Here is a 102,222-nt window from a genome sequence, read left to right on the forward strand (position 1 = left end):
GCTCTTGGCTTGGGGGATCCCCCAGTGTGAGAGGACTGTCCAGAACAGTCAGGACAAGGAGGAAATAGCCCACTACCAGGGAGTCTGTGACAGCCCTCTAGGAGATGGCCCTTCCCTTAGCGGTGTCCTGACCTCCTGCCATTCCTCTGCTGGTTTTCTGTCACCAGCTGTGCTGTAGATCCAGGTGGGCCCAGCCCTCTGCCTTGGGGAATGGTGGGCTGAGGTGGACAGTTAGGCCAGGCCTGATTTGGTAACCTCTCTAGGGCTTTCTCAGGCCTCTGACCCATGCCTGTCACTTTGGAAGAGGCAAAACCGAGAGGGTCCTGAGGATGCATTTCCTAAAGACAGGAGTAAGGGGTTGGCCCAGGTATGGCTCAGTATCTCAAGCCCACGTTGGCCTCATGCTATCAGGGTTGACGCCCCAAACAAGACATTCCAATTTGAGGGCAATGAGGGAGGACATAGGCCACCCAGTCTCTCCCTGTCCCTGTCCCTGTCCTGATCCCAGGATCTCCTGTGCTTAAGATCCAGTCATTGGCCACCAGCAGCCTGTCCAGTGGGGGCCAGACCAGCAACGCAGACCCCCGTGCTTCCTCTAGTGAGGCCGTGGAGGGTTTTCTCCAGCCATGTGGTGACAGTGACGTTCTCTCTCATCCACCGCAGAGCCTGACTGGGAGGGGGGGATGGCTAAGATGAGGAGCTTGGGACAAGGGGACGGGCAGGGGTTAACGAGCAGAGGGAAGCCCAGGGGACGTTCTGGGAGGTATCCTGGAACCCCTCTGGAGCCTGTGTCTCCCTTTGCTCCATGTTTGTATAAGAACCTTGCGCTGGCCAAGCCCAGTGTCTCTGTGTGTGCACTATGTGTTTGCTTTTTTGGAAATATAGGAAACCAATAAATTGCTGGCATTTCTTTGAACTTCTTTGAACAGTGGATCATTTGGAGGTGCCGTTGAGGCAGGAAGAGGCCCCCAGGAAGGCCCTCCCTTCCAGGGTCTCCTCTTAACTGACCCTGTGCCAGGCTAGGACTGAGAGCACCACGGGAGGGGTGATGGGTGCCACCACTCGTGGGCACCTGCTCTAGGTCGGTGCATTTGAGCCTCACAGGAGCTCCGTGACGCCAGTATGGCTACAGTAATCTGGCGAATAAGTAAAGTGAGGCTTTAGGGAGGGAGCAAATATGCCCAATGTCACAGAGCTGACAGAGGGGAAAGGCACCCCACCCGTGAACACCCCCAGGCAGAGTACCTGTAGGAAAACAAACTTCAAGGATGTAAGAGAAACTCGTGTTTACTGAACGTGTATTCCATGTGCGTCCTGTATGAGGTGCTCAGAGCATCACAAAAGCAGAGGATGTGGTGGGCCCCAGCCACAAGAGGGTCATAAGGGACAAGATGAGCACCGGGAACGTTCACAGGTGGTAAATTCCAAGTGGTGGTCTGGACATAACCGCCGTGGCCCATCACTGAGCGTCAGGGCCGTCTGGGTGGAGAAGGTTGGGAAAGCTGAGGGAAAGTGCTGGAGAGGACCTCTTTCCCACCTCGGGAGGGTGGTGACTGGCGTGGCCTCTCTATAGAGCCACGGCCCTGACTTTCCGGGTCATCTTTCAGTTTGGAAATGGTCAGGGCAGCCAGGGAGGAGACGCTGTGCCTCAGCCCAGGGGGAGGAAGGTGGCCTGTCTGTGGTCCAGGGTGTTAATATACTAGGTCTGGGGCCTCTGCAAATGCCTTGAATCCTGAAAAACATGTGTTGGCTCCAAAATGTGAACTCAGATGATAAATTCAAAGTCAAGAAATGTCTGATTGTTCAGCTTTCACTACGATAGAGCAAACATGCAGAAAGGCACACAACGGGGGCACCTGGGTGGCTCAGTCAGTTAAGCCTCTGACTTTGGCTCAGGTCATGATCTCACAGCTTGTGAGTTCAAGCCCCACATCAGGCCTGAACACCCCATGCAACCAGCACCCAGCTCAAGAACTGACAGTTACCAGCACCCCAAGTGCCCCTCAGGCCCCTGCCTGTAACTATCCCACTCCCCAAGGGTAATCACTCCCTTAACTTTTATTTATTTTTTTTTTATTTTTTGAGAAAGAGAGGGCACAAGTGAGGGAGGGGCAGAGGGAAGGGGCGGAGAGAGAGAGGGGAGGGTAGAGAGAGAAAAGCAGGGCTCACCCAAAGCGGGGCTCATGCTTACTCAAAGCGGGGCTCAAACTCACCAACCGTGAGATCATGACCTGAGCCAAGGTCGGATGCTTAACCAACCGAGCCACCCAGGCGCCCCCATCCCGACTTTTACCACCATACGGTAATTGTGCCTGTCTTGCAGTTGGTGTAAATGGAGTCAGGATGCCCCTCGTTGTGTCCGGCTTCTCTAGCTCGTGCACAGGAGGTTCATGCGTTACTACTGCGCGACGTGTTCCCTGCTGTGTGGTAGGCCAGCGCGGGACAGTGCTGCCGCGCAAAATGGAGTATGACATCACCATCATGGTTGCATCTAGGAGTTATCAACATTTGGAAGCAATGTGTGGATTAGCCTTCACACTTCCCGAAAGTTCCCACATGTGGTGTGATCACTGGGAAATCATAGCTAACGGTGAAGAGGGGTGCCTGGGGGCTCCGTCAGGCCTCTGACTTCGGCTCAAGTCATGATCCCGCAGTTCGTGGGTTCGAGCCCCGTGTCGGGCTCTGTGCTGACAGCTCAGAGCCTGGAGCCTGCTTCGGATCCCGTGTCTCCCTCTCTCCCTGCCCCTCCCCTGCTTACATTCTGTTTCTCTCTTTCTCAAAAATAAAATAAACATTTAAAAAATAACAGCAAAGAAAATTGACTTGATGTGGGATGTGGGTGCATCTAACGTGTGGGAGTGGCAAAGGGCTACAAAGGTCTTCGGTCAGCGATCCCTGGACAAGAGGGTGACAGGCCTTTCTGGCCCCTCAGAGGACTAGCCTGTGAGAATGGGAAGTCCTTGGGGGTCCAGGAGCAGAGGGCAGGACCACCCTGGGAGACACCAGGAGAAACTGGAAGCCCAGCTGGTGCCGAGGGAAACGCCCGAGGGTCCTGGGGGCGGAGCCAGGCTGCGCCATCTATCTGTCCCTGAGCCTTGAAGTCATTTCCTCCTATCCCTTTGCAGTTGGCCTGGCCCAGGGCCCGGATCCCCCCAGTATCCCAAGTTACTCCAGGGACAAAGCAGTCTCTGCACATCACGTCTGACAATGCAGTGCTCTGCATTGTCCAGCACAGTTGGAGAAAGGGTGAACAGAAGTTATGAGTACTAACAATAGTCTTTTTACTTGAGGAGTTCGAAAATAACCTCGTCACCTTTCAAAGCCTTAGAGTATCCGTCTTCTGTGCTGAGCTTTACCTCGATCTAGTGAGACAAGCAGAACTCAGGGTATTACATTCCAATGTGTAGATTGAGAGAGAAAGTGTCTGTCCCGGAGTCACTCAACGAAGTGTGTGCAGAACCACAGCTGAGACCCTAGTGTCTGTCCCCGCCCACGTGTATACTCTGGTCGACTCAGGTGAAACTTCTCAGCTGTCCGGACCTTAGAATGTGATAAGACAGCCCTGATACAAAGGTGATACTGTGCACAATTCAACCCAGTGACACAGAAGCTGACGCTGCCTTGAGGCATGCTAAGATGGCGCCTCTCACGAGCGGGGGTGGCTGTGTAGACAGGCTGATAAATAGAAGGTTCTGATTTGTGGACTATCGGATACCGGGAACCATTGTGAGGATCATCTAGTCTGGGGCTAGCTGGTTTGGTGGGTTAGAATATGAGGCTCATAACCCCCCAGATGGCTCAATGACCCCAACAGGCATGCCCCACCCCAACTGGGCGTCCTGCAGGCACCTGCCACTCCTTCAGCAGAGTACAAGTCACTGGGAAGCATGTCAGCCCTCTTGGGGGAGTGTGTCAAAGCTGATGAGCCTCCCTAGTGGCAGATCAGCAGAGACATTCCATATAAGAAAGGACTTCATGTTCTAGAACCATTAGTCAACCATTAAGAAGTGTCATGACTGATGAATTAATTCAAACAATTTCCATATTTAGCAAGTGGTTCTAAATCTCTGGGCTGCATTTACACCCCCTCTACACAAAGCCATTAAATCCTGCTCTCTACACCTCACTCAGAAAGGAAGCTTCAAGGGACACCTGGGTGGCTCCGTTGATTAAGCGTCTGACTCTTGATCTCGGCTCGGGTCATGATTTCACAATTCCTGGGATCAAGCCCTACATCTGGCTCTGTGCTGACAGTACAGAGCCTGCTGAGGATTTTCTCTCTTCCTCTCTGCCCCTCCCCCACGCGCAAGCACTCTGTCTCTTTCAAAATAAATAAATGTATTTTTAAAAAATAAAAAATAAAATACAAAAGTTAAAAAAAAGAGAGAGAGAAAGGAAGCTTCAATCAGACATCCAAGGCCAATGCGGCCCACACTTGAACCCATGTGTGTAGTTCTGGATCCTCCCAGGCTCACATTCCTGCATTCTGGGGCCCCAAGTTTTCCTGGAGGACAGCTGGGCTATAGGGCACAGGTACAGACCTAGAGAGAAGTGACCACGTGTTAATTACGTTTAATCATATCGATGCCACAAAGCGTGTTTAACCATTCGCACTTAACAGATCATGAAACTATGGTTCGGAGAGGCTCGGTTATGCATTCAAGGTCATACAGCTAGTAAGTGATGGATTCGGAATTTGAACCAAGTCTGAGGCGGGGACTCCTGCTCTTCCCCCTTCGCTATAACTGCATATAGACCCCCATTCCGACAGTTAGGTTGACTTCTCAACTGCCCTCTAGTGACCATCCTTTGACCATAGTGCCCCCTCTGAACCTTCTGTAACCCAGGTCTGCGTCTGGAACAAGCACCTGTGCCCTGGACACATACTGCTCACCAACCCCCCCCCTTTTTTTTTTAATTCGAGAAACATCTAGGTTAAAAAAAAATTCTTGCCTTCCAAAAAGGTTCTCAAGACAAAACTAGGAGACAACCGCCCCCTCCCTGCCAGTTCCTTCAAGCTGATAAAAGCCATTTCCCAGACAACTGGCCCATTCTGAATCTGATTCTTGCCCAGACTCTCCTTCTGTTTTTCTTTTGCCAGCCCACGGCCGGCCCTGCCTGCCCCCGTGCCTGCCTGAGTTGGGGTCCTCCTGGGGGCAGAGACTTGATTTTTGACCTCAACAAACCAGAGCTCATTGGTGGCTAGACAACCTGGCAGGACCGGAGAGGGGAAGCCGTGGCCCCCTGGGAGGCAGGTTGTCAGGGAGCGGGACTGAGGCAGCACCCTGGACTCACCATCCAGCCTCCGGAACCCACCCTTTAGAACTGGCCCTTACCAGGGACTCAGACTGTCAGAGCTGGAAGGGTCTTCAGGGTTTCCCTGAAGTGATTTTCACACAGTTTTCAGCCACAGAATCTTTTAGGTGAAAGACATCTAACGTGGCAGGTCGAAACACCAAACAGGTAAGATCAACGCAGCCCGGGTGAAGGAGGTTGAGGGCAGGACCTCCGACCGCCCACCCCCTTTATTCCTGGGGGGAGACGGGGTCCTTGGAACCCCAGGCTCCGAGGAGCCGTTGGACAATCTCTGGTCTAGTCCAGCCCCCTTGCTTTGCAGCTGAGGAAACTGAGACCCAGGCAGGGTCACAAAGCAGCTCCAGTACAGAACTAGGTCTAGAGCTCGGCTCTCTTGAACTGCAGTCCAGGCCTGCACAGCCCTCACCTCCCCCCTGGACCAGGTCTGCCTTCTGGTGCTCCCACAGTGCTCTGCTGGAGTCTAGCATAACCCTCACCGCCCTGGGTAATTGTTGTAGTCCGTCATCTCTTCCCCCACTAGACTGTGAGCTCCTGGAGGGCAGGGATCCCCTCAGTACCCGGCACAGAGCAGAGGCTCGATACCCTACACACGCGTTCACGAGCACACACGGCCACATGGCTGACCGAAGGATCTGTGACCACACCTGGCACCATGTGGGCACAGAGCAGAGTCTTTGGTAAGTGTTAGCGCGACGATGTGATTAGTAGGACCTTTCTCATAGCCCCAGCGTTGGTGGCCAGGACTCAGCAGGGGACGAATTGATGCCCAGTGCCCCACATCCTAAAGAGGGTCTAGAATAACTGGAGCCAGACACCAGACGTCTTTGAGCAAAGATGTGCGAGCTTTTAAACCGTCAGGCTAGATGAGATGACCAAGGGAGTGAGTGCACACAGAAAAGAGGAGAGGTGCAAGGACCGTGGAAAATCAGCCAAAGAGAAAGAACGGCCGGGGAGGTGGGAGGCAAACCAGGGGACTGGGGTGTCTGGAAGCCAAGTGAAGGGAGTGTGACTGGATGCAGGGAGGGACCAGCTGTGTGAAAAGATGCTGACAAGCCACAAGAGATGAGGAATGAGACACTGGCTTTGTGTTCTTTTATTTCCTTCTTTTCCTTCTCCTCTTTCACCTTTTTCTCCTCCTCTTCCTCCAGCTCCTCCACATCCTGCCCTCCCCTTCCTCTCTTTTCTCCCCCTCCCACCTTTAGGTGAAATTCAGATACAGTGCAATGCACAGATCTTAAGTGTATCATTCCACCCATTGGGACAAATACGCCCACCTGTGCAGCCCCAACCACTACCAAATATGGAACATGACGATCTCCTCAGAAAGTTCCCTTACGCATTTCCCTGGCAATCCCCCTTCCTCCGAAGAGGCAGCCACTGTTGAGACTTTTTTTTTTTAATTTGAGAGAGAGAGAGGAGAGAGAGAAAGAGAGAGAGAGAGAATCTCTCTCTCACAGAGCAGCACAGAGCCCGATGTGGGGCTCAATCCCACAACCCAAGAATCACAACCTGAGCCAAAATCAAGAGCTGGATGTTCAACCAACTGAGCCACCCAGGTGACCCCAAGACTTTTTTTTATGGTAGTTTGCTTTTGCCTGTTTAGAAAAATTTAATGTCCGTAGGATCAATCGTTTTGTCTTCTTTCATTTCTGATATTGGTAATCTGCTTTTGTATTCTCGAGTTCAGCTTGTCAGAAAACCAACATGTGACTTTCTCAACTTTCTTTAACATTTTTCTATTTCATCCGTTGCTGTTCTTTGTTGTTTCCTTTCTTCCACTTACTTTGAATTTAGTTTGCTTTACTTTTCTAGATTCATAGAGTGGAACCTTAGGTCATTGATGTTAGACATTTCAAGCATTTAAAATGCCCTCTAAGAACTTCTTCGCCCATATCCTGTAAATTCTGACGTTCCGTAGATTCATTATCCATTAATTAAAAATATTTTCCAAACTCTCTTGCAAATTTCTTTGACCCATGTGTTCCTTAATTTCAAATATTTGGGCGTTTCTAGCTATTTTCTTTTTATTTTCTAATTTTCTACTCTTGCTTATTTCATTGATCTAAAGGATAGTGATCCTGGGCACCTGGGTGGTCCAGTGGGTTGAGCATCTGACTCTCTGTTTTGGCTCAGGTCATGTGATTGAGCCCCGCGTCAGGTTCCGTGCTGAGTATGGAGCCTGCTTAAGAGTCTGTCTCTCTCTCCCTCTCCCCCTCTCCCTTGCTCTCTCTCTAAATAAAAATATATACATACAACTTTAAAAAAAAAAAAAACAGAACTCATATTGAGGAAGTGATGGCGGACTGGAGCCAGAGTCTTCAGGGAAATGAGGGGAATGGCCTGGGGGTCTCTAGGTGACTGCAACATTGCACGGCAGTCGTTGCACGATATGGCAGGTTTAACTAAACTGAGATAAAGACTATAAAGCGGGGACATTGTGTCTGCCTCTGCTGCTCATTCAGAGGAAACTGAGGCACCAAGAGGGGAGAGCCCACATAGCAAACCTCAGACCTCTTGTGGCTGCCCTGAGAGCTTCCCAGCACCTCCCTGGGCCTTGTCGTCTCTGCTCCGAGCTCCACAAAGTTTAAAACCAACCTGAGCCACACATATTTTGGGTTGCTTGCTTTGGACAAAGGTTAATGAAATCACCACCTACCTAGCCACCCAGGCAAGAAACCCTGGCCACGTGTCTAATACTTCCTTTCTCATTCAGGCACCAAGTCCTGACAGCTCCGAGGTGTCACCTCATCTCCATACCCACTACCTGTGCCTTAAACGGGGCCACCTTCAAGCCTGGCCCTGAGCATTTCGAGATGCCAGTGCCTCCAACTGGCCTCTCCGCCTCTCGCTCCCCCCACCTGCCTCCCAGCCGCCAGAGTGTGCCGTCACCAGCGCAACCATCAAAGTGATGCTGACGAAATCCTTCTCCTGTGTCAAAACGTCTGCCGGCTCCCAATTTTCTGCAGCTAGAAGTCTTAGGCTGTCACCCAAGGCTTTCTCCACCTGGCCCCAATCCACCCTGTGTGTCTCTGGCTCCTTCCCATTCACTTACTCCCTGTACTCCACCCAAGCGAGGCATCTCCCCAAACATGACGTGCCTGTTTAATCCCACCGTCTTTGTGCTATTTCTTCTGCCCAGTGTGCCCTGCCCCTAGCTCTGCCCATCAAAACCCTGTTTATCCTTTGAGGCCCAACTCACATGGCCTTCTCTCCATGGGACCTGCATGTTTGCACCTGCGTGGAGGCCCCGATCGGGTCTTGACTTCTGCGCGGCTCTATTTTCGCCCTCTGTGGAACGTGGAGTTCCTTGTGGGCAAGGACAGCGACTTACTCGTTTTTGTGCCCTTTCTCAAGACTGAGCACAGCTCCCAGCAGAAAGCATTTGCTCCAGCATGCGTGGACATGGGTTCCTCTTGTGTTGCACTGATCTTAGTAGCCTCCCAGGCCTCCCTCCCCACTATCTGATCTTAAAGTCCATAACCTCAGCCTCCAAATTGACCAAGCACCCCCTGAGCACCTCCAGGGAAAGACCACTGGAAGCTGTCTTGGCTGTTAGATGCACCTCTCCCTTGGCTTCTGCTCACCGGCCCTTGTCTTCACCCACTGGGGCCATGGAGAAGGGATCCCATCTCTCTTCCTCGAGACAGTTCTCTCAATATCTGAATGCAGTCATCTTGTGCCTCCGAGTTGTCTCATAGCCAGGCTAACCCTTCTCGGATTCTTCAGATTTTCCTTCTAGGGCGTGATTTAGCATCCCCCTCGCTGTCTCGTTCACCCTTCTGTGAACACATCGCAGGTTGTCATCATCCCACTTAAGAACTGGGGCTCTGAATGGGACCCAGGACATCAAATGTGGCCTGAGTGGGATCGAGGCCAGTGGATCGGGACGTCTCCAATTTGGGGCATACGTGTCTAGTCCACTCTGCCATCCAGCCCGGAAATCACTGGGTTCCTGGCCTCTCTGATCCCCCATTCCTTGAAAACTCATGCAGAGGTCTTTTTTGACTTCAGGGAACCCAGGCTGGTGGTGGATCCTACTCTGAGCTTCCCCAGGGATCTAGATCTCGTAAGGAGCAAGAAAACTGGGCGTGTGCCTGTTGGTATTTGGAAATGGAATTCTCCAGTGTGGGTAGATCCAGCTTTGGTGTCAATGTATTCCCAATCAATTTATTTGATATCAAATTTGGTCATTTAGTTCTAGGTGGGGAAGTGGTCAGAAGCCACAGAAAGTGATGTCTCAGTATAACTGTCAGGAAATCTCAGCTCCGACATGGACCCAATGGATGGCTTTGGGAAAGCCTCTTCACCTGTTTCCCTTCTGCTAAAATGAGGCGTCCAGGGCCCCATGCAGTTCTGCCACCCACCCTGTGCTGATATGTGGCGACTCCCAGAGCATCACTGCTCTCCAAGACTCCTTTCCCCTTGTCCCCTGTTCCCCAGGGTCTCCATGAACTCCAGACCATGGCCCCAGCCTTCCCCAGCTTCCTGGTGGGAGCACGGGAGCCCACACTCTGGCATTCCTACACGGATTCCCACACCCTCCCCACCCCAGCCTCCTCAGCCACACCGTGCCGGTGGCAGGAGGCAGGAGGCCCACGAAGCTGGTGAGTCAGGCTGTCAGAACTGGCCCTGCCTGTTCTACGTTCCATCGAATCACAGTGTCAGCAAAAGCCCAGGCCAGGGTTTGGCTGGAAACCTCTTCCAGCTGCTGTCACACATTCTCCAGGTGGGCAAGGCGTAGAGCTTTCTTGCAGAAGCCCAGGCCAGCTGCTGGATTTGCAAAAGCCCTTCCAGCCCCTTCTCTCCCTCAGGTGGCAGTCACGCCTTCTTTTATAATGGCAGGTCCGTGGGAACAGCCTTCTCCCTGCTGGCGGGGACAGGACACCAGCTCCAGACTAGGCTGGTGGACTGGGGAGAATACTAACATTTGAGACTCAAAACAAAAGCTGGTGGGAACAACTTGTCCGCATAGACTCTGGGTGAGGTGACACCCACTTGGCCACTGCCCAGAGGGCCGTTAAGAGAGGAGCCCCACCCGACCCCCCTGCAGGAAGCTCCACGGGACCACCAGACTCAGTTTCTCACCTCAGAAAATGGGGGCAAAGGACTCCTTAGCACCAGAGAGCCTCACGTTAAAACTTCAGTCGGGGGGGGGGGGGGGGAGGTGTGTGGAAGGGAATTAGGTTAGCACTTCCCAAAGGGATTCCTTTCCCACAGGATGTTCGTAGGTGCTCAATGACAAAAGAAGTCTAAGTTTCGGAAACTCTGGGCTACATGAAGCTAAACAGATTTCCCCAAAGCTTCAATGTGCTAATGTGTGTCACAGCAGAGAGAGGACAAAGAGAGGAAGTGGGGGTGACACGAAGCCCCTCCCAAACTTGTTTCATGGAAGAAACACTTCTGGACAGAACACCTGTGTTCCGGACAGCCAGTCTGAGTGACACCCCAGACTGACGAAGCTCACTTTGGAAGGGAGATTCTGGAGTCCCAGACAGAGGCCCGTCTTGAGCGTGGTAAATGGCAAATCAGATGGACATGGCCTGAGAGAGACCTCTGTGTCAGCCGGCCAAGGGCCAGGGGTAACTCTGCCATGGCGGGCCTTCAGCCAGTGGAGAGGCTGGTGGGAAGATCACGAGAAAAATAGGATTCAGGGGCGCCTGGGTGGCTCAGTGGGTTAAGCGTCCAGCTTCAGCTCAGGTCACGATCTCACAGTTCACGGGTTCAAGCCCCGCATCGGGCTCTGTGCTGGCAGCTCAGAGCCTGGAACCTGCTTCGGATTCTGTGTCTCCCTCTCTGCCCCTCCCCTGCTCATTCTCTGGCTCTCTCTGGCTCTCAAAAATAAATAATCATTAAAAAAAATTTTTTTTAAAGAAAAATAGGATTCAGGATGGAAGAGGAGAGCAGGGCCTGTGTCATCATTTACAGAATGAAATGCTCTCTCCTGTCTCCAACCAGCCTGATACCAGCTGACCCAGATTCCCAGAGTCTCCATATTTCCAGGGGTTGGAAGGGCACCTAGCTCAGCAACTCTCAAACAGTAATGCGCATGCGGATCCCTAAGGATCCTGTTAAAATGCAGATTCTGAAATTCTGGTGGATGCTGTTGTTTCTGGTCTGTGAACCACACTTTGAGTAAGTAGCAAGGTCCTAGTGCAGGAAGGCTTTCTGGAAGGGTAGACCCTCTAAGAGAGGAGAGACTCAAGGGAACAGTTACCAGAGAGCAGAGCTGGGGCTGAAGAGCACTAAGAAAGTGGGAAGAAGCTGAAAGCAGAACAGGATGGTGGGAAAAGGAAGCCAGTGGAGTCTGGGGCTCAGGTTTTAACGTTCGGTGTGGGGCAAGAGGCACCGTCAGGGCTGGAGGGTAGACACCAAGGTTGAGCAGCTAGCGAGTTCCCCCCATCCCCCACCCCTGGGGCCACACAAGTGGAGTTGACAATAATTCTGGTGCAGGGCCTAGGGACCACAGGGTGAGCATGATAATTTGTCAGAAGAGGAGCGTGACCACATGGGTTGCGTGTCTCCCCACTATACAGAAGAGACCTCTGAGGTCCTGGCAGGAGATGGGAGTGTTATCAGCACCTTCCCTTGGCCTCCTGTCACTGGTGGCTGCAGGCGAGGCAGGATGGGCTGACTCACCCAGCCAGGCCCATCTTCCCATGCCCCGTGGGTCCCAGACTCGGCTTAAGGAAGGAGAAGGCAGGAAAGAGGGGTTGGCCAAGGCCTGTCCTAACCCTCCGGACCAGGGACCTAAAGTCGGGGAACCTGAGGGGAAGGAGTAGGGGGAGTGGACACCACAGAGACAGAAAAGACCAGGGAGATGCACTGGGGGAAAAGAGAGCCTTTCGGTCTCCACAATATCCCGGAGACAACAGCAAACACTCACAGGCTTGTGATAAGCCGAAGTGATAAGCACTATTCTGAGCTCTTATATTTATATAAGCCCGTTTCATCCTCCAAAATCCAATGAGACAGTTGCCAATATCATCCCGACTTTACAGGTAAAAAAACTGAGAGAGTGACTTGGCCAGGGTCACTCAGTGAGTCCATGGTAGAATGGGGATGCAATCCAGGGAGTCTGGCTTCAGAGTTTGTGCCCTTTACACACCTTCCAGAAGACAACAGGTTCTAGGGCACCTGTGACCTCTCCCTCCCTCTCCCTGCTCTCCACCATCCCCCATCCCACCCTCTGGCCAAGAAAGATGCAGAATGGGTTGTTGATGGCCAGGACACCGGTACCACTCAGGCGTGGAAGGCAGCCTAAGATCTTTCTCAGGAACACTCCTTTCCAACTGGTGGTTTCCCCACTCATTCATTCAGGGCGCTACAGTCCTGGACTCTTCATCTCCAGCGGCTGAAACTTCTGTGACTTTTCAGAGTGTCAATTTCTTCAGGGTCAAATATCCAAATGTCCCTGCCCCAGAGCCCCCAAATCTCTCTGTTGACCTTTCCAATCAGCGAGATTATCTCTGGCCTTTTTAGGACACCGTGTGTATGTTACGTGGCCTTTGTGAGTCAGTCTTGACTCCTTGGGGATAAATGGTCATGCATTCACTCTTTCAGCAGTTATGGAGTGTCCCCACATTCCAGTCATACCCTTGGCGGTGAGGATTCAGCAGTGAACCAAAAACAGACAAACTGCAGGTCTTCCCAGAGCTTACAGGAAAGAGACAGACCAAAAACAAGATAAGGGGAAAAGGGGCCAGAAGCACAGGGTGGAAGGGAGGTTGCAACAAAGTTTGCTCTAATGGCCAGGGATAGCCCCTCTGCAGAGGCCGAGTAAAGACCTACAGGAAGGGACTTTTGATTATGAAATATCATTTTTCTTTCAATAACTGCTACCACCTGTGCTCTAGGGAAGTCCCTTTCCACTGGAGGGTGGGTTCCAGTAAAGATTCCAAAACTTGGGGCGCCTGGGTGGCTCAGTTGGTTGAGTGTCCGACTTCGGCTCAGGTCATGATCTCACGGTCTGTGGGTTCGAGCCCTGCGTCGGGCTCTGTGCTGACAGCTCAGAGCCTGGAGCCTGCTTCCGATCCTGTGTCACCCTCTCTCTCTGCCCCTCCCCCACTCTCACTTTGTCTCACTCTGTCTCTCAAAAATAAATAAATATTTAAAAAAATTTTTTTAATTAAAAAAAAAAGATTCCAAAACTTAACAGCCACTTTTGTTTCTTTCAATAGCCCTTTGTAGTTACTAAGCCTTCATTCCCCATCCACTTCAAATCCCAACCTCACATCCAGTTCGCATCCCCATCCCCATCCCCGCCCATCCCCTGCCTGCCCAGCACAGACCAGATGTGGGGGAGCAGGGCTGGGCTGTGCTCTCTCACACGTCCCTTTCCACACGGATCCCTGTCACTCTGGGGTGGTGCCAAGGAAAGGGAAGGAGCCTATTCGTATTGGGTTCCCATAGGCGTCACACCATCGCCCTGTGTCGAGGCTTCAGCTCTTCTGCCCCGTTGTCTGTTAACTCAGAAGGACCCAGAAGGGGGACTAACAGAACCATCCGGGAGGGTCTCTCCCAGGCCACGCCCATCTGGTTTGCCACTTACCATGTTCCAGGAGGGCGCCTGCCAGGATGTGTACTCAATAAATTTGTGTTGGATTTATGGAATGACTGAACGAATGAATGAATGAACCCTATCAAGCAGACTCAGTCAGTGCTAACATTGATAGCACTTGAGTGAGGTAGACGTCTGAACCTTTCAAGATCAGACTTTTTTCCCAGGTTCCGTTGTTTTTGTTTTGATCCACAGTGCTTTGACAACTATAAAAGGCAACGCAATGATAATGTAACTATTTTACCGTCTTTTCCCTTTCTGTCAATATTTAACCATCAAATGATCAAATCCTGTGCAAAATCTGCTGAGTGAGAATGATTTCCTCCTGCATTCATTCAACCCGTATGAAGGGGCACAGGGATCTATGGAAAACAAGCCAGGCCTCATGAAGCTCCCAGTCTAGACCGGGAGAGGTGAGGAAATCAACAGTGAAACTGACTGGGATGAGGCCAGTGTTCACTGGCAAGTCATTTTTTCTGAGCAATGTGGAAGAGTGGTATGATCGTACACTCATCATCCCAGACTGCCCGAGCCAGTGACCAAAAAAACTACAATAGACAGATCTCAACAGTATTTCACACAAATTTTCTTATAAGGATTGATGCATACATACTTTGCATTATATAGTCAGAATTGTTCAAATATTCCTTAGCTAAAATACAGAAGTGATTTCTTTAAAATATGCTTTTCTTTGTTTCCATCAGATATTCAATTTTATTTGGTAGAAAGTATACCATGCAGGGGCGCCCGGGGGGGAGGGGGGGAGGCATATGACCTTGGGTGGGTCACCCAACTTCTTTGAGCCTCAGTTTCCTCACATATAAAATGGAACTATTTATATCCTTACTTTGCACATCACTGTAATCAGAGTGCACATAAATTACATTGCACGTTGACTGGCACACAGTAGGTGCCTAATATGTGGAGGCTAATATCGTTCATTAGTATGATCATGTAGCCAGCTTATAAATTATGTCCAGTCTCTCCCAGTAGAGTCCGCCATTCACCACCTCCCCTGGGCCCCAGTAGGTGAGACAGGTGGGGTCAGAGGGGTCTCCATGTCAAGATCAGAGGGGAAAACTCTGCTTGTCCCTACCCCCAAGCAGCCACGAAGTGACCTCCCCACTCCTTCATCCTCACCAACCTGCACCCCAGGTGGCTGGCTTCTTTGGAGAATTGGCAAGGCAGGGGTGGGTGGGGACCAGGGAGGGGTGAGGCAGCTCATGCTCAACAGGTCTCCCTGACCCGCCTTCCGCAAGTCCAGCACAATCTCAGCCCTGGAGCCAGCCTGGGAATCTCACCACCTCTCCAGCCCCGCCCTCCACGTTCCTGAAGAGCAGCTCCAACCCCACCGCCTCTTTCAGATTTGCGTCGCCCAGGCCTGACTTTACAGGGGAAACTGCTTCGGGTGTGCTGAAGGTGTGGCCCGTGTGACCAACGCAGCGCTGAGTGCAGGGCCACGGGGCAGGGCTACCCCCTGGGGGCTGGGTGCTTTGCACAAGGTGGAAACATTTTCTCCTGAGTCTTCAGTTGAGAGCAATTGAAATCCCTGTAGCTGTTGGGGTGGGGGCTGAGAACCGGGATGAACAGGCTCCCGCTGGGGAGAGAGGGCGGGGCTGGGTACCCAGACCTGGTTTCTATGAATCACAAGCCCAGGATGAATGGGCCTTAGTGTGGGGTTCTCAAGGCAGCCTGGGGGTGGGGGAGGGGCATTGTCCAAGGAAACCGTGGGGGCTCAGGACTTCTTGGAGAAACAGCCACTTGAGCCAGATCCTGAGGGGTGGGGAAAAGTCGGGTAGGCAGAGAGGGAACGAGGGCATTCTAGTGGTAAGACAGAGCATTGCAGAGGTGGGAGAACGTGGGATATTTGAGGGTCACAAAACAGCTAGTTCCATCTGGCTGCATCGTAAGATTGCACGTAGACTAAGGTGGGGGGAGCTGCGGGGTTCCCTGGATCAGCCCTGCCACCCCGACAGCAGCTGGACCAGCCCCACTGCTGATATTTTTAGGCCAGGCCTCTGTCCACTCTCTCGGCATGGTTGAGAAGTGACCCACTGGCAAAACAATGACAGGTGCTTTCTAAGTCCCCCTAAGCACCTGTGGACAGGGCATGGGCGGTAATCACCCACCGGGAGAAGGAGGCTGCCTGTGTTCTTCCAACTCTGAGCAAAGCCCCCTCCAGTGTTGGAGAAGGCGTCTCTCCTCCTATCAGGCCCCGGGGCTTCCCGTGGGGCAGAACAGCCCGACTTGCAGTCTGACAGACACAGCACAGAGACGCTGCCATGAGCAGCTGCGGGGGGGTGGGGGGTGGGGCAAGGGCAGAGGGTGCTGAACCCCTGCACTCATGCCCTGTGCCCTGGCCCCTGGGCCCACCTCCAGCTGGCTCACGGTAAGCCCCAGCTGTGGCTCAGGCCCTGCCCTCTGGGAGATCTGAGACGGTCCTCAGCCTGCAGTGTCCTTGTGCTGGGAAGAGCCTTGGCCCTGAAGCCATAAGCTTGGGTTCAAATCCCAGCTTTGCCACTTACTAACTGAACGGCTCTTGGCATGTTGCTCAACGCTTCGAAGCTGCTTCCTCATCTGAACATAAAGATGGGACCTCAGGGCCGTGGATGATGGGTAGGTTGGCCCAAGAGAATATGTGTCACGTAGCCAGCACAGTGCCTGGCACGTAGGACAGGGTGAGAAACACACGAGGGGATGTTATGTAGGAGAAAGGGTAAGTTTACCCCCAATCAACAGCATTCTCCCCCCAGTTCCCAATCTTCCTCCCCATAGGGCCAACAGGGCGGGTTGGACTTTTCAGCCCAGAAGGATGAGTACCCACAGCCATCCTGTGGGGACATGGATGCCAGCCTGGTCTAGCCTGCGCTTCTGGCCAGCCCCCAGCCCCCAACTCGGGCCCATTGAAGAGCCCACCACCCCTCCCCCGAGAGGCCTGTCCTTGAGCCCAGCACAGACAAGAGGCAGCCCCCGACTCCAGGAGGGGTGCTGCCTCACCTTTTCCAGAAACCAGGCTGCACCGTCAGGGGTGGATCCACCGGGAGCACGCTGGCCACGTCCATCCAGCAGTGGCACAGACCTGGGAGGGACAGTCGGCACCAGCAGGCTCTCGCCGTCCCAGGCCCCCAGTGATCTGCTCAGGGAGAAGGCCTGACCCTGGAACCCAGAGGGAAGACGGGCTTGCAGGGGCTCCTTGTAACCCCACAGAAGGGAGGAGCTGGCTAGGACCCAGCCTTGGTGAATCAGCTTCCTGAGCCTCCGAAAGGGGCTGGTAAGGAGTTACAACCAAAATAACAGTATCAACGGCTGACATTTACTACCCACTTAACTCACACAGGCACTGCACACGTGATCGCATTCAACCTTCCTAACAATCCCCGTTTTTCAACAGAAGGGAACTCAGGCATAGAGAGGGGAAGTCACTGGCCCAAAATCGCAGAGCTGGGAAGTGGCCGGGCCAGAATTTGATGGGAGAAAATGAGGATCTTGATTCAGAGCACAGAGTCTCCGGCAGGAAGAGCTGGATTCCAAAGCAAGTGGCCCCTGGGGCGTCCATCCTCCTCTCTTAGCTCTTCCTCCTCAACAGTGGGTTTATCATGTGAATGCATGACATGACACGAGCTTGTTTGGACAGAAAATCTGGTGATAGGAGGATGGCAGGGGGGAGGGAGGGTCTCCACCCCTCTGAAGGAGGGCTGAGCTGAGCTTAGAGGTCATTTTCCCTGACCTATGGGTGTACACAGGGTGCGAGAGATCCGTGAGGTGAGCGGTGTGCCCAAAGCAGGGGGAGATGGGACCCTCGTGGAGAGGGTAGTGCCTGGGGGTTGCAGGGGACGGTGGGCGCAGGGGGAACCTGGGTGTCTGGGGTCACAGGCCACCCTGCTGCAGCCTCACCGAGCTCCTGAGTGGTCAGGAGGCCCAGGCCAGCTCCTGGCATACTCGTGCCCTCAGTGTTTGGCGTGGCTTCCGCTGCCCAGTAAGCACAAGAGTGACAGAAGTAATGAATAAACCGAGGGCAAGGTGTGCGTGCCTGTCTGACGCACCTTCCCACTCACTCGTGAGCCCATCACAGTGTGCTTCTGTGCACACGTCCGTGGTCCCTCCGTTCCCGAGCTGTGTCATGGGGAAAGCACGGGACGACTAGGCTGGAAGCCCACGCCCCTGCCTTGGGCTGATGACCCAGGTATGCCCCTGCACCCTGGCACTCGCTTGCTCTCTCCTTGGTGAACAGGACAGAACCGGGCCACCTGCCCAGACTCTTCGGTTATGGACGAACACTCCAGGCCCCGTGCACACCAGGTGTCTTCAGGGCTCCCATTTAGAGGCAGCACTCTGGATCAACCTGCGCTGTTGCTGTTAAGGTGACCGATGGGGACCTGGACCAGGTGCCACAGAGTCGGAGCATGGTACGCCCTGCCTGGGGACAGCGTCTAGGGCACTCACAGGGTCTTCCCTACACACCAGGTGACTTCAGGACAAAAGGGATAAGTGGAACCTGACCTCAGGGAGACTCAGAGTAAGACGGCAAGGCCGCCTCGATGTCCCTGTCGGTGCATGGCCTTTAAAGGAGAGACCACGCCTGCAAGGTCAGAGGCATGATCACGAGGACCGCGTTGGGAGAGGGGGGGTGCAGGAAGCAGGACCCAGGCCTGCACCATCATTCCCCCTTGTGGCTCAAGAAGAGGCTGAGACATAGGAGGTGGAGCCCGCATGGAGATTTGGCAGTTGGAAAATTCTAGCCTTTCAGTTCTAGATTCAGTGCCCCTGTCTCTGGTAGCAGGGAGGGCGGAGCCACAGTGGATCTCCCAGAGACGATGATGGGAGCCCTCTGTGGGCCTAAGGCCCTGCCTCCTGCCCTTTGGGCACTTACAGAGGTCCTTCTTGTTCCCCACCAGAAGACCTTGGATTCTGTGATAACCGGGGCTCTTCAAACACACTAAGCCAGCTCTTGCTTCTAGGGCTTTGTATATGCTGTTCTGTCTTCCCATCCCTGGCCCCTGTCCTTGACTTTCTTCTCATCCGCTGAGACTCCATGTAGAAACCCTCTCCTTCAGAAAGCCCTCCTGCTCACCAATGCCAGGTGGGGTGGCTCTTGTCTGGGCTTCCCCAGCACCCACTGTCCTGCCTGCGGTGACACTGAGCTGGAATCTTCTGTTTGCGGCCTCTCTCCCACTGGGCTAGGCCTAACACAGTGCCTAGCACATATCTGGTTCTCAGGAGACATTTATTGGATGGATGGACGGACGGATGGATGGATGCATGGATGGATGAGTGAGTGAATGAATAAGAAATGAGGCCAAGACTCCAGGCTAACTAAGGTCCTTGTTGGCCCAGGAACCATATCCTTCTCATCTCTACGTCTTGGCATCTATCGCAGTGCTTGGCATATGGCACAGGATAAGTGGGTCTAGATTGTTTCTTGAGAGTCCGAGTGTGATGCTACGGGCACACAGGGAACACGGTGTAGTATGGGAGGTGTCACTGCGGTGGCAGTTACATCAGGGTCCGAGGTGCTCAGAGCAAGGAGTAATGAATCACTCTGCCTGGAAAGTATGGGAACCCTTCCCAGGGACAGTGGGGCTGGGCTCCCTTGGGTGGATGACATGTGGAGAATTGGGGGAAGGCCTTCCAGGCAAAGAGAGCAGCCGAAGCAGAGGCGTGGGGGTGCCCCAGGCAAGGGGGTGCCCCAGGGAGCTGTTGAGTCAGGTGGCTCTCATCCCACATCATTTCCCTTCTGCCAACTGGGCTCAAGGCTGCCATGCTGTCTTTTCCGATTCAGGGACCCTGGGGTCCCCGGTTTGCACAGGAAGGAAGCAAGCCAAGCGCCCAGACCAGCCCACGCCTCCCAGAGGCTCATCGCTGCCTGAAAAGCTACCTGACAAAACCGGCCCTCTTTCCTTCCTCAAGGGCTCCCTGCCCCTCAGACAGACGCCTGCTTCCTAGTCCCTGGCCAGGAAGAGAAAGAAAACAGGCCCATCCAAAGAGGCTTCCATTGTTCCCAAGGAGTGACTCACACACACGGGAAGGTTGTCCCCCGGCTCCGCGCTTTCCCCCAGTGTGCCTCGCGGTGACTCAGAGCAGCTCGCGCCACAAGCCCTTCTGCTGTCTGTGAGGCCCAGGCCCTGAGAGGGCCCTACATTCCCCAGGGCCAGCCGCCCTCTCCCCTCCGGAAGCAGGGGGGAGGCGGCTCCTTTCAGTGTGGCAGTTATGAGGGGCCGTGTCCCCTAGGGTCTCCCTGTGAGACAGGCTCTCGCCTCAGTTTCCCTCCCTCTGAAAGGGAGCTGACAGGAAAGCCATGCGATATGTGTTGGCTTTTATTACTGGCACGCGTGGGCATGTGGGGGTACAGGCACCAACAGCAGCTTCCAGCCGGGCCAGCTCCTGGTTTCCAGACTTGAGTCGGCCTGCAGTGCCCGGGGGGCGGGGGGGGGCCCAGAAGCTGGGGGGCAAGCAGGGCGGGGACACGGCGAGGATCTCTGGTGAAGGACACTGCTGCCCCTACTTCCAGCGCCCGGTCACTTTGGCCTTCCCGCGGGTCTTGGAGCTGCAGAAGGAGCAGGGCCCAGTCAGAAGGGGGACACAGGGCTGGGCAGCAGGCCTCCACAGGGAGGGGGTGGAGGTGAGCGATGCTAAGGGTGGAGAGAGGCAGCCCGGAGCCGCTTCCAGAGATAGAGCAGGGCAGCAGCCTCGGGCTGGAGTGAGACCTCCCGGCCCTGTACAAATCCCCCACTGGGCAGTGACCAAGCAGGAGCCCGCGCCCTGAAGGGGAGGAGGAAGGGGTGGGAGCCAGAGCCCTCAGAGGAGGAGTGGGATGGCGGGGACACACGGATGGAGGGGGCAGGGCCGGGTAAAGAAAGGAAGGACCTAGAAACTTACACTTTCTGGTTATCGTTGATCCTGTTTCGGAGAACATTGATCTGTAAGTGAGAAAGAGTGACTTTGGAGCTGATTTGGCTCAGGTCTCAGGTGGCTGGGGGTGAAGGGGAAGCCAGCTGAGCACAGCGGTAGAGGGTGGGGGGAGGGGGAGCAGAGCAGCGATACCCTGAAAGTCAGAACAGGCAGGCATCCGGAGGGGCCCAGGTCCCACAGGCAGAAGCCAAGGAGAGAGGCTTCCTGGCCGCCCCACTGGTCTCTCACTGAGGGGTCCCCGAGGCACAGAGGGCTCAGGACGAGAGGCCTAAGGAGGCTTTCTGAGAATCGGGTGCCAGGCTGGGCCTCAGGAAGCCCTCTGAACAGCCCCAGCCCGGCCTGAGGCCCCCTGTCAGGCACTCTTGCCCAGTTGTTCATGAGGTACAGCACCCCCATGTGCTAGGCCTGCAGTTCACCACCCTGTACTTGGGCCAGATCTGAGCCCGGTAGGCCAGGTGCAGAGTTAAATGTGGAACCAGAGGCAAAGTGGAAGGCCCAGGTCTATAGGGGCTGTAACAGCAGCTAATACCTACTGAGCACTTAGTGGGTACCCACCACTTTCTGTTCTGCTATGAGCACTTTCCCGAGTATTAACCCCCAGGATGACTGTGAGGTATAACTTAACACATGGCAAGTGCTCAGAACAATTCCCGGAAGACTTTACTACTATTTTTATTACTGCGATGATCTCTATAAGCCTCACAATAACCCTGTGAAATAGGTCCTGGGGTTATCCTTGTCACTTAGACGAGAAATGGAAAGAGGGAAGCGGGAGTAACTTGCCCAAGGTCACACAGCTAGTGAGGGGCAGGGCTAGAAATAGGACCCAGGCAGTGTGGCTCCAAAGTCCACGCTCAGTGCCACCACACAAAATTGCCTCTCTCAGCACGGGGGGGTGGGAGGGGACCCTGTAGCCATCCGGGCCTGAGCTGTGCTCAGAAGAGGGGCCCGCGCACAAAAGAAAAGCAGCAAAGTGGGCCCGGAAAGGGAAGCTGAACTCCTCTAGGCAGAGAGGCCGCGCTGGGGAAGTGTGCGGGCCCGGCGTTCACTGAGCCAGTTCTTGCCGCTGTACATGCACCTGGGACCCCTCAAAGCTGTGAGTTTGAGGCTCAGCCGGCTGTGCCCACACCAGGGCCTCTAGGGTACATGGGGAGAGAGAAAGTGGCTGCATCTCTGGCGAGGCCTCCCTCTCTCCACCCAGAGGCCTGGCTTTGTGCATCCTGGTCCTCCCACCTGACCCAGGGCATCCGAGCTGCTGCCTCAAGGCCTTCGGGGACAGAAGGGAGGGAGACCTCCAGGGCTGGCACGCCAGGAACGTGCCTTTGCTCAGCCCCAGCGAGTGAACCATCAGACTTCTCCAGCAAGCAACAGCCCAGTGGTGGACGCTGAACACTGCCAGAGACAAGACCCCCAGGGCAGGTGTATGTGAGTTGGCAAGGGTAGGAGGTGACAGGGATAGGGGAAAGGGGCCTGATGGACAGCAACCATGTGGGACCCAATCCAAAACAGGAGTGTGGGATGGGGGAGGGGCCGGTGAGCAGGCTCACTTCATATTTCTGCTGCTTGAACTTCTCCTGCAGGTCGAACTTCTCTGCCTCCAGGTTATAGATGCTCTGCCATAGTTCCTTGGCCTTCTCCCTGCAGGGGCCAGAGTGGGGATGCAGGGCGGGATAGGAACAATAAGGAATGGCCCTCATCTACCTTCATCCCGGATCTGACCCAGCCTCCAAGGGCACCAGCCCTCCTTCCCACCTCCAGGCCTGCTAAGGGGACCCCCAGCCCACCTGACTCAGCAGGAGGCAGAGACAGCAGCACCTGGTGCTTAGGACCGGATGTGGGGTGGGGGGTGGCGCGGCGCGGGTAGGGCATCATTCAATCCCCCTTCCCGCCACCTGGGTGCAGGTGGGTAAGAAGCTCAGAGGGGCTAGACGCCTGCTCAGTTCTCTTTCTCTATTGGCAAAGCACAAAGATGGCTTGACTGGCTCACACCCAACTCCAGTGGCACCAAAACAGTCTTGGCGGGGGCGGGGGGCGGAATATGTGAGGCAACAGCGCCCCCCGGTGGTGCACGATGAGAGTTGCCCTATGCCCCGACCCCCGTGCTGGCGCAGGTGCACGCAGTCGGCTGAGCACCACCAGTCCCCACCTCAGCTGATCTTCATTCAGGTGGTCAATGGCCAGCACCTTCCTCCTCTCGGCCAGAATCTTCTTCTTCTTTTCCCGCTCCGTCTGCCTCTTCCCGCTTTTCCGCTCCGTCTGGAGAGAGTGACAAGCAGGGGGAGTTAACTAGGGAACACCCCCTCCTTTCCCCTAACCCTCCCAAAACCCAATGGGGAGCAAGGCAAAGCCTGCAGAAGGACCAGGTTCTTATCCTCTTCTTCCTGAGACACTCACGCTATCAGCTGCCTGGATTTCCTCCCCGCCTCCCCCCCCCCCCCCGGAGAAACTGAGGCAGGGGCAAGGGGGACCTCTTCAGTCCATTATTTCTTTGCCTCTCCAAATTCTTCCATCTCTCTCCCGGCTCCCTCCTCCCGCCCAACCCATTCTCCACACTCAGCATCCCCCTCCCAGCGAGCCCCCAAAAACGATGAGGAGGACAAGGGTTAGAGGTTTTGGTACCCACCTGGGCCTGCAAAGCCAGGACACCATGAGAGAAAGACCCAGAGAGAAAGACCGAGACCAGGGCAGAGATAGAGAGAGAGGGCAGGGCACGGCAAAGGCAGAGAGACACAAGGGGGAGAAGGAGAAGGTGATTCAGACGCTCATTGCAGGCAACCTTGTTCACTAGGACTATTCTGAGAGCAGGGCCATGCCATAAGTCTGGCTGGTGTGGTCACTGTGGCGACAGAGGCAGGCAGGCCGGGCTAGCTCTGAGCTGGGGGACTCTGGAAATCTAAGAAAATGTTCTGATCCCTCCACTGCACAGAGAAAATCAGTTTCATATTTCCTCTTCTCCCTTGAGAATGGAGTGTCGAGCAGGAGTGGGACACAAAAATGAGGAATGGAGGAGGTTTGCAGGAATAAACCATCTCACATCTGCGGGATACACAGATGCTCGCCATGTTAGCCCATCTGATCTCAGAGCAGGCAGGGCAGACGATATTAAGCCCATTTTACAGATGAGGAAACTGAGGCTCTGAGGTTGCCTGAGGCCACACAACTGTAAGTGGCAGGTCTGAGTCTCCAACCAGAGCTCTGACTCTGGGCACAAGGCTCTTCCAGACATACCATCAAACTTGGGGGCTCCCGGGGCACTGCTGACACTCGAGGCCGCTGCCTGCAGCCCCCCCTCCAGCAAGCCCCTCCTAGGGGAAGCCACAGCAGGCAGAGCGCCAGCTCAGGGCATGGGCAGGAGGCGGCCTTGGCCTTTCACTTACAGGTAGGAATTTCTTCCTGGGATCCAGCTTGAAGTCTTTGGACACCCCCTTCCTCCCCATATACCAGGACTCCCTGAAGACCACTGCTGCTGCCCGACCTACCTTCTGGATGTAACCCCCAAAGTGCATCATGTTGGACAAAGCCTTCTTCTTCCGGGCCTCGTCCTCAGCCTTTCTCCTGTTCTCCTCCTCCTCCCGTCGGGCTCTCTCTTCCTGATTTTCAGCGGGGAGTAAGAGAGAAAATCAGGGGTGAGGGTATGAACCCCTGAGGCTGGGCTGAGGTCTGGGGTCTTTATGGGTCATGTGAGTAGAACTTTTCTCTCCATCACGCAAGAAGCTTCCTGAGGGGCCCCCCAGCACGGGGCCTGACACACAGGAGCTGCGAAGACTTTTTGTTTATGAATGAGTGAAGAATGATCTCACCATCCCCTCAGGCAAGGAGCCCCCCACCCCCACCCCAGGAGGCCTGCTGTTCTGGAAGAACCTCCAGCAGCAGCAGAGGAAAAGGGCCAAGGGACCCCCTGTTCCCAGGGAGCCTGCACCAGGGAAGGGACGCGGCAGAAGAGGACTTCGCTGCCTTATAATGGAAGTTTGTACCTTTTGGCCCCCTCCCCCCCCCCCCCCCCCCGCCACCTCTGGCAACCACCAATCTGTTCTCTGCATCTATGAGCTTGACGTTTTGGTTTTGCTTTGGTTTGGCTGTGTTTCAGATTCCACATATAAGTGAAACTAGACAGTATTTTTCTTTCTCTGAATTGTTTCACTTAGCATAATGCTCTCTCCAGGTCCATCCGTGTTTTCACAAATGGCAAGATTCCCTTCCTTTTTTATGGCTAATATTCCAGTGCGGGGGGGGGGGCGCTGTGTGTGCATGAGCATGCACACACACATATTTTTATGCCTTCCTTCATCGGCAGACACATGTTGCCTCCGTGTCTTAGCTCCTGTAAACAATGCCACAGTGAATGGAGCGCAGATGCCTTTTTGAATCAGTGTTTGCGTCTTCTTCTGGTAAATACCCAGAAGTGGAACTGCTGGACAGAGAGTCTTGTAAAATATTAAGTTCATGAAAACCCAGACATTTCGGTCTCAGTTACTGCTTATTATGAGATTCCAAACAGTGCCCAGCACTCACCAGGGGCTCGTTGACTGAATCAATGTGAATGACTAGGGAGGGGCCTGGGGGCCTGGAAGGAGCTGGGGGCCCGCTGGGGGCTTCTGTGGGCCGTGGACTAGGGGTCACTCACTGCCAGGCGAGCCTGACGTTCCTTCTCCCGCTCATTCCGGATGCGCTGCTGCTCGGCCCGCTCAGCCCGTCGCTTCTCCTATGGGGAGAGGGGCACAGCCTGCCCAGTGCGTGCATATGGAGGAGGTGTCCCCAAAGGTGCAGGGACCAACCAGGGAAAGAGGTGGCAAGAAAACGCACAGGGGATTTTCCCCTCGGGAGCTCAGGGCAGTGAGTACCCTTCCTCCAAGGGCTTCTACTCTGCCAGTTCCCTGGACACAGAGCGCCTCGACAGGTGCACCAGCTCAGAATGCCCTGGCTGAATAAAGATAGCCCACAGCAGGCGTGTGCGGATGCCCCACGAGGAGCATTACTCATCGTGGGGTTGTCCTCAACGATTTGAAAAATGTCAGGCGGACTTTTCCTGTCTCCCACGAGTGCTGTGCCCCTGGCCCCGCCCCGGCCCAAGCCCCAGCAGCTGCTCTTGTGTTCGCGGACAGATGGCCAGACCCTCAGCTGCCAGCCAGGGCCGCACAGCGGTGCCACAAACGCAGCAGCGAGTCTGGTGGAGCGAAAAACAAACGAGTCAAAATAACCCCCCCTGGTTATGATTTGGGACTGTAGAGGCCACACTCATCTTCCCTGCATTCGTGAGGGGAGCTCCCAGTGGGAGGGAGTGGGGGGCAGAGGTGGGACAACAGGGATTTGACTCGTCGCCCCCCAGCTAAGGCCTGGGGCACCCGGAGACCATCAGCAGCTCTGGCTGCCAAGAATGGTCCGGTCCGGTGGGGACGGAAGGCAGGGACCCAAGAAACCACAGTGCAGGGCCTCAAGAGTGGCTCCTGGCCGCTGGGATCCTGATGGAGAGCCCATGTGCAGCAGAGTAAGGGCCCCCCCCCGCCAAGGCGGTCCAGAGGAGGTGGGGCCTAACAAAGAGGGTGGACGGAGCGGGGTCTCTGGGGGCATTGCCACGGGAGGCTGGACACGCACAATCCTGTCTTTGAGGGAAATGAGCTCCTCTTCCTCTTTCTTCCTGTTCTCAAAGTGAGCCTCGATCAGCGTCTGTAGCTCATTCAGATCCTTCTCCATGCGCTTCCGGTGGATATCCTGTGAAGGCACAGCCGGGCTCAGAGGCTGCCAGGCCCATGGGTCCAGGGAAGAAGTGGTTGGGTAGATGCCACCCTCCGCGATGCAGGAGGGACGGGCAGGGCGGGGGCCTGGCCGGGGAAGGGGCCACCGTGGCCCGAACCCAGGATGAGGCCCTGCCGGGCCTGTGCCAGGCACCATCCTGCCTGCGCCCTCCGCCTGCCGGCCCCCCAGCTCACACGGCCTCTCTCTCCCAGCCCAGGCCCGTTCCCCCCGCAGGCACACTCACATCAAAGTCTACTCTCTCCCCATCGGGGATCTTGGGTGGCACCAGGTTGGGCATGAATGGCCTGTTGGAGAGAAGAGGAGGGAATCCGTGAATGTCAACCCCATCCCGGACCCAAGGGGCTCTGGGTGGCCAGCACAGGAGGGGCCCTTCTCCTTCCTGCAGACACTCGGCCGGGCGGCAACAATGACAGCTCCCCACCAACGACAGCACCTCTCGGCACGTGGGCACACCGCAGCCCTTTCACGTGCGCCCTCTCGTTTTATCCCCCTGATACACCCCTGACGCAGAGACCCCCCCAATCTCACTGAAGAAAACGGAGGCTCAGGGAATGACTCGCTCCGGACCACGCAACGGGGACGTCACAGAAGCTATGGCGCGTGAGTCCGACTCCAAATTCCCACGGCTGGCCCGTGAACCCCTGGCATCCTGGGGTTTGGTCCCCGCCCCAACACATACTTGCTTTGTGACACCAGGTCCAGTGGGCTCCTCAGTTTCCCCGTTTGCCCTCAGTGAGGGGCCGAAATGAGATACTGCCATCCGTACAAGTGGCCGGGAAAGGGAAAGGTGCGGGACAAATGAACGGGGCTGGGATTGTCTCTGGGACTGGTGTTGGGGGGGGGGGTCCCAACTTGGGGAGCAGCCTGCGACTGTGCTGAGGCAGCATCTGCGACAGGTTTGGCGTCACCGAAAGGGAGAGCCTCCCTGGCCCCCTCTCCACCTGACACCCACCCCGGCGGCTTCCAGGTGGTTTCATTTTGCGGCACCAGGCCGTCCTGCCCCGCCCCTTTGTGACACTTTGAAGCCAGCCAGGCTGGCACGCTGTCACTGCTTGGCTCCCCCAGATTTCCGTCCCTCTTCCTTCAGGTCCCACTTCAGCCGTGCCGTGAGACAGGAGAGGCTATCCATCCAGGGCCACAACTAGTCCACCCCTTCACCTCTGGGTGAACACAGTGCTTTCCATGCCGGGGTACGCAATTGGTAATGGAGCGTGAGGTGGATTGCAGCCCCCCCTCTCCCTTGGGCCGACTCTTGTGCAGTACACAACCTGTACAACCATACAGGTGCCTGCTGCACCCCCCGGCCCATGCCCACTGTATCACACTGCACTCCTGTCCTTCCTCACTGGCCTTCTCCTCCCAGGGCTTCACCACAAGTGTGTCCCGCTCACCTGGGCTTTGGTTTGGACTCCTCCACTGGGCCATCTGGGGAGGAGAGAAGCACACAGCCACAGGGTCAGAAGGCCCCAGATCTGGTCCCAGCTCTGCCCCTGATAAGCTGGGCACCCATGCGCCTCTGTTTCTCCATTTGCACAATGAGTTCCTTCCAGCCCTGGGGATCCCCGGTTCCAGGAGCATCGCGAAGAATTAAAGCAGCAGAGCCACAGACCCCACACTCCTTCTCCCATAGTGGCTCCCAGGGGGTCATCTCAGGGGACAGCTGGGTCCTGACAGGAAGAACACCCTCCCAGAGTGAAACTCCAAAGCCTTCTCTCATTCACCGGTTCTGGGCACTGTCCCCGGGATATCCTGGCCCGTGAGTCCCCTCCCGGCCTACTTGGTTGCTCCCTGGACTTCCTGGCCTCCAGGGGACCATGCCAGGGGGCATGATTTCAAGACCCAGCTGGCTGCCCCTCCCTTCCAGAGCCAATGCACCCTTGGTAAAGGCTGCAACATGACAATGACCACTGCAGTGACACCCCCACATGGGCCATCTACATCTTGGGATTTCATCCTATAGACACCACACCTTATGAGTGGTTTTGCCTGAGCTCCAGGAGCCTTGTATGTGTAGGCGACTTCTGGGGCCCTGTCCAGATTGGGGACTGGACACTGGTCCCCTCTCCCACAGGGCACCACCCAGACAGCTTCTCTGGAATGAGGGGGACAGAGGTTTGAAGGCCAAGACCCCAAACCTGCATGGTCATCACCTCTGTCCTCTCCTCCCCTGAACCCCTCCTCGCCCACCTCCCTGGAGGGAGCCCTGTGGTCAGTCTCCCCTAAAGCTGCTTGGAGGGGCTCCCTCGATGACCCAGTACCTCTCTCTTGATGTCCAACAGTCCTCACCTTCAGTTTCTTTAGCCTCCTCTTCTTGTCCGTCTCCTAAACAGAATGTGAGAAATTAGCAAAGATCCTTGTTCTAGACCCAAGTCCCCCCTTCCAGAGTCTCCCCCACAGACAGGTTCTAACCAAAGTGCACCCTGCTGGCTCCTGGGCTCAGGGGATGTCTATTGGCACACATGCCCCGGGGCCCAAGGCTCTGCCTGACACGAAAGGAGCTCACAGTCAAGGTTCATTGATCGAACAACTGGGGGCTGAATCCCAGCCCAGGCAGGATGTACTATTGCATAGGTTGGAAAGCAGGTTCCAGGTGGATTTCTCACGGTCATAGGAGTGCCTCTGGGGGCTCCTGCCACCCCGCCCCCAACACCATGAGCAAGCCCCCCCTCACCCCAGACAGGGCCTTACCTTCTACATTGGTCTCCTCAGTCTCAGCCTCACCTTCAGCCTCTTCTTCTGCTGCCTCTTCCTGCTCTGGAGAAGTGAGCCAGAAACAGTGAACACCCAGGCCTTACTTAGGCTAGCAGGCAGAACCCAGATCAGAGAGGGGTGGGGATGGAGGTCAGCAACATCCAGGATCCAGAGGAATGTTGGAGTCACCAATATGAATGACAAGGGGCTGCTCCGTTCTTGGTTTAAACCAGAAGTTGGCAAACTATGACCCAAGGGCCAAATCTGGCCCCCAGACTGCCTCTGTAAATAAAGTTTTATTGGAACACAGCCACATCCACTCATTTATATACTGCCTATGGCTGCCTTTGCCATATTCTAGCAAAGTTCAGTAGTGACAACAGACCCTGGTAAACCATGACAGAAGGGCATGATCAAGCTTGTGGAGAGTGCTTTTGTTCTAGACCTGTCTCTCTGGGAGTTTGGGAATTGCAAGCAGGCCTTTCTGAGCATGGAGACCTGTTCTGTATGTGAAGGCCACTGGGAGGGCCAGAAGTCTGGGGTAGGAGCGTGTTAGGGTGCGGGGTGGGGGGTGCTGTTGGTACCAGCAGAGAAGGGCTTGCAGGCCCAGAAACACTCATTGCTGGGGGTGGGAAGGTCTGGTGGCTAGCTATTTCTGCCTCACTCAGCACCTTTGCCCAACAGCCTCCCTGGCAATACAACTCCACCCTGTTCCCCAACTTTCCACCCCCAATGTTCCACCCAGTGATCTGACACCACAGGATGTATCCTGCTTAAGATGAGGTGTTGGGGAAGCTCCTGTCCTCGACTCGGTAACTCTAGGGACCCTTCATCTGTATCCCAAAGAAACCCAAACAGCAAGACAGTGGGAGGGTAGATGAGGTGCCCACTGTGTAGACATTTGTACTGCCCAGAGAGTTGGTAGGATTCTTCTATTTTCATCCCTTTGCTTGGCAGGATATGGACCCCACCCAAGTCAGGCACTTGGAGTAGACAGATCAGACAGGATGACGCCAGGCTCATGGCTCTGCCCGTAGGAGGCATCTGGTCATGTTCACTGGCCGATGGGCTGACAAGTGGTGGCCTCCTGGCAGAGGGAGAGGAGAAAGCCTCAGGAAGGGACAGAGAGAGGCCATCACGAAAGAAATGTTGGCCCCCAGTCACTCTGTTCTCTGTCTTCTTTTCCTAGTCTGGGCCCGGGGATGCCTCTTCTTTGATCCCCACAGGAGCCTTACCTCAAAGAAGATCCTTCCAGAAGGGGCAAGAATAGAAGGCTGGCCAGCAAGAGTATGATCAGGTGTGGGGTCCTCTTCAGGCCATCTTGTTAACCCCTGTCCCAACCCCATCTAATGTGTCAATTCTCTGTAGAATACCCCGTGCCCATGCAACACGCTCAATGAGGCGCTCCCCGGCCTCCTCACTACATCTTGAGACATCACTATTAGAAAGTTCTTTCTCAACTTCAGCCCAAGTCTGTCTCCCTTGCCCTAGTCCCACCCCTAGGGGCTGGAAACAAGTCCCGGCCCCCCACCCCCACCCCACAGCAGTGCACATTTGAAGGCTGACGTCATGTCCTTTCTGCCCTGGCTATTTCCAGTTCCCCCAGCTGCTCTTCAGATCGCTCTGTCGCCAGGTCCCTCACACCCTGGCCACCCTGCCTGGGTCCTGTCCACTTCAGAGGGAGGGCCCAGCATCAGCAGCGGGGGCAGAGAAAGGCCACTCATTCCAGACATTGGTCGCCTTCTGTGGCCACATTCGGAGCAGGCCAGGGGACAAGCCAGCCTGGGTTCTTCCCACCGCCCAGCCCAGGAGAAAGATCAGAAACCAGAGGAAAGAAGCAGCGGCCTGGCCCTTGTGAGGCTGAGAGGAGGTGACTGACCCACTCCACACCTGTCCCTCCCCCCCGCCCGGCCCACCCCGCTCTGCCACAGAACAGGGCCCGTCCACGGCAGCCAGGCTCAGGACAGCAGGGAGCAGAAAGCACAGGAAAGTAAAAGCTGTACTACCGTCTTCGTCCTCTCTCCAGTCCTCCTCTTCTGAGGGTCAGGGAGTGGCCGCGGCAAAGGGGAGAAGCAAGACAGGTTAGTCTGGGAGCCGAAGGACGGGGACAGGAGCAGGGAGACAGCGCACGGTTCTGGGCATGGGCTTTGGAATTAAGCTCCGGTTCCAAGTCCTGAATCACTACTTCTAGCAACTGAGGCAAATCGCTTCCCAGGCGCCTTGTCAGTATAATGGAAAGAATGATCCTCAGGTCTCCGCCATGATCTAGCAGGCATAGAGCACCCACCAGCTGCCTGGCAGTGGGAAGCACTCAGTAAATGACGGTATCGGGCCATCTCCTCCCTCTCTAGACACGAGGACAGAGGCCCCGAAGAGCAGAGAGTGGGAACAATTCCCGGCTGTCAAACTTCTCCCGTGTTCCTACCCTGAATGAGCCCCTCAGGTATCCCACAAAACATCTCCAATTTCCAGGACTCACAGTTCTGAGAGCCCCAGTGGAGAGCCTGGCACAGGGCAGTTTTGTTGGTGTCTTTCAAGGAAGCAGCCCCATCTAAGGAAGGCACAGCATTATCACACTGAGGAAACAGACCAGCCCATGGTATGCAAACACCTGCCCAAAGAAACAGCTCACAGCAGAGTGCACCCTTTCTCTACTGGAAGAAGAGACAGGGCATCGTCCATTCTGCAGGCTGAGTGGTCATCCATGTAGACCTTGCTCTTTCTTGGTCATGTATAGCCAGGGACTTAGCTATGAGGGAGGCGGGTAGAGTCCCTTCGAGCAAGGTGATACATGGAGCTCAGTCCACCATCACAGTGCAGAACCGTTTTGCTAATTCACAGCCAAATCCCACTGTGTGTAGCAGGCAGATGAGCCCCAGATCCAAAGGTCTGTATCTCAAATATCGCCCCCTAAAATTCACAAGCTGGCCAAGCCTCCAAAGCGAAGGAAAACCTACCACATCGAGAGTTTATGCGGGTCACGCAGCAGAAAAGTGGAGCCAGCTAGATTTTTTAAATTCACAACATAGTTCAAATAGCTTCTAAAGTATCTGGTGTTCCTGGAAAACCAAAGCAACGCCCATGGCCCCTCTCGGTTTCCCCTGTGAGTTTCTCATGTGTCTACTCTTTGGCCAGGCACCCTGGAGCAGCCTTAAATGAGAGTTGTGAGAATTTGCTGAGCCTCTAAGGGGCAGGATGCAAGCTGCCAGGCCTGCAGAAGCCTGAGGGGTCTGAGGGCTCCTCTGGGCCACTTGGGGCCTGGGTGGGGACTGGAGTGAGGCCTCGTAATCACGTCGGTGTGTCAAGCACTCAGGAAGGGAGAAAGGTTAGGGTGTTCTCGCGTGAGATATGAGGCACAAAGTTGAGGAGAAATGTGAGAACAGATCAGAGTAGGAACGGGTCTATGGGTCAGAAGGGACTTTCCAAGGTGTAATGATGTCTTCTTGTTTAAATAAAATGTTTCAGATAACTGAACAGTTTTATACTCTCATTCTGAAATATTATTAAATTGAATGCATTTAGGTGTGATAATGGTGCAATGGTTACGTCTTCTCTTTTTAAGTAGCGCTTATCTTTTAGGGCTTAAGTACCTACTGAACTATTTAAGCATGAAATATATGATGTCTGGGGATGATTTGTGATGTCTGCTCTAAAATAACTGAGGGGAAGGGCGCCTGCACGCGGCTCCCTGGGTTAAGCGGTTAATTGACTTTTGATTTCGGCTCAGGTCATGATCTCATGGTTCATGAGTTCGAGCCCCGTGTCAGGCTCTGTGCTGACATCTCTGAGCCTGGAGTCTGCTTCGGATTCGGTGTCTCCCTGTCTCTCTGCCCCTCCCCGACTCACGCTCTGTCTCTCTCTCTCTCTCTCTCTCTCTCTCCCTCTCAAAAATAAACATTAAAAAAATAATAATAATAAAATAAAACAAACTTTTATAAAAATAACTGAGGGGAGATGAAGCATAGGTGAAAAAAGATTGGCCATAGCTGAGGACTGCTGAAGCCGGGTGATGGGTGCATGGTGAGGGAGGGGAGGGCGTTATTCTATTTTGCTACTGTTACATGCATTTAAAACTTTTCATGGTAAAACAAATAGAGAAAAAAAAATCACACGTAATTAATTGGAAAAAAGGGTGATTCTGTTTGAACCAAATGACAAAGGAGACAGGTTTAAACCTTTTGCCTGAGACCTGAGCAACCGAGGTTGGAACGATTCCCATCCAGGGGCCATGGCTGCTGAAGGGTCTTTGCTCAGCTGGGAGTGAGGGGCGGGCACAGACAAGCTGTTTTCCCAGGGCCCCCAGAATATTGGATTCCTGGGATCTCCCCTTCCCGGCCCTCCCTCTGCCCGAGCTCCATACCTTCTGCGGCTTCTTCTGCTCAGGAGAGAAGACCACGGCCATAAGAGAGGAGACAAGAGGCGGGTCAGTTTCCAACCACGCTGCCCTCCATCCACATGAGTACACAGGCGTGTGCTTACCTTCCTGCTCCCTGCCGGGCAGAAGGACACGTTGTCAATAGCACATCTCACACACACCACACGCACACACTGGCCTTTTCCCGAAGATGACTCCGCTCTTTATTTCCCTCATTGCCTAATGAGGCTCACCCCCCCTCTGCCCACCTATAAAGGCACCCCCTAACCTGACTCAGCCTTCTCCTCCAGGGTTACCCACCACTGTCCCCAGCAAACCTCTGCCTGGGCCAGCTTGCTCTCTCCAGCGTCTGCCCGCTTACCACTCTCTCCCTGCTCTGAGCGTTGCCAAGCTATCCCCTAGAATGCCCTTCCCCCACCCTTGCCCTTCCTATCCAAATCCTACCCAGGTAACCCCTCTTGGCTAATTGTTTCCAACATGTAACATCTTAACATCCACAGGAGAGCACACACTTTGAGGGCAGGCATTCTGCATCCTGATGCCTCTGCAGGCTCCCTGGTGAGCACCACTCCCAGGAGATCATTGTGAGACCGGCTGCCAGTGTCCCACCCCCAGGGTTTCCGAGGCAGGGCGGTGGGCGGGGCACTCCAGGAGGAGTATGGTTCCAAGATGAAGTGCTAACAGTGAGCTCTGATTTGGGTTTCACGGGGCATGAGCAGCTCTGCAGCCTCGAGACAGTCACTGAACGGCTCTGGATCTGTTTTCAGGAGACACAGCTTCGAAGCTCCTCTGCCTCCTAGTCTCTGAGCCAGACAGGACCCCCAGCTGACCCTGAGACCCGAGCATCTCTATTTCCAGAAGTCTCCCAGCCTGTGGCCAACCCAGGGTCCGCAGCAGAGCACTTCCCCAGAACCGGCACAGCCACTCCCCTCCCTATCCCAGGTGGCTCATGGGGAGGGGTGGGGGGGGGGGGTAGGGCAGGGTAGGGAGGGGTCAGCACCCCAGACAGGATGCTCCAGATACTCACTCCTCATACTCTTCCCCCACCTCTTCCACGTCAGACATGGTCTCCGCTCTCCCTCCGGAAAGAGAAAAATGTCAGTATGGGCAGAAGGGGAATCCGAGCCCTCCTCAGCTCTGAGAAGAGCTTAGCCTCAGGCTACTGCCTGAGACATGGGGAGGTGATGCTAGCCCTGCCCCTCATCAGCCTGTGACCTGCAGCCAGGAGCCTGCTTCTCCTTCTGTCAAGGGGGGATAACAATCCCACATCACCTCAAGGGCAACCGGTCCAATGTCCATTTCACCCATTCACCTCAAGGGCAACTGACGATGTCCATTTCACTCATTGTTCTGCAACAGATAAACTGTTTGGAACTTCCCTGCTCTGGTGCAAATCATTGTAACTCTCAAAACAATGTTTCTATAGTTGCTCAACCTTTCCTGCCCACGACCTTGCCAAGCATTCAGGGCAGCAAAGCTGTGCAACGCATCCCCCTGTAGTTTGCTCATCACTGCAGAACGTTCCCCTGGGAGAGTGGGTACATGGACTGTGGCACATCCATAGCGTGGAGTACTTCTTGGTGATGGAAAGGAACAAGGCATGATACCCAGGACACCTTGGATGAATCTCTAGGGAATTACTCTCACCGAGGGGGAAAAGGCCAAGCGATATGATATCATTTATATGACGTTCTTGAAATGGCAAAGTTACAGAAATGGAGAACAGATCGGTGGTTGTAGGGGGTGGAAGGGGAGGACAGGTGGGCGTGCTGACCCAAGGCACACAGGAGGGGCACCTGGCTGGCTCAGTTGGAGGAGCATGTGACTCTTACCTTGGGATCATGAGTTCAAGCCCCACATTGGGTGTAGAGGTGACTTAACAATTTTTAAAAAGGTGCACAGGATTTTTGTGGTTTTAGAACATTTTAGTGTCTGGAGTGTGGTGATGAACACATGAACCGACACAGATTAAAGCCATACCGAATTTCACACACACACACACACACACACCCACACACACCTGGTCCGAGTAGAGCCGGGGAAATCTGCGTCAGATTATGGCTTCTAGCAAATGCCCATATCCTAGTTGTGACCTGTACCATAGATGTGCAAATATACCATTGAGGGGAACTGGGCAAAGTGTGCAAGGGAACTGTATCACTTCTTAGGATTGCATGTTAATCTACTACTGATCAATAAAAATTCCAATTAAGGGGCGCCTGGGTGGCTTGGTCGGTTAGGCGTCCGACTTCGGCTCAGGTCATGATCTCACGGTCCGTGTGTTCAAGCCACGCGTCGGGCTCTGTGCTGACAGCTTGGAGCCTGTTTCAGATTCTGTGTCTCCCTCTCTCTGTGACCCTCCCCCATTCATGCTCTGTCTCTCTCTGTCTCAAAAATAAATAAACGTTAAAAAAAATTTTTAAAAATTCCAATTAAATAATGTCTGCCTGGAAAGCTCATTTTGAGATGCACCCTTAACTGGGATAGGAACGGACAATTGATATTCCAACCCTCTTCCATCAGCTTGCTGAGTGCGTTTGGGCAAGTCTTTGTTTAACGTCTCTGAAGGGCAGTTCTTTCTCTGTACCCTGGAGATAGACCATACACATCCTGGCTACCCAAGGATCTTTATGAGGAGTAAATCGACATTAAGGAAATTGGAAGGCATTAGGCAGTGTGAGGTTTTGTTTCCGTGCAATTGCAAGGAGAAGCCACAGGGAGACGGGAGACAAATCTGGTTTTGAATCCTGGCTCCACCTCACGTTTGCCTGTGACCTTGGAAAGGTCACTTAACCTCCCTACACCTCAGCTCTTCTGTGAAATGGCTCCTCCTCTGGGAGGCTCAGAGCTCGTGTAAAGTGCCTGGCTCAGAGCAGACCTCTGACTAATAACCGTTATAACCCAACCCTCCCGGGCCACATGCATGTACAGCCCTGGGGGCACCATTCACATTGGCTGAAGCGTGAACGGCGGCCCCGCAGAGTTGTGCAGCATGAGAGCTCTCAATCTTCCTGAGCGAGAAAAGGGATAAGGTGATGTGAGGGTGAGCCTACAGTGAGGCAGGAGTAGAATCAGAACAAAGGACACGGCCACCCTCAGTGAGGCTTCTCCTGGACCCCTGTCTGTTGTCCCACCTGCATCCAGCCACCAACTTCTGACTCAAGCCACAGGTGACAGGGGCAGAGGGAGGGCACCGCTCACTGCCCTCTCCGCCTCTCCCTGCACATCCTACTGGAGTGGCGCCCCAGGCACCCACCTGATGACATCCAGTGAGTCCCTGTTCTGATGGGGTGGGGTGACGTCAGCTGCTTTCGGGCTGAGGGATTTGAAGGATTCTCTGCACCCAACTCCCCCTCTGAGTAGAGAACCCTTCAGACCCAATGCCCGCTTCAGCCACCGGCCGGCTGGCTACTTATCTGAACCTGCTCCCAATATCCCAGGGTCCTGCCGGGTTCAGGACAAGCATGGCTGTAGCGAGGCAGGCCCCTCTCTAGCTCCCTCTGCTGGCGCAGGGTGGGGGCAAGTGAGGGAGGGTTTACACAGAAGCTTTGGACAGAAACTCTGAGCCACTTTTTGGCTCCATTTGGATGGAGGCGGGTGGGAAGAGATGTCAGATGCATACAGTATCATGCCGGGGATGGAACCTCATTCTGCTAAAGAAAGACCCAAACGCCAGAGCATCTCCAAAATGGGTCTTCAGATGAGAGTGGCCAAAGAGAATAGCCCTCTCACCCCAGATATGCACTGCCCCAAGCCCCAGGACAGTAGGCAGGAAGAGAATCCTGGGAGGAATCTGTCACCTCAGGGAGGACAGAGAAGTTTCTCACAGGGGCTACGCATGCCAGCCTGGGGCATGTGGCCTCTAGCTTTCTCCCCTCTCTCGCCCTCCCTCTTGCTGGCAGGGCTCTGGGCTCAGAGGAAGAAAGAGCAGCTTGGAGCCCTCTCCCTGCTCCTGGGAGCACCATCCAACTCCCAAAAATAGCAAACTGACCATGGAGAGTAGGGGAGGGCTTTCAACCAAGAGGACAGCAGGCAAGCCAATTGCCCGAAGGCAAGACTGATGAAGGGGAAGGCGATAGTCCGAGGCCGGGGCTCTGGAATGAGACATAATCAGGAACCTGGCAGGGCCAGGAGTGAGAATGTCCTGGAGCAGCTGTGTCCTCACACCCAAACCCTCACCTGCTTCCACAGACAGCTTTCTAGCCAAACTCCCTTACAGCCAAGAGATCAGGGTCACCTTTCTTGGGGAGTAAAGCAAAAACAATACAGGGCAGAAAGAACACTGGCCGTGAGGTCAAAAGGTCTGGGTTCAGGGGCACCTGGCTGGCTCAGTCTGTAGAGCCTGAGACTCTTGATCTCAGGGTCATGAGTTCAAGCCCCGCACTGGGCATAAAGATTACTTAAAAAAAGACAACCTGGGTTTAACCCCAGTTCTTGTGGTGTGACCGTAGCTAACTCATTTCATCTCTCTAGACTTCTCCCAACCTATCTATAAAATAGATGAGCTTCAAGTTCTAGTCTCACAGAAACAAGTCTCTGAGTTTCTGAGGAATGTGGGCCCCATCCCTCAGCCCTTGTCCCCAACATCCAGCTGGAATCCTCCCAAGCCTGCAGCTGTCAGCCCACCAGGAGAGCTAGGGGACAGGGTTGAGGGGGGCCAGCAGGCAACCTGATCCTCTCAGATTCCTCTTCTGCCCGGAGAGGGCTTGCCCTACGAGACATGGGTCAGAGGAGGAATTCTGGAGGTCAGATGGCTTCCCAGCTGCAGTAGGCCTGGAATGTGCATTGACACTCCTTACACACTAGGCCACCCCTTCCCTAGATGTTTCCTCGTTCGGCCCAGGAGAAGCTGGAAGTCAAGGGAATATCCTTTCTCTGCCACTCCCAGACCCTGAGCAAGGTCTGTCCCTACAGGGCATGTTGGGATGGGGTGGGTCAAGGGTCCACGGGGGGCCAGGGGGCAGCTGGACTCTAACCCCTGGAGCTGGGTTCACACCCCATAGAAGGATCTCTCACTGGGGTCTCTCCCCCATCAGCCCCCCCAAATGCTACTTCGCAGGGCTTTCTCTCTGGGGAGGAGGGTGGTCCTGGTGGAAGGCAGATGAACGTCACATGTCTGCTCACAGAGGTGCTCCCCCGGTCCCTGCCTACCTCCGGACGTGGGCTCCTCCTCAGCGCTTACAAGACAGTTTCTGAATTCCTGGAGATGTGAATTTCACCACCGGGACTATTCTGATTGACATGACTGCAGTCTTGCTCTGCTCTCTGGGAGTCAAGAAGGACCTGCCTGGAAAGGTTTAGGGGGCCCTGGACCTGGAGGTGAGGGGCGGGACTGAGCAATCTGGGGGAGTTCCTGTTGCTTAGAGCTTCACTGTCTGTAGAGAAGACAGAGACCTAGCAATTGTCTCCCCCACTCTACAGATGAGGAAATTGAGGCCCAGGGAGGGAAAGGCACTTACCCAAGACCTGCCAGCGATACAGTATCTTTAGTGGCAGATCTGGGACTCAAATCCAAGTCTAACATTTCTAACATACTGCCCTACTGTGCTAGTCTTGGAACCTGATCCCTGTGACACCCCTGTAAAGCGTGGCCTCTTCTCAGAGGGAACGTGGGCCGCTAGGGACTCTGACGTCCACTCCCAGAGGACGCAGACAGACTCTGGATACAAGTGCCAGGTTGCAGGACATCTTTCCTCTCCTCTCTGCTCTCCCCATCTCGAGCCGCACCCGGGTCTTACCTCAAACCAGGAGCTGCCGACAGATCCCGAGGTATCTGCTCTGCCTCAGCAGGGACTGGGTGAGGGCAGGGGATGGAGAGGGCTTTAAGCAGGCCTGTGGGCTGGGGCCTTGTAAGCCAAGCCCTGCGGTGGGAGGAATGTGCAGCAGGAGACACAGCGGGGGCGCGGGGGGTGTTGGCTGCTATTTTGGCAGGTGCCAGGGACAGGACTAAAGGAACATGCACCCCACGCCATATAAGCCCATGTGGTTGTCCAGCTGCTCAGATAAGCTATTTAAAACCAGAACAGATATGCAGGGAACAGAGGAGGGAGCAGGCATGTAACATAAACCAGCTGTCCCTCTTAAGAATCCTGATAAAGCAGGTGCCAGAGGCCCAGGCCTGGGAAGGCAGGCTGGGAGCAGTACTGGGGGGCAGATGGCAACCTCTAAGACACTTCATGAGTCTCTGGGCCAGGGGTCTGGCGGGCAGGGGGAAGGGCTTATCTGCAGCTGCACGTAAAGTGATGCTGTGGGTAAAGACGTCTTCCAAGCTACTGGCTGCTTCTAATGGGCCGAGTGGCCTTGTACAGGATGCAGGCTCAGCAGGCCTCAGTAAGGACATCTGCAAAGTGGGTCTTTTCCATGACCCCCAGAGCCAGGTGGCAAGTCCTCCTCACTGGGAAAGGACTAAAACTGATACAGAATGTCAGACACAAGGTAGAACCTCCAGTCAAGAATGATGGTTGTCCTCAGACAGGCAGCTGGGTTGTTCGAGGGGGCTGTGAGGACCGCTGAAGCGCGTTCCCCCGCCCCCCACGCCCAGGGCTTTAAGATAAAGCAGTACAGGACTGTGATTGGCTAAACCTACTAGACTGTGAGATACATAGATCAGGGCCCTGGGTTTTTTGTGGTTTGCTTGCATGGATATGCCCACAGCCCCTAGCACAGTGCCCAGGGCATCTTGCAGCCCAGTACATGATGGAAATGAAATGGAGGGGGAAGGCAAGTCTGGCAGCAGCTGGGCTGACTCCCCCCCTCAGTGTCTCTGGGTCAAGTCCTGTGTCCTACCTCTGAAGAAGGAACGCCTCTCCTCTGGGCCAGGCCCCCTCCTCCCATGTGCCCCCCGGCCCTTCCAGCCCCTGACCATCAGGGATGTACACTCTTGTCTGTTTCTCTGTGGGTGAAGAAAGCCAGTCTCCCCCTCCCTCCTCCACCCCTGCCTGACCACACACCCATGCTTCCCAGTCCTTGACTCTCCTCTCAGTCCTGCTGCCCTGGGAGCCACTATGCGGCACCAACAGCCATCATTTCTGCATCCCCTGCGTGCAGGACTTCCACTCGCTGCTCATCCACTCTATCGCACTCCTGCCCCATCAACTCAGCTGAGACTGTCCCCTCCATGGTCCCCAGTGGCCTCTGAGCCCAAGGGCCTGATTCCCCCACCTCCAGGCTGATCCCTGCCATGTGGTCCTCCATGCTGCAGGGAGATCCGTGGCATGGCAAGCTGGGGCCAGGTGCCTGCCGGTCAGCATCCTGGGGGAGAAGGACCCCAGGGAGGCAGAGAAGAGGCAGAGTAGAGGCAGGTGGTGGGAGCAGACTGACAGAGGAACGGTGAGCAACCAGGCTGTCCGGAGAGAGATGGAAGAAAAGTATTATCATCCTCTTTCCTGTCTAGCCCACAACGGCCCAGCCTTGCTTTGTGCCCTGGCCTGGAACCTTTTAGAATTTAAGAATTGTTGGTCTTAAATTTTCCCTTAACTCGAGCCACTTTAAGTGGTTTACTGTTCCTCGTAAGCCCAACAGTCCTTCAAACGGGCCATAATTTGTTTGCACAGATGCCTGGGAGAGGGACCTGGGCACCTCAATTGCCACAGATCCCCATGGGAAAAATCCAGTAGGTTCTCACTGTTCATGGACTATGTGAGGTTCTCACAAACCGTTCTAAAGCAGGCATTTAATTCGGAGAACGGGGAGGCAGTGAGTCAGTGAGAAAGTCTAGCCACTTTCCGGCAGCCACATCTTGATACGACAGGGCTGTTCCCGACCTGTCGTGGATGTCCCTGTCCCTGCAGGTAGATATACAGTGCTAGCGGTAGCAAGGAAGGGGAGACAAAGGCTGGTCCCCACCCAGAATTGCACTGGAAGAAGCGTATACTGGAACATTGCTTGCAGATTCAAGGGCCCACGAGAGAGTGGGCCATGTGTGAGGTCCCAAGGCCATGAGGGCAGGCAAGCAGACAGGGCAAGGAGTGGTGGGGGGATGCGTGGGGGGACCTGCTCTGTCTGCAGAGGGTGCTCGATGTCACCTCCTCCCAGAGGCCTCCCCTGTCCACTCAGCCAGCCAGTCACCGCCGTGCTGCATTTCGTCCTCACACCCGTCCCCAGCTGAAATTATCTTTTGTATAGATTTGTCTCCTTGTTGGGGGGCTGTCCCCCTGACAGGAATGAGGTCAGGGCCTTTGTGGGGGGGGGGGGATCCATGAATGCTAGGGACAAAGAGTCACGAGGTCGTGTCCCTCAACACTCTGTCCTGCGGCCTGTCCTTGATGGTCACCCCCAGAGAGGGTGTGCAGCTGCCAGGACACCCCAGACACCCAGGACCAAGCCATCCCCCTCAGGCCCCACTCAGGCCTCTACTCTAGAAGGTTTCTGGGAGCCTCTCCCAAGAAAAGTCTATGCGAGGACAGTTCTTGTCTGCTGGACAAATTTGCCCGCCAGGGGACTTTCCAAAGTTTAGAATAGACCATCATAAGTCTTTAGGTCCCTGTTTGAACCCTGAGTTCCCAGCAGGTCCTTTGAGTCTCTGGGCAAAGCTCATCACACTCCTCCCCCTGCCCCTGGTTTCGTCCAGCAGTGGAGACCATGGGGAGTGAGGAGGGCTAAGCCTCTGGGCCGGGAAACAGAAGAGAGGAGTGGGGCTGGGGTCTTCCCTCCCAGGAAGTGAAGGGGCCTGGGGGTCCCAAGCCCCTCCGCAGTCCGCCTTCATCCCCCAACCTCGGGGGGAGGCAGTGGGGTGCAGGGCAGTGCCTCCACGTCCCACTGTCCCTAGCTCAGTGCAGGCACAGGACCTGCCACAGGAGACCCAGCAGCTGAAAATGGGCCAGTCTGGGGTCACTGGGAGGTCTGAACAGATGGGGCCCTGAGGGCCTTCTGTCCCCCAGTCCACAGGACCCAAGATAGGAGCCCTCACTCACAATCACAAAGGCTGGGACAAGGCTGGTGGTCCCTGGCTGGCTGCTTCTGTCCCACAAGCTTTGGGAACTGGGGCCTGATGATGGCCTTAAGGGCGGTGTCCTGAGAAACCCTGGAGTTTTCCAGGTATGTCTGCAGGCAGAGGACAAAGGGGAAGCGGGCAGGGCTCTGCACTTATTCTCCCCCACCTCCCCAGCTGGTTCTGGGTAAAACCAGAGCAGTCTGGAAGAAGAGTTCTAATGAAGTTCAAATGAAAAACTAAGTAAACGTGTGGGTGTGTGTATATGTGTGTGTATGTGTGCGTGTATAGTATATAAGTATATATGTATGTGTGTGCATATGTGTGTGTGTGTGTATATAGTACATAGTGTATACGTGTGAGATATGTGTGTATACACATGCATGTGTATACACACACACACACACACAGACACACACACACACATATATATTTTTCAATTACAGCATTAAAGGGTTGGATAGGGCACCGGACTGACCGAGTTGGGTTTGTCCTAGATTCTCAGAAAGCTCAGCAGTCTCCAGGCCCACATGGGCCATGATGCTGGGGAGGACTGGCTTTGGGGAGAATGTGTTTGGGGAAGTGTGGCAGCAGGCCTGGTATTGTAGGTGGCAGTTCTGCCCTCCACCAAGTTCCCATGCTAGGATAGGGCAGCAGCCCGCCTGAATGTGAGGAAAAGAGGGGCTGCAGGGAGAATGGCAACTGACCCCTCCCCTCAGTCCAGTCACAACAATGATGAACCTGGTTAAAAAGCACATCTTCCAGGAAGGAATCCATTTTTAAGGTATTATTAGTCACTTACACCTGAGAGTGAGCGAGTGTATCAGATCTTTCCTGAGAACAGCTTTTTCAGAAAGAGGGTGAAGGGGCGCACAAAAAGGCACTGAGCTCCCGGCCAGAGCCGCAGGCCAAGGAAATGAGAGGAAAACAAAGCGGGGAGGGGGGCACATAGAAGACAGTGCAACTCCTTTACAACCCAGCCGATGGGCCTCAGCAAGCTGGAAGCAGGCCCGGGGGCTAAGGTGCGTAAATCCAGGCCTCAGCGAGGGACACCACAGGCACGTGGAGGCACCTGCTGGGAGCAGATCACAGAGGTGACCCTGAGGTTCTTCAGAGACAGTACCGCCCTGACCCTGGACGTGAGCGGGAACTATCTCCGGACGGGGTGTGGAGGTCACACGGTGCTGACGAGAACCAACGCTGTGCTGACACTGGGTCCCGGGATCTGCTGCGCCCTCAGTGGGGTGAGAAGGTGCCAGGGGACACCTGCCCCCGGATGCTGGGCTGGGCAGGAGCTGGTTGAGCCTCCCCGACACTCCCGGCCCCAGGTCCAGAGCCAGAAAGGGGGCAGGGGCAATGAGAGACAGGAATGCTGCTGGAGACAGGGCCCGGCCTGAGGGAGGGCCCATGAGATGCAGACCTTGCAGGTCTGTCCCGGCAGAGGGCTCGTCACACCTGTGGGGGCAAAGGTCTGTCAGAAAAGACAAGGAGGTTCCTAGAGCTGGGAGGGAAAGGGGGCCTCCGGACAGGAAGGCATCCCTTTGCCCAAGGCCCACTCATACCAGAGACCCCAAACCTGCTGGTTGATGTTGGGGGCGGGGAGGGGCTTTGCAAAGCTGCAGGGAAAGCAAAGCCAGATCGGGGTTCAATCAGCATTCTCAAGTTTGGGTCAAACAAGCTTGAGAGCAGAACCAGGGTATCCCGGGTACTAGACTGTGCAGCTGGAGGCCAATTAGTGTGTACGTGGGGGTGAGGGGTGGAGTCTCCCCAGGCCCGGCCCCTCTCTGCTCCTCTCACCTCTGCCTCCAGGAAGGAATCTGCTTTCTTTCCCAACTGGGTCCTCCTGGTGGCTGCCGGCTGTTTCCGCACCTCCTGGTTTGGGACATCAGGGTTTGGGGCGGGGAGGAACCAAGGCTGACTGCAGAGGGACTCGGGAACCCCAGGTTCCTCCCCTTCCTGAGAGGGAAGACCCCAGACCCACTCCTTCTCTCTTCTGCCTCCTGGCCCACAGGCTTACCCTCCTCACTCCCCATGGTCTCCACTGCTGGAGCTCTGTTTCTCTCAGGGCTGTCCCTTCTCTCACCCGGGTCATTCTACCACAAAGGCCTGTAGCACGAGATCTCGGGGAGGGATGAGGTACCTGGGGGTTCTGATCTCCAGATTCCTGGGTCCTGCTGATCCACAGGTTGAGCCTTGATGTCACAGCCCCTGAGAGCCTCATGTTCTCCTGAAAAGAAAGCCTTGCATCTCAGGGCTCAGGGCAGCTGGCAACGGGATGGCATTTTCAGAGGTCCTGGCACAGGGACATGACTCTGCCTCACTCCCGTATCCACCTAGCACGTGCCACATACGCCCCGGAAGGCCCCCGACGGTCCCCCAGGGAATGCTGCACACAGCTTGGGAGATGGGCTTATGAACAGCAACTCAAGTCAACAGCAGGTTCTGCCAAAACGGACATGAGAAAACGTGGAGCTTTCTTTTTGAGAGAGCGCAAGTGGGGGAGGGGCAGAGAGAGGGGGACCGTGGACGTGACGCGGGCTCTGTGCTGAGAGCAGCGAGCCCGACGTGGGGCCCGAGCTCATGAATCGTGAGATCACGACCTGAGCCAAAGTCGGACGCTCAACCGACTGAGCCACCCAGGCGCCCCAGAAAACACGGAGCTTTCTAGTATTGCCAGGGTCAAGTTCTGCATTTGGAGGTCTCAGGCCTAATCAGCCTGAAGACACCCAGCTGGGCCTGAGCCCCTCACCTTCCGGCTGGAGGCTGGGTCTGCTCGGCTCTGGCCCACCAGCTCCTTCTCGAAGAGCTGGCGCTTGCTGGCTACGCCCACGGGAGCCACAAAGAACTCGGTGCGGGAGGAGCCTGGAGACTTGACCGATTCCGACCTCTGGAAAGAGAACACCGATGGCTGGCCCACGAGGGTGACGTGCACAGACCACACTTACCACGCTCATCAGGTGCCCCGGCCCCTCCACGAGAGCCCTGCCCACCTGAACAGCGGTGTGGTATCTCTCCAACTTCTCGCCTAACTTGACTGTGCTGGCCGGGAGCCTCACGCTGGCGCTGCGGGACGGGAGGACGGGACAAAACAGGTGAGACGGCTGCGCCGGGCCCGCCTGGGCCCCGAGCCGTACCCACTTACCCTTTTGGCAAAGAGAAGATGGCCCCCATCACTGAACGAGGCGAGAATGACTTGGCCAAAGTGAAAAACTACAGGAAAGTCCAGGGACTTTCGTCACCTCCCCAGAAACATCCCCACTCAGCAGGACACCCCCAGGGTCAGAAATATCTGCCATTCCCCCCCCATTCTTGTCCCTGGACCTCACACACATCTCCCGAATCTCCTTCCCCTCTACCTTCCGCAGCACTGCAGTCCCCTTCCCCGACCCCCTCTGCCGGCCACCCTGAGCTCTCCCCCACTGCCACCAGACCACTCCTACCCCAGACAAAGCCCAACCTGTCCTCAACAGCTCAAACCTCGCAGGCCACAGGGCAGGGACCAAACTCCCTGACACAGCATACAAGGCTCTCACGGTCTGGTCCCTGACTCCTCCCGGACACCAGCATCCACGCCACCCCCCGACCCCTTTCTCCGCGGGCTTATGTGCCAGTTAACTAGATACCTCACGCTTTTCATACTCTGTGCTTTTACTTGTGCTGTTCCCTCCATCTCAAGTCCCAGTCAGGAGTCGAGTGCTCCGTGATGTGCTCTCCAGCTCCCGCAGGCGGGGCGGCTGCAGCCACTTTGGGGTTCCATTCCTGTCCCTGCACCTCCCTGCCGGGGCGGGGGAGGCGGCTCTCGCAAGTTTAATAGTCTGATGTGAGGTGCCGAACAGAAGCAGCCGTGCCTCATTCATACGTGCACCCCGTGCCACCACCGTCACCCCACGCCTCGCCTGGGATAGTTGGCCTCTACGAATGTTTAGGGGCAGGTGGACACAGCACGAGTGCACAGGATTCCTCGTGCTCAAGCACAGCTGCTTTCCAGACCCCATTTCAGCTTCCTTCTTTCAAAACACAGTCCTCAAACTACTCGCATCAAAATTATGGGGCACGGCGATGCTTATGGCGCATGGAGACTTGAGGGCCCCCCTGCGTTGGGTCTGCTGAAAGTCGTGGCTTCCCCTTCCCTGCGCTGTTCATGGTCCTCCTCCTGGAAGGCCCTCCTCCCCCTCCCCACCCCAACCTCCTCCACCTTCAGAGCCCCACCCAAGTCCCGCCTCCTCTAAGAAGCCTTCCCCGTTCCCCGCCCCCCCATCCCTGTTCCATCTCGCTGGGCCTCGGTCCCTCATGTTGGTCCAGTCTCCCCGCAGGGTCTGGAGCCCTGGCCGAGGACTGCACCTTCCCCTCGGGTGCTCTATGGCACAGCCTGGCACAAGGAATATGGGTGGCAGTCGCTCAGCAAACACAGACTGAACATGACCAGATCAGACAAAGCCAGAGCCTCCAGGCCCCTGACCTGCGTGTTAAGGTTGTTTCTGAGTTGTCTTTCCTGGAGTTCATCTGAAACAAGAAGGATAGTCTCTGATGAGTGACAGTCCCCAGGAGGCCATGGCCCTCCTCGAGGGAAAGGCTCAGCTCTCTGAACACTTCCTCTTCCTCCAACCCCCAACCAAACCTCTGTTAAAGATCCTCCTCTTGTCTGGGAGACATCTGCCTCCACCCACCAGGCCGGGTCAGAAGCCCCTCCCTGGCCCCACCACCACCACCAGTTCAACCATCTGTTTTCCTGTCTGCCTCCCTACTGCCCATGAGCCCTGCCAGGCAGGGAACAGCCCTGATCAATATCAGGCATCCAGCTTCCTCCCCAGGGCCTGGCACACATCACGGCACAAAGCACAGTCAGTCAAAAATAAGTGAACCACCCAGTGAACCAAGGAACTAAGAGTAAATTATCAGAAATTGAGAAGAGAGTCCCCAGTCCATACCACTTGTACCACTGGGGCAGAGGCAGAGTAGGGAGCGCTTGGAGAGCCCCACTGCTCTTGGCTCCTACCCTTCCCCGCTGCTCAAGCCTCCTGGGTGGGATCAGGAACTGCTGAAGGCAGGGGTGGGGCCTGCCCTGTGCCCTCTTCCTGCAGCTCTGGCCTTGTCCACTAGGTGGGGCTGCTCAGTCTCATCCACACCAACGCTCTGGGTCATTAACTGGCTCTCCCTCACTTAACCCAAAGTCATCTGCTCTTGGCTACCCATGGGAATCCAAAACCCCTCTCTATCCAAAGGATCTGCTTGATATCTAACCTAAGGCCCCAATGCTGGGATAGATGCTGGTTTCCCCAGGTTGCCCTCCAGGGGACTGGAGACAAAGGTACCCTGGGCTCTCACCCGAAAGGAGATGGTCCTGGGGCTGGAGCGTTTGAGGGAGCTGCTGTAGGTGGCCTGAGTGGGTGAGGGTGTGTCCACCTCTTCCTCCTTGCTGGGGACTTTCACCTGGATGGAGTGGGGGAGTGTCATACGGGAGGTCGGGGGAGCCCGAAGCCCAAGCTGCCATGGGGACCCCATGTGGCCTGGCTCATCCCAAGAGCTGCAGGAGGAAGAGGAGAAGAAAACAGTCCTGCCCCTCTGCCTCTGCTGTGGGGACGGTGGACACAGTTCCGTGGGGCCAGGCCACCAGGCAGAACTTTCCAGCAGAACTTCTGGAAGGACGTGAGGTTTCCCCAGAGTCTGCTGGTGTCCTGAAATCCAGGCCCTGGATCATGAGGGGGTTCAGGGTGGCAGGTGCTCCCTGGCAACACAGCTGATGCCCTTTTCGGCTGCCAACTGCCTGCCCTTGCCTCAAGCGTTCCCTATTCTGACAGTGATTGGAAGCAGGTAGGGAGAGAGGAAATTGCCAAATCCAGCCCCACGGTGAGAGGACAGGAGACAGCAAGGGAGCCAGAGACCACCCAGGGCAGGATGAGAGGGGCACGTGCAGGGATGGGAGGGGCGGGGGCACTGCCAACCTGGAGTGTGATGGGCGGGAGGCGGGAAGTCACAGTCGGAGAGTCTGGCACGCCCTGTTCTCCCAGCTCCGCCAAGGACGGGGGGCTCTTCTCAGAGAGGGCACTTCCCCTCTGCTCTGTGGTGGTGGGCTGGCCTCCCCCAGAAGCCAGCCGCCCCCCTGCCTGGGGCTGTCCCAAGGCTGCCAGCCTCTTTGGAGCCAGCTTTGTCTCTGCCGCTGAGGTCTTCTCGGACACCAGAGACTTCTCAAAGAGCAATGCTTTCTCAGAAACCAGTCTCCTTTCTGAGTCTGATGTCTTCCCTGGGGCCGGCAACTTCTCAGAGCCACTTGTTTTTTCTAGAATGGCCTTCTTCTCTGAGATGGCTCTTTTCTCTGACACAGAAGTTTTCTCAGGTCCCGGGGCCTTCTCCGAGATGGAGAACTCCTCTGAGACCAGTCTCTTTCCAGGGGCTAATGTCTTCTCTGGGACGGAGGACTTCTCTGAGATAGGGGGCTTCTCTGAGACCCCCTTCTTCCCGCCTTCTGCCTCTTGGCCCGCCAAGCTCTCCTCCTCCCTGGCCCAAGGGCCCCGCTGCTCCCGGCTCAGTCTCCGGCGAGGAGGCAGCTCCGCCTCCTTCTTGGGCATGAGGGGCTGCGGCTTGGCCTGCTCTGGGCCGGAGCTGTCCCTTCCCTCCTCTGCCTCCCGCCGGACAGGGGCCTGTGCAGCCTCCACTGCCTGCTGCCTCTGCCTCCGCTCCTGCCGTGTCCTGAGGGTGGCCTGGCTGTCCTCATCTTTAGAGGCTGAGGTCTGCGGCTTGGGCACCTCGGCTTCCTCCATGCCAGGCAGTCTAGGCCAGAAGATGGAGAAGGGGTGGGAGATAAGTATCAGAGGCTATCAGAGACGGGAGACACCCTGGGGTGTACCTGACCCAATGGGGATGCTTCCAGGGCCACCGGGGAGGCACCCCACCCCCCATCGCTTAAAGAAAGATCACTTTTAACTGCCTTTACATATTGGGTTTCCACGAAGTCATTTGAACAATGCGCACCACGTTTTTAAAAAGTTTATATACCCCTATAAGGTCCAACTCTGCATGTTGAGACCCAGTCAACAAACACTGACTGAACAAGTTTGTCTGCGCTGGGCCCCGTGCCGGGTGGCGGAAGTCAAAAGGAATAAATGCAGTGCTCGCCCCCTGAGAGCTTAGATCAAGACCAGAGACGTTCGGGGACTTGTCAAAGGTCGCACAGATGATCAGTGGTGGAGCTGAGGGGACAGCGCTAAGCTCTGACACGCCATCCTGCACTCCCGTTAGCCACGGTGGCGGCCACGGGCACTGGGGCAGCTCAGGGCGCACACCCTGTTCCCCCTTCTCTTGGGGACCCAAGGGAACACGAGCAACATGAGAGGACTGTCCTAAACCCGTAGCACTTGGCCTCCAGCAAAAGGAGATTGTTTTCCTTCCTCACCACCCTGCTTTCCATGTGAATTGGGGCAAGTGAATTCACTGTCTAGGCCTCAGCGTCCAAATCTGCAAACCAGGCCTGTTGGGTGAAACGAGACTCATTCCACGTGATTGCCCAGCACAGTCCTGGCCCACAGGGGACTTCCATTCCCTCATAACCCTAAAATCCAGGCGGCAAGAGTAGCCACCACATCCCTCCCCTCAGAAGTGAATTATGGAGGTTCCGGGTTCCAGGGGAGACAGCCTGGGTTGTGGAAAGAGTTGAGCCCACAGAGCCTGACCGATCCGGATGGCGAGTCCGGCTCTGCCAACCTTAGGTGAGCAATCTCAGCAAGTCACCTGTGTGTGCTCTTTGACCCAGTTTCTCCATCTGTAAAATGGGTTAATGATACCTCTCTCCCGGGGATACTGTAAGGATTAAATGACTTCTATCCACCAAATGTGCAGCAAAGTATCGGCTCACGGATAGCATCAGCGTATAGTGATTCTGGTTCCAAAGAGGGTGGAGGCGGGCAGCGTGGAGGAGGGTCTAGGGAAGGTGAGGAGCTTGAAGGACATCTGCGGACCCTTCATCTCATTCCCCGGGCACCCCCAGTACTTGGTCTGTCTGGGGCAGCTAAGTCCATCCGGGTCACCTGGGACAGGGAAATGGTGCCTCGTCCCCCACCCTGACCCGAGCACCTCTGGGCAGCCGGTGTGTGTCCATTCTGGGTGAGCTTGGGAGCTTCCTCGTCCGTGGTGGAGCTCAGATTGCGGTGTCGCCGCCGGCGCTCTCGCTCCTGCTCCTCCTCATCTTCTAGAGTCCACTGCCTGGCCAGGCTGGGGGAGGGGGGGTGGAGAGGATCAGTGCAGCCCAGGCAAGACTCCTGGGTCCCCGGATACCTGTTCCCAGGGCAGACCCCTACGGGGCTGGGAGAAGAGAACAAATACCCTCTAGGCCTGGGCCGTCTCTAGGTGGTTATGGCGCACTTGAAAGACGGCTGGGCTGGGGCACCTGGTGGCTCAGTCAGTCAAGTGTCCGACTTCAGCTCAGGTCATGATCCCCGGGTCCGTGAGTTCGAGCCCCGCGTCGGGCTCTGTGCTGACAGCCCAGAACCTGGAGCCTGTTTCGGATTCTGTGTCTCCCTCTCTCTGACCCTCCCCCATTCATGCTCTGTGTCTGTCTCAAAAATAAATAAACATTTAAAAAAATAATAATAAAATTAAATTAAATTAAAAAAGAAAGAAACATGGCTGGGCTGAACTGAGATGTGCCGGAATTGTAACACACGCAGGTAGTCCCAAGACGTAATATGACAAACAGAATGTAGAGTATCTTGTTAATAATTCTGCTTATTGGGGCACCTGGGTGGGTCAGTCGGTTAAGCATCTGACTTCAGCTCAGGTACTAATCTCTCGGTTCATGAGTTCGAGCCCCGCATCAGTGCAGAGCCTGTTTCGGATCCTCTGTCTCCCTCACTCCCTGCCCATCCCCTGTACTCCCTCTTTCTCTCTCTCTCTCTCTCAGAAATAAACATTTAAAAAATAAAAATAATTCCATATATTGATTACACGTTGAAATAATATTTTGGATACCCTGGGATAAATGAGCTATTATGAAAATTAATCATCTATTTCTTTTCACTTTTTTAGTGTGTCTGAAAGAAAATTTACAATTTTAACATGGTTCGTATTTGTGGCTCACATTACATGTCAATTAAGTTTCAAATAAAGGTACTACAAGGATTTGGATCAGACCAGAGTTTCCTATCCCGGGTACCACTGAGATTTCAGCTGGGTAACTTCATGTGCAGGGGCTGTGCTGAATTTAGGATGTTGAACAGCATCCCTAACCTCTACCCACTAGAGATACCTTAGCACCACCCCCCACTTGTGACAACCAAAAATGTCTCCTGTCTTTGCCATGTCCCCTGGGGGACAAAACCACCCAGGATGACAAACACTGGGTTGGACTTGATTCTGGAATCCAGAGTAGGAAGGTGGGGCCTCCCTCTCTAGGGGTGACTAGGAACATGGGAGGGTGGGCACGGTTCTGCCTGAAGGAGGGAGATAAACTTGACAAGTTCCTTTTTCTTTTGGGTCCTGGATTCTTGGATAATATTCATCAATGGACAATGACAGAGAAACTTTCTCAGAGGTTCCCAACAACCCGCAGGATTTCTCAGCCGTTCAGAATGGGGAGACTCACAATTACACCTGGAAAAGGTTCCAATATCCACTTCCCTTCTCAGGAGCTCTTTGGCCTCTCTCACCTTCTAGACCCAGCTTTCACTTGTTGGGGAGCAAGGGGGCTCCATACACTCTACTTTGGGTTCCTGCCCCCAGTCACCCTGCATTCACAGGACCAATCAGGCACTCCCACAGCCAGTCACCCACCCACCCACCCACCCACCTCCTTCCGCACTCACCACCTGCCCATCTAGCCACCTGTCAATCCAAACAGCCATCCACCCAGTCACCCCCCACTTCCCTGCCCAATCCCACCCACCCACCAATCATCTTTAGCCACCTGCCCTACCATCCCCCGCACCTCACTGCCAGCCCACCCCATCTTCCATCCAACCACCCTTCCATCCCAAGCGAAGAGCAAATACGTCTCTAAGCAACTGCAGTGAACCAGCAAGTCAGCAAGGGCGGGGGGGGGGTTCACAGAACAAGGCAATGTCCCTGCCCTAAAGGCACCCACTATCGAGTGAGAAAGAAAAGCGTGTCCACCAATAACTCCCCCAACCAAAGCAAAGAAATTGCTCTGCAGGGGAGAGAATGATTAGTGCAGGCCAAGATTACCAAGAAAGGCTCACGGACAAGACTGAACGAACCTGGGCTGGACCTAGGGGGGTGAACAGGATTTTAATAGAGGTGACAGGGGGCTGGAGAGAATCTGGCAGTCCAGGCAGAAAGGAGGGCCTGAGCAAGCCTAGAGGTTAGAGGTAGGGGGGTTGGCGGAGCAAGAAGATGTGCTTCACCCAGAGCCCTGGGAGAAAGTTTGGGCTGAGAGTAGCATGCCCTGAGAGTCAGCAGAGCAAGCCCTCTCTGGAGCCTTCCTATGACTCCCCCAGTGCTATCTGGGGCCCTACAGATAGGAAGAGTCTGGAAAAGGCCTTCTTCTTCCCTCCCAGAGTTACTGTAAGGCCTTCCTTTTGCCACTATCAGGTGTCTCTCCCAGCCTATCCCTCTGCCCAGCCCTATACCTTCTAGACCTTTTCCCCTCTTGCAGAGTATTGCCATGCAACCAAGACTCAACTGAAGGAACAGACGTGTTTTCTGGGGAAAAAAAATCACGCAAACCCACAAATTTTGCAAACAGAATCGGATATGAAAAGCACCTATGGAGCCTCCAAGGAAAGATTCCTCAAGGCCGCCTCTTGTAAGGCTGAGTCTACTCCTCCTCCCCTGGTGCACATCCCCCTCTTTCCTCTTCCTCGGTTTTCTTTACTAAAATGAGGAGAAGGAGCCACACGATGGCTCCGATCTGGTTTTCTAAGTCCAACATCGTGCTGATCCAACATTCACCAAGTAATTTTTGAGCACTGACGACGTGCCAGGCATACTTCCAGGGATCGGCGTGCAGCAGAGAAGAAGACGGACAGAGTTCTTCCGGCCACGGAGCACATAGTGCAGGGGGCCGGGGTGCGGTCAGTGAGCAAGGAAATGAGCACATGGACAAAGCAACGTCAGCAAGGGACACAGGACAAGAGAACCAGGTAAGGGGTAAGTGAGAGACGATGACTGGGAGGAGAGGGCCCTCTGAGAAGAAGCCAGAGGAGCCGGATCTGGAGGCAAGGTGGCCCAGGAGGAGGGCACAGCAAGTGCCAAGCCCTGGGTGTGACAGCTGGCTGTTTGGGGGAAGGGAGACCCAGAGCGAGAGTGTGGCCCGCAGGGACCTTGGACAGGGAGGAGAGGCCAGAGAAAAGGCCTTCATAGACCAGGGAAAGAATGTGGGTTGTACTCAAGTGTGCTGGAGAGCCACTGGAGAGTTTTACATAGAGGAATGACATGACAGAATTTTTTATTATTATTATTATTATTATTATTATTATTATCTCTGGCTGCTGAAGGAAAAAGAATTGAGGGTGGCAGAGGGAGAAGGAAAACAGGGGCACCCATCAGGAGGCTCCTGCAATCGCCCAGGTGACAGCTATGCTGGCGGTGGTGAACTTGGTAGCGACAGAGAGAAGGAAAAAGGGATGGACTGGGAACACATCTTGGAGACAGAGCCAAAGGGGGATTGTGGATGGAGAGGAGAAAAAAAGAAGAAACAAGGAAAACTAGATTTCTGGCCTGAGCAATTCCTGATGCTGTTAGTACGATGGGAAAGATCAGGGGAGGAAGGAGTTTAGGGAGCCGGTGGGGGGAGGAAAATTCCATTTCCGGCTTGTTTGGGGTGAGGAGAAGAAAAGGAGACCAAGGAGACTGGAGGGCGGAGGGTGAACCTGAAGGGAGGAATGAGGTCCTGTCCAAGACCACAGGGGCAGGGGGTGGTGGGGACAAGAAGACCAGCACAGAGAGAACAGAAGTGTCTGGTCCACAGGAAGGCAGCTCGACGGATTGGGCCGGAGCCAGGCTGGACCAGCAAGGGAAGAATGGGAGTCAAAACCGAGGGACCGGTGAGAGCCAGCAACTCTTTGGAGAAACTTTCCTCAGAGAAAAGCAAATAAAATGGGACAGTGCTAGAGCAGAATGTGGACTCAAGGAATGACTTTTTTTTTTTTTTTTTACATTTATTTATTTTTGAGAGAGAGAGACAGAGCATGAGAGGGGCAGAGAAAGAGGGAGACACAGAATCCGAAGCAGGCTCCAGGCTCTGAGCTGTCAGCACAGAGCCGAGGAGGGACTTGAACTCATGAACAGCAAGATCATGACTTGAGCTGAAGTTGGATGCTCAACCGACTGAGCCACCCAGGTGCCCCCAGGAGTGGTTTTTTAATTGAGGTGTAATTTATATACAATAGACACACATCAAGTTTTGTTTTCTTTTTAAAGCCAGGCAAATGAAGGGGAGTGGAGAAGGTATGAGAAGTTAGGAAGGAAGGTATGAGGCTGTTGTCCTGCAGGGAGAGGAGAGACCACAGGCCAGTGTACCTCTCATCTCCAGCATGCACCACGGCTCCTGGCACACAAGCGCCAGTGAATGTGGAATGAACAAGTGTGACCGTCGACTCTCAGATGTGCAGGCCTCTCCTCCTCCCTGAGAACCGAAAGCCTCTGTCTTGACAAGGAAGAGAACAAAGCAGGGACAAATCCTCAGTTCCCCCAAAGGCAACCTGCCCATCTCTTACGAGCCAGGCTCTGATGCCCTCCCATTCCTCAGCTGAAGTTGGTTCACGAGAGATCATCAATTCGTGTGTGGTAAATGAATGATCAATCTTCAGATACACATAGCCTACAGGGGTCATGTGAAGGCCTATGGGAATCTTGTTTAAGTTCTGAGGTCAAGGCCATAAGGCTTTGATTGCAGCCCTTCTCCATCAGACGTGGAAATGCCAACTTCATCGGGCTCTCATCTGAGGCCATGTTTTCAGCTCTCTCCTTGTCGGGACTTATTCCCTCCCCCCATGAACACTTTGGGACCAGCTCTCGTCCTCCAAAGCTGAAGGATCCATCCACGGGAAAGTGCCCCACAAAGCCGGAAGCTCTTCTCCCCTGACCACACCCAGCTGGGCTGGGCTGGAGCCTCCAGGATTCCTTGGTCCTGAGCAACCCCGTTCCCACACGCTCCTCTCAGCCCTGGGGGAAGCAGCTTATTTGTTTATTCTCCAGTGGGGCCATATATGGAGTGTGATCTGCCAGAGCCTGGTCTCCTCAGAAATGACTCACCCCCCCCCCACCCCTCCCCAGGCCAGCCCTAACCCTAAGGGGTCTCCAGGGCTGGAACTGCAGGAAGTGGGGCCCGGGTGTCCTTGAATGTCCACCAGTTTTAGGCCATGACCCCACAGTGCACCCAAGGTGGCTTGGTCACTCCCCTGCTGCTCACGAATCATGGGGCTGCCTTCAACCCCTGGCAAAACAAGAATCACTTCACCTTCACCACCTTCACCACCACCCCACCCCGGGGGAGAAATGCTATTGCCAATAACTTGCTATCAGATGAGGAAACGGATAGAACTGGGGGGAAGGACGGGCAGGTGTCAGTATCCAGGAGGGGCCTCAGCAGGTATAGTTGTCGAAACCCCCGTAATAAATAAATGGTAATGAAGGGCCTTAGAACGTTTAGCAGCACACAACTATTTGTGGAATATGGTAAATAGCTCAATAAATGAAGGAACCAAGAAGTAAAGGCAGTAACATAGAAGTGCTTACTATAATGCCAGGCACTGTTCTAAGTATTTTACAAATAACATTGACATTAAACCTCACAACAGCCCTGTGACGAAAGGTGGTGTTATCCCCATTTCACAGATGAGGAAATGGAAAGTCACTGGGGCTAGTAAATTTCCCAAGATGCCACAACTAATAATATAACAACAATAATAATAATAATAATAATAATAATAAGATTCCATCCTAGGTCAGCCTCTCACAAGCCCGTACCCTTAACCACAATACCAAATGCTGGTAAAGGATGTCCTGGGAGGGCTGTCCCTCAGCCAGAGTGAGGCCCCACCTTCTTAAGAGCCCAACGGAGTATATATTCAGAGGAAGGAGCAGGGGAGGCTGGGAGGGCCTCTGACCTGGTGCGCTTCCCCACCCCAGGACAGGCCAGAGGTCATGGGAGAGCAAAGGTTTGGGAAAGCCCGGTGGCCAACACATTGACCAGAGCCAGGCCCAGGATGGAACCTGGGTCCCACCATCCAGGAGTCCCAGTCACTCTCACCAGCTGATGCCACAGCCCTAGGAGGCTGCCCCACCACACCCACCTTCGCCACAATCCTTTCCTCTGCCTCCTGGCCTTCATTCGGAGACAACACCCCTGTCTTTGCCTCCATGTAGGGCTGCTACCCTTCCCAATACAGCACTCACACCCCTATCAGCTGCTGCAGACCAGACAGAAGTTAGATCTAAGGAAGAAACCCCTTCGCCCCTGCCCTGCAGGGGACCTCAAAACAAGCTTGAAAAACAGATCAAGGCTCAGCGGCTCTGGTTAAAGTAGAGGAAGGGAAGGGGGGGGAAGGCTGCCCCAGAAGCATCTGTAGAACCCCGGACCTCAAGGAGCAGGATTTGCAAACCTCTGAAGGAAAGAGGAGCTGGGAGGCCCAGCTCTGACTGGCTGTGGGACTTTGGGCCAGTCTTCAACCCCTGAGGGAGACAGGTCTCTGGTTCCCCTTCTGCACAATGAGGGGTCACCACAGGTGGTCACTGAAGTCCCCTCAAGCCCTGATGGCCTAGGGAGAGGTGTCAGGGGAGGGCAGTGCTGGGAGGTGGGAGGTCTGCTCAAGGCCCAGGTAGGGAAATGATTAACAGCTGGCTACTCAGTCCCAGGCACTCTCAGACCCACCCCTCACCCCCTGCAGACAGGCCCCGCCCAGCCTCTACCGTCACCCAGCCAGCCAAGGGAGGAAAGGACGAGGCCACTAACCAGGGTGCCCTGCCAGCCAGCTCACCGCTGCCCCCAGCCCAGGGCTGGAGCATCTGAATTCCTACTTCACACCAAGGCTAGGCTGCAGGCCGGCCCTCAGCTCCCCACCTGGGCCCTGGCTGGAGCCACACCGGTCACACCCTCACCATAGTCCTCCCCAGCCTGGGAGACTCGGTTGACAGTGACTCACAGCCCTTTCCCTCCTGCCCGCTGAGGCTTGTTCACGAAGGGAGCAGGGAAGGAGCGGTCCTCTGTTCCAGGTGCCTCATCAGGGTGACTGTTGGCAGCAGCTGTGTCTGCCCACGGGGCTCTGTGAGGGCTGGGGCCAGCAGGGAGGGCCGGCCAGGGGCTCCTGTGGCAGGACTGGTTCTCCAGGGCGTGCCTGGCACTGACCCTGGACATCCCGTGGGAACTCAGCCCTACCCCAGCAGCCACAAGTCCATCTGAGCAGTGGACAAGCTAAGACCAGACCCTGCTCCCATTTGTAAAGTTCTCATGCCCCAGCTGCCCACCCACCACACACGCACACCCCATACGGATCCAGGCATGCTCTCAGACACAAAATCACATACATCCCACCGTCTGTGAGCTCCTGAGGAAGTTGTGTGTGGTTTGCATTTTTAACCCAATGCCCTATACGGAGGTCTCCCGTAAACATTCACACCAAACAGACTCAGACTCCTAAGGCCCAAACTCAGCCACATAAGAACCTACTACCCACACAGATGCCTCCACACCGCACAGGCCATAAACATGCTCGCCCACACATACACCTGCATGTACACATACAGGCACACATCCATAGGCACAGATATGCCCACACCTAGGAGAAAAGACACTCCCACATCAACCCCCATGTACACTGACCCACACACAGAGTCCAAGGTCTGGACCCCCAAGCTCCACCCTCAGCACAGACCTTCCCTGGGGTGTGTCCAACCTCCCTGGCAGCCTAGGTTCCTGTTTTCCAGGGCCCTGAGTTCCTTCCATTCTCGGGGCTTACTTTATCCCCTTTCTAGATCCCTTGGGCCCCTCCACCTGGGGGGTTACCTGGCCACTGTGCTTCAGAGCAGTGTGAGGTCTTGAGGGCCTGAGGAGGTGGGCTCCCAGCCCTGGGGAGATGAGACTGAGATGCTGGAGAAGCTCTGGGACCCTTCTGGAGGGAGGGGAAGGAGACTCTAGAGCACTAGAGAATGCCTGAAAGCAGCCTTAATGGGGAAAGCCTGGGGAGGGTGCTGGTCTGCCCCTGCAGAGACTGCCTTGGCCTCAGGATCCAAATGCCCACCTGGGAGGGTCAAAAAGGCCAATTTCTCCTTGGCTGAAGCCTATGGGATCAAAGGAGTAGGAATCCAGCTCAGAGCTACTACGTGGGCCTCAGTTTCCTCAAGGGCAAAATGGGTGTATGTGACAGAAGCTGCTGGGGATAAGGAGGTGAACATGCTCATGTGGACACTTCTGAGCAGAGGTGCAGGGTAGCTCTGAGAGGAGTCACCGGGGGTCACCAGCCACAGTGAGGGGCGCTGCCTCCAGGACAACCCCCCAACACCCCAGTCTTATCTAACCGTCACAGGATGCCCAGCAGGCAGAGATTAGATACCCAGTTTCCTGACCCTTTGAGGGACTTCCCTACAAATAAGGAACGAGGCACAAAGGGGAACAGCAACTATCCTAGGTGATCCAGCCCAGACACCACCCGAAAATGCCAAACTCAGAATCTGAGCTTCATTGGGGCGGGGGGGGGGGGCGGTGTATGTTGCGCCCTGGTCTCTCAATCCACTGATCCTTCTACTTCCGACCCTCCGAGGAAGTGGTGCCCCCACTCCTCCTCGGCAAGAGGGGCTGAGGGACCTCTCCCCAGGGCCCCCCTCTCCCAGTCTCTACCAGAGAAACGTGGCAGCAAGGGAGGCTTGTCTGGAATGAGGCTCGGCGGCAGTAACTCTTAAACACCTCCCCAAACCCCCAACGCGTCCCCGCAGGGGGTCGTGTTTGAAGGGGGCTCTCCAGGTCGGGCCCAGCCTCCCCCAAGCACCCCGTGTGCGGCCACAGTCCCCAAGAGGAGGAAAGGAAACCGTCGGGGAGCGAGAACACCGCCCTGTCACTTAAGAGTTCCCCAGTGTGCCCCCGGGGCCGTCCCCCCTTACGGAGCAGCAGGGCCAGCAGGATCAAGGCTCAGAGCCCGCCTCCCGGGCGGGAAGGGGTGGGGGGTGAGGGGCCGGCGCGCGGAGGAGACCCCGGTGCGGCTCCCCGGGGCCCGCCTCGGCGCTCACCTGGACAGCGCGGACCAGTCCTTCCTGCTGACAGCCATGCCGCTGAGCCCGCGGGCCGCCGTGTGCGCGTGCAGGGCCCGGCGGCCGCCGCCTCACCTGCGCGCCCCTCCCCCGCCGCCCGGCCCAGGTAGGGTCACATGGCCGCTTATCTCGGCCCGCCCGGCCCGCCGCCGCGAGCCGCCTCTCCGGGGTGTGGGCGGCCCCGACAAAGCCGCATTGATCTCCGCCCCGGCCGGCCCGACCGCGCGCCTGCCAGCGCCGGCCAGCTGTCGGACAGGCCGCGGGACGGACCCACGGACGCACAGGCCGGCCCGGGGTCGATCGGCCGCCCGCGGCGAGGGCGGGGGACTTCCTGCTCAGAACCAGTCGGACCAGCTCGGCGCTGGGCCGCCTCCTCTCTCGCAGGGGCCTCGCGGGGCCCGGGGTGGCGGGGAGTGGGGCGGCTGGAGGGGACCCGAAGATCAGGGTCAGGCCGAGCATACGGGCGGTAAACCGACTTAGCCCCGTGAAACTTACGAGCAGACGCCGAGCGGGAAAGTTAGAGCAGGCACCGTAACCTCGGGTCTGCAGCCCTGGGTGCCTCCCGGGCCCTTGGCACCCACCCCGCCCCTAATAGCACCCCCCCACCCCCACCCCGAGATGAGCTGGGTCGTGCTTTCGCTATGCCGCTTCCAAAACTGCCAAACGCGCCCCCTGTAAAGCCAGCATCTCCACAAAATGAGATTTAAGAAGATTCAATTCAGCAAACATTTGAGCGCCCACAGCTCTGAAAACACAATGATGTCAAAGGTACTGTCCTTGCTTTGCTGATACTGGACTTTGGGCTGGAGGGGCAGGGTGTGGAACAGGGCAGAGGCAGATCAGCTTTTCCCCCCGGAAGGAGTGAACCCGATAACCAGGACTGGAATTTTGGAGCCACTTGAAGGCAACTCAGGCACCACCAGCACCCCCTGGGTCCCTTAAAGGGCCCGTCTGGGCTGGTGGGTGTCGGTGCTTTCTAGCCAGGAACCAGCAGCAGGTGGGCAGAGAGAGGGCCAGTCACTGAGCACCGAGAGTCTTATCACCCCTGATGGATCAGAACTGCAAGGTCAGCAGCAGCTGTTCCTGGTCTGAGAGGGACGAGAAGCAGCCCCAGGTGCCAGGAAAAGAAGATGGAGGAGAGTCAACTGCCAGCACTCCGACCTTGCTCCCCAGCCTGGCCTCCCTCTGGCGCTGACCCAGGACTGATTGTCTCTACGGTGCCCTCCAGCTCTGAGATCTCACAGTGACCAGCAAGCCAGCTGCTGAGCAGAAACCTGGAAACAGAGACATAGCTAAGCATCTCCTTCCCCCCAAATACCCCCTCCTCTGGGGAGCCTTCCTTCCTGGCATAGGAGGTGAGGAGTGAAGTTTAAGGAGTGAGTGTTGAACTGGGAGCCTGGAGACTTGGCTTTGAGCTCTGATTCTGCCATTTATGAGCCATGCGACTTGGGCCCAATCACTTCTATGTCGTGGAAATAATGACACTTTGCTTCCTTCCAGATTGCAGGGATCAAATGAGTCCATCACGGAGTGTTGGGGAGCAGCGTTAAGGTTGACAAGGCCCCAGAGAGTTCTGAACAGAAGCCAAGGAAGGACCCAGAGCTGTTTGCTCGACCAAGGAAAGACAGGGAGGGGATGGTCGTAAGCTGTGTCCCTGGATACTCCGATACAGGGTCTGACACTTCTGTCTGTCAGCCTGCTGTCTGCTGTCTCCCTGGGGGCTTAGGGAAGGGAACTTTCCTTCCAGGGTTTGCCAGTGGTCCTCAACTTAAGAAGAAAAATACTCCTAGTCATTTGATGCCTGGCCCTTCCAGGGACACTTCATGAAGCCAGGGGACAGTCAGGTATCTGTCAGTCCAAAATCCAAAACCCTCTCTATGGATGTAAAAAAAAAAAAAAAAACAAACAAACCCAAAGACACGGAAGGTCGGTACGCAGATGACTCTAGAAGTAAGGAAAAGTGAATTAGGTACATCTTAAAGTCCAGAGAGTTCTTTGGGGGCGGGTATTGTATATTTTACTAGGCACTTTCTATGTGCCAGGCACTCTGCTTGGTGCTGTGCCAGCATAGTGGTTTCCTCGAGCTGCTTGGGACAAAGTGCCACAAATTCAGGGGCTTCGAACAACAGAAATTTATTTCCTCACAGTTCTGGAGGGTAGAAGTCCAAGATGAAGCCGTTGGCAGACAAACTGCCTCCTCAGGCCCTGAGGGGAGAATCACTCCTTGCTTCTTCCTAGCTTCTGGCGGTGGCTGGCCATCCTGGGAGTTCCTTGGCTTACAGTTGTGTCGTTCCAAACTCTGCCTTTATGGTCACATGGAATTCTCCCTATGTCTAGGTGTCTGTGTCCACAGTGCCCTCTTCTAATAAAGGCACCAGTCATGGGGCGCCTGGGTGTCTCCAGTGGTTAAGCATCTGACTCTTGATTTTGACACAGGTCGTGATCTCCCCGGTCATGGGATCGAGCTGTGCGTTGGACTCAGTGCTCAGCCCAGAACGTGGAACCTGCTTGGGATTCTTCCTGTCTCTCTGTTTCTCTCCCTCCCTCTCTCTCTGCTCCTCCCCCGTGCACACTCAAGTTCTCTCTCTCTCAAAATAACTAAATAAAACTTAAATAAATAAGGCATCAGCCATTATACGAGGGCCCACCTCATGCAGTATGACCTCATGTTGACTTAATTACATCCACAAAGACCCCATTTCCCAATAAGGTCACATTCTTAGGCACCAGGGGATAGGAATTAAACGTATCTTGCGGGGAGACGTAATTCTACCCACTACAATCAACAAGTGGCTTTGATTTCAGTGACACAAAGATGATAAGGATTCAGTTCCTGACCTCCAGACATTCTCACTCTAGCAATGGGGACGCACACACATTTCCACAAACGTCCGCACACCCAGGCCTCTTGCCAGAGAGACCTTCGTAAAAAGTGGAAATTATGTCATCAGGAGAGATTAATAGAGGGATTGGGAAGTCCTAAAGAGGAAAGAACATCTGGTCGGGCCTTGAAAGTTAAATGGAACTCAACTTCCAGAAAAGGCAGTCGAGCATCCAACTACCAGACACAGTGGAAGACGTAGGGGCAAAAGTGGAAGGTGCTTATGGAACAGAGAGACGACTCATATGCCTGAAGCTTCGAATGCCTTCCAAGGCTGACGGGAAAGATGGGGGGCAGCTGGTGAGGTCCCAGTGTGTGGTGCTCAGGAGTTACCTTTTCGTGTGGAATATAAGCAAAAGGGTTCATGGCCTCTGAATGGGAAAGGTCATGAGGTCAGATTGGAAGGAGGAGGCCATTCTTTACAGTCCACAAAAGAAATGAAAGGGGCTTGAGCAAGGGCAGCCAGGGAGAGGGAGAGGAGAGGTGTTGGAGAGCAAGAGCCTTGGAAAGTTGAATTGTCAAGACTGAGTTGGCTGATGGCAGGTGGTGAAGTAGGAGAAATCCAGGAGAAATCCAGAACTCTCACCTCCCTAGCCTGAGGGGCTGGGTGAATGCAGGTGCCATGGATGAGACGGACGCAGGGGGAGGAGGAGGCTTAGGGAGGAGGGTGACTTTAGACCACTGGGGGTTTTTCAGCCTCCGCATTATTGACATTTTGGACCTGATAATTCTCTGTGGTGGGGACTGTCCCTGCATTATAAGATGGTCAACAGCATCCCTGGCCTCTACTCCTTAGAATTTCAGGTCCCTGGAGAAAGCCAGGGGGAGCTGTCCAAAGATGGCTGGCTGCGGGAGTGTGGGTGCTCAGAAGACAGCTTTGCCTGTTTTCTTTGGCGGGGCAGGCGGGAGGATGGAGGGATCCCTGAGGACAGGCGGGGGAGGGACGTGTTAATGTTCAAGATATCTGTGTCCATGTGCTGACAACCTGAGTGTCTTGTGAGTATCTTGAGAAGAGAGCAAATGCCTTCTTCACCTCAGTTTCCCCTCAACTCTATGCCTAGTGTAGTGGGTGCTTGGTAAAGGATTGGAGAGTTGCACTCACTGGCTTTGGGAAGAAGAACAGGAAAACCCAAATAGTCTGAAAACCCTGCCGAGCGTAACTTTGGGAGCTGGGTCGGGGAGAAGCTGAGATCGGGGTGGAGGTGGGGGGACTCTAAGTATCCGTTGGCCTCCAGGATGGGGCAAAACCAGGATATCACGCATCAGCAATTACCACAGTTGCCGGTGAGGGTGCATGTGGTACAGACTAGCAAAAGCGAAGATACCATTCTTGGCGGCCCAGCAATTGCACACCTGGGGAGAGAAACTCTCGAGCAGGAGCGGCAGAAGAGAGGCTCATGAGTATTCCAGGCAGCACCGTTTATAGTAGCAAAAATCTGGAAACCACCTCAGTGTCATCAACGGGACCACGGATGAGTAAGCGATGGCATTTTGGTCATTTCACAGCACTGGAGATGAGCTACAGCTAAGTGTATCCACAGGAGTGAATTTTACAACCCTCACCTCGCAGTGGAAAAAGCAAGAAGCGTGCATTTCTGTCGGGTTTACACGCCCCACCCCCCGCAAATGCAAAAGTAAACGATGTCTTGTGTAGCAATTCCGAAATGCGGAGCAGCACTGTGAAGAGAACCAAGAGAATAGTAAACACAGAGTTGAGGATAGTGTTTATCTTTGTGGAGAGGAAGGGCCTTTGAAAGTATTTGCAATCCCCTCCATCTTAACGTGAGTGGTTGGCATAGGGGTGTTCATTTCATAGCTCTTCAATGTACAGACATTAAAAACCGCAGGCATGTGCCAGTCACTTCCTCTGGGGAGAATCCGCGAAGGTAGGGCATGTCACATGGGGAATTCCGAGGTCAAAGGCAAGGGGTTCTCAAGACTTCCCAGCCAGCAGTGGGGGAAGGGGTCATCTCTCTCCTCCCCTGCCAGAACTGATGTCTGGAATCCCCACCCTCAACCCCTATCGACAAAGCTCCTAGGGCAGCTTCCCCTTCTCTAAAGAGGCCAGAGTGGAGATTTAGGGGGATCCCCTGGCCCCAAACCATCAGATTTGTAAGTCACACCCTGACATTTCAGTTTTATTCTCATTCATTTATACCCGCTAAACAACTGCCAGACCACTCTCCGGGAAGGCAGAAAACAAATAAGTGAAGTAATCACACACACACACACACACACACACACACACACACACACAGAGCAGTGGTTCCCTGGCTTTGGGTTTTTACAAATTCATAACACTTTTTAAATACGAATCCCCAAATGGTGTTGCTACCATTTTATTTTGCAAAGGAAGAACATTAAAAGACAATTACCACCCACCATCCTCTGCTCCATAAGTAAAGAATATTTTAATACTAAAATAGTAAGACAAAGGCATGCATAGGTCCGTCCTTGTCACTGAGTACAGTTAGCTTTGTGGAAACTTCACCCCAGGGGCCCTGGCTTCCTCAGCAGCACAGTGGGGCAGTGGAAATTTGGGTCACAAAGAGCTCATGAGGAGAGTTGCATCCGCGAAGCACCAGTACGAGGGACACGCGGGCGTCCACCCCACTCTGTGACAGGCAAGCCACTGCATGCTGTGTGCACACGTACCTGGCTCACCTTCAGATGAACAGCTGGGAATGTTCACACACACACTCCTCCCCCAGGGGCTCCCAGTTTGGAACACGCAGATGAGGCCACGCTTCTCTCCGAAACCTAGAGGGTCGGGCTCACCCAGCCTGTGCTGGCCGGTGACAGGGGTAGTTGTTGTTGGCACTGGAGCCAAACGGGTGCTGAGCCAGGCCAGAGGTGGGCCACCCACTCAGGTCACCAGGCCTCTGCCTCTGGCTGGGATAGCAAACCTCCACCCACATCCAGTTTTCTCAGTAGACTGGGGGTCCAAGGACCTGTGTTTTCATCCCCAATTATGTCTGTGACCTTGAACAAGTCACTTTCCTTCTCTGGGCCTCCAGATGTTGACTGCAGTTCTCTGTGCCGGTGCCAGGGGGTTATAGAGACTCACACTGCTCCGCCAAAGGGACTCACTGGCCAGCTTAGGAGTGTGTCTGGGGAGTAAGAGAATACCCTTGTTCCTCAGCTCCAGTGAAGGAGCCTCAGGCTGGCAAGCTTTGGGGAGTTTTGAGGAGAGAGCACTGATGCGGTCATGAGAGGAGGCTGCCGCCTGCACTGGTCCCAGCAACCTGTCCCAGCCTTCAGTAGTTTGGTCACCCAGCTGGAACGGAACCGCCCCCCTGGCTGCCCAGCCCAGATCCCTGCGGGGAGTCTGACTTACTTCGTGGGGGGCCTCTGGGGCTAATGTTTAACTCAGCTGCCTCCTTCAGCAGGGCACTTTAGCCCCGGCAGCCCTGGACGTTGGGCCTGCCCTGATCAACCTGCTGGAGGTGGGCTCCAGACAGACAGGGGGCCTGGCCTCCTGCCCCCATGGAGATAGGGCACTCGTGGGGAGGGAGAGGCAGCCGCTGGCCTCCCGAGGACTCTGGGGCAGGCAAGGGCGTTCGCAGGTGGCATTCTGCCCTGGCCCTTCCTACCAAGGAGAGAGAGGCGCAGCAGGTCCATCTCGAGCTGCAGGGGAGACGTTTACCCAGCTTAACCACAGGCCTCCCCCAAGAAATCGCCCCTCCCTGCGCCCCCAGTTCTGGCCCCAGTGTTGGAGGAAGACCTCGCCTTGGCTCAGTTGGGGGACATTTGTATCTCATTTGAATGCCTTCCCTTTTGGTAGGGATTTTGGGATTCCTCAGGTGCATAGGGTGGGCCCCTGAACCCCCCGCCGTGTCCCTTCCAGAAGGTGGCTGCTTGGGCTCTTAGTGGTAAGTCAGGCCCCAGGAAGCACTACCCCAAAGGCAGGTTGACCGAGGCTCCAGTTGCCGGTGTGCAGCTACCAAACCCTGTGACTTGGGGTGAATTACCTCACCTCTCCAAGCCTCCACGTCCTCACCCACCAATCCAAGACGAGAGGATCTATTTGTTAGCATTTTGGGAGAATGTAATGGTATAATTCTGATAAAGCATTGAACATCATATTTATTCTTATTAAAATAGTGACTAAGCATACGGGCTCTCACAGACTGCCTGGGTTGAATCCTGGCTCCTACCTGTGCGACCACGGGAAGACGCTAGCCTCTCTATGCCCCAGGAATAGCACCTTTCTCATAGAGCTGTTGTGAAGGTCAAGTGTGAAGGTGTGTACAGTGTGGTGCCTGGCACTTAGTAAATGGGCTGCATGTGGGATCTGTTTTCAGTGGGAGGCCCAGGTCCCAGCTCAGCTCCCCCTGTATCTGGTCCGGGTCGTGCTGGCCCTCCGTGGGGAAAGGGGTGGAATCGTGGCTCTCCGGATACCATGCCTCCCACCCAGGCCCTGTTCACAGCTACAACGAAATGAGCAGCCCCCTCCCAAGATTGCTGTCCCACCCAAAGCAGCCCTGTGACGGCGCCTGCCTCTTCCCTCACCCACTCAGTTCCCATGGTTTTGGCTCTCTGGAAGCGTTTTGCCTCTTTGCCCTTGGTCCACCCTCACGGGAGGTGGATTAGGTTCAGCCGTGCAGGGAAGCAGGAAAAACCAAATGATGACCTCCGGAAAGCCTTTGGATGTCCGTGGCCCTTTCCCAGAGGGCACCCACCTTGGGTGTGTTGAGTTGGCCCCAAGGGCTCTCTGCACCGAGGTGTTTGTTTTGAGTCAGACCTGGGGCTGGTCTCCTGCCTCTGTAGGGCAGGGTGGAGACCCCAGTCTGCCAGGGCCCCAGGTTAACAGTCGACTGGTGGAACTGATGTTTGGCTTTGGAACTTGGGGCCAGGCTCTCTCAAAGGGCTGAGAAGAGGCAAAGCAAGGAGACCATGCTCTGGACCCAGGCCAGCCGGGAGGAGCCCTCTGAGGCAGGGAAGGGTGGGTTTCTGTGGCTGCCCGGGCACGAAGCCCAACCCCATCCTCTGTGTACAGACCGGCCCCATCAGGTTCTCCAGCTTCGTGTGTGCGTATGAGAGAGACTGGGTGTGTCCACGCCTAAGGCTTTCTGAGTATGGTAGGAGCTGTGCTCTTTGCACACATCTGCCTTTCTGCCTACTGAGCTGGCTGTCGCAAGAACCCCAAGCAGAGTGTTGCCTTCCCTAAACGCATCCCAAGCTCCTGGTCCTTCAAGGGGCTGGCAGGCTGAGCAGATCTGGGTCCGAGGGCCTGCCCCAGGAAGTAGCTGGCCCTGCACTTTGTACTCAGCTTCTGGCATTTGTGGCAGATAATACCCTGGGAGCAGAGGGCAGAACAGGGACTCACCAGGTGGAAGGAAGGGGGACTCCTCAGACAGCTCAGCCTCTCTGGGACCAGGGCTGAATTGATCAAAAAGTCAAAGGGCCCCGGTCGGGGACAGCCACTTTCTTTGTAGGCTTAATTCAGGAGTCACCAGGACACCGCCCTGAAAAGCCAGGCTCTGCTCTACCCAGAACTTTGGTCTCTGTTCCATAGGAGCCACTCTCCTTGGTATGTGGGAGGGCAGCGGGGGAAGCTGTCCCCTCCCCTGATTCCACCCCAGCAGGCTCACACCCCTCATCAGGCTTTGGGTCCAGATATCAGTGGAATGGAGAAAGGACCTCACCTAGAGGGCAGACCACTGGTCGGCCCACCCCGAGGCAAGTGGATATGGAGGATATGACTAGTCCAGGAGTGTGAAGAGAAACTGGGAGGAAAGTGGATGAAGGTGGAGGGAGCAGGGATCAGATGTAAAGGGCAGCCCCAGGGATGGCGATGGGGAAGGAGCCACCTAGTGGCCAGACTTAGAACTGTGAGTTGTCCCTCCTGCCTGGGCCAGGGTGCTGAGTAACTCTTGCCCAGGCCTGTAGGACCAGGTAAGGGGCTGAAAGCACCCTGACCTCTCAGGCCAGAATACTCAGGAATATCCAGCAGCTTCCAGGGAGAGCTAATGCAGGTTTTCAGAGAAAGGGAACTGTGAAATCAAGCAGGGCAAGGGGCTTTGAATGCAGAAGCCCATTCTGCTGGCTGGAGTCATTAGGCGGGGCTGGGGCTGTTCCAGAGGCTAGGGCCTGGGTAATCTGAGTGTCCTGGATGGTGACAGGGTGCTGTTTGATGTCACTGGGGCTGCGCAGAAGGGGTCCCAGGGGGACCTTAGCAGGCAGCTGCCAACTCCTTAGACCTCCATTCGGACCCTGAGCTCATGCCTCGAGCCCAGAACAGCCATCTCTTCAGACTCCCTGTCTTTCCTTTTCTTCTGAGCACTCACAGCCAGAGCTACAGAAATGACCAGAACCCTGGTTTTTAATGGAGAAGCTGTGATGCCTGGGGGCACCCTACATGTCATAGAAGCAGTGGTGGGATGCAGCACGGGGCCAGAGGGAAGATGCTTTCACACCTCTTCCTCCTCAGCTTGGCTGTACCACGGCTAGCCAGGGTCTATACCCTGCTAGGGTGAACTCTTCAGACACTGGTGTGTTTGTCCTCTTGGGTGTCTGTTTAATCCCACTTCCAGAGGAGGGCACTCAGGCTGGAGGGGAGAGGTGGGAGCAGGATGGGATGTTCCAAAATGCAGGGTGGGATGCAGAGAGGCGGGTGAGGCAGGCTGGAGGTAGGAGGGAGAAGCAGAAGCTCAGAGCACAGTGCAGCAAGCCGGCCTGTAGGGACAAAGAGGCAGAAGCCATTTTACAGATTTACCCGCAGGAGATACAGTTCTGGAACTTCTCACCCCTAGCACACCCGGGGCTGGACCACCATCCGGAGGGGCGCCTATGAAGCCTCAGCTTGGCAGCCCAGGGCCCAAACTCCCTCCCCTCTCCTTTCTGAAGCCCAATCACTGCTCCTCCCCACTGTAGCTCCTCCTCCACCACTGGTTAATTTCTGCTTCTGGGCTCTTACTTGCACATCAGCCTTCTGACACGCCCTTCTCCTGTATCTACTAACCCTTGCCCATCACTTCCTCAGGGAGCTCAGAGCTCTGGAAAGCCTGCCCTGCCAGGGCTATTTAGCAGACCTCTGCCCTACTGCACATCCCCTTGGCACTCCCATGGGGATTTTATGAGGCCTAACTTTGCTGCTTTCTCCAGCAACTTCCTCAGAGAAGGGGGTGGGGGGGCTCGTCTTCTCTGAATAGAATCCCCCCTGGAACCAGAGACTGTGATTTGGGGTACTTTGCCAGGAGGTATTTTAAAAAGCTTAGATGTTCAGCAAGTCAGAGCTGGGGGCCCCCAGGGATCGTCTCACCCAGTGGCTCTCAAGGTCTTGCAGGAGAATACCTACAGGGCTGGCCCACCCCAGAGTTGCTGATTCAATGGCTCAGGGGTGGGGCCAGATCATTAGCAGGTGGTACTGATACCACTGGTCTGAGGACCATGCTTGGAGAACACTGATCTGCTACAGCCTCCAGTTTTATAGATGAGGGTAACAAACAACGCCCCAAAGCAGAAATGATGTGCCCAAGGCCTTAGGTTGCTAGAGCCAGGGCTGATTGGAGCAGAGCTGACTCTCCTCGATGCACCACGCTGGGCCCAACCCACCAGCCATCGTTCTGGAGCCCCTGTTATCTGTTAGATTCTGGTGGGCCCAAGAAGAAGGGAGCTGGTCTCTAGGTACCTCTACTGTGAGGTGGGAGACTTGGCGGCATCAAACATCTTCTTCCGGCCTTCCATCCCAGACATGGCTTCCACGTTCTTCCTCCAGTCGCCCACCTCCACGGGCCTCTCCTGTGGGCAGGCCACACACACATCAGAGACTTAGCAGGCCAGAGGGCAGCCAGGCCCTCCAGACATAAAAGAAACTAGGTGCTAGAAAGTCAGACTCCAGGGGCGCCTGGCTGGCTCAGTGGGTTAAGTGTCCGACTTCGGCTCAGGTCATGTTCTCGCAGTCTGTGAGTTCGAGCCCCGCGTCGGGCTCTGTGCCGACAGCTGGAGCCTGTTTCGGATTCTGTGTCTCCCTCTCTCTCTGGCCCCGCCCTGATTGCTCTCTGTCTCTGTCTCTCTCAAAAATAAATAAACATTTAAAAAAAAAAAAAAGAAAAGGAAAGAAAGTCAGACTCCTCGGGGCCCCTGGGTGACTCAGTTGGTTAAGCGCCTGATTCTTGATTTCGGCTCAGGTCATGTCACGGTTCATGGGATCGAGCCCCATGTGGGAGCCCCCGTGTGGAGCCTGCTTGGGATTCTATCCCTCTCTCTCTGCCCCTCCCCTGCTCACACATGTGCATGCATGCTCTCTCTGTCTCCCAAAATAAATAAACACAAATAAACACATTGAAACATTAAAAAAAAGAAGAAGGAAAGAAAGTCAGTCTCTTCAAGAAGAGGAAATGCTGACAGCCCTACCCAGCTGGTGAGGTCCAGGGACACATTCAGAGACAGACACATATCAAGCTCCACAGGAAGGAGGAGGCTGTGTCAGCTGGAAGTTCTGGATGATTGGGGCTAGTTCCCACCCCAGTGAACTCGCAGCCCAACATTGCCTCCAGACCTACACCAACTTCCTGGTCTGGTGCTCAAGGCAGCTCAAGGCCACCCCTTCTAACCTACCTCCTCATAAATTGGCTCATGTCCCATTTTATCAGCATATTGCCTGGCCATCTCTTCTCTTTATGAAGCTTCTAGGGCCAGAGACCATGTCTTTCATCCGTGTTCCTTCTAGAGCCCATTGATTCTGGGCACATATATTGAGCTCAATCAGCTTTGAGTGATTTGTTCCTGAATGAGTGATTGAACCCAGTTTTCTAATTTCTGTGCTCATGGGTCCTATGACCACAATGATCTGCTGTCTTTTTCCCCAGTAGCTACAGAGGTCACTGTCTCCCTTGTCATCCTAACTCCACATTCTCTTCACACTGGGTAGAGTTTTTACTTTATTGCTTGGTCTGGCTTTCTTCATGTCCCAGTTTCCTCCTCAGATTGAGAGCAGCCTGAGGGAAGGGAGCAAGTCTTCTTTCTTCCAAAACAGAATAAGACTTCATCACTGGTCTCCCAGAGGGTTCTAGAATGTTCTAACAGGCTGCCTGGCCTCCAACAGGAGCTCCTGCCTGAGTCTATGTGATGGAGTGACTGGTAAAGGCTGATGGCACAGGGAGTGAAAGGTTCTGAGAAGAGGGCTCCTCACCTTCTCTGTGTCTTCCTTCTTCACTGACTTCAGGTTGGCCCGCAGATCCATAGACACCTTGTGCTTGGAGCCCAGTAGGGCCCGGAGCATGGCATCAGCTGAGACCCGGACCCGACGCAGTGGTGGACGCTTGAATTTCCCACGGAGGTCCAGTACCTTCAGCTTCAGGTCCTTAATCTGCAGGTGAGAAGAAGCGAGGGTTCACTGGAGAGACTGCGTGCACCCCCAGGGCACCCTTCCTGAGGACCTCAGACTTCGACAGTTCCAGCCAAAACCACCCCCCAAATTCTCCAGCTTCCAGGCCAGACCCTCTGGGACACTCAGACCCACTCATCACTTTGCAAATAGCCACAATGTGTTTGTTGACGAATGAATGAAAGAGTAAATGGACAGATAAAGCGCATTAGCCCTCTCTGTCAGGGTAGGGTGAATAGATAGGGCAGTCCCACCAAACTCAGCACAAGTCTGGTTTGGAAGCCCTGTTTCGGGGGGGGGGGGGGCTGCTGCCTCCTATTCCTGTGGCCCCATTTCTGCTTCTAAGTAGCCCCTCCCAGTGAGCCTTCAAAGCAGTTCATTGAGGGCACAGCCTTGGTCCAGTGGGGCGGATGAACTCCACTCCAGGGTGCTATCTCTAGAGGGAATTCTGGGAAGATTAGTGATGCCACAAACCATCATTCCTGATGGGAGAAGTAGGAAGAAACAAAGTGGTGTCCCATCCCACTACGTCCCCTCCTCCCTGTTTGAACAAGCATCCAGGAGCAGCTCACTACAGCATCAGGAGTCCTGCCCTTCTGAGTTCTGCCCCATCACACTGGAGCAGGGTCTGGACTGAGCTAATGCTCCCACGCCCCACACCGAGGGAGCACAGGGCACTGCAGTGGGTGGGCGTGGGGGCGGGGGGGGCAGCGACCAGACCTGGTCCCACAATCACCACTGTGTGACCTGGACCAAATTTCTCAGCCTCTCTGAACCTCAGCGTCCCTCTTTGTAACGTGCAGATAATAGCACCTACTTCATCCACGGGGGGCGTAGGGAGGATCAAAGGGTGCAATGCACATGAAAGCCATTCACAAAGGGAAGATGTTATTAACAAGCATATGATTGTTTGTGTGGGTGAACAAAGAGGGCAGCTCCTCTTAGGCTGAGGAGCCCGTGTGGCCGGTTGGGAGGAAGTTTGTGCTTTTCATCTGTGTGATTATCCTCTCTGCCCATCTCCAGTCCTAGGGGCTGGAGTGAAGAGACCAGAGCTTCCCAAGTGGCCACTTCCCAGACCCTGCAGGAGAAGGGGGACCTACCTAGTCCACGGCTGCAGCATCCTTGCCCCCCCCACCTGCCCCGGACATTGGACATCGCCCCACCACGCACCCAGCCTGCCCTCTCCTCCTACAGGCTCACCTCCCTGGTGTTGTGGAGGCATTTGGCCTCAATGTCATATCTCTCCTCATCCACCACCTCCACCTTGGCGTGCAGGTCCCGGCAGAGGTCCTGGAGGAAGAAAGGTTAATCAAGCACAAACAGAAAAGAGGGGACAGGAGCTTTGGGGACCCCAGCCTTTCTTTTCTGCCTCCATGCCCAGCACCTTTGCAAGATTTACATTCTGGAAAGGACCTGACCATCCCCTTTTCTCTGAGGTTCATGGCTTCTGATAGCTCAGTGTGTAAGCCCTTTGTTTTCCTTTCTGAATGTAACTGTTTTCTTTAAAAAGTTTTCTTATAAAAATCAGTTAATACAATTAAGAAAATTTGAAAACTATGTGTTAAACAAAAAGAACATAATAAAAATAACGAGTGGGGTGCCTGGGTGGCTCAGTCGATTAAATGTCTGATTTTGGCCCAGGTCATGATCTTGTGGTTTGTGGGTTCGAGCCCCGTGTTGGACTCTGCACTGACAGGTCAGAGCCTGGGGCCTGCTTCAGATTCTGTGTCTCTCTCTCTCTCTCTGCCCTTCCCCTGCTCTCTCGCTCTCTCTCTCTCTCCCCACCCCCTCAAAAATAAACATTTAAAAAAAATTTTTTTTTAAATTTTTTTTTTTTTCAACGTTTATTTTATTTTTGGGACAGAGAGAGACAGAGCATGAACGGGGGAGGGACAGAGAGAGAGGGAGACACAGAATCGGAAACAGGCTCCAGGCTCCGAGCCATCAGCCCAGAGCCCGATGCGGGGCTCGAACTCACGGACCGTGAGATCGTGACCTGGCTGAAGTCGGACGCTTAACCGACTGCGCCACCCAGGCGCCCCTAAAAAATTTTTAAAAATAACGAGTGATGTCACCAGTAGAAGATGACCATTGGTGACATTTTGGTATATTTCCTTCCAGTCTCTTTTCTCTGCAGCCACCGGCATGTAAACAGGTATCAGTGTTTTGCAAACATTAAAAACCTGTTTGCAGGAGAAGGGGAGAAATGGGGCCTCCCAAGATCCCCCCCACTCCCACCCCACTGCACACCTTCCAGGCCCTGGCACTGGTCTGATGTGGGGCCCCAGCCCTGGCCTGGCCCCACCCAAAAAGCTGCTCCTCCCCGCTCTGAGTCTCCCTTCCTGCACTTGTGACATGGGATCTACCAGCACCACCTCCCAGGGGTCTATGAGATGACATGAGACCTTGTAAGGGAAGAGCCGCTTGTAAATGAACCGAGCTTGGAGCCAGTGTTAGCTCAGGCTCCTGCCAGCTGGGCCCTGGGGTCAGCCGCACAGACTCACCTGCAGAGCACTGAGGGACAGGCCACGGGTCTGCAGCGTGGGGATGCGTTCGGCCAGGTAGCGTGCCTTCTCAGCCTCCCGCTCCTCGTGCTCCTGCTCCCAGCACTCCTTGGCCTTGGCCAGCATCAGGCTCTAGATGGGACAGAGCCTCCTGACCCCGGGGCCTGGGGCCCTCGGATTCCCCACATCCTCTCCCTCCGCCCCCCCCCCCCCGCCCCCCGCCCCCAGCATCAGGGCCAGAGGGGAAGGCTCTGCTCTTGCCTCTGACTCTACAAGCAACGTGTTCTCATACTGGTCAGGGCGCAGCCCAGGCAGCCCTGGGAGAGTACGAACAAGATAGTCCCACGGGGTGTGCAGGTGTGTGGGCTGGCTGCAGGCAGGACCATGTGAGAGCAAGCACTGAGAGACCGCACGCAGCATTTCTTGGACCCCGGAACTTGTTTTTCCCTCAGTCTCCCTCTTACCCACTCCTGGTCTGTTCTGGGCCACAGAGCTCCAAAGACAGAAACTCTTGCCAAAATAAAGCAAGGCCCTCTGCCTGCCACCAGGGGATTGCCACCCTGAAGCTGGTCACTGCCTCCTCTCAGGAATCTGGGCAGGTGCCAGGACTCCATAGATTCAGGTTCCCTCTCACTGACCACCAGTCTCAGGCAGTGGCTGAGTCCCCTCTGCCCCCTCATCACCCTCACTTTGGCCTCCTTCCTCTTCACCCCCCACGACCCTCCACACCCCCACAGAGTCTGCACCACATGCCTTCCTCCGTCTCCCACTGGATGTCCCCCAGAGCCAGCACGAAGCCTCACCTTCAGCAACAGTTTGCGGGAGGCAGTGATCTTGGGCTTTCTCTGAGGGTGAGAAGGGGAGAGACAGGTGGTGAGGTAGAGGCTGCAAAACCGGAAATGTGGTCTAGGCCAGGATGCGTGCGTGCCAGCCAGGTTCACCATCATTACCCAGAATCCTCGCCATAGGGTCCCTTAACAGGTCCCTCACCTCTGTGACTGAGCCCCTCAAATTCAGAGAATGCTGTAGTCAGCTACCTTGACTTAGAGGCTGAAGCCCCCGCTTTCAATCCTGGTTCTAACGCTGGTGGGAGCCTACGTGGGTCACATGACCTCTGTGGGCACCTCCTTCCTCGTCTGTAAATAAGGATGCTGACACCCACCTTCCTCAGTCCAGAGAGTTATTACAGACAGAATGACATCGTGGACGTGCAAATCCTTTGGAAGTCATGAAAGAGAGGCACCTGTTAGTGCTCTACATAGTAATGTACCAACACCTTGATGATCTGTTATGTCAGAGGAAAAAGCTGTGAATTTCATACGTGAAGAAGTATATCTTTTTAGCCATCACAGCTTTTTTAATGTCAACATCAGCCGTATTCATCTTCCTCAGGTATAAAAACCTCGTTTTCTTGGGGCGCCCGGGTGGCTCAGTCGGTTAAGCATCCGACTTTGGCTCAAGTCATGATCTCACGGTCCATGAATTCGAGCCCCACGTCAGGCTCTGTGCTGACAGCTCAGAGCCTGGAGCCTGTTTCAGATTCTGTGTCTCCCTCTCTCTCTGCCCCTCCCCCGTTCATGCTCTGTCTCTCTGTCTCAAAAATAAATAAACGTTAAAACAAAATTTTTTTTAAAACCTTATTTTCTTATTTAAAAAATCCTTGATATATTCCTGCCAACTGGACATGTTCTCACAAGTCTTAGCTCTACGGCAGCGTTCCCCTCGGGGGAGGCGAAGGTGAGGCGGGCTGTGCAGTTCCTAACTGATGAGGCTTGAGGCCTCCTGAGCATTTGTATCTCTTCTTGACCACAGGTTGTCGATTCTCATTGTTACCAGCGAGCAGCATAGACTATACTGCGCTGCGGGCTGGGAGAGCGTAGCTCTGGTTTGTTAGGCTAGCGTGTAAAGTAGAAGTGAGCAGGATTTGCGGGAGAAAATGGGAGAAAAATGACCTTGCATTTTGTGCGTGGAATGTGTGACTTCTAATCCGACTGTCGAGAGCAGTTCTGTTTGTCCCTTCACCTTCTCAAGCGAGGTTTGGACTGCGTCTCAGATTGGTGTGCTCGTGGGAGAAACGGCCCGTGGCTATAATCACTACCACTCACGGTTTAGACACTGTAATGTACTCATGGAAACGTTTTGTTGCAATATCGTTCCCCCGCTGTTTGGTGAGCTTATGGGACACCTCGCTGCATCATCAATCAGTGGTGACTCACTTTAATACGAGCCTCAGCAAAACTTAGACATTCATATGGTGGGGCGCCGGGGTGGCTCAGTCAGTTAAGCGTCTGATGCTTGATTACAGCTCAAGTCATGCTCTCGCTGTTCAGGAGATGGAACCCCGTATCAGGCTCTGCCCTCACAACGCAGAGCCTGCTTGGGATTCTCTCTCTCTCCCTCTCTCTCTGCCCTTCCCCTGCTCTTGCTCTCTCTCTCTCAAAATAAATAAATAAACATTAAAAAGAAAAAAAGAAATTCATATGGCTATTGAAAAATGGTGTACAGAGAATCTCATTGAGAATCTCTGTGCCAAATGCCCCCTCCATCGGTGCTACTAATTCCCACCCTTGCCAGTTCAGAGTCCACAGCCCTATCCCTGAAGTTCCTAACCCAGGGCTGAATACACAGGCTGTGTTCTCAGCAGCCTGATAAATCTGGATTGTTTCAGAGTTACCTAAGACCTGAGGGGAGTGGAAGGACATCTCTGTGCTCCTCCCTCAATGTTTGGTCACCGGGCAGGGGTAGAATAGCCCAATGATGATGCCTTGTTACTCTTCAAATATGGCTTTGCATAGGTCCAGCTCTGCAAAAAACAAGATGGTCCCCCAGGGCTGGACAAGTGAGCAGAACAAGTGAGGAAGAACTTGCTCCGTGCTCAGCGAGGGTGCACAGCAAGGAATGGGTGCAGAATCACCCCCAGCTGTGCCGTGGCCCTAGCTAGCCCCAGGACGACCTTCCAGGGAGACTGTGCACCGGGACACCACCCTGGGCCCAAAGAAGCCGCTGCCCGGAATCTTCACCCAAGATTTCTATTCTCCGGGGACTTTCTTAGCAACTGGCCACCCGCCCCGCCCCCCGCCCCCTGCCACACACACTGCTTATGCCACCTTTACCAGTCTCAAGACCTAACCAAAACAAAGATACCCCAAATCTCACTTACCTCGCTTCAGGCATCCACCACAGGATGGACAGGAGAGAACAGAAGACAGAGCGTGAACCATTCATATTACATATGCAACAGCAGAGCCATGTAGACAAGCTTGGACAGGGGTGGTGTGGTGACAATCACACACCGGAAGGAAATCAGGCATCAGGCAAGGGGACCAGCAGAACGGAATAAAAATCCAATGGCTCCCTGGGCTACTGGAGGTTCTCGCGGGGAGATACTAGTCATTGCAAGCCAGGGAGGAGGGGTGGAAGTTCAGGGAAGCCTCAACACAGGGTTCCAGCAACATGAAACCTTCTGTCTCTGGCCTTGTGGGCAAATTTCCAATGCTTTGTTCATCTGTTGGGCCAACGTCAAATCATGGCCTGGCACATGCAATTCATCTGATCGGTGCAGAGACAAACTCTGAAACAGGCCTCAAAGCTCTCCCCTAAGCAACCTGGAGCATGAGTTCTGCTCAAAGGCTAGGACGATGCACAGTAACACTGGGGACCCAGGCACTCAGGACTGGTTCTGCTTTAGAATCTGATCTCCTGGGGAACTGCTTCAGGGGTTGGACAGATGGCGCCTCAACTATGGGACTGAAATCTGTAGCAATGGGCCTTGCTTTCCCGGAGTCTCAGTGGGGGCGGGGCTACTTACACTTCAGGCATGGTGGTGGCGGTGAGGGGGCAGCACCTACGGGCACAAAGCAATCATCAGTGTGGGAAAGTTACGACTGCTGCCTCCCAACCCAGCTGAGCCTTGGGGCTGTGTCAGCAGCCCAGCCTGGGAGTGTCCGACAACAGGAAGAAGAAATCAGACATAATGGATTCCAACAGGTCAGAATAGGATAAATACTTGTCCATTTATTCTTTATTTCATTCATTCATTCATTCATTCGTTCATTCATTCACTCGTCCACTTACTCATTCACTCACAAGAGAGAGAAGTCTTAGAAGAGCAAAGAAGCAATATCAGAACCCAAAGTGGCTCTGTTGGCCGGTCATGTAGGGCGGGGATCGGCAAATTACAGTCCACAGGCCAAATCTGGCCCCCAAACTCTTTTTGCTTAAAGGGTTGGAAAATAAAGAATATGCAACAGAAAGTTTTGTGACCTGCAGAGCCTAACATACTTATTATCAAGCCCTTTCCAGAAAAAGTTTACCAACCCCTGTGGGGAACAGAATGGAATCCATGGAACTCTGTTTGAAGAGTGAGGTCACGGGGCCCTAAACAACGTGCTGAGTTGAGAGTCTGTCCTGTGGATGAGCGTGGGCATGAAGTTCTCAGAGAGGGGAAGCGTCTGAAAGATGAGTGGCACCGAGTGAAGACAGAATACAGGTAGCCGCCATAGAGCACAACTCCAGAGGGCGCTGTTGACATTGTGCAATGTAATTGGGCCCGGGCATGCTACTCCCATAGAGGGCAGTGTAACCTGCACCCCTGGGGTAGGGCGGCGAGGGGGCCCTGGAGGGGGTCAAGCCAGGAGGCAGAGCAGATCCTGCGTTCTACTCTGTTCTTTATCCTGACCCTCTCCAGGCCAGTTTTCCCCTCTGCAGAAATCGAGGTTAGATAAATTGTCCACTTAAAAAAGCCTTTAAAGCCTTCGTTCAAACCAAATTTTACTTGGAAGGAACACAAATGTAATCAATAAGAGTAAACGGCCCAGGTTGAAGCGGGTTACATAGGAGCCCCAAGGCCTTCTTGAGGACCTCTGACTGTGCAGCACAGTTTGAAGCTCCTTGACTGGGTTATCCTGGGGCTCCCTTCAGTCCCAACAGTTGGGGGACCCAGGCCAAGAAGGGGGTCCTCAAGGCTACACGAGGGGGATACTCCAAAGCCAGACCTGACTCACCATCTTGCCTGGGCCTGGACAAAGAGCATTCCAGTAGAGGGTGGGGATTGTGCAAAACATCGGGGAAAGAAGGGCAACTTGGGTGGGAGCAGGTGTGCAAGGCAGGACAGGAATCCCGAGCTGGGTTGTGAAGTGAGGAGGAAACCGGCGTGTGTGCATCGGGGGCCATGGAGCACAGGATCGGGAGTTCGAATCTGGTCCAAGAACCTGGTTTGGTAGGGGGCAGGGCAAAATCTAAAGGACACTTGGAAAGTAGCTACCAGTAACTTCATTCTAGAGCCACCTTCTGGCTCTGCCTTAATTCTCTCCTTTCCCTTTGTGCCCACGAAGCCTCCTCCCCCACCCCACGAGTGGGACTTGGCCACCTGTCCTGAAACTCCCCACCCTGTCAGAAAGCCCTCTGGGCCCCCCACCTCTGCCCCTGCTGCCTGGGGAGGGTGAGGCCTAGGGTGGAGGAGGGGGAAAGGGAGTGTGACCCCAGAGTCTCAGCTGTCACCCTGGGGCACAGAGGGAGAGGTAGGAGCCAATCCATAAATTCCAGAGATATTTGGCTGAAATTAGATTTTATCACCAGCTGTTTATTCTGAGGGCTCCTCTCCTCTGAAGACTCCCGAGGAAGTCCAAAAAGAAACACTAGCTGGTAAAGAAACACCTCCAGGTCTGTCCATCCATCATCATTGCCTCCCATAATGCCAGTCTGCAGAGGGCACCAGGTCTCAGCTGAGTAGGGATGTGGCTCACCCTTGGTGGGCATCTGGCCATGTTCACACCTCCCTCAGACAGCCCCACTGTCACCAGCATGGGGCCTTACTTGCCCAGGCCAGTCCGGGCCCCCTGCCAAGCTCCAGGGTCTGCCCCCTCTCCCCGCCTGCTGCCCAGCTTGCCCCATTGACGAATGCCAGGCCAAGGGGTCCCCAGCCTGTGCTCTGATACCCACCAGACGGGACCCCTTGACAGGTCCTACGGGAGACAAGCAGAAACCTGATAAGCAGAGTCAGGATGCAGATAGCAGCAGCAAATGTGAGGCTGGAGAGCCAGCATTCCTTCACCCCCACAAGTAGCAAGCAAGGAGATAATTAGAAAATCCACCGCTGGAGGGAGGGAGGGAGCAAAAGATGGCCAGGGGTTGACTCGGAGCTGGGCTTCCCTTTCCCTGAGGCCCCGTGGGGTGGGACAGGAATATCAACTAGACTATGAGGCTGAGTGTGTGAGTGTCTGCGTAAGTGTAAGTGTATAAGTGATTGTGTGTGTGTCTTTAGGGACGGGACCGATCCCTTTGCACGCCTGATCATCAGGGACACAAGTTTCTGGTTAGGCTCATGTGCTTCCCTCTGCTCCCCATTCCCTGACCTTGGACCCCAGTTCAAGGGCACCCCAGTCCTCTTTGACTATTAGCAAGCATCGTTACTCCCACACCCCCATCTTGAGCTCTTAACAGGAAAGCCTAATCTCAGGACGGCTGTGGGACAGTCTCCCAAACCTGGTGGCTGGTGGTGCCTTTAGCCCTCACCCCACCCCCAGCCACGGATCCAAATAGAAGGAGCCCTCTGTTATGCGTTCAGACTCTCATGCCCCAACCCCAAATGCTGTCACCATTGGCCTTCCCTTCTAGAGCCCCCCTACCCCAACTACTTCCACTCCTCAGAGCCAGGAGCAGTGGACAGGGGTGGGGCCCTCGCCAAGCAGTGTTGGCAGTCTGCCCTCACCTCTTCTTGCCCTACTCTACAGACAGGTGGGCAAAGGGAACTGAGCACGTCCCTCAAAGACAAAGAACAAAGAGACAAGATGGTTTCCTCAGTCAGCAGAGGCTGGGGTCCCGTGTTCCAGGCTCGCCCAGAGCTCCACACACCGGAGTACCTTCTTTCTTTTCTGCTGCAGGCATTGCCTACTTGTATTGCTCACCAGGCTCCTCCTAAATCTCCAAATGCAGCTTTGCCACCCCCGTTCCCTGATTCCCAATGCCACCCCCTTCCCCTCGGTGCCCTCTCCCTCCTGGGGCCCGCTGGACAGCCTGGTGTGAAACAGAATCTGCTAGGCTCTGCCCTGGGGCCCCTTGAGCAACCTTGTGGGAAATTCTGCTCTTGGCTCTAGCCTTAAAATGGGCAGGGGGGATTTTACCTCCAATCACAGTTTTACAGGAGAGATGTCATTGCACAGGATGAAACCCTGCGGGAGCATTTGGGGGCCGTTCCACCAGCCAACCCAGTTGCACAAGCAAGACATGTCTCCCTCCATCCCCAGGCCCTGGGTGTCTCCTGAAACTCAAGCCCCAGTTTTTCTCTCTGGGCTCGACCTCGATCCAAAGTTCAGGGCTGCAGACACTTACCTCGTTCGGTCTCTGTGAGCTGGGCTGGCCTGTGTCTCCCTGTGGACCGCAGACTGTGAGGGGCAGAGCAGAGGGGAGGCTATGAAAACTATGAGCGACAGCAACTGGCCAGTAAAAATAGAACAGACACGCTGCCCCTCCTCCCACCCCCTCCCACCACACACACACCCCTCACAGAGCAGACACACGCCGCAGCACACACATCAGGCACACGCTGAAGACACGCAATGTACAGGCTCAGGAGTGCACCCAGATCCTGCGCACACAGAGGTGACCAGCTGAGTAAAACCAGCACCCACCTAGGGGGACGCAAGCCGAAGAAGGGAGAGAATGAGTGGCCAGACTAGATGAGGCACTGAGCAGCGAGGAGACTATAGCAGAGCAAGGGGCTCTGGTGGGGGGCAGGGTGCCAGGAGGGCTGGGGGGGGGGGGGATGAGCAGGGGTGGGGGGAGGGAAACTGTCTCGCTGACCTACATCTCTCACAGGGAAATGTGGAGATCACACTTCTGGAGCCCATGCTCCAAAAGCCTAAGAGGGCTAAAGACTGGATTTGGGGGCTCTTGTGTGGCTCTGGTACACGTGCCCGAGGAGGATGCCTGGGCTTGGGGGTGATGTAAGGGGTGACATAAACAGCGCGGCAGGCGGAATCCAATGAGCGTTCCTGGGACTGAGCTGAGGTGGCAGGAGCAGCGGGGCCCGCGCTTCCAGCATATGGAAGTCTGAGGGTCCGCAGATGCTCTGCACCCCTCTCCAAGCGGGTTTCCAGGAATCCAGCTTTCCTGGGTTCCAAATGGCTCCCCTCAACCCATGCCTGGAACTCAGACTCACTCACCTTCTCCCCTGCCTTACCCTCTGTCTCCAGAGTCCAGGGGGCTGGTGCCATAGAGGTTGCACCTGTTTACTGGGTATTTTTAGGACAGTTGATGAACACATAATACCCACCCTATAGTCAGAGAAAGACAATGCCTACTATGTTAATCCTGTGGCTATTATTGTCGGTCATCTCCTGGGCTAGGATCCCAGGCCGGGACAGGACAGGCAGGATACTGACCCCTCTTGCAGGCCAGCGAGAGCCTCACACGTGGCAGGAAGTTAGGGAGCTCTACCATGCTCCATGTTTGGTGGGGGAGAGAGCTGGTGAACAGGAGTATCCTAAGGAGACACACGCACAGAGCCTACAGAGAGGTGAAAGGCTCCGCCCTCTGGACATTGCCATTCTGGTGCCCAACAGAGGCTGCTCTAATTCAGCTCTGGTCAGGTCAATTTGGGAAAGTCCCCATGCTGGAATGCTGCCAAGAGAGAAGGGACAGGGTCTAGAAAGTCATAGGGGTTGGGGGCATGGGACTCTGAGTGGAGGGGCTAGAATGGAAAATAAGGGCAGGTATCAGCCAAGGAGCAGCTGGAGGTCAGAGAAGTGATTTGAAGGCTGGGATGAGTCTACTGGAGTTTATTGCATTGGCTTATTATGTTTGTAAATTATCCAAGAACTTTCTCTTTCTTTTTTTTTTTTTGTACATTTAAAAAAAAATGTTTATTTTTGAGAAAGAGACAGACAGACAGAATGTGAGCAGGGGAGGGACAGAGAGCGAGGGAGACACAGAATCTGAAGCAGGCTCCAGGTTCTGAACTGTCAGCACAGAGCCCGACGTGCGGATCAAACTCACAAACTGTGAGATCATGACCTTAGCCGAAGTTGGTCGCTTAACCGACTGAGCTACCCAGGCACGCCCCTATCCAAGAACTTTCTTACAAGAACTTAAGACACACCCCCAAAAATGAATTATCTGCATGGATTATTCTGCTTTTTGGGAAGGGAAAACAAAGAAAACAGATTGACGAATGGAAGAACAAAAGAGGGTCTTCAGGGACCACGATGAATCGTGGACTCTGGGGTGTTATCATCCTCAGTCCCTGTGAGACAGAGTGGGGCCGGGATACCGCATCCCGGACCCCAGCGTCCTGAATGCTTCGACACCATTCCTCCACGCCATGTGGTCCAGCTCTCCGCCCTCAGGTCCACCCCAACCTGTCAGCTTCTCTAGGGCCTCTTTCCTGCTGTGTGTTCACAGGTGGCCTTCAAAAATGGGACTGTTATGCTCTATTGTCCTGGCACCTGCCCCAGTCTTCCTTTGTGTGTGGACCACTCCGGAGGCCTCTGCCTCCAGAGCCCGCCTGCAAGGCTGGCGATCTCTGGCTAGGAGCTGCCCACACCCAGCTGAGGGGACAGTGCTGGATGGCATAGGCCCTGGGTCCCACCTTCTGCCCCTGCCAATGTGCCTCTGCAGCCTTTCTCCTGCCCTCCTCGCTTATTGTCACCCTCATGAACGGTCACCCCCTTCTCAGTGCATATCTGCCCAGGGGCCAGGTCGCCCACCTGCCATTCTGCCTGTGGAGCAGAAGCAGCCATCCCAAGAGCTCTGAGGCCATGTCTGACACAGACACTCACCTGGTAGGGAGGACCCTCCTCAAACACAGAGAAAGAAACAGTCCTCCTGGCCCCACGGGAGCCCCAGGCAGAACTCCCCGTGGTAGGCTGAATGGTGACCCCTCAAAGTTGCCCATGTACTAATGAAAAAGATGTGAATCTTTCACCTTATATGGCAAAAAGTACTTTGCAAATCTGATAAAATTAAGAGTTGAAGATGGAGAATTATCCTGGATTATCTACGTGGGCCCAATCTAATCACATGGGTCCTTATTAGACTGAGGCATTAGGATCAGGCTCAGTAGTAGGACACCTGAAGAAGGAAGAAAGATCAAAAAAGAAGAGACTATGCTGCTGGCTTTGAAGACGAAAGACATGGCCATGAGTCAAGGAATGCAGGCAGCCTCTAACCGCTGGAAAAGTCAAGGAAACAGATTCTCACCTCCAAGCCTCAAGAGGGAAGCAGGCCGGCTGACACCTTCTCTGTTAGATCAGCGAGACTGATTTTGAACTTCTGCTCTCCAGAACTATAAGACAATAAACTTGTGTTATTTTGAATCACTAAAGCTGTGGCAATTTGTGATAGCAACAATAAGAAACTAATACACTCTGTAATGCCTTCCTGGGCCCCCAGGACTTCATGGTTCAGGGCATGTGCTTGGGGCATGCCAGAAAAGCCGTGGGCTTGGGGGGATGAGGGGCTCCGTGAGAAGAATAAGCCCAGGTCCAGTGTCGTCTGGGCATGACAGCCTGGAACAAACCCTCACACATTCCTGGCCAGCCCATAAAGGCCTGGTCTTCCCAGAGGTCAGCTCTGAACTTGCTCAGAAGTTCACAGGATGTCAGAGCAGGAAGATTGTCCAGTGCAATCACTGTGCCCTTGAGGAAACAGAGGCCCAGAGAGAAGGGGTCACATGGTGAGCGGGCCAGGTCTCCTAATGGCCAGCCCAGTGCTCCCGTCACATTGCACTTAAAGCATGTCTGTCCCCTTGAGTATACCCCGGTCCTCATCCCACCATCCCTCCTTTTAACTCTAATATAACCCTGGCCCCACCCTTGACCCTAACATTCGCCAGAGGCCCATAAGTGCCCTCAACTCACATTGGGCAGATATGTGGCTTCTACAGCCAGGCCTGGCCTTCATTTCAGGCCTTCTCCTGGCCGCTCGGAGGTCCATGTGAGCTGAAGAACCCACCATCTGGCCGCACCTGGAGGCCCCAGCCCTAACCTGCCAGGACCTTCATCTTCTTGCTCTCTGTTCTCTCATTTGGTCTCCAGAGGTAGCCCTTGCCCTCCTGTGATCCATTCTGTGACCAGTTTTGTGTGACATGCTCAGCCTGATCTTGTTCATGTACTTTGTCCAGCTTCTATACTGAGCCGGTGAGTCTAGCCTTGGCCCTCCCACCCCGACATTCACATAATGCCGCTGCAGGCCTTTTAGACTGGAACCCCCTGTAGGGTCACTGCGACAGACCCAGCTGCAGTGTCCTCTCTGAACCTCAGCTTCCTCATTCGGAAACTGACTTTACGGTGCACGGTGACCTAAGGGTGAGCCTGGCTTCCACGGGGACTCCGCTTCCCTAGGGCGAAGCTGATGGCCTTCGCTTAGCCTCTTTTTAAAGTTCAGGGACAGGGGCGCCTGGGTGGCTCAGTCGGTTGAGCGACCAACTTCGGCTCAGGTCATGATCTCACGGTTTGTGAGTTCAAGCCCCGCGTCGGGCTCTGTGCTGACAGCTCAGAGCCTGGAGCCTGCTTCTGATTCTGTGTCTCCCTCTCTCTCTGTCCCTCCCCTGCTCATGTTCTGTCTCTGTCTCAGAAATAAATAAATATAAAAAAATAAAATAAATAAATAAAGTTCAGGGACAGTCTGAGGTAGCCTTGACCAGAAGCTGGGCCCATGTGGTCCGTGCCCTCTCAGATCTCCCAAGAGATCCGAGCTCAATGGAAAAGAAAACAGTTGCTGGAGGAGAGGGAATGGGAGTCAGGACTCGCCAGATCTAGGGAGAAAGGGGCCAACCCAAGAAGAGGGAGCAGTTGGGGGTAAGTGAGGTGACAGGAGAAGACCAGGAGGGGATTCCGGCCTCTGGTCCCATGGGCTCCCAATGTCACAGGGCTTGGGAGGACACAGGGCGAGGAAGGAAGTGTCTGGCCAGCGGAGCTAAGCCTTGTAAGGCCGTGAGTTGTGGAGTCAGGGCCCCATCCCCTCAGTGGCGACACCTGTCAGCCCGACTGCCCTGGCATTGTCTGGGAAGCTAGGAGCCCAAATTAGCAAGTGACAAGGCTCAGTGCCTCTGCCTTCCAGGCAGCCCTGCCCCTGCATGCCCTCCCCCACACTGCTCAACCGTCACTGAGGTGACAGCTAGCCCCCTCCCCGCCTCCTCCACCCACCCCATCTTAAGCCAGGGCTGGGTTTCCGGTGGCTGAGTTCTTAGAGAATGCAAGGCTGGGGGCTGAGAAGGCGCCAGAGCAGAAGGAACAAAGAATCATAAGAGTAATCACCCCTCAATTTTCTGCCACACATTAACCTCACCATCAAGGCCTGTGGCATTAGAGACATAGCTTAGTACAGGGAACCCACACACAACTCCCTAGTAACGCTCATTAGTATGACTTAAGCCATTTTGCCCTTCCCAGCCTCTATGTCATTATCTGTAAAATGGGATAATAATAGCGCCTACCGCAGAGGGTTGCTGGGAGGCCTCAATGAGGTAACGGGTCTGGAGGACTTTGCAAATGTCTGGCACAAAGCAAATGCCCCACAAATGTTAGCTCTCAGTATATTCTCATTGAAGGCTCAAGGTAACATTCGGAGGTAGGTACTATTATTAACTCCGTTTTAGCCATGAGGAAACTGGGGACTCAGAATGGTTAAGCAAATCACCCAAGGTCCCACAGCAAGGAAGAGGCAGAGCTGAGACCTCTCTGTGCTCCTTACCCAGGCCTAACCCTGCCATCTGGCAGGGTAAGTGCTTAATAAGTTAGGAGCCATGCTTATACTCAGCCAGCGTGATGGCTTCTACCAGGAATTTGGAATGAACCAGGCTTGGGGCCCCCAAAGCCCCATAGAATTCATCGCAACGTAAAAAACCGTTAAGTGAAGCTTTGATTCCCTCTTCTCTCTCTACCTAATTGTAAGCGGTCTGGCTGTGCAGCAACAGATGGCATTAGCCATTATTTCCAGTGCTGTGAAACGGTAAGGAGGAGGCTCTTCCCTCCCCTCCCCTCCGGAAAGGCCTGCCTGGGGCCAGGCATGGGAGCAGCACAGTTGGGCGAGCGGGAAGCTGGGGAGAGGCCTCGCTGGGAGAGGCTCAGCAGCCTCCAGCACTGAGCAGAGAGGGGGCTGACCTCCAGCTCAACGACTGGTGTTCCTCTCGCCCTCTCCTCCACAGCTCTGCACCTACCCCACCACCTTCCCACACCTCTGACTGCCTCCCACACCCCTGCCCAAACCTACTGTGTCCTCCCTTCAGCACCCTTCTCTTCCAGCTCAGCATTGCCACCCTGAGTCCTCCTCAGCCCCTCTGCTCAGTTCCCCTATCAGCCCAGGGCTGCGATGGAGGAGGGGGACAAAAGGCCACGCCCATTCCCACCCCAGACCTCTGGTATGTTGCCAGCTAAGCCTTCCACCCAAGAGCCTGGGGCCGGCCCTGGCCTTGACAGGTCCCTGAAAAACGGGCTGCTGCTCCAGAAATCCCATAATAGGCAGGTGGAGTTTGGGGCTGACTCTGTGGGGTTGGGAGGGGAAGTGGGGGACAGAGGCGGAGAGCGAGTTAGCAAAGCAGGGGTGGACCCCACTCGAGAAACAAATTCTTTTCACACTGGCATGTGAGCAGTCAGCGAGGCTGGAACCGGGAAGCCAGCTCACTGTGTCTCTCTCCCAATTCTGCCTCCCCCTCCCCTGTCCACTCCCCCCCCCATTAGCCCTCAGCACCATCTCCAGCTGGGCCTGTCCTGCCCCCCGATTCCCAGCTTGCCCGCACCTCCATCCTGGCCACGTGAGTCCATTCCTGCCTCCGAGCCCGCATTCCATGGGTTTCCGCCTCTGCACCTTTGGGCTCGCAGCCTTCCAAAGCAGAAACCTTACTCCCTTCTGCTTTCACTCAGTTGGTGGAGTCCCTGCTGGGAGCCACCTCCTCCCGGAGGCCTTCCCAGGTTCTAGGTACCTCTCCCGCACGGGACTTCCTGTTAGTGCAGCTGCCTTGGTTCTAGGCATTGCTTCACTTCTCTCCAGGTGTATCGTTTCCCTTCCCGCTGAGAAAGTTGTCTGGGGACGGGGGCAGGTGATGGTGCTCCGACTAAGCGGGTGTCAGCGGGCCTCTGCTAGCCCCATGGTTTTCAACTTTTACAGTGCATCAGATTCCCCTGCAGGCTTGGTAAGACGCAGATTCCGGGCCCCACCCCCAGAGTTTCTGAGTCAGCGGGTCTTGGGTAGAGCCTGGAAATTAGCATTTCTAACAAGTTCTTGGGTGATGCTGGTACTGCTGGTCTAGAGACCATACTTTTAAGAACTACTATAGTTATACGGATTAGCAAAGGCACCCACTCTGGGCAGACACAACCCTCTGGGTCAATGGCTCGACTTCAACCTGTGCCACCCCTCAGCAGAGCCCTTCACACAAGGCATGGCCCAGAATTGCCCTGCCCTGCCTCCTGCCTTTGCCCTAGTCCCCACCATGCTCCAGACCCAGAGGACTCTAGAGGTCCCACACAGCTGCCATCTATTCATCATTCGTCTATTCATGATGGAGGCCCCTGGGTCCCAGGCACTGGGGATACCGTAATAAGCCTCGGATCCTACCCCACCACGGCCTGGGCCTGGCAGAGCCAGTCTTGGGCTCCTGGACACAAGTTTCCTGTGTGCTGGTCCTCTCTCACTGCTTTCCCTCTATTCCTTCTTCCCATGCTGCAGAAGACATTATTTTCTTCTTTGTCAGAGGGCTGAACTTAGTCCTAGGGCTAAGAGGAGACGGTGAGTCAGTGGGGACAGAATCTCAGCCTGCTGTCCTTTCCTGGTGCCAAATCTGTGTCTTGTGCCAGGGCCACCCCAGCATCAGACCGGGGTGCACAACTGCCTGTTCACCATGCTCGCTCGGCCGTCTGCAAGCCCCTCCTCGCACCCGGGTCCCAACCTGAACCCCACGTCCACCCCTCCTTCTGTTCTTCACGTCACAGAAAATGGCACAGCCACCACCACTCAGCCCACCCCCAAATCCCAGGGTCACCCACTGCTCCTCTTCTCCCCCCAGTTCCACCATCGGTTGAGCACCGAGTTCTGTCCTGCTCGCTGCTCAGGGTCTCCGACCTGCCTCTGCCATCTTGGGCCATTGCCTTTGTGCAGCTTGAGGCAGCCTCTCCCGGCTCCCCGCACTGCCCGAACCATCTTCCTGAAACGAGGCTACACTCATGGCCCTTCCCGTTTCCCCCATCAGTGGCCTCAGGATGAAATGCAAACCCTGTGGTCAAGTTACATGTCATCTAGGATCTCACTCTTGAAGCTTCCCTGGCTTCCACACTCCCTTAGCTCCGGCCACACGGAGCTGGTCAAAACTCTTGGAGCAGCAGAGGCCTCTCCGAAAGAAAGCCTTTCTCTCCCACCCCACCCCAGACCTACTGCACCTACCCTCCTCCAAATCTCAGCAGCACGCTGACTCCTCCAGGCAGTCTACCCTGACCACCCCTAACTGCATTAGGAGCCCTCGTCCAGGCTCCATAGACCCTGGGCGTCCCTCGTTCCCTGCACCTAACCCATGATGTTGAAGTCACATATTACACATATTCTGGACAAACTTGAATGCTGATACTATGTCTTACTCATTTTTGTATCCTCAGCGCCCAGCACAGTGCCTGGCACATAATAGGTGTTCGATAAATGAACACTGAATTAATGAATGGACAAATGGACAACACAGAGAGAGAAGCCTTCTGCCCAAAGACAGTCCTTCGTGGCTCTGGAGAATCCTCGCTTGTTCCCTGGTTGGGAACACTCCAATAAGGTTGGAGTGCTCGTGGCTAAGGGAGCAGGTTAAGAGCTGGCTGGGAAGCCATCTTGTTCAAGTTCTTGGCACCCCAAAGTGTCTGGACACCCTCCCCCTGGGAGAAGCAGCCACAGCCACTTACTGACCTTGACATAGGTGATAAACTGCTCTCCCCTCCAACAATGTGCTCGGACATACATAGAAACAACAGCTGGACAGCTGGGCCTTTGTTGATGGTAAACTTAGCCTCTCAGAGGTCACCCTGAACTATGACCACCTCCTCACCCCATGTCCAGGCTGGGGCCAGGAACGTCAGGGGAAGAGGCGCCAACACAGACAAAGGCCCCGCCTCAATGCCTGGTGAACACCTAGGTGCCTGCCAGCTTCGCCCTCCCCTCTCCATTCGGCTCCAAACCCCCTTCTGCAGACTCCAGCCCTGCCCCCACACCATCACTGTGTCACGGGAATCTTGGGGAGGACTTGACCAGGAAGGGGCCTTTCCTGATCAGAGGTTCCAGTGAAGTTCCTTTAAGACCCCAGGCAGGGGGCGCCTGCGTGGCTCAGTCGGTTAAGCATCTGACTTCAGCTCAGGTCATGATTTTGCGGTTTCTGAGTCTGAGCCCCGCGTGGGGCTCTGCGCTGACAGTTCAGAGCCTGGAGCCCCCTTCGAGTTCTGTGTTTCCCTCTCTCCCTGCCCCTCCCCTGCTCACACTCCATCTTTCTCTCAAAAATAAACATTAAAAAAATAAGAATAAAAGACCCCAGCCAGGATGAAATAACCTCTCTAAAACCCCAAGGCTGGGTTTCCATGGGTGCCCCCCACACCCCTTTTCACACTGGGGCAGAGGTAGGAAACCAAACTGGGGGTAGCAGTGGGGGTGGGAGTGAAGTTCATTCTCACCGTCAAAGCAAGAGGGGGAGGTGATGCCGGGCCCTATAAGACATCTCTTTCCCCATCACAGGCCACCCTGTGCTTGACCATGGTAGTGCTTCTCAAAGTGTGGTCTGCTGACTCTTGGGGGTACATCCCTTGCCTTTGTCATCACATTGGCCATTTGTGCTAATGGTGCAAAGGCAAAGGTGGGGGAAACTGCTGATGCCAAAGCAGGAATTGGGCAGTGGCACCGAACTGTACCAGTGGTCATTGTGTTCTCCCCCACCATACGTTCACTGGGGGGAGAGTCAGAGGAAACAGGAGAAAGTGTTCATTGTATTGTATTAAACCTGGTGAGCATACAGCGGGCTCATCAGCTGTATGCCAAAGTGGAATGGAATGTGCTAACTGCTTTTTCCCTGGCGAGTCATTTTCACTCGAGAGAACAACTAACTGAAAACCTATGGTGAGTTGAACTGGAATATTGGTAGATATTGTCTCAAAAAAAAAAAAAAAAAGAGCCTGTCGCTTCAAAGAAAACAGCTCAGTGTATTTGTTGTCAATTATAAAATTCAAGCTTTCAGATCAAAGTTCAAATCTTACAAAATTTGCGTCTGCCTTTGTGAGTGCGAGAGCTTCCCAAACAGGTAGATTTTTCTGGTGAGCTCGGCAGTGATATTAAAGAAAGTGATTTTTAAAAATCATTGTATAGGGGGCGTTTGGGTAGCTCAGTCAGTTAAGCGTCTGACTTCGGCTCAGGTCATGATCTCATGGTTCGTAAGTTCGAGCTCCGCATCTGGCTGGCTGCTGTCAGCACAGAGCCTGCTTCAGATCCTCTGTTCCCCCCTCCACCCCGCTTCTTTGACCCTCCCCTGCTCATGCTCTCTCTCTGTCTCTCTCTCAAAAATAAATAAACCTTTAAAAAATACAATAAAATAAAAAATAAAAATCACTGCATTTGTGAAGTGTGTTAACATTTGGAAGATCTGCATAAATCAGAATTCCAATATTTTCCAAATGCCCAATACGTAGTGCTACAAAATCATGCATGGGCAAAAGATCCATTCAAAGTGGGACATAAGCCATTGGATTTCAATGTAACAGGCTATGGAAACTTCATTATATGGTTTCAAATTCCACATGGTAGCTAACCTTAAAAAACTCTCTTTCGGTCAGTTTTAATATAGTGCCCAAGAAGAATATCCACAATTTGCGGCGCCTGGGTGGCTCAGTCGGTTGAGCAGCCCACTTCGGCTCAGGTCATGATCTCAAGGTTCGTGGGTTCGAGCCCCGCGTCAGGCTCTGGGCTGACAGCTCAGAGCCTGGAGCCTGCTTTGGGTTCTGTGTCTCCCTCTCTCTCTGCCCCTCCCCTGGCTACTCTCTCTCTCTCTCTCTCTCTCTCTCTCTTTCAAAAATAAATAAACACTAAAAAAAAAAGAAGAAGAATATCCACAATTCTCTGAAAAGGCTATTAAAATACCTCTCTCTTCTAACTACATATCTGTGTCGGGGTGGATATTTTGTAAATGCTTCAACCAAAATATTATAATAGATGGACTACAGAAGCAGCTATGAGAATGCAGCTGTCTCCTGTCAAGCCAAACATTGAAAGGATTTGTAAAAATGTAAAATAATAATGTCACTCTTTTTATTAGGTACTTTCATCTTAGAATTTTATTATAAGACATTTTATTGAAAACAAATAATGATAATTTATTTTATTTATATTTATTCTTGTTTATATGATTATAGCATTATATTTATTAAAATACTTCATTTATGTTAACATGTAAGGTGGGCTTATAATTATTAAATGGATTAATCAATATTTTTTAAATGTCTCAGTTTTAATTTCTAGAAAGGTAAATATTGATAGCTATGACCTACTTAAACAGAAATTGTTTAGGGTTCTCAATAAAGAGTGTAAAGGGTTCCTGAACCCTCCAAATTTGGGAACCACTATTCTATGTTTTTAGATTATTATTGTTATTATCCTGATTCACTTATTTTATCTATGAAATAAGTTTAAAAAAAAACAAAAAAGATCAAGAAAAAAATGAAGTATGGTTTTAAATTTGTCAAATGACAGCCAGTGACAGGAATCAATCAATCAAGAAGTTCATAATATCCAAGTTATTAAATGTGGGATTGACCATTGCTAGTAAGCTCTGGGGATTTTGTGGGTTTGTGGTTCAATAAAACGTCCCTGAAATGACAAGTTAGGGAAATTGTCATAAGAAAGTGCATGAAACGGTTTGTGCAACTGTGATATTTATTTCAGTTCTCTGTCTCTTTGTATGAGGAAAGAAAGGGGCACTGACAGACATAGTCCCAGGAGCTCAAGTTCTATTTCATGGAGCTGGAGATGCAGTTCTCCTCCTTGCCACCAGAGGGAGGTGTGTGTGTGTGTGTGTGTGTGTGTGTGTGTGTCTGTGTGTCTGTGTCTGTGTGTGTCTGTGTGTGATTTATTTGTGACCTACTATGTATATGAGATCATTTGTGAATCCCTTCTTTCCCTATCTCTTCCCACACCCCTCCACCCAGATGATAAACAATTGAAAGTGTGTCTAGCCCCAGGCCCGTATCCACCACTGGCAGAGGCTTCCCGGCTCCTTGTCCACACAAGGTGACCTGGGTCCATTGCATACTACAGCTCAGAGAGCACCAAATACAGCTTCTCTGATAGACTTGTTTCTTCAGGACAGTTACTGTAACCCCAACATAGCTGCTTTGAAAATGTTTCTCTTTCTTAAAGCGAGGTCTCCCTGCAGTCTAGAAACTCCTTGGACGATCTAAGGGGTTATGTGGTTCTCTACTTTGGGGGGGGGGCATTTAGAACATTTTTTAAAAACTTGTGAAATCCATAACATTCATATACAACATTTTGAAAGTCATAAGCTTTCACAGACACCGATTTCAAGGGGCTCAGAGACCCTCCAAAAACCCATTCAAGGACCCACCTTGCCGGGGGTGGGGGGAATGCACACACAACTGACTCCAAGGACTTACAGAGAGATCCTCTTTCCAGGGAGGGGCACCTCCGGCCTGGCTCCTCTCTGGGCATGGCAGGGGGGTGAGGTGAGGAAATGGAGCTGCAGGACAAGGCAGCCAACACTAGAAGGCAGTGTGGAGCAGGGAGTGATCGGACCGTTTCCTGACTCCTCAGGAGGCATAGAATACAGGTATGGAAGGATGAAGAATATTCATACTACTATTTCTGCTATTTAAGGATATTGAGGTTCTCAGAATGCCTTGTGGAGGCCAGGGAGCCAAGACAGTTCACAGCCTGTGGCAAAACAGTATTTATTCTCCCCAACACCTCCACATTCACGTGCAATCCGCTCAGAATAATTTGGGAGTTTAAGCCTGGGGTGAAAATGCACACTTTCTATAACTTCCCTGTTATCCTCCCCTGCCTTGATCACTGCAAATTCTTCATGATTCAGACTAAAATGCAGAGAGAAGATAGCCTTCATCTCCTGCTTTGTTGTCCACTTGAATAGATTTTTTTTAATTTTTTTAACGTTTATTTATTTTTGAGACAGAGAGAGACAAAGCATGAATGGGGGAGGGGCAGAGAGAGAGGGAGACACAGAATCGGAAGCAGGCTCCAGGCTCTGAGCCATCAGCCCAGAGCCCGACGTGGGGCTCGAACTCACGGACCACGAGATCGTGACCTGAGCTGAAGTCGGACGCTTAACCGACTGAGCCACCCAGGCGCCCCCACATGAATAGATTTTTAAAACTCCCCAAATATTTGTTACACACACAACAATGTATGCGTTTCATCATAGGACTGACAAGGTATGATGAACTCTCTCAGAAGGGCCTCGAAAGAAGCTTCACCGACCAGGTAACCCCGAGCTAGGTTTTTTAGGAAGTATAATAGTTCACAGAAACCAAGGAGAAAGGGCATTATGCCCCAAGGAATGCCATAATGACATGAGAAGTCATGGGGTATGGGGAACGACAGGCAGCTTGCTCTTGCTAGGGTGTGAAGGGCTAGGCTGGGGACAGCAGGAGGAGATGAAGCTGGCAGTAGATGTGGGATGATAAGTCACAAAACACGATCTGCATGTTAGGTGCCAGGGAGCCTGGACTTCATGCATTTAATTGAGGTCCATTAAAGGGCTATAAACCAGGGTAACGCAGTCAGATGTGAATTGTGGAAAGTTCACGAAAGACTACAGCATAAAAACACGATTACGGAGTGGAGGAATTGGAGGCCCAGGGACCCAATTCAGAGGTAATAATAATAATAAACAAATATAATATAAATAACATACAAATACAAAATAATAATAATAATAAGGGGCGATTCCTGAGGAGGACCTGAATTAAGACAGCCACGATAGTATGGAGCAGAGGAGACAGGTGCAATGGGCAATTAGAAGGATAGTCTTTAGCACCAGCCGAGTCGATGTGTGTTGGGGTGGGGGCAATGGCAGCCGGGGGTGGGAAAGGAGAAGAATCTAGATGGATTTTTCTGGCTTAGTCAATGGGATGGGCGCAGTGCCTTAAACTGAAAATGGAAATATATCACAGAGAAAGAACTGGTTTGGGATCATGATGATAGTAAGTTACATTCTGGACAGGTAGGACTCGAGACTCAGTGGACAGACATGTGGCAACATCCAGTAGCTGGTCGGTTGGCTGATCTGGGACAGAGCTCCCCAGAGCTCATCTGGGGAGATGGTGGCTGGAAAGGCAGCCTGGGAATCACCAATTTATCACAGTAGTTACAGCCATGGGCATGGTTGAGACGGGCAGATGTGGAGGCGGAAGGGAAGAGAAGAGAAGGGAAAGGCAGGAGCAGAAAGCTGAGGATGAAGCCCCGAGGGGAGTGGACATGTGACGGAGAGGCAGAGGAAGGAATTCTGAGGAGCGAAAAAGAAATGTGGACGGAACAAATTTAGCTAGCATAGAAGTCAAGGGAAGAGAGAGTCCCAGGACACGGGGGTGATCACTGGGGTCGACTTCCTAGAAGACCACCACCATCTGTGTCAGGCAAGTGGGAAGTCTTTGGTTATCTTGGTGGGAGTGGTTTCGGTGCAAATACCTAAATGCTAGGATTCAGGCCTTGGTGGAAGAAGAAAGGTGTCCTCTCTAGGGAGACTGGACCAGAGAGCTTTGGGACGTAGGAACAGAGGCACAGCTGAGAACAGGGACATCTGACTGAAAACAAAGGGATTGAGGGAAGTTGACAAATGGAAGCGTAAGACGCACCCACTCCCTCCTACTTCTGCTCCAGAAGCGGAAGCACTGGTAGCCAGCCTCGTACTCCCCAGCAGGAGACTAGAAGATTCTGATCCAGGGAAACAGACCATCCCAAGAGAAGGCATTGACATTTGAGAGTCCTGCATAAGGTCACGAAGTTGCAGCTTGATCACCCCGGCGTCGGAGCCATGAAAAACCAGCCCCACCGATACATAGAGCTTCCAGTCAGCTTTTGAGTGTCTTTTTTTTTTTTTTTAATTTTTAGAGAGAGAAAGAGAGCATGCGTGCGGGAGCTGGGGAGAGAGACAGAGAGAGAAAAAGAGAGAATCCCAAGCAGGCTCCACGCTGAGCACAGAGCCCAACAAGAGGCTTGATCCCACAACCCGGAGATCATGACCTGAGCTGAAATCAAGAGGCAGATGTTCAACCAACTGAGCCACCCAGGTGCCCTAGCTTCTGAGTGTCTTAAATTCATATATATCCACGGACATTTAAGGATCACCAGATATTTAAGGACAATGTCTAAGTGGAAAGAGAACTACAACAAGCAGATTCAAAGCAATCTGGAAAAACCACGCAATGCAAGGAACAGAACAAAATTTTTAAAACTGCAATTAATAGAAAGAAGTTATTTTGTCCATGAACTAGGAACACAGTGCTGTGTAAGAAGGAAAAGAAATATTCAGAAAACATTTCTAAAGCTCTTGGAAATTATAAAATATGCTAGCAACAATATAACACTCAATAGAGGGCTGGATGAGAAAGTTGAAGAAATCTTCCTAAAAGTACAAAAAAAGGATGGGAAATAGATCAAAAAGGATAAGAGAATTAAAGGATCGTCGAGGAGGTCAAATATTTTACTATTTGGAGTTCCAGAAAGACAGATGAGAGAATTTAGAAGGAGATGATTATCAAAGAAATCACACCTACGTACACCTCCCAGAACGGAAGGAGTAAGGCTCGCCAAGCACCCACCTCTATTGCAACAAAGACCTAAGGCAGAGGAGACAAAGGGCATTTCAAGCTTCCAAAGACACAAAATGGGTCACACACCAAAGACTGAAAAGTTGAATGGCGTAGGTCTCTTGACAGCGATACTGGAAACTACAATCCAACAGAAAAAAAATGCCTTCAAAATTCTATGGGGAAACAATTTCTAAGTAGAATGCTGTAGATACCCAGCCAAACTATCAGGTAACTGTGAAGGTAGAGGAAAGATCTTTTCAAATACGCAAAGCCTCAAAATCCTCTTGCCTCTTTTCCCAGGAAGCTGCTGGAGATGGTTCATGTCACCAAAATGAAGGAGCAAACCACGAAAGAGGATGGCAGGGGGCTCAGGAAACAGAACGGATAGGGAAGAGGCCAAGGGAATTTCCAGGGTGATGGGGAGGAAAGTATCAAGATCACTGTCAGCTGTGGATGAGACCCAGTTAGCAACCACCACAGATCAGAGCAGGAAGTTGGGATGGGGGAGGCTCGGAAGTTATGAAAGGAAAAAGAACAAAAGGAGGGGGAGGAGAGGGGAGGACCATTCCTAGATTCCCTTGTGGGTCTGGATGTACTGAGCTTTACTCTGCCATCAGAAAACCGGAGGCTGATATAGTCACAGACACACACATCCCACTAAGCAATTAAAACAGGGCAAAACTTCAGAGAACCAAGTTGTGTAAAAAGGAAATGTTAATCACAATATACTACGTGGCGTGGAGGTGCAAAATATTTACATGGTCAAACACTATGTAGATTATTTTTAATTTAACTGAAACTCTTGAGGGCCTCCTGGGTGGCTCAGTCGCTTAAGCAATCGACTCTTGATTTTGGCTCAGCTCATGCTGTCATGGTCATGAGATCAAGCCCCCCCATTGGGCTCCTCACTGGGCATGAAGCCTGCTTGGCAGTCTCTCTCTCCCTCTGCCCCTCCTCCGCTCACGCTTTCTCTCTCTCTAAAATAAAATAAAATAAAATAATAATAACTGAAATTTGAACTAAAACTAAATTTATTGAGAGGATGTGGGAGGGATAGGTTGGGTGGGCAAGATGGGCGAGGGAAGCTTCTGTGTAACAGTGTTGTACATAATGTGTAGGAAGGTAACCATGGTGACAGCAGGGCAGGTGACTCAGAGCCCACAGGGCTGCGGGCAAAGGGAGGTAGGAGAAGTCGGGGTGATTTGGGTCAGCTGCAGAGTCAGAGGCGTTGCTCAGATATTTATCTCCCACTTACTCTCGGCCAGTTTCTTTGGGGACCTCAGTGCACTTAATTACACTAAAATGTCAGTGGCAAGGTCTGGCTCTTACCGCCCCCAGAGCATCGTGCTTTCATAGGAGAGAGCCCGGTGGTGGAAAGACAGTGGAATGGGAAGTTTTCTGACTACAGCGAAATAACTCCAGTGACCTTGGGCCAGGTACCTAGCCTCTGAACGTCAGGCTCTGCAAAATGGGAAGAATGACAATGCCATCACAGTATTGTCGTGAGCCTCAAATGAGGTAATGTCTGCGGAAAGTCTTCTGGAATCATCAAGAACGATGTGGACCTTTCAGTGAAACCAAATGAATTAGGCGTCCCTGTTGGACGTTCTGGACGTGAGCAGCAGAGCCTAACCTCCCACCTTGCTGCGTGTGCACATGGAGGGATCCCACCCCTGGTTGGCTGACCCCACTAGGTTCAGGGGCTTCAGGAGATCCACACACGGACTCACACATCACAGAACCGGAAGAACCATAAGAACAGCAAGGGCACACATGACATGTTCAAACCTCAGAGCAAGGCCATGAGGTAAGAACAGTTGCTTCTTATTACTCGGGATTGTTATGTTGTATAAAGTCACCCAAACACTGAATTAGCAAATACTGAACCACTGCTCCCGGGGAAATACAGGGTTAGGTTCCTGTGAGCCTCTGGTCACAGCATATTCATCAACCAATCAATACAGAATCTAGTTTTATATGTACATCTGTTTAAAGACACCTTGTTAATACATATGTATATGTATGTATGTGTGTATACATATTATACATACACACACACACACACACACACACACACACACATATATGTTCATTATGGCACAAGAACAGACACTCAGATCAATGGAATAGAATAGAGAACCCAGAAATGGACCTACAAATGTATGGGCAACTAATCTTTGACAAAGCAGGAAAGAATATCCAATGGAATAAAGACAGTCTCTTCAGCATGTGGTGCTGGGAAAACTGGACAGCGACATGCAGAAGAATGAACCTGGACCACTTTCTTACACCATACATAAAAATAAACTCCAAGTGGATGAAAGACCTCAATGTAAGACAGGAAGCCTTCAAAATCCTTGAGGAGAAAGCAGGCAAAAACCTCTTTGATCTTGCCGGCAGCAATTTCTTACTCAACATGTCTCCGGAGGCAAGGGAAACAAAAGCAAAAATGAACTACTGGGACCTCATCAAAATAAAAAGCTTCTGCACAGCGAAGGAAACAATCAGCAAAACTAAAAGGCAACCGACGGAATGGGAGAAGATATTTGCAAATGACATATCAGATAAAGGGTTAGTATCCAAAATCTACAAAGAACTTTCAAACTCAACACCCAAAAAACAAATAATCCAGTGAAGAAATGGGCAAAAGACGTGAATAGACACTTCACCAAAGAAGACATCCAGATGGCCAACCGACACATGAAAAAATGCTCAACATCACTCATCATCAGGGAAATACAGATCAAAACCACAATGAGATACCACCTCACACCTGTCAGAATGGCCAACATTAACAACTCAGGCAACAACAGATGTTGGCAAGGACACAGAGAAAGAGGATCTCTTTTGCATTGTTGGTGGCAGTGCAAGCTGGTGCCGCCACTCTGGAAAATAGTATGAAGGTTCCTCAAAAAACTAAAAATAGAACTACCCTACAACCCAGCAATTGCACTATTAGGCATTTATCCAAGGGACACAGGTATGTTGTTCTGAAGGGGCACATGTACCCCCATGTTTATAGCAGCACTATCAACAATAGCCAAAGTATGGAAAGAGCCCAAATGTCCGTCGATGGATGAATGGATAGTGAAAATGTGGTATATATATACAATGGAGTATTACTCGGCAATCAAAAAGAACGAAATCTTGCCATTTGCAACTACGTGGATGGAACTGGAGGGTGTTATGCTAAGTGAAATTAGTCAGCCAGAGAAAGACAAAAACTGTATGACTTCACTCATAGGAGGACTTTAAGAGACAAAACAGATGAACATAAGGGAAGGGAAACAAAAATAATATAAAAACAGGGAGGGGGCCAAAACAGAAGAGACTCATAAATATGGAGAACAAACTGAGGGTCGCTGGAGGGGTTGTGGGAGGGGGGATGGGCTAAATGGGTAAGGGGCCCTAAGGAATCTACTCCTGAAATCATTGCTTCACTATATACTAATTTGGGTGTAAATTTTTAAAAATAAAAAATAAAGTTAAATTATTAAAAAAAAAATAAAAATTAAAGTAAATAAAAATTAAAAAAATATTCAATAACATTGAACTCATGGCCAACAGCACTTGAACTCGTGCCCAAACAAAGCCTTTCTAACACATGTATTTTCTCTGTAAGACACATCACAGCCTCCTTGTGCTTAGGGACAGAAGAGAACACTCCAGCACTATGCTTGGGGGCCAATTTAAACAGTGAAATCATGGGCACCTGAGTGGCTCCATCAGTGAAGCGTCCAACCTCGGCTCAGGTCGTGATCTCGCGGTTCATGAGTTCAAGCCCCGTGTCAGGCTCTGTGCTGACAGCTCAGAGCCCGGAGCCTGCTTCAGGTTCTATGTCTCCCTCTCTCTCTGCCCCTCCCCCACTTTCACTCTGTCTCTCTCTCTGTCTCTCAGAAATAAATAAACATTAAGGAAATTAAAGAAAACCGGTGAAATCACCAACAAAAAGTACACAAAAATGCAAGAAACATGGCAGTGAATTGACTGCAAGAACAGTGTGTGTCTGTAGTCTGAGAGCCAAGAGGAGAAGTCAGAGTGTCACCTTGCTCAGCCCCAGCTGGGAACGTGGGCTTTGGACAATCCACATTTTTTACCACTCTGCCCATGTCTGCAAATGACCACTAAAGCACCACAAGTATTGATTTGGGGCTTACAAATAAATGTTGGCAAGCAGGCTGATTTGCAAACGCAGAATCCACCGCTAACGAGGATTGATTCTATTATTATCACCATTTTACAAAGCAAGAAACTGACGCTCATCAGGGTGAAACACCTGGCACCCGGCCAGCAAGGGGCTGAGCCAGGATTGAAACCCCATATGTCAGGCTTCCACACCCAGGATTTTAGCACCATTGTACACTGTTCTCCAGGCCAGGCTTCTCATTTTATAGATGAGCCCTGAGGCCCAAAGCTGAATCACCTTTGGCCACCTAGGTGTGGGGGAAGCTGGGGGCTGAAGCCTGGCCCTGGATTCACGGACTGTCCCTTTTTCTCACAACAGCACCCCTCCTTTTATGAACTGCCTGACCCATCTGAGTTGTGCCTTCTCACCTCCCATAAACTCTCTCTCCTACTCCACCCAGGGGCCCTGGGAACTGGGTGGGGACCTGGGGTGGCCACCTGGAAGGTTTGAGGAGGCTGCGGCGTTACCAGCAGAGCTGAGGCATTAGGATGTGTGCGTGCAGATTGGACCACTAGGGGGCGCCCATCCCCGCACCGCGCATTTCCCGGCCGGCGGAGTGCTCGAGGAGCGCCTCTGCGGCGCGAATGGTCCAGGAAAAAGGGAAAGGAACAATGGGCTGATTGATGCAAATGCACCATGAAAGACAAATTGTTCAGATGAGGCGCATTCCGGGCTCCAGCCAAATGCCCAGGGTGCGTGGAATTTCAAGGCGAAGCTGAGTAGATTTGGGACCTTGTGCCTCCCTTCCTGGAATGCTGCAGACTTGGCCCAGGCTCCCAGGGGCGGGGGAAGGGCGGGGGGGGGGGGGGGGG

The 102,222-nt window shown here is 53.8% G+C and overlaps 3 protein-coding genes across 3 annotated transcripts; all 3 read right to left on the minus strand.

Moving 5' to 3' along the window:
* Positions 1–20,171: 20,171 nt before the first annotated feature.
* Positions 20,172–34,677, minus strand: TNNT2 (troponin T2, cardiac type). Its single transcript, XM_049634350.1, has 15 exons — positions 34,630–34,677; positions 33,707–33,717; positions 33,588–33,602; positions 31,234–31,263; positions 29,225–29,290; positions 28,823–28,858; positions 27,928–27,961; positions 26,760–26,820; positions 26,375–26,491; positions 25,407–25,484; positions 24,262–24,372; positions 22,929–23,038; positions 22,330–22,420; positions 20,750–20,790; positions 20,172–20,417 (listed from the first exon to the last, which is right to left on the minus strand). The coding sequence occupies exons 1-15, from the start codon at positions 34,665–34,667 to the stop codon at positions 20,372–20,374; spliced, it is 885 nt and encodes a 294-aa protein (XP_049490307.1). The 5' UTR covers positions 34,668–34,677; the 3' UTR covers positions 20,172–20,371.
* Positions 34,678–43,085: 8,408 nt separating this feature from the next.
* Positions 43,086–60,007, minus strand: LAD1 (ladinin 1). Its single transcript, XM_049634349.1, has 10 exons — positions 59,701–60,007; positions 50,599–50,736; positions 48,474–49,299; positions 47,857–47,961; positions 46,991–47,034; positions 45,522–45,594; positions 45,281–45,418; positions 44,672–44,758; positions 44,329–44,403; positions 43,086–43,986 (listed from the first exon to the last, which is right to left on the minus strand). The coding sequence occupies exons 1-10, from the start codon at positions 59,736–59,738 to the stop codon at positions 43,981–43,983; spliced, it is 1,530 nt and encodes a 509-aa protein (XP_049490306.1). The 5' UTR covers positions 59,739–60,007; the 3' UTR covers positions 43,086–43,980.
* Positions 60,008–69,016: 9,009 nt separating this feature from the next.
* TNNI1 (troponin I1, slow skeletal type) lies at positions 69,017–81,800 on the minus strand. The gene is made up of 8 exons (XM_049634347.1): positions 81,767–81,800; positions 78,242–78,281; positions 75,241–75,282; positions 74,438–74,569; positions 73,134–73,223; positions 71,739–71,915; positions 70,236–70,345; positions 69,017–69,280 (listed from the first exon to the last, which is right to left on the minus strand). Exons 4-7 carry the CDS (start codon positions 74,561–74,563, stop codon positions 70,238–70,240), a joined length of 501 nt encoding a protein of 166 aa, XP_049490304.1. The 5' UTR covers positions 74,564–74,569; positions 75,241–75,282; positions 78,242–78,281; positions 81,767–81,800; the 3' UTR covers positions 69,017–69,280; positions 70,236–70,237.
* Between the last annotated feature and the right edge of the window lie 20,422 nt (positions 81,801–102,222).

The sequence above is a fragment of the Panthera uncia genome, chromosome F1, assembly GCF_023721935.1.
Source record: "Panthera uncia isolate 11264 chromosome F1, Puncia_PCG_1.0, whole genome shotgun sequence".
Classification (NCBI taxonomy): domain Eukaryota; kingdom Metazoa; phylum Chordata; class Mammalia; order Carnivora; family Felidae; genus Panthera; species Panthera uncia.

Bases quoted from the DNA above. Each gene is read 5' to 3' on its own strand.
- TNNT2 (XM_049634350.1), bottom strand. From the start codon at position 34,667: ATGTCTGACGTGGAAGAGGTGGGGGAAGAGTATGAGGA. The intron at 27,962-28,822 runs GTGAGGACTGTT...TCTCCTCCCCAG, and splicing joins GGAGGCTAAAGAAACTGAAG to ATGGCCCAGTGGAGGAGTCC. The intron at 22,421-22,928 runs GTGGGGACTGGT...TGGCCCCTGCAG, and splicing joins CTGAATGAAGATCAGCTGAG to GGAGAAGGCCAAGGAACTAT.
- LAD1 (XM_049634349.1), bottom strand. From the start codon at position 59,738: ATGGCTGTCAGCAGGAAGGACTGGTCCGCGCTGTCCAG. The intron at 45,419-45,521 runs GTGGGCAGGGCT...TTCTCTTTCCAG, and splicing joins GATACCACACCGCTGTTCAG to AGGTCGGAATCGGTCAAGTC. The intron at 44,759-45,280 runs GTGAGGGGCTCA...CTTTCTTTTCAG, and splicing joins ACCCAGCCTCCAGCCGGAAG to GAGAACATGAGGCTCTCAGG.
- TNNI1 (XM_049634347.1), bottom strand. From the start codon at position 74,563: ATGCTGGCCAAGGCCAAGGAGTGCTGGGAGCAGGAGCACGAGGAGCGG. The intron at 71,916-73,133 runs GTGAGCCTGTAG...TCTCACCTGCAG, and splicing joins GCCTCCACAACACCAGGGAG to ATTAAGGACCTGAAGCTGAA. The intron at 70,346-71,738 runs GTGAGGAGCCCT...GCCTGCCCACAG, and splicing joins AGAAGGAAGACACAGAGAAG to GAGAGGCCCGTGGAGGTGGG.